This window comes from Lissotriton helveticus, chromosome 7, assembly GCF_964261635.1.
Source record: "Lissotriton helveticus chromosome 7, aLisHel1.1, whole genome shotgun sequence".
NCBI lineage: Eukaryota > Metazoa > Chordata > Amphibia > Caudata > Salamandridae > Lissotriton > Lissotriton helveticus.
The window spans coordinates 1711133360-1711277538 of NC_136068.1; the positions used below are offsets into that span (position 1 = coordinate 1711133360).

Genomic DNA, 144179 nt, shown 5'->3' on the forward strand with positions numbered 1-144179 from the left:
GATACAGAGGGCCAGGCAGTCATGGTTCGCAGATTTAAGTATTGGGTTTAACCTAAACCTACAGAGAATAAGGGTAGGATGGATCTGTGGCTGGCGGTGTAAGATGAAGGATAGGGGCTGTGATTGTGGAGGGGAGAGGGGTTCTAATATTCTATATCTTAGCATGAAATACGTGATAAAGTCGTCGGCTGAGAGGATAGAGTAAGAAATAGGGATACAAGGATGAGTGCCTCAATGGCTTGGGGTAGGTGTTTGGATGGATTAAGATTCAAGAGAATAAGTCCGGGCAATAACTCGCTGAATGCCCGGGACCCGCGCCACACTGGTGTCAGTGACCCAACATCACTCTCACTGTCAGTGACTTACACCTTACTGGTGTCAGTGACCCAACATCACTCTCCTTGTCAGTGACTTACACCTCACTGGTGTCAGTGACCCAACATCACTCTCACTGTCAGTGACTTACACCTTAATGGTGTCAGTGACCCAGCACCACACTGGAAGTCAATGACCGCACACCTAAGATGATGTCAGTGACCACTCCTCCCTGGTGTCAGTGACTCAATACCCACTAGATGTCTGTGACCCCACACCTCAGTGGTATCAGTGACCCAACACCACATTGCATGTCAGTGACCCTATTTCTCACTGGAATTAGTGACCCAACACTGTACTGGATGTCAGAAGCTCCACACCTCAAACGTTGTCCCCACTGTTCAAACTCCCAACCGCCACCCACGAGGCCACCAACCAACAGCACACCTCCAGAATGAATGCGCATAAGTGTGCACGCACACTGAGATCTTGTGGGGCCTTGTGTGAGGTCTCGCGAGATCTCACAACTCTAGGTCGCAATCTTAGGGCGGATCTGGATAAAGGCCGCCTCCAAACTACTGCCAACCACCAGTTCATCTGAGAACCCAAAGACGTGTCATTGCATCTTTGGTTTCCAACTGGGAAAACCCAAAAGACAGAGAACCACATGCTTCGCACTAACCTGTCAGTTGCTGCAGACCAGTTGGTCACTGGAGATCCCACTTCGAACCTACCAGGAGAAAAGACCCAGCTACCTGTGCTGATACAAAATAGAAAGAACAAATCAAAAAATAATCGGCATTCAGGTAGGAACAAAAGAACTCTGCAGTTAAGGAAAGAAAGCACAATGGTACTTATCTGATATCTGTTCTTGTGACGATTTGAAGCTTGTTCATAGCGCCTGCTCTGGAAAAAACGAACAAAAAATAAGAAAAGAATTGTCCCAAAGTAGGAGCAAGACTCTGCAGTTAAGAAAAGAAAGGACAGTGGTACTTAATCCGATATCTGTTCTTGTGACGATTTGAAGCTTGTTCATAGCGCCTGCTCTGGAAAAAACGAACAAAAAATAAGAAAAGAATTGTCCCAAAGTAGGAGCAAGACTCTGCAGTTAAGAAAAGAAAGGACAGTGGTACTTATCTGATATCTGTTCTTGTGACGATTTGAAGCTTGTTCATAGCGCCTGCTCTGGAAAAACGAACAAAAAATAAGAAAAGAATTGTCCCAAAGTAGGAGCAAGACTCTGCAGTTAAGAAAAGAAAGGACAGTGGTACTTAATCCGATATCTGTTCTTGTGACGATTTGAAGCTTGTTCATAGCGCCTGCTCTGGAAAAACGAACAAAAAATAAGAAAAGAATTGTCCCAAAGTAGGAGCAAGACTCTGCAGTTAAGAAAAGAAAGGACATCCGATATCTGTTCATGTGAAATGTTATGGTTATTCATCGTTGGTGTTCCTCCAGCCTTTGGTAACTCATTGGAAGGACAAGAAACCTGTAGGAAGAAAGAAAGACAGAACACAGGGTAAAGCTCTAATTAACAAATCGATGATCAGAGAAAGAAAAGACAGTGCAGCTCATGAAAAACAAACTGGATAGAGGAAACAAAGAAAAAAACATATGTGCAAATATATGAATAGAAAGATAGAGCGCTTAAAAAAAGAAACAAACTTATAGTCATAAAAATGTAAAAATCGATCATGCAGATGTTGAAATCACAATTGTAGGAAATCTGCCATTTCCGTGTGGTCACTCTAGATTTTTCACAATTGCAGGAGCCTATATTTTTGTTGGCTAGAGAACTCTGTGCACTTTACCCCTGCTAACCAGGATTAAAGTGCCTGTGCTTCTCATATAAACATGGTTAAACTTGCAAATCCATAGCTGCCATATTTAACTTGCCTGAGGAGGTATATGGTACGAAGTGCACCCATGGCCTGGAAGTTAAATGCCATTAATGGGTTGCAGCGCCTATTGTGCCATCCACTAAAGTGGCAGTGCAAGCATAGGCTCAGGCCTACAATTGTAGCCTGACTGTAACAATGTAAAAACCTGCCAAACTAAAAGCTTTTGACAGGTCAAAACCTTCCTCTAAAACATTCATAAATTACCACTGTGCAGGCGTTTTAGCTAACAAGAGAGGATGCATGGTTTTTAAAAGTGAAGCATGCAGAAGTTTTATGTTAACATGTCCCTACAGTTAGTCGCACCCAAAAGCTATATTTCACACTGGCAGGCCTAGCCGTCCAATGCAGAAAAACAGAGTACATATTTACCTACCAATTCTGTATCTTGGTAATGAGACCAGCCAGGAAAATAATTAACTAACTATTTTTCATACTTATTAAAAATCCAATACAATGGTGAAGTTTAATTTTTAGCAAACATTAAGGAAATTTGCCTTTAGAAAGTTACTTTATCTTTGCCAGATGTTCCTGGAGGCTCTTCAACTTCTCCAAGCCAGTAATTAGCCTTGAGTAGGTGTGAATATGAGTGAAATGCCTCCCAGGTGCAAACAACTGGCTGACATGGATGGGCAGCGATAACAATAGACTGACATGGGTGGGTTGGGATAACAATGGACTGGCACGGATGGGCAGGGATAACAATAGACTGGTATGGATGGGCAGCGATAACAATAGACTGACATGAATGGGTAGAGATAACAATAGACTGTTATGGATGGGCAGAGATAACAATAGACTGGTATGGATGGGCAGCAATAACAATAGACTGTCATGGGTGGGCAGAGATAACAATAGACTGGCATGGATGAAAGAGATAACAATAGACTGGTATGGATGGGCAGAGATAACAATAGAATGGTATGGATGGGCAGAGATGACAATAGACTGGCATGGATGGGCAGAGATAACAATACACTGACATGAATGGGTAGAGATAACAATAGACTGTCATGGAAGGGCAGAGATAACAATAGACTGTCATGGATGGGCAGAGATAACAATAGACTGGTATGGATGGGCAGAGATAACAATAGAATGGTATGGATGGGCAGAGATGACAATAGACTGGCATGGATAGGCAGAGATAACAATAAACTGACATGAATGGCTAAAGATAATGAGAGAGCGCAAATCGAGAAAAAATAGAAGTGCACCATATTTACAAGCACGTTGCATCAGTTTAGTAAAGATTACATAAGAGTGTCGAATTTATAGAGTGAAAATACATAAGAGTGTTTAATTAAAATAGAATGCATATATCAGTGTGAAAAGCTAATGTAGAAGTGTGTAGAGATGTTAGAATGATGTTGAAATCCCATGTTATGTGGCTGTTGTAGAGGAGAATGTAATACTGCTAAACGTAGAAATGTGTAGGCCACATGGCAGTTCACAGAGAATGAAAGGTGCTGTTACACTCTCACATGATATGGATTTTAATGTTGTTGTAATTCAAAGTATTATTGATCATAGAACTGAAATATATGTTTTATAGAAGTGTTTCATATAACCATTGTGTGTAATAAGTTAGAATGCTGTTTAGACTAAGAAATTAAAGGTTTACAGAGTGCACAGGCCTGTTTCATGTAATGCTAATAGGCCTGAATAGATAAGGTCATTTCTTTTGATCTGCATGTGTTAGTTAGAGGAAGGTCATGTTAAGCATAAATTGCGGAGACTGCTCGAAGGTTTACGACTTAGAAGATACGGTGGAGGCCGGAATTTGGGACCCACTGTACAAGTGTCTGTTTGCAGGTGCAAGGAGGTTCCAATCAAGAGAGTGATGAATAGAGTTTTGTTCAGGGAGTCAGGCACAGGCCTGGAGGAGGCTTCAGGAATTTCCTGGGGGGTACCGTCCTGCCGGAGAAGAGCCTGAGAAGCAAGGTCAACGCTAACGATGGGCCCAGAGGAGTATCAGCATGGAAAATGCCAGAACCGACACCACGTGATGGGCGTCTCTAAAGGGCGTTTGTATTGTAAATGTGATTTTTGTATTAGGGACAGCACCCCTGGGTGGAGTTAGGGCAGATGGTCTGAGGAACCTAAGAGAGCGGATGGGTAGGCAGATAGGATAACTGCGAGACACCGATTCACAACGAAGACTAAGGGAAGTGAGTGATCTTCTTTGGAAGTCACCACGGCTGACACCTTTTTAGGTTAAGATTTTACTAAGTAGGGATGTCACTTAGTCTAGTGTAGGGACAGTCTAATCTGGATTTTCTTCCTTTCTGTAAATTACTCACAAGTTACAGTTTGTGTCTATTCTTGCAACTCTGATGATTTTTGAATTGGTTTTGGTGATATTCTTCTGCCGACTAAGAGCATTTAAAAAATTTATGTTTGTATTGATACCAGTATATCTTTTGAACCTTATTTTGAGATGTTTGTATCTCCAGTTAACTTTGGCTTTATAATAAACTTTTAAAACTTATTTGTAGTAAGTGGTTCTTTAGGGTGGTGTAAGTCCTTAACTGATTGACCTAGTAGTGGATTGCCTTTTACTCTATGACAGGTATCAAAGGTTCAGTCGACCTGAGTTGGGATCTAGACCTATAGCAATAGATCAGAAATCCCGCCGTAACAGTTGGTAGCAGAGACGGATGGTTACCTTCTAGAGGAAGGTGATCTAGACTAGGTTAAGATTACCCCAAGGTCCCTAGAGATTGAGAGATGAGCAGCGGAAGAATCGCCTGCCGAAGAAGGTGCTAACGGTGCGAGAGAAAAGCAGCAGGGTCGGACGAGAGTGAGTATAACAAGGGTCATGCGTTGACAGATTGTGGTGTTTTGTGTTGTATCTGTATTGTAATGTCATGCGGAGTTGAATGACTGTAGTGTGAATGAGAGAGGGTTGTGAGCGCGCGCAACCTGGGTGAAAATCGTAAGTTCGGAGAAGAGGTTAAGTGGTTCGGGTGTATCGAACATCCAGAGTAGTTGTCGACCAGAGTAAAGGGGGTCATGAGGTACCATTGATCGCCCGCAGGACCGAGATGGGAGAACGCAAGAGTGAGTGTGTGGGTAACGGACGCAGGTCGAAAGTTACCGTGTGTAAGTAACCTATCAGTTAAGGCGATTGTCTGGACGTACACGGAAAGAAATTTCATCAGTTAAGGTGACAATTACAGTTAGACTGTGGGCGTACAGTCAAGGAAAGTGATCGCTTGGTCGGAAGTAATCATTTTTCAGAGTATGAATGGGACGCATGCATGACCGGGAGACGAGCTGAGAAAGGAGGGGAACTGCTGCGAAGGGGAGACGAGTGACGTCAGCGAGAGCCGCGCTGTGATAGGCCGGTTGGTGTGAAGCCGCGCTGTGATAGGCCGGTTGGTGTGACGTCAGCGAGAGCCGCGCTGTGATAGGCCGGTTGGTGTGAAGCCGCGCTGTGATAGGCCGGTTAGCAAGAACCGCGCTGGGATTGGTGGATTGTCATCAGGAAGTAAACGAACGCGGAGAAAATAGAAATTTTGTAGATTTTGAACATGAAGTGTTTTAAATGTTTGAGAGCGATCTTTAAGAGAAAAAGAAGAGAATCTTATTACGGGGAAGAGGCACCGCCAGAGGGTACACCAGCTCACTATATGGCAACGAATGTTGGGTTGCATACTATACTGTGGCTTGATACTTGGAGTAAGATTACAGAAGGGAATGAGGAACTGACTTTTCCAAAATACGGAACGTTTAGACTAGAAGTGTTGCATCAGCTGAAAGCAGTTATGTCCTCATTGAGACCTTTGCCTAGACCAACACAGTTTGAGGCCCTTAATGCGTGGATTAGGGCGACGCACGACAGGAATCAGGACAGACGCCAAGAAAGGGTAAGGCGATCAGTAAGGGCAGTGCAAGATGCCAAATGGGATGCGGAAGCCAAGAAATGGAGGGTACAGACGATTGAAGTGGATAAGTTGTACCCAGTGAGAGAGGTTACAGGAGAAAAGAGACCCATAGAAGAGGATGACGAGAGCGAGTCGGAGGATGGCCTAATAAATAGGTTGTTGATAGATAGACCGCCTCCGGACAATAGGGAGATAGAAGGTACTGCGCTCCCAAGGGAAGATAGGGTTGACATAGAAGGGAATAGGCCACTCCCTATAACGAATTGGGTACCTACCAAAGGTGAGGAGACACCTCAACATAGTCCTGTACAGAGAGTAGTCGGAAGGGTTGTGGTGCAGAAGATGCCAGCAACAGAGAGGGTTGAGTCTTATGGATTGCCAGATGCTCTTCAAGTACCCGTTACCATAGGTCCTATAGTGTCGGTTTATCACCCAGAGAAAGGGAGAGAGGAAGAACAGGTACGGCTAGACAGAGAAAGAGTTGAGATGGAAAGAAGGAATAACACGACAAATGCCTGGAGGCAATTGCCAGGACCGATAACGTGGAGCACCCCATTGGATTCAGCAGTGGATCCCGTAACAGAACAGGGGGGTCAGAGAGGACCGATGGACCTGAGGGGACCACGGCCGAAATCCTATAAAGAGTTGAGGGCTGACTTGAAGGAATGGGATAGGTCCACAGAAGCACCGAGCAACAGGTCAAGAGCAGAAGCTGAATGGGGAAGTCGAGGCAACGGGACATTATCTCACTGCGGGGCTAGCGAAAGCAGTCAGGAGTGGGATGGTAAAAGTCAGGAGAGTAGAGGAGTTACACGTCATATTGACGGTGGAAATGGGCAGGAGCAAAAAGGTAGAAGTACGGAGTGTGGAGAGACGTCTCGTCTCATTCAAAGTGAGGGAGACCAAAGGACACAAGAGTACAGGGATAGGTTTAAGTGCACTCTCCATGCACCTGAGGATAACGTACAGCACTGGAGTCGTGGGAACATGGGGAACCGCGAAGGATCTTGCCATGCGTCGAGTGATCAGAGATCACAGGCAAATTGCGAAGGCATGGGGAATAATGGAATGTCTTACCATGCACCTAGAGAAACCAGGCAGAACGGGAAATGTGGGACTATGGGAAATAGAGAAGTGTTTCACTATACACCCAGAGAGGATGGAACTGCATGGGACCTAGAGAGATGGGAACATGGGAGGACTCCCCATAACACGCCTGAGCCCAGACGTAGGACTCAGAGCTGTGATGGGAGAGATGTAAATGGACTCTCTAGAGATAGCATACTGAAAGCTGTGATAAAAGCCAAAAGACTCGATGTGACCAGCTTAAAATCTGACCTGGACGAGATAATAGATGGTGCGTTGCCTTTAGAAAGGATTGACATGTACGAACAAGATGAGCTGCTGTTTATAGCAAAGGATATTACTCGAAAGGCAAGAGCAACTCATGAGAAACTGTCTGAACTGGCAGACAAGTATATGGTAGATTTGTCCAGAACAAAGGCATTGCAGGGTAACCATAGGTTGCATTATTCAGATCAGGACTTAGAAGAGAGGAGGACAACTGGATTAAAAACACACATAAGGGAACTGATCACAGGAATAAGAGCATGGAGAGATCTGGACAAATGGGAAGAGAGGTGGTCCAAAAAGGGAACTGTTAGGCGGAGCGCGAATGTGATGTCTCCGGAGGGAAGGCTACTGCAGATGGAGGCATTCCCTTTGCGAGAAATAGCAAATGGGAGTTATGTACACGTGCCCTGGAGTAGGGGAGATTTGGCTGCATTTACCAACTCATTTCCGAAGTTAAGGGAAAGTCCCGTAGAGTGGTACAAGCAGGTAGAGAGGTTTGTCAAGATTTCAAAAGTATTGTGGATTGATTTGAACACCTTATTCGACATTGTGGTCCCAGGAGACTTGTGGATAGCATGCAAGGTTAGTGTCGAATGGCCAACTGCAGAACCAGAAAGGGATGCTCGTACTAATGGACCGTCAGAAAGAGTAATGTTAAAATATGAAAAGGTGATGACATGGCTGAAGGAGAAGGTGCCACCACAAGATATAGATTGGGTAAAAATAGACCGAACAAGACAGGAACCCAAGTAGACAGTTCATGAGTTTTATGAGCGATTGCTGAAAACGTTCAAACAATACAGTGGATTAGATGTAATGGATCCCAAAGATATAGGACAGTTTGTATCGAAGTTCGTTTTGGGGTTGAGGCCTGATATTTGTTTGATGATTCAGCAACATTTAATTTGTTGGCAAAACAAACCATTGGATGAAATTTTGAGATATGCAAGGTATTGCAGTGATTAAATAGATTCCAAAGCAAAGAAACTAAAGGAGAAACTGATGATGGTGCAGATGCAGTCGGCTGGAAAGGGTGGACAGCAGCAACAGGGAACAGGGACGATGGGACGGAAACCAAATAGTCAGAATAAGGACAACGAGGAAAACCCGAGACCTAGAATAGACGTTGCTACATTGAAAAAAACGACAAAGTGTCACCAGTGTCACCAGGTGGGACATTGGAAACGCGAGTGTCCCTATAACCCTGAAAACGGAGAACTAGAAGTAGAGGAGGAGGAAGTTCAAGAAGTTCCAGTTCAAGGGGTGACAGTGCCAAAGAGTAAGGTGGCCAAAGGGGGGACTTCGGCTCCACGAGCTCAGTTCCCGCAGCCACCAAAGATTACGACAGGGGGAAAGATCTATAGACAAATGCCTCTTTTTATAGACGAAGAAGAGTGTTACTACGTTGATCCCTTGACGGGACGACGTGTAAGTAGAGAGGAGGACTGTACCCTCGGGGCAGTTCTAGAGGTGGATCAAAGAGGACCGTTTGTTGAGGCTGAAGTGGCAAGGTGTCCTACAACATTCTTAGTAGATACCGGAGCCACTCGATCAACTTTGAGATCGGCAGTGGTTCCAGATCTACCAATGTCGGGGGAAACAATTCAAGTGGTAGGAGTCGCAAATAGGAGAATGACTAACCCTTTGACGGAACCAGTGCTAGTGAGAATAGGAAACTACACCGATGAACATCAGTTTGTAGTATGTGATTCTAGTCCTGTGTGTCTGTTGGGAAGAGACTTATTGTGCAAACTGAACTGCACAATATACTGCACACCTCAGGGAGTGGAGGTACAGACTACAGACGAGGATGCTACCTTTAAAGTTGCAAATTCGAGAGTATGCGTAGAACTGTATCCTACCCTGACTGTGGAGGAGCTTCCTGGGGACTTACGAGATACAGTGTCATCAGAGGTATGGGATTATACTGGAGAAGAGATAGGATTGATCAAAGGAGTAGAACCAGTGAAGATCATGGTAAACCAAATGTTGAATATCCAAGAACGCCACAATACAAATTGACCCCGGAGACGATTGCAGGAATAAAACCCGTAATCGACTCTATGATTCAACAGGGAATACTGAAGGAAATCGTGGGTAGTCCATGCAACTCCCCGATTATGGGTTTGCAGAAACCTAGTGGGAAATTTAGAATAGTACAAGATCTTCGAAGAATTAATAACATAGTTGTTTCATGTTGTCCAGTGGTACCGAATCCATCAGTGATATTGTTTCAGATACCATTCCAAGCTGAGTGGTTCACAGTGATAGATCTTTGTCAGGCTTTCTTTTCAATTCCATTAGATGAGGAGAGCCAGTTTCTCTTCGCTTTTAAGCTGGAAAATCGTGTCCTAACATGGTGTCGTATCCCACAAGGGTATACAGAAAGCCCATCAATTTTCAACCAGCTATTGAAGAAAAACCTTGAAAGTCTAGTACTGCCACAGAACTCGGTTCTGGTCCAGTACATAGACGACCTACTTGTTGCGTCAGGAACGGAAGAAGCTTGTAAGATTGATACCATCGCCTTGCTGAACCATTTAGCTGAAAATGGGCATAAGGTATCTCCGAGCAAATTGCAGTACTGTCTGACAGAAGTACAGTACTTGGGTCACCGGATAGAAAAAGGAAAGCGCAAGGTGTCACCAGATAGGATAGAGGCGATAATGAAGATGAACTCGCCTACGACACAGAGAGAAGTCAGGATGTTCCTAGGAATGGTTGGTTATTGCCGACAGTGGATAGCTAACTTTTCCCTGAAAGCAAAACCCTTACAAAAACTGACGCACAAGGAGGTGAGTGATCCGGTACCATGGGACAAGGATTGTTTGATGTCGTTCCTACAGCTGAGAGAGGACTTGTGCCGTGCTCCACCTTTGGGGATGCCTGATTACGAAAAACCATTTTCACTTTACTGCTGCGAAAGAGAGGGTTGTGCTTTGTCAGTTTTAGTACAAACTCATGGAAATGCCCGTAGACCAGTTGCATACTTTTCGGCTACTTTAGATCCGGTAGCCGCAGCGTTGCCCGGATGTCTCAAATCCGTTGCTGCAACAGGTGTCAGCATTGAAAGGTGTGAAAATATAGTAATGGGACACCAATTAGTGGTGTATGTGCCTCATTCTGTAGAACTGTTAATGACCAGGACCAAGACACAGCACTTAACCAATAATAGGCTCACGCGCTACAAGCAAGTTATTCTTGCTGCGGAGAACGTGACCCTTAAGAGGTGCTCTGTTTTGAATCCTGCTACATTGATGCCACTTCCTAATGATATAGAAGGCGAAGAATGTGAAGATCACAATTGCCTTGATGTGACTGAACTATGCACCAAGCCAAGACCAGATATTGTGGATGAGCCGTTGACTGACCCTGATGAAATTTTCTTTGTTGATGGCTCATGTTTAAGAGACGATACTGGTCGGTTGAGAGCAGCTTATGCTGTTTGCACCATTACTGGAGTTGTGGAAGCCGCTTGCCTGAAAGGAGTACACTCCGCTCAGGTAGCCGAAATCATTGCATTGACACGTGCCTGTTTAGCAGGTAGCAAAATTAGAGTCACCATTTATACCGATAGCCAATATGGTTTCGGTGTAGTTCATGATTTTGGGCAATTGTGGTCTCAGAGAGGTTACATGACCTCCTCTGGTTCGCCTATTCGAAATGGGGAATTTGTGCGACTGTTGTTAGAAGCATTACAAGGTCAAGCAGCAATTGCGGTCGTTAAATGTGTAGCCCACACCAAAAATACAGATTTTGTGTCGCAAGGTAATCGATATGCAGACGAAGTTGCGCGATACTGCGCGGAGCAAGGATATTCTTTCACGGAAGTGGAAGTAGGTGGGACTCAGGAAAAGACAGAGTTAAACATGATGCTAGAAACAGTTGATACTTGGGAGGATTTAAAAGACATGCAAGAGAATGCACCTGATTCTGAGAAAAAGGCATGGGAAACAGCAGGTTGTGTGAAAAGTGAAATGGATTTGTGGGTTTCAGCAGATGGAAGGGAAGTATTACCTGATGAATTAGTGAGTCCAATGGCACGACAGATACATGGTCCAGTACACTTAGGAAGAGATGCCATGCTGAGGTTATTTAGGCAGACTTGGTATAACCCCAAGTTTAGGATTGCAGCAGAAGCAGTGTCTCAGAGATGTGTCACATGTCAGCAATTGAACGTAGGGAAAAGAACACCAGTTACAATGAGTCACATTGGGAGATCTGGGGGGCCTTTCAGACGAATGCAATTAGATTTTATTGCGATGCCAAAAATCAACCGCCTCAGGTATGTTCTGGTGGTTGTATGCATATTTTCCAGATGGGTCGAAGCATACCCTACACGCAGGTGCGATACACTCACAGTAGCAAAGTTGTTGCTTAGAGAGTTGATCCCGCGCTTTGGGGTGCCGACCTCCTTAGAATCAGACAGAGGAACTCATTTTAACAGTGAAGTTGTGAAGATGCTTTGCTCTGCATTAAACATTGATCAGAAGTTGCACTGTAGCTATCGACCAGAGGCTTCAGGTATCGTGGAGCAGATAAACGGAACTCTAAAGTCCCGAATAGCCAAAGTATGTTCATCGACGTCCTTAAGCTGGCCTGATGCTCTGCCCTTGGTACTCATGAGTATGCGTAGCACACCAGACAGGAGGACAGGTCTCTCTCCACATGAGGTTTTAATGGGGAGGGCAATGAGACTTCCGTCTGTTCCAACTACAGCTTTGTTGAATATTACAGATGACCTGATCCTGGATTACTGCAAGGGACTTTCTGATGTCATTCATTCTGTGTCTCTTCAGGTGCAGGCTGCTGAAGTTCCATCTTCAAGAGACCTATGTCACGACTTGTGCCCTGGTGATTGGGTGCTTGTGAAAAAACACGTCCGGAAGAACTGCCTAGACGTGCGCTGGAAGGGGCCCTACCAGATAATCCTGACAACGAATACTGCTGTAAAGTGTGGAGGGCTGCCAAACTGGATTCATGCTTCCCATACTCGAAGAGTTCCAGCACCCTTAGAAGAAACAGCTCCTCTCACAGATGAAATTCCAGCTGTGGACGGCGAACCACTAGAGGGGATCAGTCAAGCTGTGGGGGTGTCGAAAGAAGTTGGGAGTGCTACAGATGCAGCAGAAGAAAGACAGGACGACAGTGAAACTGAAGTTGCCACCGAAGGAGAAAGTTGCTGTGAATACGGCTCAGACACAGATCAAGACAAAAGTGATCAAGAACCGAGTGTGAGGACAAGAAATAGGAGAACAAGGCGTGGAGAAGCTAGTTGGCCTGAAAGAAAGAAGAGGCCGAGCTTGAAGCCAACTCCAGAGAGAACTCTTGCTCCTATATCTGAAGACTCGGATTTGGTCGAAGGTGCACAAAGACAGGAACAGAAAGGTCCGAGAAGATCGAGGAGGGTGCGAGTGCCCTGCAGAAGATACGCTACTCCTGAGTGGACCTACCTAGCAGCAGATGTCCAGTGCACGGAGATCCGGGAGGGTGAGGGAAGTGACAGTGACCAGTACCGACCCAATCATAACATTGGAAGTAGTGTTGTTGGTACCAGGAGTGGAGGTCGAAGGGTTGCTGACACTCACTATCCCCAATCCTCCTTATCTGAGCAGGATAAGAGAACTGGTTTTAAACAGAATAGAATTTCCGACTTTTTGTTCAACGATGCCAACACTCGAGGAGATCATTCTTCGTTTAGAAATATTAGATTACGTGATTAGAGCCGCTGGAACACGTATGATTCCAGATTGCTAAAGACTTTGTAAATAAACAGATTGAAAGATAACCTAGCGCCAAGTGGAAGAAGAAGAAATTTAGGGACTTCCCATTTAGTGGACGGAGAAGGGCTAGGGTTGTCCGTTTGCTATAGAACTCAAAGACTGATTTTGCAGAAGGGATTATCAGCTTCCAGGTGTGGTTCGGAAAGGCTGAATAAGCAAAGAAAAGAGAATTTGTGTTGTGAAAGAAAATCAGAACTACACTGTCTTGAGATCATGGAGGCCGGCAACCCAAACCGCAAGACAAAATGCATAGTAGGCACACTTTTAGTGGGAGTAATTTTTCTTATAGTTTTAGTAGTTACTATATCATATGTAGTGGGACATGAAAATGAAGAGAAGGCAACAAAGGAAGCAAAAATTGTATCGATACAGAAACCTACTACTGCTGGTCGAAGGGGGGACAATACAGAGAAAGATAAAGCTTTACTAGCAGCAGAGACTCGTAGGTTGCATGTGGATGAATCACAGGGAAATTTCAAATCAAATGCATATGCTAAATTGCTTTATGAATATATTGATGCTATGGAGGCAAGGGATTGCTATGTGTGCATGCAATTGCCAGCCTCTGTAGACGAAGGTATTAGATATCATCATCTTCCATTGACTTATGGAATCACATGTAGTTTGTTGCTTAGTATATTTTATGAACGTGATGGTTTTGAGTATTATTTTTCAAATTTTTATGCTGTTTTACCAGAAGTTCCAAACTACAAGCACATGAACAAGTGGGATTATTATAAGAGTGAAGATAGATTAAAGAAATTTTTCATTCCTTGGAAAACGTTGGATACTTCACATGCCCGAAGAAATAATTTGACTTGTAAAGTGTCAGAAATTGAGAAATGGTTTATAGGACAGGTGGATTATCGGTATAGGAGACAGAAGATCTTAAAGGCTTCAGGCCAATGGAAAACAGATTGGACCGAAGAAGAAAGGTCACACAAAAGAAAGGGTAGTAATGGTCCAATAGCTTTAGATCGAGAGCAAAAAGGGAAACTGTGTATATATAGGGGTAATACCTATTATGAGAATGTGTTTGTGGGAGAAGTAAATTGTGAACATGCTTTCCAATTAGAATATTATACAAAGGATTTCTTGAAGGGAATGCAGGTGATCCCGAATGTATATTTTGTTTGTAGAAGAAATGCATACGTGAAACTACCGGATAATTGGTATGGATCATGTTATTTAGCAATTGTCTTCCCCAAAATATACCATGCTAAGGATCTAGAAATTATAGAGGGAGGAACTCAAGCTAGAGGAAGAAGGGATGTAAGCAATGAGGAGGTAGTTGGAGACGTATTTGGTGCTATGTTTCCTCTTTTAGGGATAGTACTGAATGATGTCAAGATTAGAAGATTGGCAACAGTTGTAGATAGGTTGTCCGCCAGTACTGCTAGATCATTAATGCTGGTGGAGGGAGAGATGCAATCGATAAGGGCAATGGTTCTTCAGAACCGACTTGCTCTAGACGTTCTGTTAGCCAAAGAGGGAGGAGTCTGTAAGGCTTTGAAGGTTCAGGAATGTTGTACTTACATTCCAGACAATTCAAAACCTCTAGAAAAGTATATACGGAACATCACTGAAATTCATCATGAGATTGAGGATTTGACACAGGTAAATGTGTGGGAAAAAGTAGGTCATGGAATGGGTAAAGTTGGAGGTTGGTTTGCCAACCTAGGAAAGGGTTTCATTTGGTACATACTGAAACCTATCATCATAATAGTGATTTGTATAATCACCTTGTGGGGATTGGTGCGGCTGTACCAATGGTATAGATCAAATAGGTTGCAGAGATCCATGAGAGAGCAGGAAAGGAGATTAGCTGCGATGCAGGATAATCAGTACAGGAGTCTGAGGGCTCTAGAGATGATGAAACGAGAGAGTACTGCAACGAGTTCAGTTTGATTCAGTTCATACCTCAGGGATGGTGTTGTGATGGTGATGACTACTAAAAGTCATCAAAGGGGGGAACTGAGAGAGCGCAAATCGAGAAAAAATAGAAGTGCACCATATTTACAAGCACGTTGCATCAGTTTAGTAAAGATTACATAAGAGTGTCGAATTTATAGAGTGAAAATACATAAGTGTTTAATTAAAATAGAATGCATATATCAGTGTGAAAAGCTAATGTAGAAGTGTGTAGAGATGTTAGAATGATGTTGAAATCCCATGTTATGTGGCTGTTGTAGAGGAGAATGTAATACTGCTAAACGTAGAAATGTGTAGGCCACATGGCAGTTCACAGAGAATGAAAGGTGCTGTTACACTCTCACATGATATGGATTTTAATGTTGTTGTAATTCAAAGTATTATTGATCATAGAACTGAAATATATGTTTTATAGAAGTGTTTCATATAACCATTGTGTGTAATAAGTTAGAATGCTGTTTAGACTAAGAAATTAAAGGTTTACAAAGTGCACAGGCCTGTTTCATGTAATTCTAATAGGCCTGAATAGATAAGGTCATTTCTTTTGATCTGCATGTGTTAGTTAGAGGAAGGTCATGTTAAGCATAAATTGCGGAGCCTGCTCGAAGGTTTACGACTTAGAAGATACGGTGGAGGCCGGAATTTGGGGCCCAATGTACAAGTGTCTGTTTGCAGGGGCAAGGAGGTTCCAATCAAGAGAGTGATGAATAGAGTTTTGTTCAGGGAGTCAGGCACAGGCCTGGAGGAGGCTTCAGGAATTTCCTGGGGGGTACCGTCCTGCCGGAGAAGAGCCTGAGAAGCAAGGTCAACGCTAACGATGGGCCCAGAGGAGTATCAGCATGGAAAATGCCAGAACCGACACCACGTGAGGGGCGTCTCTAAAGGGCGTTTGTATTGTAAATGTGATTTTTGTATTAGGGACAGCACCCTTGGGTGGAGTTAGGGCAGATGGTCTGAGGAACCTAAGAGAGCGGATGGGTAGGCAGATAGGATAACTGCGAGACACCGATTCACAACGAAGACTAAGGGAAGTGAGTGATCTTCTTTGGAAGTCACCACGGCTGACACCTTTTTAGGTTAAGATTTTACTAAGTAGGGATGTCACTTAGTCTAGTGTAGGGACAGTCTAATCTGGATTTTCTTCCTTTCTGTAAATGACTCACAAGTTACAGTTTGTGTCTATTCTTGCAACTCTGATGATTTTTGAATTGGTTTTGGTGATATTCTTCTGCCGACTAAGAGCATTTAGAAAATGTATGTTTGTATTGATACCAGTATATCTTTTGAACCTTATTTTGAGATGTTTGTATCTCCAGTTAACTTTGGCTTTATAATAAACTTTTAAAACTTATTTGTAGTAAGTGGTTCTTTAGGGTGGTGTAAGTCCTTAACTGATGGACCTAGTAGTGGATTGCCTTTTACTCTATGACAGGTATCAAAGGTTCAGTCGACCTGAGTTGGGATCTAGACCTATAGCAATAGATCAGAAATCCCGCCGTAACAATAACAATAGACTAACATGAATGGGCAGGGATAACAATAGACTGGTATGGATGAGCAGAGATAACAATAGACTGTCATGGATGGGCAGAGATAACAATAGACTGTCATGGATGGGCAGAGATAACAATAGACTGGCATGGATGGACAGAGACAACAATAGACTGGCATGGATGGACAGAGACAACAATAGACTGGCATGGATGGACAGAGACAACAATAGACTGGTATGGATGGGCAGAGATAACGATAGAATGGTATGGATGGGCAGAGATGACAATAGACTGGCATGGATGGGCAGAGATAACAATAAACTGACATGAATGGGTAGAGATAACAATAGACTGTCATGGATGGGCAGAAATAACAATAGACTGGTATGGATGGGCAGAGATAACAACAGACTGGTATGGATGGGCAGAGATAACAATAGACTGTCATGGATGGGCAGAAATAACAATAGACTGGTATGGATGGGCAGAGATAACAACAGACTGGTATGGATGGGCAGAGATAACAATAGACTGGCATGGATGGACAGAGATAACAATAGACTGGTATGGATGGGCAGAGATAACAATAGAATGGTATGGATGGGCAGAGATGACAATAGAATGGTATGGATGGGCAGAGATAACAATAGACTGTCATGGATGGGCAGAGATAACAATAAACTGGCATGGATGGGCATAGATAACAATAGAATGGTATGGATGGGCAGAGATGACAATAGACTGGCTTGGATGAGCAGAGATAACAATAAACTGACATGAATGGCTAGAGATAACAATAGACTGACATGAATGGGTAGAGATAACAATAGACTGACATGGGTGGGCAGGGATAGCAATAGACTGGCATGGATGGGCATAGGTGACAATAGACTGGTATGGATGGACAGAGATAACAATAGACTGGTATGGATGGACAGCAATAACAATAGACTGACATGGGTGGGTTGGGATAGCAATAGACTGACACAGATGGGCAGAGATAACAATAGACTGATAACAATAGACTGGCATGGATAGGTAGAGATGACAATAGACTGGCATGGATGGGCAGAGATAACAATAGACTGACGTGGATGGGAAGAGATGACAATAGACTGGCATGGATGGGCAGAGATATCCATAGACTGAAATGGATGGGCAGAGATGACAATAGATTGCCATGGATGGGCAGAGGTATCAATAGACTGAAATGGACGTGCAGAGATGACAATAGAATAGCATTGATGGGCAGAGAAAACAATAGACTGGCCTGGATGGGCAGAGATGACAATAGACTGGCATGGATGGGCAGAGATAACAATAGACTGACATGAATGTGCAGAGATGACAATAGATTGGCATGGATGGGCAGAGAAAACAATAGACTGGCATGGATGGTCAGAGATGACAATAGATTGCCATGGATGGGCAGAGATATCAATAGACTGAAATGGACGTGCAGAGATGACAATAGAATAGCATTGATGGGCAGAGAAAACAATAGACTGGCCTGGATGGGCAGAGATGACAATAGACTGGCATGGATGGGCAGAGATAACAATAGACTGACATGAATGTGCAGAGATGACAATAGATTGGCATGGATGGGCAGAGAAAACAATAGACTGGCATGGATGGTCAGAGATGACAACAGACTGGCATGGATGGGCAGAGATGAAATAGACTGGCATGGATGGGCAGAGAAAACAATAGACTGGCATAGATGGTCAGAGATGACAATAGACTGGCATGGGTAGGCCGAGATAACATTAGACTGCTATGGATGGGCAGAGAAGATATTAGAGTGTCATGGATGGGCAGAGATGACAATAGATCGGCATGGATGGGCAGAGAACATAATAGACTGGCATGGATGGGCAGAGATAACAGTAGACTGACATGTATGGGCAGAGATGACAATAGACTGACATGTATGGGCAGAGATGACAATAGACCTACATGAATGGGCAGAGAAAACAATAGACTGGCATGGATGGGCAGAGATGACAATAGACCTACATGAATGGGCAGAGAAAACAATAGACTGGCATGAATGGGCAGAGATAACAGTAGACTGACATGGATGGGCAGAGATGACAATAGACTGACATGGATGGGCAGAGATGACAATAGACTGGCATGGATGGGATGAGATAACAGTAGACTGACATGGATGGGCAGAGAAGACAATAGACTGCCATTGATGGGCAGGGATAACAATAGACTGGCATGGATTGATATAGATGACAATAGATTGGCAGAGATAACAATAGACTGGCATGGATGGACAGAGATAGTAACAGACTGACATGGATGGGTAGAGATAATAATAGACTGACATGGATGGGCAGAGATGACAACAGACTGGCATGGATGGGCAGAGAAAACAATAGACTGCCATGGATGGGCAGAGATGACAACAGACTGGCACGGATGGGCAGGGATAACAATAGACTGGCATGGATGGGCAGAGATGACAATAGACTGACATGAATGGGCAGAGATAACAATAGACTGACATGAATGGGCAGAGATAACAATAGACTGACATGAATGTGCAGAGATGACTCCTCTGAACCCCAGAGAATATGGTAAGTGGGCTGTCAAATCCTGCTTGAGTATTAAATTGTGCTTGAAAGGTCTGCTGGATACACATGTAACACTTGGGCTACACTTGAAAGGGAAGAGAACAGGATGGCGAGAACATTCTTGAGGATCCACTTTGTGTTTGCAGAAGCACTCTGCTTTTGTCCTACAAGGCTTCTGTCTCTTGGTTTGTTGTGGGCACACTGGATGTCTCAAACTGGATTTTAGTGTTAGGTGTGGGATGACACTAGTGTTGCCATAGTGCACTTCCCAAATTCACTCCCAGCCCTCAGAGCCCAAGTTTAGAATGGCTAAAGACTTCCGCCATCTTGAATATGCCCTTAGTGGGTGGGGTTAGCCCCGGAAACCTTCATTCTATTGGTTAGCGGGTGCCCAGAAGTCATTTCAACCCACTAGCTAGTGCCAGGCATAAATGTGGCATCACCAGGCACAACTTCAGATCACTTTTTGACCTGTGGAAGATCAGAAGAGGACTAGACCTGCTGCAATGACATAAGAGGAGTGCTGAAGTACTGAACCTGCTCCTTCTTGTACACAGGACAAAGAAGTGGACTCCAAGGGTCATAAGGCCCACCTCCTGTTCACACTACAGGGATACCACATGCTACAAAAGTCCTTTCCTGCAACTGCACAGCTGATCAGTGGCAAGTGGACCTCGACCCTGCTGTTGCCCTCTGCCTGACATCCTGTGAGACTCTATGTACCTGCCCTGTGGTTCTGGGGGCCTTAGAAATGTACTGCTGGGGTGGATCGAGGCTCAACCAACGAAATCACAAGGAATTAGGTGATAAGGATGAACCTGGTAGGCATATGTGACCCGCTCTCCATCGAAACACGCGTTGGTGCCTTGAATGAGGCTCCCCTCCTTTTTGCATCTTTCGAATGATATATTTCTGAAACTATAACAAAATATCTATAATTATGTATAAATTTGAGCATCTGCAAACTGATTTTTGAAAATGGATCACATGTTGTGTGGGGCCCCAATGTACATTTAGTCTGTTTCTGGTATAAATGCGACGTATGTATTTGTGGTGCTGTATGATATTGGTTTGAGTTTAGGTGAGTGCTGTGAATGAATGGTTGGTAATGGGATCTTATTTTTTGGATTTGATTATATTTGTAGTGAATTTTTTTTGTCATTTTCATGTATTATTATCTATAAATTGTTAGTACATGTTCTTAAGGAACTTTGTCCAAGAAAAACATGAAAAATAAAATAATCAATTAAATAATGAATATACTCTCTATGATGTTTTAGCTGTTCTGTTCTTTGGTCCAGTCAGAGTGTCATAATTTGAATATATGATACATAGTACATATTGAAATACACAGGTAGAAAAAGTTTTGTGTGTGAATTTTGACTTTTCCCCTGATTCTCTACCTACATTAGCTTGTCAGGGGTTCCCCTTTGATATATTGGCTGCCCGCTCTCCATCGTGGTCAGCCTCACATTGTGCCTAGATCCTATTCTACAGTGACCATTGACTATCGGCTGGGCAGTTGCAGGAAAGGCCTCTTGTAGCTCGTTGTATTCCTGTATCCTGAACAGGACGTCAAGTTTACGACTCAAGGAGTCTACTTCTTTGTGACGCAACACCAAACTGGGTGTCAGTGACACCACACCTCAAGCGATGACAGTAACCACACACCTCCCTGATACCAGTAAGCCAACACAACACTGCATGTCAGTAACCCCATTCCTCACTGGATTTAGTGACCCAACACTGCACTAAATATCAGTAACACCACACATCAAACTATGTCGGTGATCAACCACTTCTTTGGTATCAGTGGACCGGGGGCCTCGCTGCAGGCTCGGAGGCACCTGAGACAGGTGTGGGTCGGATTTGGCCAGTCTATGGTGGTGGGCCAAAGGTGGCGGCATTTTTTTGAATATTAACTGGTCTCCCACGAAATGCAACCATTGGTTGCCTGTGGGGCTAACTGGGTCACCTGGGCAGCCGGTAGGGGGGCAGGCAGGTCAAATAAGGAGCTCTTTCACCTGAAGGGCACCTTCCTGCCTGGCTGCCCCTGGCAACTGATGACGCGACTCACTTCACTCTTCCAGCCCAAGAGCTTTTTTGCCATCATCCCATTCCTTGCAACTTGAATTACTCTGTGTCATTTTCTCTTTTGGGCTTGAGGGATAGTCGTGTTTGATCATGAAACAGGTGGAAGTCGGGCTGGTCCTTCGAGGGTCTCAACGACTCGGTCAGGCGAAATGAGAAGGTTGCGCAACACTGGCTTACGACAATTCCCCACAGCTGTCTTCCAGGAGAGTCATTCTTTCACAAGAATGGGGTTCATGTATCAACCAGGGGCAACAGGTTGTTTGGGAAGAACCTGGTGGCTTTCACCATACAACATTTCTCACAACACTATGGGAAGACCTGGCTGGTCGGGGAACCAGCCACGCCTGTGGTGTTGGGAGACTCGGGTTTGGCCACAAAACAGGTGGACAGGCATCGGATTATAAGTGCAGGCAAAGTCAAGAAGGATTAGTGCTTTAAGTCATTGGTACCATGGTCTCTAGGAAAGGGCTGGTGATGTCCACCACGGCTATTGTCCATAGTCAGACAGGGTACTCAATCATGCACCCCTGGGAATGCTAGAGGGGGTGCTGCCTGCACCAGTGGGCCAGGGAATGGCCCAGTTGCCCAGGTCCATCTCTCGTTTTCGGTGCCAATGGTATTCCACTAATAGGTGGCTTTGGCACACATGACTGTTTTGGGGGGATCAGCTTGCATGCTGGCCCATGCTCCCCCTAAAGGATTGCTAATGGTGGGCTCCGTGAGAGGGCCTTCTCCCCGGGCGCAGATCAAATCAATTAGGTAATGTCACAGGAGACCTGAGGGGTGGCCAATCACGACTCTGACAGTGTTTAAGAAATGTAAGAATGTGGGTATGAGATTTCAATGTATTCGACCGCATCATCAGCTGTTACTCCACGGTACATTTTGCAAATTACTGTCAAAATGGTTATACTCACAAATTAATGGTTTTATTTGCTACGTTTAGGATGTTGTGTTTAATAAATACGGCCTAAGAATGGAATGTGTTCCCTAACGCAAGAATGGCAGTGTGACGTGGTCATTTTAGGGGGCTGGCGTTCTAGTTCATTAGGGTGCTATCTGATGACTTCAAGGGGGGGGCAGGGGGGGCTGGGTATACTGGCCTCAATGCGTCACGCCCCTATGACACCACACCACACTTTTAATGTCAGTAACCGCACACCTAACAACGATGTCTGTAATCCCACACCTGATTGGATGCTCGTGACCCCCCTACACTTGTCAGTGCTCGCAGCCCCCAAAATCAGGGACGCCTTGCTGATTCAATCTCTCTGGAAGCCATTGCTCATCATCACACCTCTGTGACTGTCAGACGCCTGCCTCACCCATACCCCCCTCCCCTCTCACGGGTAGTCACTCATCGAAGAAGCCTAAAGCTGGAAGTGAGCGTGGGTTTGTGGGAGCTGGGAGCAGGATAGGGGGTGCTGGCCCTCCACCCCTCTGCCTCCAGCCCCAGGCCCCCCTCCACCTGTTGCTGGTCTGGTCTCTCCCTGGCCCTGCACCCCTCTGCTTCCAACCCCAGGCCCCCCTCCACCTGTTGCTGGTCTGGTCTCTCCCTGGCCCTGCACCCCTCTGCTTCCAACCCCAGGCCCCCCTCCACCTGTTGCTGGTCTGGTCTCTCCCTGGCCCTGCACCCCTCTGCTTCCAACCCCAGGCCCCCCTCCACCTGTTGCTGGTCTGGTCTCGCCCTGTTGCTGGGGGCGGCTCGCGCTGGTCGCAGTGCTGTGCACAGGGGCCGCTGTCACAGACGCAGCACAGCCCGGGTCCTGCCCGGGAGGAGGGGCGTCGCCTCTTTTTTTTCTTAATGGGGCTCCCTGTCCACCAATGGCAGGGCGCGTGGGCGTGGCGCTGCTGACTGCCCTGAATGAGCACTGGGTACACTCCTGGTGAGCTGCAGAGAGCGGGCGGCTCAAGAGAGACTAAGACGAGAGACAGTCAACGGGACAGCCTGACTCCCACATCAGTAGAAGAGAGGGTACCACTGGGGAGGAACCAGCCAGCATCCTTTCCAGGGCTGAACCCCACCTTCTCCAGACGGCAACCCTGGCACAGAGCCTGCAGGGTAAAGCGACACTTGGGCACCACCTTTTCACAGGTATCACCAGCGCATTGGGGCAGCACCCCATCAGAGAGCATCTGGAAAGCCCGACAGTCGCTGGATATCTGGACAGCCCCTCTTCACGCAGCATCACCGGGGCATCTGGACAGCATTTCACCCGTTGGGTACCACGGTATCTGGTCGCATCCTCTCCGCTGCACCTGAGCGCATCTTGCCAGTCCCTGCCTAGCCGGGCACCACCAGTTCCCGCCCGATAGTTTCTTCCGCGCACCGGTTTGGATATTTTGCCCTGGGCACGGTGCCCGCACGTTCATTGCTGGTGGCACCAGTCCCGGCTGCGGAGCAGGCACCAGGTGCCAGGGAGCCTTCGAGGAGAAGATGACTGGCCCCGCCGGCTCCGTGAGCACCCCGCTCGCCTGGATGGCACTGGCTTCTCTGCTGGGCATCGGTGAGTATCTGGGCACACAGGGGTACGGGTGAATGAATGGTTTAATGATTTATAGGAGGGACTGGCAGTCGGGGGTGTCAGTGTAAGAGAGGGGACAGGACAGGAAGGATGCTGACGGGGCATACCTTTCTATATGATGGGGCTGGTGAAAGGGGCTCGAGAGGTGGCACGCTTGGTACCACTGTTCTGCGTGTCCACGGTGGTGAAGGGGCGACGGTGGTGGGGGGGGGGGGGGGGGGGGGTGAACCCTTAAGTGTCCAAGTAGAGATGGTGGGTACCACAAGGTACCCTGCGCAGCAGAAGAAGGGAGGTGGGCATGAACGGAGCATCAGACACCCATGGCTATCCCATGCACCAAGACAGGACATGAATGAAGGGTGCTGGCGCCCGTTGAGCATTTGTGCAATGTGTGTTCTGCTGCATATTCTTAAGCAATAAACAGTCTCAAATAGGATAAGTGCCCGGGGCGCTGTTTTTCGTCTCTAGAATATACGTAGGCTTCTTGAGAAAGCGGGAAGGGGTGGCGGGGGCAATTACCCCCTCCCTCCCCTGTCAACCCCGCCATCAGCATCCTTCCCCGCCAGTCCAATTATCCCTTCGCTTAAAGTGCTAATAGCTTCCAAATTGCAGCTGCTGCGCGTCTGTACTTAGGGGAAGAAGCGCGCGTGCCGGAACGTGATGTGTTTGCGCAGCGTGTGAACGCGCACTCTCTCGTGTATTGAGCGGTAGCTCTGCTGTCTCGGCTGAGTCTGGGATTCGAGCTCTCCTTAAGAAGACTTGAGCACGTGAGGTTTGGGTACCTCTGCTGTGCAAGGCCATACCCCGGGCCTGTGCTCTCCCTGGTAGACGACTATAAGGCCTAAAGGCCTAATTTCAGGGCAGTGTTTAACCGGACAGATAGCTCTGCTGTCTGAGGTCTGTGCTCTCTGCTTTCCATGCACTAAGGCCGAAAGGCGGATATAAACCCGATGTCTGTGCGCGGTGGTTAGCTCAAGCCAGGGCTAGCTCTGCTGTGCGCGCTTTGAGACTGTGAGATCTGTATAACCAACCTGCCTTAGGCCCGGGTCTGCGAGCTGTGGCCAGTCTTAGGGGGCAGCTCGGCTGTCTGTGGGTCGAGTGAGGACTGTGTTTAGGCGGAGGGATAGCTCTGCTGTCCCTGTGGGTCGAGTGAGGCCTGTGTTGAGGCGGAGGGATAGCTCTGCTGTCTGTGGGTCGAGTGAGGACTGTGTTGAGGCGGAGGGATAGCTCTACTGTCCTTGTGGGTCGAGTGAGGCCTGTGTTGAGGCGGAGGGATAGCTCTGCTGTCTGTGGGTCGAGTGAGGACTGTGTTGAGGCGGAGGGATAGCTCTGCTGTCTGTGGGTCGAGTGAGGACTGTGTTTAGGCGGAGGGATAGCTCTGCTGTCCCTGTGGGTCGAGTGAGGCCTGTGTTGAGGCGGAGGGATAGCTCTGCTGTCTGTGGGTCGAGTGAGGACTGTGTTGAGGCGGAGGGATAGCTCTGCTGTCTGTGGGTCGAGTGAGGACTGTGTTTAGGCGGAGGGATAGCTCTGCTGTCCCTGTGGGTCGAGTGAGGCCTGTGTTGAGGCGGAGGGATAGCTCTGCTGTCTGTGGGTCGAGTGAGGCCTGTGTTGAGGCGGAGGGATAGCTCTGCTGTCCCTGTGGGTCGAGTCTGTGAACTGTGTGTAGGCGGAGGGATAGCTCTTCTGTCCTTGTGGGTCGAGTGAGGCCTGTGTTGAGGCGGAGGGATAGCTCTGCTGTCCCTGTGGGTCGAGTGAGGACTGTGTTGAGGCGGAGGGATAGCTCTGCTGTCCTTGTGGGTCGAGTGAGGCCTGTGTTGAGGCGGAGGGATAGCTCTGCTGTCCTTGTGGGTCGAGTGAGGCCTGTGTTGAGGCGGAGGGATAGCTCTGCTGTCCCTGTGGGCCGAGTGAGGACTGTGTGTAGGCGGAGGGATAGCTCTGCTGTAATTGTGGGTCGAGTGAGGACTGTGTTGAGGCGGAGGGATAGCTCTGCTGTAATTGTGGGCCGAGTGAGGACTGTGTTCAGGCGGAGGGATAGCTCTGCTGTCCCTGTGGGTCGAGTCTGTGAACTGTGTGTAGGCGGAGGGATAGCTCTTCTGTCCTTGTGGGTCGAGTGAGGCCTGTGTTGAGGCGGAGGGATAGCTCTGCTGTCCCTGTGGATCGAGTGAGGCCTGTGTTCAGGCGGAGGGATAGCTCTGCTGTCCCTGTGGGTCGAGTGAGGCCTGTGTTCAGGCGGAGGGATAGCTCTGCTGTCCCTGTGGGTCGAGTGAGGCCTGTGTTGAGGCGGAGGGATAGCTCTGCTGTAATTGTGGGCCGAGTGAGGACTGTGTGTAGGCGGAGGGATAGCTCTGCTGTCCCTGTGGGTCGAGTGAGGCCTGTGTTGAGGTGGAGGGATAGCTCTGCTGTAATTGTGGGTCGAGTGAGGACTGTGTGTAGGCGGAGGGATAGCTCTGCTGTCCTTGTGGGTCGAGTGAGGACTGTGTTGAGGCGGAGGGATAGCTCTGCTGTCCCTGTGGGCCGAGTGAGGACTGTGTGTAGGCGGAGGGATAGCTCTGCTGTAATTGTGGGTCGAGTGAGGACTGTGTTGAGGCGGAGGGATAGCTCTGCTGTCTGTGGGTCGAGTGAGGCCTGTGTTGAGGCGGAGGGATAGCTCTGCTGTCTGTGGGTCGAGTCTGTGAACTGTGTTTAGGCGGAGGGATAGCTCTGCTGTCCCTGTGGGTCGAGTCTGTGAACTGTGTGTAGGCGGAGGGATAGCTCTTCTGTCCTTGTGGGTCGAGTGAGGCCTGTGTTGAGGCGGAGGGATAGCTCTGCTGTCCCTGTGGGTCGAGTGAGGACTGTGTTGAGGCGGAGGGATAGCTCTTCTGTCCTTGTGGGTCGAGTGAGGCCTGTGTTGAGGCGGAGGGATAGCTCTGCTGTCCCTGTGGGTCAAGTGAGGCCTGTGTTTAGGCGGAGGGATAGCTCTGCTGTCCCTGTGGGTCGAGTCTGTGAACTGTGTGTAGGCGGAGGGATAGCTCTTCTGTCCTTGTGGGTCGAGTGAGGCCTGTGTTGAGGCGGAGGGATAGCTCTGCTGTCCCTGTGGGTCGAGTGAGGACTGTGTTGAGGCGGAGGGATAGCTCTGCTGTCCCTGTGGGTCGAGTGAGGACTGTGTTGAGGCGGAGGGATAGCTCTGCTGTCTGTGGGTCGAGTGAGGCCTGTGTTTAGGCGGAGGGATAGCTCTGCTGTCTGTGGGTCGAGTGAGGCCTGTGTTCAGGCGGAGGGATAGCTCTGCTGTCTGTGGGTCAAGTGAGGACTGTGTTTAGGCGGAGGGATAGCTCTTCTGTCCTTGTGGGTCAAGTGAGGACTGTGTTTAGGCGGAGGGATAGCTCTGCTGTCCCTGTGGATCGAGTGAGGACTGTGTTGAGGCGGAGGGATAGCTCTGCTGTCCCTGTGGGTCGAGTGAGGCCTGTGTTGAGGCGGAGGGATAGCTCTGCTGTCATTATGGGTCGAGAAAGGACTGTGTTTAGGCGGAGGGATAGCTCTGCTGTCTGTGGGTCGAGTGAGGCCTGTGTTCAGGCGGAGGGATAGCTCTGCTGTCCCTGTGGGTCGAGTGAGGCCTGTGTTGAGGCGGAGGGATAGCTCTGCTGTCCCTGTGGGTCGAGTGAGGACTGTGTTGAGGCGGAGGGATAGCTCTGCTGTCCCTGTGGGTCGCGTCTGTGGATTGTGTTTAGCCGGAGGTATAGTTCTGCTGTCTATACAAGTGTTTGTAAATGTATGCATGTTAAGTGACTAAACCGTTGTTATAGGACCCGGATCCCCCAGCATGCTCCCCGCTCCCCCCCCTAAACCTGATAACCCACAAGAGAATCATCAACAGAGATTTGTGTGGGTGTAAAACGGCCATGTTTAATATTTTCCATTTCATAAACATGACAAGGCATTTCAAAATTCATTATCTACAGTTATCAACATAATTTGATTCTTGACTTCTTGATCTTCTTCCGCCAGATTAAGATTCTAATCCTCCAGCACTAAGGGGGCTTCTGGCTCCCCTCTTCCATGCCGTGCATCCGCGCGAGGTGGAACCCACCTGCGCCCCATGAGGAGTGGGCTCCCAACCACTGATCCTTGTCCGCCTTCTCCAGGGGCCCACCCTCTGACCACCAGGCTGACCAGGAACCCAGGAGGCTCGTAACCTGTCGCCCTAGCCTCCCCAGCCGGGGCCCTATTTCACAGCGGAGAGCTTACCGTCTCCCCCCTCAGTGCTGGCCTAGGGAGTACGCAAGGCGGACTCCCGTCCATTCCGTCGGTCAATTGTACTGTTCCAAGGTCTTTCTACCGCAACACGCCCTTCCAATCCCCTGAGCTAAAGGGACGGGTGGGTGGGAGTTTACAACTATACAAAGGGGATGTAGGAGGGAGACGCTTCTGGGAGGCCGCCACCGATCCGGTGCAACAGAGGAAGGAGAGGCCGGGGTCCCTGCCCCTAGGACCTAAATAGGTCACCAAGCTCCGCCCACTGTCGCACCGGAAATGCGTCCACCTGCCCCGGAAGAGCTAAGCGGCCGGTCGCCCATTGGGGCAGACCGGCCGCCCCTATCTAGAAAGGTAAGGGGCGGGGGCCGGGGGGCCGGGTCCTAAGTGCGCGCTCACCGATGCTCTGCTCGCGCTTGGCATAGGACCCGGATCCCCCAGCATGCTCCCCGCTCCCCCCCCTAAACCTGAAAACCCACAAGAGAATCATCAACAGAGATTTGTGTGGGTGTAAAACGGCCATGTTTAATATTTTCCATTTCATAAACATGACAAGGCATTTCAAAATTCATTATCTACAGTTATCAACATAATTTGATTCTTGACTTCTTGATCTTCTTCCGCCAGATTAAGATTCTAATCCTCCAGCACTAAGGGGGCTTCTGGCTCCCCTCTTCCATGCCGTGCATCCGCGCGAGGTGGAACCCACCTGCGCCCCATGAGGAGTGGGCTCCCAACCACTGATCCTTGTCCGCCTTCTCCAGGGGCCCACCCTCTGACCACCAGGCTGACCAGGAACCCAGGAGGCTCGTAACCTGTCGCCCTAGCCTCCCCAGCCGGGGCCCTATTTCACAGCGGAGAGCTTACCGTCTCCCCCCTCAGTGCTGGCCTAGGGAGTACGCAAGGCGGACTCCCGTCCATTCCGTCGGTCAATTGTACTGTTCCAAGGTCTTTCTACCGCCACAAAGGTGACCCGGGCTCACAAGTCCGTCACCTTCCCCACCTGCTCTCTGAAAGAAAGACCCTAATCCTGGGGCCCAGCCCTCACCGGAAAATCCATTCGGTGCCGAAAGTGAAACCAGCGGCCCTTCACTGAGCACACCTTGGTCACCTCCAACCTTGTGATACCTCCCCTTACCGGAGCTCCTTCAAGTGAATCCATTCGGTGCGGGAAGTGAAACCAGCGGCCCTTTACTGAGCACACCTTGGTCACCTCCAAACTTGTGATACCTCACCTTACCGGAGCCCCTTCAAGTGAATCCATTTGGTGCAAGAAGTGAAACCAGCGGCCCTTTACCGAGCCCACCTTGGTCACCTCTCAACTTGTGATACCTCACCTTACCGTAGCCCCTTCGAGTAGAGTGCTACCCAAGCGGCCCCACACTGAGCATGACTTGGACCATTCCTTTTTGAGCCGCCTCACCGAGACATTCCAGGCTCTCGGCTCCTTCCTGGGGCCGCCCGCCTCGACACACAGAAACCCTGTTCCCTTCAGGCCTACTGGCCATGCCACTCGCCACTGCCATAGTCGCCTCGCAGCTTGACGCATGGACGAGTGCCCCGTGCCCACACCACCTTCGCGGGCACACTATTGAACAGGAGAGAAATAGAAAAGTCAAGTATGGTCATTGGCAAATCATCGGCATTTCTGACACAACCCCACACCGAAACCCTGTTCCCTTCAGGCCTACCGGCCATGCCACCCACCACTGCCATAGTCGCTTCGCAGCTTGACGCATGGACGAGTGCCCCGTGCCCACACCACCTTCGCGGGCACACTATTGAGCAGGAGAGAAATAGAAAAGTCAAGTATGGTCATTGGCAAAACATCTGCATTCCGACACAACCATTCTGGCCAAATGGGCCTCGTGCCACCGCTGGACGACCAGCGCCCCACCTATTCGCAGTGCTGTCTGGTAAGCCTGCCTCTGCCGTGAACGTTGCCCTACCTATCCTGTCCGGGAGGGCCGAGTATCCCAACACGCTCAGTCCCAGTCCCGCTAATGCTAATCCCAACAGCTTGCACTGGTACTGCTACCAACAGCCAACACACCACTAAACAACCCCTTGCCTGTTCCACTCCAGACTCCAGCTGAGCGCCTGAGGAAAATGTTCTTATGCATTCATATGGAAACGCTCAGCCCGTTTTATTCCGTGTATTCACAACAAACTAAGTGAGCAAGGGTGAAAGGGGGACAGGTATTGTCCAGTTCCCATGATCTTGGGGGGCTAGGGATGTCCTGCTCCGGGGATGCTAAGAACCAGGAAATTCAAGTGACCCTGTGCGCTCGCTGGCCCGGATAGCCCCATGTATTTGAAGGGGGGGGGGGGCGCCAGGAGGCCGTCTGTCTACCAAACCTAGTCTATGCTAACCCAACCTGACGGACCAGTATGGGGTATAAGTGAACTACCCGCCGCTTCTTATCTACCCAACTCTGGCCTCCTTCACAGGTAGTAATTATAAGCAACTGAGACTACTATGTACGGTACCCAAATGGCGCTATCCTCCTTTTTCTCACGCCCTAGCAATAAACCTCTTTACTCGATGGTAAGGGGGGGGGGGGGGGGCACACCTGCCCTATCTAGGTCCAACAGAGCGGTAGCAGTGAAAGCCTGCCTCGGGCACTTTGCGCTAGGATAAGAATTAACCCTGCCCACAGTCGTTGCGGAGTCCCTTGTGGCTATCTGAACCTCAACTCTTGAACGTTCTGCCCCTCATGAACCCTTTGTTTCCTAATCCATACCCAATAACGACCAATATGGACTTGCCTGCTCACGAGAATCTGTTCCCATTATGTTCCTCTCCGGTCTTATCGTGAGTCTGTACACCATCTGCACTTACCAACAGAACCCGGCCATCGGGCGCAAGATGTGAACCAGACCATTGCCCTTAATTATGTCCAGATCCGATTACCGACATTTTTATATATACAGACACCAAGATCACTGTACTCCAGTCCAGTTTCATTAAAATTGTCAAAACCACAATTACCAAAGAGATAATTCGTCACTCCTTGCCTGTTAACAGGAGTGTCTTCAAGGTACAGATTGTTTACAAAAACTGTAGTAAATGCGTGAGCTAAGAATGTGTAATGATGGGCTTCCTGAAACCTATGAAGCGCGTTTCACACGTGGGCAACCCAGGGTCAGTGTCTGGGAAGTGACAATGAAATCCCCAACCAACGGGGTATAAAACCATGCAGCCATAACTTTTTTGGGATTTAAACACAAAATGAGGAGCAACGGTCACACTCATGCGCACAAAATTTTTAACGCACGTACACACATTGCCTACATTGCCTGCACCACGCTGTTAGAGTAATGACTGTGTGCCCATTCAACCCTGGACCTCTCGGCTGAAACTATCCCCGAACATAGGTGCAGAGCAGAGGAAAGTGTGATGGTGGTTTTCCGCGGACCCAAGGTGTTTATTTTATTCACTTAAAACTTCTTCAGGGTCATATTTCAGTTATTAGGTACCCGGACAAATCAAAGTTGACCTTTGCGAAGGACATGTGAATTCCTTCCATTTACTCGTAAAGAGGAGAGTAGGACAGCCTCACACTGCACAGGTGGACCCGCCTCCTCCTGGGCACCAGCCAGGCACATCGCTCTCGTGGGCCGGGCCTAGAGACAGACTTCACTATTCTTATGGCATTTTTATAATTGCATTTTTTATCATTGCATCCCAAGCCTATCCTGCGCTCTACTTCCACTTCCAGTGCCTGTACCTTGAACTCTTCATGACACCACGTGCCTCCGAGTTGTTATTGTCCTCACGAAATTTGGTATTAAACCGCTTCCTGCTCAATAGGACTCTTTAAAATCGTCCATTTCTCCTAACTCGGACGCTGGATTGTTATCCGTGCCCGCCATGTTGGCCAGGCGCGCCGAGGCCGTCTGCCCCACCAACCGTGAGTTATCCCGCGGCCATGCCAAATTGGCGAGCGAAACAAGTCCCTCCCCTCGAGTTACGGGGAATTATTTAACAGGCGAGGAACTAAACTCCTCCCGGGCAATTAAAAGATGGCGTACCAGCAGCATGGCCCCCTGAATCACCGAAATTCCGCCATCTGCAACATGCGCACCTGTTTACCCATACTTCAAAACTATGATTTCTCCTTCTACCTCCCTAATCGTGCCTACCTGACGGAACCTGGCAGGAGTGCGGTATACACTTAGTTCACGTGATCCACACCCGTTACCTAAAACATGGTCCCCAATTGATCGGACACATTGCCTGTGCTCATAAATCCAGACACCACAATGATTGAAAACACGCAGGTTCTAAAATTGCAACTTTCAGCATAAGAAACAGCGAATGTACACTCCAGGCCCACTGGCTCGTATACACTAGTTCACGTGATCGACACCCGTTACCTAAAACATGGTCCCCAATTGATCGGACCCATTGCCTGTGCTCATAAATCCAGACACCACAATAATTGAAAACACACAGGTTCTAAAATTGCAGCTTTCAGCATAAGAAACAGCGAATGTACACTCCAGGCCCACTGGCTCGTCCGAGTATATACATGGGGGGGGGGGGGGGGTTATTGCCAAAGCGACCGGTACGATCTTCCTGTAACTTGCATCACCTCAAACTTGCTCTCGATTGAGCCTTCAAATACTTCGATCGCGGCCCACGTGGACTCACCAAACCAATAGTTGCTGAATGTCGGAGTGTCGTGCCACCCTTCTAGCTACCCCCATATAGTCTGCTGCTAATTTCGTCCATGTCGCCTCCTCAGAGGGAGGGTACACCCAACACAAGGCCGCAGCAGCACTCTCCAACGCGCCAACTCATCGCGACAAATCCCCCGGCCTCCCAGGAGCTGTTCGCCTAACCCCTCATGGTGAACACCCTCCACGCCAGCAATACCACCGAAAACACTCGCGCAAATAAATTAACCCACTATAGGCGCCTTTTTTGGACGGCCGAAGATGAAAGGCTGAGTAGGCCCCACAGAATCTCTGCTACGCATGTACACACCAAATATTTACCTCCGGCCTAATTCTCAATCCTAAGACACATGACTCGCCCTCTAATACCCCTCTACTACCCACTTGTGCAAGGAAAAGAAATTAAAACAGTGACCCCGGGGCCAGACGCATCTTGGCTGTTACTGGGAGCTTGGAGGTTGAACCCTCGGGCCTTTTTACCAAGACGGCCACTACCAGGAAACGGCCACCGCAGTACCCCATGATCCTTTCATATAGTGCCTCTTTACGCCAACCTGATGCCATTCTAACTTGTGCCCTTAACGGGAATTACTCGCATGTGAATAACATAACCCCCATGACACGCTGAGTCAGAAAGAAGTCCACAGCGGAAGGCAGATGGACGGTATCGGGGTCTCTCCGAGAAAGCTGTATCCTGAACATTATTTAGCCCCTGTTCCACCCTGAACACCGAGCATTCCCCACTCTCCTCAGCCCGCCCACGTCGACCAAGAAGGAGCCTGCAGACCCAGGAGCCCTGTCGGCAGCCGCGGACCGCCAGAGCAGACTCACTATCATCGTCCGCCCCGGACACCACCCACGCAATCCGCGGCCGCACACAGGCCCCCCGGCACACCCGACTCCTTACCTGGCGAGATGGACGGCTGCAACCCGACGCGCTTCTCCTCCTCGTCGTCTTCCACCACGCGCTTGCTGTGCTGGACCTCCGGCCTCCCAACTCCGAACGAGGGAAAGTTTAAAACTATGCACGAGGGAAAGTTTACAACTATACAAAGGGGATGTAGGAGGGAGACGCTTCTGGGAGGCCGCCACCGATCTGGTGCAACAGAGGAAGGAGAGGCCGGGGTCCCTGCCCCTAGGACCTAAATAGGTCACCAAGCTCCGCCCACTGTCGCACCGGAAATGCGTCCACCTGCCCCGGAAGAGCTAAGCGGCCGGTCGCCCATTGGGGCAGACCGGCCGCCCCTATCTAGAAAGGTAAGGGGCGGGGGCCGGGGGGCCGGGTCCTAAGTGCGCGCTCACCGATGCTCTGCTCGCGCTTGGCAATCACCCCGTGCTGTTAGTAACAGTAAATGTTCTTTGTAAGTGCTTTCCTGTTCTTCTCTGCCGTCACCATGCCTGCTCAGCGCTTCTTTGATGTTTCCTCTGTACAGTGCCTGCTCCAGAGCTGGATTGGCTCCTCTTTATAGTGCCTTCTCAATACTCCATTGATGCCTCATCTGTATAGTGCCTGCTCAGTACTCAATTGATGTGTCCTATGTATAGTGCCTGCTCAGTATTCTATTGATACCTCATCTGTACAGTGCCTGCTCAGTACTCTGTGGATGCTCGTATGTATAGTGCCTGTTCAGTCATTGATGCCTCATCTGTATATTTCACAGAAAGTTGACCTGCACCAAGGTTTGTACACAAGTATTTGATTGATCAAATCTCTATATTTCACAGTGATAATAGATATTCAGACAGAAACTTCCCACAAGAATTTCAAAAAGAGTTGATTGAAGATTTTTCAATTTTCTTTATTCAAGTTCTCAGTTAAAATTCACAGAATTGCTTGTTGCCAACGCGTTTCGTCATATCGGTGACTTCTTCAGGGCTCAAAAGTTAATATTCTGACAGAATTTCTAGTTCGTGTCAGCCACCATATAAACTCTACGTATTACTAGTCTGATATATTCACATTGATATGTCCGGCGTGTACCCCTCTAATCATTCAATGCACCACAGGGAAGGTACCTCCTGTTCTTTTTATCGAACCTTAAACAATTAGTATCTCGTGGCCAGCGCTCCTGTGCGTATCGGTAGTTCCCCAAGCGTCCTGGACAATGTATGCCTGCTCAGCCATTGATGCCTCCTCTGTACAGTGCCTTCTCAGTACTCCGTGTATGTGTCCTCTGGACAGTGCCTGCGCAGTCCTCCATCGATGCCCTCTCTGTACAGTACATACTCGTTATGCCTCCTCCGTAAAGTGCCTGCTCAGTACACCACGGATGCTAAATAACAACAACCGATTGCTCCTCTTTTCAAGGCCTGCTCAGTACTTCATTTAAATATCCTATGTGCAGTGCTGCTCATTTCCAGCCGTGTGCCTGCTCGTCTCAGTGCATACTCGTGATTTCCTATGCAGTTTCCGCTCTGTGAAGACAGTGCCTGCTCAAGACTTCGAAGCCTGCCCAAGCCGTACTTTCCCAGTGCCTGCTTTGTTTTCGCAGTGCCTGCTCGTGCCTGCGTGACGCAATGTTTGCTAAGCGAGGGCGGTGCCGGATTAAAAGTTCACCAATGCCTCTGGATTGCAATGCCTGCTCGGTGCAACCCTTGCTACGTGCCTGCTTGGTGCAACCCTTGCGAAGTGCCTGCTCGGTGCAACCATTGCGATGTGCCTGCTCGTTGCAGGTACCTACCTGTGTCAGCCCAAAGGCGTGCTGGATCATTGTATGCAGTGACTGTTCAGTGAGTGCAGTGCCTGTTCATTCAGTGTCTGATCCATGCACATCCTGCTCACTGCGGGTAAGAGTGCTTACTCAGTGAGTGAACCTCCTGCTCAAAGCCTGTCTTCTTTGCCAAGCGAATGCAGCGGCCGCGAAGCGCAGTGTCTCCTTAGTGAGTGCAGTGTACGCTCAGTGTAACATCGGCTCCTTGAATGCAGTGCGTGCTGTGCACGCGCACTGCTTTACCAATTAATGAAATCACGGCGGGTGCCTGGCTTCCTCAGTGGTGGCTTCAGTGCAGTGCGTGCTGGCCATGCACACTGCATTACCAATGAATGTAATCAAGGCGGGTGAACGCCTTGCTCAGTCAGTGACTTCAGTGCAGTGCGTGCTAGTCATGCACACTGCATTACCAATGAATGAAGCCACGGCGGGTGCCTGGCTTCCTCAGTGGCTTCAGTGCAGTGCGTGCTGGCCATGCACACTGCATTACCAATTAATGAAATCAAGGCGGGTGAACGGCTTACTCAGCCAGTGACTTCAGTGCGATGCGTGTAGTGCATGCACACTGCATTACCAATGAATGAAATCACGGCGGGTGCATGGCTTCCCCAGTGACTTCAGTGCAGTGCGTGCTGGTCATGCACACTGCATTACCAATGAATGAAATCAAGGCGGGTGTACGGCTGGCTCAGCCAGTGACTTCAGTGCAGTGCGCGCAGTGCATGCGCACTACATTACCAATGAATGAAGCCACGGCGGGGGCGTGGCTTGGTCAAAGACTTCAGTGCAGTGCTTGCCCAAAGAATGCAGTGTTCGCAGCTCATTTGAGGGCAGTGTTTGCTCAGTGAGCACTGTGCCTGGTGGGCGAGGGCAGCGCCTGTGCAGTGGGCACGGTGCCTGCTCAGCGAGCACATTATCTACTCAGTGAGTTGAACGCTGCACAATTCACACCGAGTGCAGTGTTTGGTGTATGCTTAGTAGATGCAGTGCAGTGCCTTCTCTGTAAGAACAGTGCCTGCCCAGTGAGTGCACTGCCTGCTCGGTGCAATGCATGATTTCCAAATACAATGCCTGCTTACTGCAGTACCATGGCAGTGAGTGCAGTGAGGGGGGTGCCGTGCACCTGCTATGGGACATCAGTACTGGCCCCCTGAGTACAGCACCCGCCTTAGAAGCACAGTACAGGGCCTACTCTCACATCTCGGCGCACGCACTGCCTGTTAAGTGCCCGCGAGAGGGGTGCAGCGCCGCCCTTGTCAGCGCAGTGCCTGCTCCCGCCCCCTCCGCGCTCGCGCTTCGGTCAGATGTGCTGTTTCGGCACATTCTACTTCAATGAAAACACAGAAATTCCCGAGATGAAAGCGGCCGAAGAGACCCGGATGGGGGAAGGGAGAATAGGGGGGCGACGAGAGGGCTCGAAATGTTTTTACCCATTACAGCTTTTTTAAAACAACTCCGACTTTTTAAATAAAGCAAACAAAAGCAGGGGTCTGCTGCACGATCGAGCTCATTAAAGCCCCCCCTCCCCCCAAGCGCCTCCACCTGAAACAACATTTACAGAAGAGCCCCTCTGCAGACGCACGGTCACGACCCCAGTCCCAAGGCAAGCACCCGCCCTCAATGGGGCACAGATGGGAAGACTTCCTCGGGCCTGGTAGAGGGGCTTCACCCAGCTCCCCTCAGTCACCCTCAGTCTCACCCCCAAACTCACCCTGCGAGGTCTTCATCCATACACCCTCCCTCCTCACGCTCCTGCCCCAAGGCAAGCACCCGCCCTCAATGGGGCACAGATGGGAAGACTTCCTCGGGCCTGGGAGAGGGGCTGCACCAAGATCCCCCTCAACCACGAGCCTCTCCTAAATTTCACCCCAAACTCACCCTGCACGCTCTTCATCCCTACACCCCCCATCCTCACCTCCCTTCCCTGCCCAAGACAAACACCCGCCCTCAATGGGGCACAGGTGGGAAGGCTTCCTCGGGCCTGGGAGAGGAGCTTCACCCAGCTCCCCTCAGTCACCCTCAATTTGACTCCCAAACTCACCCTACGAGCCTTTCATCCCCACACCCTCCTTCCCTCCTCACTCTCCTGCCGCAAAGCAAGCACCCACCCTCAATGGGGCACAGATGGGGAACAGGCCTGGAAGAGGGCCTGTACCAAGCTCCCCTCAGCCATGAGGTTCTTCTCTGTCTCACCCGCTCACCCCCGCACTCTCTGTCTCACTCATCCCACGAGCTCTTCATCCACACACCTTCCCCTCTCACACTCATACTCCCTCCCCACACAAACACCCACCCTCAATGGGGCACAGATGGGGAACAGGCCTGGAAGAGGGCCTGTACCGAGCTCCCCTCAGCCATGAGGTTCTTCTCTGTCTCACCCGCCCACCCCCACACTCTCTGTCTCACTCATCCCACGAGCTCTTGATCCCCACACCTTCCCCTCTCACACTCCCTCCCCTCGCCAACACTAACACCTGCCATCAATGGAGCACAGATGGAAAGACTTCCTCGGGCCTGGGAGAGGGGCTGCACCAGATCCCCCTCAACCACGAGCCTCTCCTAAGTCTCACCCTCAAACCCACCCTACACGCTCTTCATCCCTACACCCTCCCTACCCTCAATCAATCAGCAGTGCCGTCAGCCGAAGAGCCAGGTCTTGAGCATCTTCCTGAAGGTGTTCAGGGAGGGGGTGCGGTGCGTCTGATGTCTGCCGGGAGCTTGTTCCAGGTTTTTGCCGTGGAGGGTGACAGTCCTCGAGGTATTTGGGTCCGGTGTTGTGTAGGTATTTGTAGGTGTGGGTGAAGATTTTGAAAGTGACTCTCTTCTTTACGGGGAGCCAGTGGAGCTTCCGTAGGCGTTGGCTGATGTGCTTGTATCCAGGTTTGCCGAGGACAAGTCTGGTGGTGGTGTTCTGTATTGTCTACCCTCCCGCCCCTGCCCAAAGACAAGCACCCACCCTCAATGGGGCGCAGATGGGGAAACTACCGAAGTCCTGGGAGGTGGATTCCACTGAACACAATGCTCCAGGTGAGAGGTCACGAATTGGACACAATGCTCCAGAAAGGAAGTCATGAATTGGACCCAATGCCTCAGATGAGACTCAAGAATTGGACACAATCAGATGTCAAGATTTGGACACAATGCTCCAGATCAGAATTCAAGAATCGGACACAATGCTCCAGATCAGAATTCAAGAATTGGACACAATGCTCCAGATGAGAAGTCAAGAATCGGACACAATGCTCCAGATGAGAGTCAAGAATTGGACACAATCAGAAGTCAAGAATCGGACACGATGCTCCAGATGAGAAGTCAAGAATCGGACACAGTGCTCCAGATGAAAGTCAAGAATTGGACACAATCAGAAGTCAAGAATCGGACACGATGTTCCAGATGAGAGCCAAGAATCGGACACAATCAGAAGTCAAGAATTAGACACAATGCTCCAGACGAGAAGTCAAGAATCGGACACAGTGCTCCAGATGAAAGTCAAGAATTGGACACAATCAGAAGTCAAGAATCGGACACGATGTTCCAGATGAGAGCCAAGAATCGGACACAATCAGAAGTCAAGAATTAGACACAATGCTCCAGACGAGAAGTCAAGAATCGGACACAATGCTCCAGATCAGAAGTCAAGAATCGGCCACAATGCTCCAGACGAAAAGTTAAGAATTGGACACAATGCGCCAAATCCGAAGTCAAGAATTGGACACAATGCACCAAATCAGAAGTCAAGATTTGGACACAATGCTCCAGATGAGAAGTCAAGAATTGGACACAATGCTCCAGATGAGAAGTCAAGAATCGGACACAATCAGAAGTCAAGAATCGGACACGATGCTCCAGATGAGAAATTGAGAATTGGACACAATGCCCCAGATAAGAAGTCAAGAATCGGACACAATCAGAAGTCAAGAATCGGACACAATCAGAAGTCAAGAATCGGACACAATGCTCCAGATGAGAAATCAAGAATTGGACACAATGCTCCAGATGAGAAGTGAAGAATCGGACACGATGCTCCAGATGAGAGTCAAGAATCGGACACAATCAGAAGTCAAGACTCGGACACGATGCTCCAGACGAGAGTCAAGAATCGGACACAATCAGAAGTCAAGAATCGGACACGATACTCCAGATGAGAGTCAAGAATCGGATACAATCAGAAGTCAAGAATTGGACACAATGCTCCAGACGAGAAGTCAAGAATTGGACACAATGCTCCAGACGAGAAGTAAAGAATTGGACACAATGCGCCAGACGAGAAGTCAAGAATCGGACACAATGCTCCAGATCAGAAGTCAAGAATCGGACACAATGCTCCAGACGAGAAGTCAAGAATTGGACGCAATGCTCCAGACGAGAAGTCTCCACAGGAGAAGTCAAGAATTGGACGCAATGCTCCAGATGAGAAGTCAAGAATCAGACACAATGCTCCAGAGGAAAAGTCAAGAATCGGACACAATCAGAAGTCAAGAATCGGACAGGATGCTCCAGGTGACAGTCAAGAATCGGACACAATCAGAAGTCAAGAATTAGACACAATGATCCAGACGAGAAGTCAAGAATCGGACACAATGCTCCAGATCAGAAGTCAAGAATCGGACACAATGCTCCAGACGAGAAGTCAAGAATTGGACGCAATGCTCCAGACGAGAAGTCAAGAATTGGACACAATTCTCCACAGGAGAAGTCAAGAATTGGACACAATGCTCCAGATGAGAAGTCAAGAATCGGACACAATGCTCCAGAGGAAAAGTCAAGAATCGGACACAATCAGAAGTCAAGAATCGGACAGGATGCTCCAGATGACAGTCAAGAATCGGACACAATCAGAAGTCAAGAATTAGACACAATGCTCCAGACGAGAAGTCAAGAATCGGACACAATGCTCCAGACGAGAAGTCAAGAATTGGACGCAATGCTCCAGACGAGAAGTCAAGAATTGGACACAATTCTCCACAGGAGAAGTCAAGAATTGGACACAATGCTCCAGATGAGAAGTCAAGAATCGGACACAATGCTCCAGAGGAGAAGTCAAGAATCAGACACAATGCTGCCGATGAGAATTCAATAATTGGACACAATGATCCAAATGAGGTCTCTAGAAATTGACACAGCTGCCATTATGAGGCCTACAGAACTAGACACAGTGACCCAGAATTCTGCACCGTTTTTCCAGCTGTGTTTATTAGATATTTGGCACTATACCGTAGATGTGTGCAGTAACACCACACTCCTGTTGTCTCCACTTTCTGTACATCTCTGTGTGTGCACCACCCTTTGGGTCCTTGCAAACCTTGAAGTCATTGTACTGGACAATCCAATCTCACATTCCTGACCCCCAATGTTGTTTAGGTCCCCGCTATGACCTATATAAATCTCTTTCTTGCTTTGCCACTCTCTGGTCTTTGACAGGCCACCAATCCTGGTCTTCAACGCTGCCAACCAGGCGCCCTTCTTAGCCAGGCTCAAGTGGGTGAAGACAGTGCCGGACTGGAGAAGCAAAAGAAACCCTGGCAATAGTGCTCAAACCAGCCCAGCTCCCTTCCTCCCCCACCCAACCTTTCCATCCATCCAATCTCTCTCCCCCTTTTCTTCTGTCCCTCGCTCAGATGGCTCTCTTTCTACCTTCCTCCCCCCTCTCTCTCTCTTGAAGCCTCCCCAGCCTGCTGCAATTAATCTTGGGGGAAAGTATCAGCGGTGCGAGCAGTGGCATCGGGCTTTGGCCGTGGAAATGCCCGGGGGAATAGGAGGCCTGTCCGGCCCCGGGCCCGGCACTGCCCCTGCTCTATGAAAACAGAAGTATTCCTGAACAGCCTCGCCTTTAATCCAGGGCGCCATCGATATCAGAGGCGGCGCCTCGCGAAGATCATTACTTGCGCTGTTTGCTGCTGACACTGGCCCCATTAGGCCCCCGTAAGGGGTCCGGGGAGCTGTAAGGAGCGCCGGAGCCCGGTGGGAGATTGATCGGCCGCGCGCTCCGTACTTACAGGCACCCCGGTAAATCTAACGTGACAGATTGAATTCTGGGCATGGCACAGGGAGAGCGAAGCTCTGCATTAATAAACCTTCCTGTGCATGAGGGTCAGACTACTACCCTCCGCACACAGAGTACTGGAGGTATGTGGTCCTTCCATACACAGTACTGGAGGTATATGGTTGTTCCACATACAGAGCACTAAAGGTATGTGGTTCTTCTATACACAGTACTGGAGATATGTAGTAATTTCCCTCACAGTGCTGGAGGTATGTGGTTCTTCCACACACTGTACTGGAGGTATGTGGTCCTTCCATACAGAGTACTTGGAGGTATGTGGTCCTTTCACACAGTGTACTGGAGATATGTGGTCCTTCCATACAGAGTACTTGGAGGTATGTGGTCCTTTCACACAGTGTACTGGAGGTATGTGGTCCTTTCACACACACTACTGGAGGTATGTGGTTCTCCACATACAGTGCTGGAGGTATGTGGTTCTTCCACACACTGTACTGGAGGTATGTGGTTCTTCCACACACTGTACTGGAGGTATGTGGTCCTTTCACACAGTGTACTGGAGGTATGTGGTCCTTCCACACAAAGTACTGGAGGTATGTGGTCCTTTCACACAGTGTACTGGAGGTATGTGGTCCTTCCATACAGAGTACTTGGAGGTATGTGGTCCTTCCATGCACAGTGCCAGAGATATGTGATCCTTCCATACACAGCACTTGGTCCACAGTAGTGGCGGTATGTTGCCCTCCATAAACCGTATGTTGAGGGGGCTGAGCTTCGGATTTTCAGACAATCATGTTGGCATATCATGTTAATCATTATATGAGAAGCTGCACTTCAGGGGGCTTATGGGTCAGTTGAAAGGAAAAGGGGTGCCGATTGTAGAGAGTAGGTATTTTGTGAAATAGCCATGTTTTAAGACTTTCAAAACAGATTTGAGAGTGCATGTGTGGATTTTTGTCTGAGTGAATATTGAAAAATCCCTGGTGAAATCCAATAGACACCTTACCATACCTGACTAAAATCTCATGAACCCAACTATTTATTAAATAATACATTTATTAGGGAGGGTGTACCTCCAACCCTCCCCCCACCCGCAGCCCTCCCCAGACGTTATGCCCCTGACGCTTGGCTACTAGCTCATCCATGCACAGTGTTGGCACTCTGTTTCCCTTCTACACACAGTGCTTGGTCCCTGGTCCATCCACGCAGTGTTGGCGCTCTGTGGCCCTTCTACACACAGTGCTTGGTCCCTGGTCCATCCACACACAGTCTTGGCGCTCTGTGGCCCTTCTACACACAGTGCTTGGTCCCTGGTCCATCCACGCACAGAGTTGGTGCTCTGTGGCCCTTCTACACACAGTGCTTGGTCCCTGGTCCATCCACGCACAGTGTTGGCGCTCTGTGGTCCTTCTACACACAGTGCTTGGTCCCTGGTCCATCCACACACAGTCTTGGCGCTCTGTGGCCCTTCTACACACAGTGCTTGGTCCCTGGTCCATCCACGCACAGTGTTGGCGCTCTGTGGCCCTTCTACACACAGTGCTTGGTCCCTGGTCCATCCACGCACAGTGTTGGCGCTCTGTGGCCCTTCTACACACAGTGCTTGGTCCCTGGTCCATCCACGCACAGTCTTGGCGCTCTGTGGCCCTTCTACACACAGTGCTTGGTCCATCCACACACAGTGTTGGCGCTCTGTGGCCCTTCTACACACAGTGCTTGGTCCCTGGTCCACCCACACACAGTCTTGGCGCTCTGTGGCCCTTCTACACACAGTGCTTGGTCCCTGGTCCATCCACGCACAGCGCTGGCGCTCTGTGGCCCTTGCACACACAGCCCTGGGCCCCCCTGGTCCATCCACGCACAGCGCTGGCGGTCTGTGACCCTCCCTGAGCCCATCTCCCCAGACCCCCATCCATCAGCTTTATTTATCGGCCCTGTCAGCGGAGTATGCTGTTTCCCAGCTCCGAGCTGTCAACAGGCGCTGCGGCCTGTGAGGGAATGGGGGAGAGTGTGAGGAGCGCCCCTTGATCTCAGCAGGTGCGGGGGCCTCTGCTTCCTCCCCCGCCCCACCCCGCACTTCAAACGCGGGGCTCGCAGCTGTGAGCTCTCCGTCTTGTCTCCGTCCTCCGGAAGCAGCTCACTCGAAGGGGCTGGGGCAGGGAGCGGGGCGGCGAGGAGCAGGGAGTGGGGTACACAGAGCCTGGGGCAGAGAGCGGGGCGGCGTGGGGTACACAGAGCCTGTGGAAGGAAGCCTGGGGCAGAGAGCGGCGCAGGGAGTGGGGTACACAGACCCTGTGGAAGGAAGCCTGGGGCAGAGAGCGGGCGGCGTGGGGCAGGGAGTGGGGTGGGGTACACAGAGCCTGCGGGAGGAAGCCTGGGGCAGAGAGCGGGGCAGGGAGTGGGGTACACAGAGCCTGTGGATGGAAGGAAGCCTGGGGCAGAGAGCGGGGCAGGGAGTGGGGTACACAGAGCCTGGGGCAGAGAGCGGGGCAGGGAGTGGGGTACCCAGAGCCTGGTGAAGGAAGCCTGGGGCAGAGAGCGGGGCGGCGTGGGGCAGGGAGTTGGGCAGGGAGTGGGGTACACAGAGCCTGCGGGAGGGTGCCTGGGGCAGAGAGCGGGGCAGGGAGTGGGGTACACAGAGCCTGCGGGAGGGTGCCTGGGGCAGAGAGCGGGGCAGGGAGTGGGGTACACAGAGCCTCTGGAAGGAAGCCTGGGGCAGAGAACGGGGCAGGGAGTGGGGTACACAGAGCCTGTGGAAGGAAGCCTGGGGCAGAGAGCGGGGCAGGGAGTGGGGTACACAGAGCCTCTGGAAGGAAGCCTGGGGCAGAGAACGGGGCAGGGAGTGGGGTACACAGAGCCTGCGGGAGGGCATTTTGGAGCAGAATGTGTGTCGAGGTACCAACGTTTTTTGTGCATATACCAACGTTTTTCTGTAGAAATAGAGATTAAGGTTTTAGATATCACTTTTATCCTTAATGTTTCTTAAATAATATTTTAATAGATATTTTCATTCCCCCCCCCCCCCTCTTTCCCTTTTTTCCCTCTACTCACTTTCCCAATTATCAGTAATACGTTTTTATTTGTTTAACTTTACAATATTTATTAATTGGGGTTTTTCTTATATATTGTTTTTTCCAATGTTTGCTTCAAAATTTTTCCTTCAATTAACTTTAAACTTTAAAAAAAAGAATGTGTGTCGAGGAAAGAGGTAGAGAAACTGGGGGTTGTGGGGTGTGCAGTACTGGGCAGTCAAGGGAGAGAGGCTGGGGACCTGGTACACGAGCAGACGGGGGAGCCCCCCTCTGTCCTGTTCGGTACACTGGGCCGGTGGCCCCCGCCCGCTCCAGTCCAGTAACATACCCAAAATGCGCTGCTGGAGAAAGAAAACTTTTTTTTTGTGGTTGAGGTTTTAGGGAACAATTGGTCTTCTGTTTCACGCAGACCTTCAAAAGACAACCTTGTTTTAAACTTGCAGTGAAAAAAAAGATAAGAAAACAGTTTAATCTGGCTGTTGACATTCCTGATGGAGCGAAGGGCAAAGGTCACAGGGGGGGCTCTCCAAGTGCGGGATGAGCTTACCTGGGAACTGTCAGCGGGTGACCCCTGGAGTCTGGGGGTCAGAGCCGGTGTTCCCAGGGTCCACACATGTCTGTTCTCGGCCTCTGATCGCCCCCCTGCCCCCACAGTGGCTACCCTGGCTGAAGGGATCACTTCACCTCAGTAAGGTGATACCCGGCCCTAGCAGCAGCTAAAAGCCCACATCTCCAAACACAGCAGGCATTCACTGAGCCGATTGCAGCACACCTCTCCTCAGAGGTGCAGCTAAACCCTGCAAGAACTTGATAGAAGGTACCTTACAGAGGTACCTTACCTCAGAGGTGCAGCTACACACTGCAAAAACGTGATAGAGGCTACCTCACAGAGCCGCCTGCAGCGCACCCCTCCTCAGAGGTGCAGCTACACACTGCAAGAACATGATAGAGGCTTCCTCCCAGAGCCGCCTGCAGCGCACCCCTCCTCAGAGGTGCAGCTAAACCCTGCAAGAACGTGATAGAAGCTACCTTACAGAGCCGCCTGCAGCGCACCTCGCCTCAGAGGTGCAGCTAAACCCTGCAAGAACTTGATAGAAGCTACCTCACAGAGCCGCCTGCAGCGCACCTCTCCTCAGAGGTGCAGCTCAACCCTGCAAGAACTTGATAGAAGCTACCTCACAGAGCCGCCTGCAGCACACCTCGCGACAGAGGTACAGCTAAACCCTGCAAGAACTTGATAGAAGCTACCTCACAGAGCCGCCTGCAGCGCACCTCTCCTCAGAGGTGCAGCTACACACTGCAAGAACGTGATAAAGTCTACCTTACAGAGCTGCCTGCAGCACACCCCTCCTCAGAGGTGCAGCTACACACTGCAAGAACGTGATAGAGGTTACCTCACAGAGCTGCCTGCAGCGCACCTCGCCTCAGAGGTGCAGCTAAACCCTGCAAGAACTTAATAGAAGCTACCTCACAGAGCCGCCTGCAGAGCACACCTCGCCTCAGAGGCGCAGCTACACACTGCAAAAACGTGATAGAGGCTACCTCACAGAGCCGCCTGCAGCGCACCCCTCCTCAGAGGTGCAGCTACACACTGCAAGAACATGATAGAGGCTACCTCACAGAGCCGCCTGCAGCACACCTCTCCTCAGAGGTGCAGCTACACACTGCAAGAACGTGATAAAGTCTACCTTACAGAGCTGTCTGCAGCATACCCCTCCTCAGAGGTGCAGCTACACACTGCAAGAACGTGATAGAGGTTACCTCACAGAGCCGCCTGCAGCGCACCTCGCCTCAGAGGTGCAGCTAAACCCTGCAAGAACTTGATAGAAGCTACCTTACAGAGCCGCCTGCAGCGCACCTCGCCTCAGAGGTGCAGCTAAACCCTGCAAGAACTTGATAGAAGCTACCTTACAGAGCCGCCTGCAGCGCACCTCGCCTCAGAGGTGCAGCTAAACCCTGCAAGAACTTGATAGAAGCTACCTTACAGAGCCGCCTGCAGTGCACCTCGCCTCAGAGGTGCAGCTAAACCCTGCAAGAACTTGATAGAAGCTACCTCACAGAGCCGCCTGCAGCGCACCTCTCCTCAGAGGTGCAGCTCAACCCTGCAAGAACTTGATAGAAGCTACCTCACAGAGCCGCCTGCAGCACACCTCGCGACAGAGGTACAGCTAAACCCTGCAAGAACTTGATAGAAGCTACCTCACAGAGCCGCCTGCAGCGCACCTCTCCTCAGAGGTGCAGCTAAACCCTGCAAGAACTTGATAGAAGCTACCTTACAGAGCCGCCTGCAGCGCACCTCCCCTCAGAGGTACAGCTAAACCCTGCAAGAACTTGATAGAGGCTTCCTCCCAGAGCCGCCTGCAGCACACCCCTCCTCAGAGATGCAGCTACACACTGCAAGAACGTGATAGAGGCTACCTTACAGAGCCGCCTGCAGCACACCTTTCCTCAGAGGTGCAGCTAAACCCTGCAAGAACTTGATAGAGGCTTCCTCCCAGAGCCGCCTGCAGCACACCCCTCCTCAGAGATGCAGCTACACACTGCAAGAACGTGATAGAGGCTACCTTACAGAGCCGCCTGCAGCACACCTTTCCTCAGAGGTGCAGCTACACACTGCAGGAACTTGATAGAGGCTTCCTCCCAGAGCTGCCTGCAGCGCACCTCGCCTCAGAGGTGCGGCTAAACCCTGCAAGAACTTGATAGAAGCTACCTCACAGAGCCGCTTGCAGCGCACCTCTCCTCAGAGGAACAGCTACACACTGCAAGAACGTGATAGAGGCTACCTCACAGAGCCGCCTGCAGCGCACCTCTCCTCAGAGGTGCAGCTACACACTGCAAGAACGTGATAGAGGCTACCTCACAGAGCCGACTGCAGCACACCTTTCCTCAGAGGTGCAGCTAACCCTGCAGGAACTTGATAGAGGCTTCCTCCCAGAGCCGCCTGCAGCGCACCTCGCCTCAGAGGTGCAGCTAAATCCTGCAGGAACTTGATAGAAGCTACCTCACAGAGCCGCCTGCAGCGCACCTCGCCTCAGAGGTGCAGCTAAACCCTGCAGGAACTTGATAGAAGCTACCTCACAGAGCCGCCTGCAGCACACGCCTCCTCAGAGGTGCAGCTACACACTGCAAGAACGGGATAGAGGCTACCTCACAGAGCCGCCTGCAGCGCACCTCTCCTCAGAGGTGCAGCTACACACTGCAAGAACATGATAGAGGCTTCCTCCCAGAGCCGCCTGCAGCGCACCCCTCCTCAGAGGTGCAGCTACACACTGCAAGAAATTGATAGAAGCTACCTCACAGAGCCGCCTGCAGCGCACCTCGCCTCAGAGGTGGAGCTACACACTGCAAGAAATTGATAGAAGCTACCTCACAGAGCCGCCTGCAGCACACCCCTCCTCAGAGGTGCAGCTACACACTGCAAGAACGTGATAGAGGCTACCTCACAGAGCCTTCTGCAGCACACGCCTCCTCAGAGGTGCAGCTACACACTGCAAGAACGTGTTAGAAGCTACCTCACAGAGCCGCCTGCAGCACACCCCTCCTCAGAGGTGCAGCTACACACTGCAAGAACTTCATAGAAGCTACCTCACAGAGCCGCCTGCAGCGCACCTCGCCTCAGAGGTGCAGCTACACACTGCAAGAACGTGATAGAGGCTACCTCACAGAGCCGCCTGCAGCACACCCCTCCTCAGAGGTGCAGCTACACACTGCAAGAATGTGATAGAGGCTACCTCACAGAGCAGCTACACACTGCAAGAACGTGATAGAGGCTACCTCACAGAGCCGCCTGCAGCACACCCCTCCTCAGAGGTGCAGCTACACACTGCAAGAACGTGATAGAGGCTACCTCACAGAGCCGCCTGCAGCACACCCCTCCTCAGAGGTGCAGCTACACACTGCAAGAACGCGATAGAGGCTACCTCACAGAGCCGCCTGCAGCACACCCCTCCTCAGAGGTGCAGCTACACACTGCAAGAACGTGATGGAGGCTACCTCACAGAGCCGCCTGCAGCACACGCCTCCTCAGAGGTGCAGCTACACTCTTCAAGAATTTGATAGAGGCTACCTCACAGAGCCGCCTGCAGCGCACGTCTCCTCAGAGGTGCAGCTACACACTGCAAGAACGCGATAGAGGCTACCTCACAGAGCAGCTACACACTGCAAGAACGTGATAGAGGCTACCTCACAGAGCCGCCTGCAGCACACCCCTCCTCAGAGGTGCAGCTACACACTGCAAGAACGTGATAGAGGCTACCTCACAGAGCCGCCTGCAGCACACGCCTCCTCAGAGGTGCAGCTACACACTGCAAGAACGTGATAGAGGTTACCTCACAGAGTCGCCTGCAGCGCACCTCGCCTCAGAGGTGCAGCTAAACCCTGCAAGAACTTGATAGAAGCTACCTCACAGAGCCGCCTGCAGCACACCTCTCCTCAGAGGTGCAGCTAAACCCTGCAAGAACGTGATAGAGGCTACCTCACAGAGCCGCCTGCAGCGCATCTCTCCTCAGAGGTGCAGCTAAACCCTGCAAGAACGTGATAGAGGCTACCTCACAGAGCCGCCTGCAGCGCACCTCGCCTCAGAGGTGCAGCTAAACCCTGCAGGAACTTGATAGAAGCTACCTTACAGAGCCGCCTGCAGCACACCTCTCCTCAGAGGTGCAGCTACACACTGCAAGAACGTGATAGAGGCTACCTTACAGAGCTGCCTGCAGCACACCCCTCCTCAGAGGTGCAGCTACACACTGCAAGAACGTGATAGAAGCTACCTCACAGAGCCGCCTGCAGCGCACCCCTCCTCAGAGGTGCAGCTACACACTGCAAGAACGTGATAGAGGCTACCTCACAGAGCCACCTGCAGCGCACCCCTCCTCAGAGGTGCAGCTACACACTGCAAGAACATGATAGAGGCTACCTTACAGAGCCGCCTGCAGCACACCCCTCCTCAGAGGTGCAGCTACACACTGCAAGTACGTGATAGAGGCTACCTCACAGAGCCGTCTGCAGCACACGCCTCCTCAGAGGTGCAGCTACACACTGCAAGAACGTGATAGAGGCTACCTTACAGAGCTGCCTGCAGCACACCCCTCCTCAGAGGTGCAGCTACACACTGCAGGAACTTGATAGAAGCTACCTCCCAGAGAGCCGCCTGCAACAGCTTCGCCTCAGATACCTCAGGAGCTTTACACAGAGGTGTAGTAAGTGCTTCACAGCCAGAGTCATGCAAAGGGAAAGTTTCCCCTTTCCTTAAGTTTCAGTTGTAAAAGAAACTGTAACTGGGTGGAGTGGGTACATTTCAACCCTGATCCCGGTGCCAATGGGCCTGCTGCTCCACTGATGAGTGTGCATACCTTTCATGACCAGGTGTCCTGAGACAGTATAGATCCCTACGACAGATCCTAAGCATGCCTACGTTGTTAACCGTCATATCTGAACCCTACACAGGCCAGCTGGCCCTTGGTGCCCAGACTTAAGGGTCTTAAGAGAGATATCCTATATCTCAGACCCAACAGGCGCCTTGGCCCTTACACAACAGCCCTAGAGGTTCATGACATATTAGATAGGAGACCCCTCTCCAGGAGCAGACAAGCTCAGACCTTACATTCTGGACCCATCCCTTAGTTGGCCAAGCCGCAACTAGCAGGGCCACCTCTCAAATACACATGCTGGGACCTTATAGTTTTTCTCAGGTGCCACGTGCTAAAGGTCCCACATATCTCAGATCCTACAGGTCTAAAGGGCCTTGGATAGCAGGGTAGTCAATCAAACCCTACGCATTCGGTCAGTATACTGTAGAACACTGGGCATCGGTGGCACGTCTTTAGTACCAGTTTAACACCAAAATATAACAGCAAGGAACAGAAAAGTGACCAGTCCAGTTTTCCAGAGGGCCTACCACGGCACGGCAACACGTGCTGCTGTAGTTTTAGTAACTTTTGAACCATTTGAGCAAGAAACATTTTTTTTTGTTAAAATCTGCAGGTTATGTGGCAGATGATGGGTTATGTGGCAAATTCTGCAAATCTATTATTATGTGAATATCGCCGGCCGAACCATCGCATAATTCCAGAGTCCCTGCTTCTAGGCCCAGGTCTTACACATCTCTTAGCTGGTAGTGGCTGGATGGCCATCATCACACTTTACACATCCAAGGGCCTTAGACAGCATTGCTATCCCCCATCAAGCCAAGACATGCTGGCAGCTGAGCTCTTCCTTATAATCACAGGAGAGGTGATAAACAACAGACCTCCTGCTCAGTCTACAGGCTGAGTGCTAGGACAGGAAGGCTATTCTCTGCCCATACAGGCTCTGGAATGTTTAATAGCAGAACTGTCCCTCATACAAGGGATTTGCTGGGGCAGCTGGCTGCTCCCTAGATACTGTAGTGTAGGCGGAGGGGGCTATGACAGCAGATCTACCCTCCAGATGAGTTGATTGATTGAAGATTTGCACACATTTTATTGACTTAAACTACTGCACTTTATACTTATGAAGAATGCAAATGGCTGAGCTGTGTTCACCTCTACACAGACACTAGGCCCTGAAGCCTTTCTTAAAATAGGCTGACAGTGACACATTTTAGGGGTTGCCTTTCAGGTCTCACATGGCACTGTTTCAAAGTTGCCCCTGGAGTCACTTTTGAAAATGCACTCCCACTCTGTCGAAATTCACCACCCAAAGATCACTTTTGGGGGCGTGTCTACCATTGGTGCAGCAGGTGTAGTGGCACCGGGGCCCAGAGTCCCGAGGGCCCATTGAATTCTGATACTTGCTTTATTTTACTTCCCGAACAGCAGTCACAGGGGGCATTTTCCTTGCTTGCTCCAGGCCCTGTGGCATCTTTGCTAGGCGACTGGGGCAATGATAAGCAAGACCAGTAGACTGCCTTGTAGAGGGGGGAGAGGCGTGGAGGGCCCCAGGAGGGGACAGTCCAGGGAGGGAGCAGAGGAGTCTAAGTGGGGACCAGGGCCCAAGTGGACGTCCGAATCCACGGCGGGTGGCATGGGTCTAGGCGATGGCAGGGGCCCAGGAAAGGGGCACATTCCAGGAAAGAGGGTGGGCGTCACCTTCCTACGTGGAAGGGTCTTAGTTCCGGGACGGGTTCCATGTCCTGGACGGGAGAGTCTTAGGACGGGTGTCTTGCCCCAGGAGGGGGATAGTCCAGTTGCGGCCCGGAGGGAGTTCCGTGGGGCAGAAAGGCGAGTAGGGGCAGGGTGGGGGTAGTAAACACAAGAATAGGGATGATTTCAGGTAAGTAAACAATTAAATAAATAAAATGATTTTCGTAGCTCGCGCTGCGTCACAGGAGGCCTAGGGTGGGTGTTGTGTCCCGATTGAGCCCGGGCCCTTGGAAGGAGAGACCGGCGCCCGGGTACAGTCACCCCTGTCCTTGATAACCCTATCGCCTCTGCTGATAGGGCCGGGGCTGGCGCCAGCCGCTCTCCTCGGCGATAATAAGGTGTTTGCTTTGAATCCAGAAGTGGGGAGGAAGAGAGGGGTATTGAAGTAATGGGAAGTATTCCGGGAGCACGGGCGCACGCACACGCGCAGTGTGCCCTGAGTGCCCTCGGTATATCCGGGCACGGCCACCTTGCCCCGTTCACGGTGACCTTGGCACGACGAGGCGCCTTCTTAATCCCCAGCCTAGCTTTTATTTTATTTATTTATGTATTTATTTAATGCGATTTAATATAGCGCGAACATTGCCTGAAGGTGTCAGAGCGCTTTACAAAACAACCAGTTGCGTTACATAAGGACTTTAAATTATATAAGTTACATAGTTCGTCGAAGATGCCACTTTTCTCCTCACCCTGCATTGTATGCCCGGGCAAGGATGACATGGCCTGGTGGGCATCAGGGATTCTGGACAGGAAGCGAGAGGTGCATAATGAAAGGTCACACATGGCGGCAGCACGAAAGGAATGGCTGATGTAATTTCTCGGAGAGTGACTCCTTGTTTTAGAGAAACCTGTCCCCCGTGCCTTCCACAGTCCCCCGCTTCCTGCTTTCACAAGCCCCAGCCCCTGAGCTGGGAGTGGGAGTCTATTAAAATGCCCGAGCCTGGCTGTTTTTTCTGCCCCCCTCCGCTTCTCTTGTGTTCCCTCTGTTTTCTCTTCCTCTGCACCCCCCACCCTGACCCCCGACCCTCTTGAAAAGTTAATCCCCTGGCTCAGTTAGGAGTTTATTGGGTAAACTCCCCAACAATGGGGACAAAGGCCGGGCTTCATTGGATTGGAATTAGAGGGTTTTAGTGGGCTGATAAGGGGCAGAAACAGACAGTGAGCAGAGAGAAGAAAGGGGGCTCTTTCATGCTGCAAAGCCCCCTCCAGCCCTGAGCTGAGAGCTAGAAGCAGAGGCACAGAGGGCTGACAAAGGGAGCTGTGCTGGCACATGAGTGAGCAGTGCAGGCTCAGCACTGGCACAGGGCCCAGCCTCGGGCACGAACACCAGGAGAACTGCAACGATCACTGTGGGACCAGGGGCACAGCCTGGGCAAGCAGGGGGTATAGACTGAGTACAGACCGAGGACAGGCACAGAGATCTGACAAAGGGAGCTGTGCACACGAGTGAGCAGTGCAGGCTCAGCAGTGGCACAGGGCCCAGCCTCGGGCACGAACACCAGGAGAACTGCACCGACCACTGTGGGACCAGGGGCACAGCCTGGGCAAGCAGGGGTACAGACTGGGTACAGACCAGGGACAGGCACAGAGGGCTGACAAAAGGAGCTGTGCACATGAGTGAGCAGTGCAGGCTCAGCACTGGCACAGGGCCCAGCCTCGGGCACGAACACCAGGAGAACTGCACCGACCACTGTGGGACCAGGGGCACAGCCTGGGCAAGCAGGGGTACAGACTGGGTACAGACCAGGGACAGGCACAGAGGGCTGACAAAGGGAGCTGTGCACATGAGTGAGCAGTGCAGGCTCAGCACTGGCACAGGGCCCAGCCTCGGGCACGAACACCAGGAGAACTGCACCGACCACTGTGGGACCAGGGGCACAGCCTGGGCAAGCAGGGGTACAGACTGGGTACAGACCAGGGACAGGCACAGAGGGCTGACAAAGGGAGCTGTGCACATGAGTGAGCAGTGCAGGCTCAGCACTGGCACAGGGCCCAGCCTCGGGCACGAACACCAGGAGAACTGCAACGACCACTGTGGGACCAGGGGCACAGCCTGGGCAAGCAGGGGGTATAGACTGAGTACAGACCGAGGACAGGCACAGAGATCTGACAAAGGGAGCTGTGCACATGAGCGAGCAGTGCAGGCTCAGCACTGGCACAGGGCCCAGCCTCGGGCACGAACACCAGGAGAACTGCAACGACCACTGTGGGACCAGGGGCACAGCCTGGGCAAGCAGGGGTACAGACTGGGTACAGACCAGGGACAGGCACAGAGGGCTGACAAAGGGAGCTGTGCACATGAGTGAGCCGTGCAGGCTCAGCACTGGCACAGGGCCCAGCCTCGGGCACGAACACCAGGAGAACTGCAACGACCACTGTGTGACCAGGGGCACAGCCTGGGCACGCAAGGGGTATAGAATGAGTGCAGACCGAGGACAGGCACAGAGATCTGACAAAGGGAGCTGTGCACATGAGTGAGCAGTGCAGGCTCAGCACAGGCAGAGGGCCCAGCCTCGGGCACTCAGCACTAACACCATGAGAGCACTGTGGGACCAGGGGCACAGGATGGGCAAACAGGGGTACAGACTGGGTACAGACCAGGGACACACACAGAGGGCTGACAAAGGGAGCTGTGCACTTGAGTGAGCAGTGCAGGCTCGGCACTGGCACAGAACACAGCCTCGGGCACTAACACCAGGATAGCACTGTGGGACCAGGGGCACAGGCTGGACAACCAGGAGGCACAGACTGGGTACAGACCAGGGACAGGCACACAGGGCTGACAAAGGGAGCTGTGCACATGAGTTGTAGTGTAGCTCCTATTTTCCCAATAGGCTCTGCGCATTGGAATAGTACCTACAGCAGTAAAGGCCTAGGCCAGACGTTAACTAGGTCTACTACTGTCGAAACTAGACTTAATTTTTGGGTTTGCCAGCTAAGCTCAGAGTTCGCTAGAAACTTTCTCGAATGTTCAAGGAAGGATGAACTCCCCTGATTAGACAAGAAGGGATTTAGTTTCTGACAACCATAGAACATGACAACTTTGCTCTCCCCTAATCAAGAGTCAATCTCAAGAGTCGTGTGAGCACAAGGCAATTATTTTACTCAGTCAGTACGTGCATTCTTAGTCTCATCAGAATGTAGAGAAAAGGAAGAGACGGGCGTGTTCAATAAAAGATGTTATTTATTGATCAGTCTCTTTTCTCGTACAAGAGAAATGGATCGATATTATTGCAATACTTATAGTTAAGTAAAGTGCATACATTAGAAGCAATAGTATAAAATAATACTGTAAAAACATTGATATGGTTTCTGAGCCATATGATGTTTAAAATGATTAAAATATATTTACATACACATATACATTTGACTAAACGTACTCAACTGGTGTTTCTAAATACGCCTACCCCGTGTACCTGACCTAAGTCTAATGCGTGGGCGGGAATAGAAAGTTACAGTTTAGTTTAAGTTTGTTTTTGCCAAGTGAATAACTAAAGAATTCTCTAGGAGGGGTTATTCAGTTCTGTACCTGGAATTTAGGATGAATGAGGAATGGTATCTCTTTCTCTGCTCTCGATATTCCAGGCTGCCTGCGAGGGCTGCCCAGAAGCGCCGGTGCTGGTTCTCTCGGCTTGAGATAGCAGCGCGTCTCTCAGCGCGTCAGGAAGGCGGGGCTGCTGCCTGCGGGGTCTGCTTCTGCTCTCGGCTTCGGCAAGTATGGCTGCTCCGTCTTGTCACCACGCGTGTGTTTGCATAGGGCAAGGTCGGCAATATTTATACCTTAAAGGTGCCGGGATTGACGTAAGGATGGACATAGGTACGTCAATAAAGATGTCATACGACTTGCTCGTTAGCACATTCTTTACTAAAGTTCTCTGTGAAATCAAAACAATGGCCGCACGGATTATCCAGGTTGTCATAGGTTTGATTTGTTATGAGAACGTCGTATGCCTTATCAGGGGCTGGAGGAATATCGCTTGTCTAATTAGATCTCAAGCGTTATGACCTAATCAGATAACACGTTCCTGTGCCGTAGTGTGACTGCGTCAGATAACGGTATCTGCATCATGGGGGATTTCTTGCCTCATGGGCTGACTGTTAGTTAACTAGCTAGTAAGTTTAACCAGAATAGGGTCAGGAATAGGGGGATCGAATCAGAACCTATAGAAATACACGACAGAGTGAGCAGTGCAGACTCAGCACTGGCACCGGGCCCAGCCTCGGGCACTCAGCACTAGCACCAGGAAAGCTCTGTGGGACCAGGGGCACAGCCTGGGCAAACAGGGGGTAAAAACTGGGTACATACCAGGGATAGGCACAGAGGCTGACAAAGGGAGCTGTGCACGAATGAGCAGTGCATGCTCAGCACTGACACATAGCTCACCCTCGGACACTCAGCACTAACACCATGAGAGCACTGTAGGACCAGGGGCACAGGCTGGGCAAGCGGGGGGTACAGACTTGGCCCCGGGGTAGCAGGGGGTACAGACTTGGCCCCGGGGTAGCAAGGGGTACAGACTTGGCCCCGGGGTAGCAGGGGGTACAGACTTGACCCCGGGGTATTAGTGGGTACAGACTTGGCCTCGGGGTAGCAGGGGGTACAGACTTGCCCCCGGGGTAGCAGGGGGTACAGACTTGCCCCCGGGGTAGCAGGGGGTACAGACCTGGCCCCGGGGTAGCAGGGGGTACAGATTTGGCCCCGGGGTAGCAGGGGGTACAGACATAGGTTGGGGATGTCCCTGTCTATCAGTGAGGATGCAGTCAGTGGACGGGGGGTGAAGGGGGCCGTGTCTCCTGTCACCTTCGGCTGCGGGGCCCGGGGGGGCGGTGTCGCATTCTGCTCACAGTCCATTTGTGATAAAGAGATTCCCGCGCGCTCGACTGGGCAGAGCAGGCGTGAAACCGACTGGTAAAAAGGCACAAATGGACTCCTGGAGCCGGGCCATATGGTGCGGTTCTCAGCATTAACTCTTTCCGCTTAACACATCACAGGGCGCTGGAGGGGGGGGGGGGGGGCGGCCCTGGGCTCCTGGAGGGAGCAGGAGCTGTGTGTGGCCAGCGATGGGGCAGCAAACTAGAAGAAATGGCAGTCCGTCTGGGTCAGTGCGGGAAAAGCACAAAAAGAGCGAGTGAAGGGACAGTGTGTGATAAAGAGAGCGATATCTTCTTGGGGTCTGTGCTGGGACAGGGGGGTCTGCTTGGGGGTCAGTGCTGGAGTAGCAGAGAGAGAGATGTGTGTGGGTCAGTGCTGGAGTAGCAGAGAGAGAGATGTGTGTGGGTCAGTGCTGGAGTAGCAGAGAGAGAGAGATGTGTGTACGTCATTGCTGGAGTAGCAGAGAGAGAGATGTGTGTAGGTCAGTGCTGGAGTAGCAGAGAGAGAGAGATGTGTGTAGGTCAGTGCTGGGGTAGCAGAGAGAGAGATGTGTGTAGGTCAGTGCTGGAGTAGCAGAGAGAGAGAGAGAGAGAGAGATGTGTGTAGGTCAGTGCTGGGGTAGCAGAGAGAGAGATGTGTGTAGGTCAGTGCTGGAGTAGCAGAGAGAGAGATGTGTGTGGGTCAGTGCTGGAGTAGCAGAGAGAGAGAGAGATGTGTGTACGTCATTGCTGGAGTAGCAGAGAGAGAGATGTGTGTAGGTCAGTGCTGGAGTAGCAGAGAGAGAGAGATGTGTGTAGGTCAGTGCTGGGGTAGCAGAGAGAGAGATGTGTGTAGGTCAGTGCTGGAGTAGCAGAGAGAGAGAGAGAGATGTGTGTACCTCAGTGCTGGAGTAGCAGAGAGAGAGATGTCTGTAGGTCAGTGCTGGGGTAGCAGAGAGAGAGATGTGTGTAGGTCAGTGCTGGGGTAGCAGAGAGAGAGATGTGTGTAGGTCAGTGCTGGAGTAGCAGAGAGAGAGAGATGTGTGTACGTCATTGCTGGAGTAGCAGAGAGAGAGATGTGTGTAGGTCAGTGCTGGAGTAGCAGAGAGAGAGAGATGTGTGTAGGTCAGTGCTGGGGTAGCAGAGAGAGAGATGTGTGTAGGTCAGTGCTGGGGTAGCAGAGAGAGAGATGTGTGTAGGTCAGTGCTGGGGTAGCAGAGAGAGAGATGTGTGTGGGTCAGTGCTGGAGTAGCAGAGAGAGAGATGTGTGTAGGTCAGTGCTGGAGTAGCAGAGAGAGAGAGATGTGTGTACGTCATTGCTGGAGTAGCAGAGAGAGAGATGTGTGTAGGTCAGTGCTGGAGTAGCAGAGAGAGAGAGATGTGTGTAGGTCAGTGCTGGGGTAGCAGAGAGAGAGATGTGTGTAGGTCAGTGCTGGGGTAGCAGAGAGAGAGATGTGTGTAGGTCAGTGCTGGGGTAGCAGAGAGAGAGATGTGTGTGGGTCAGTGCTGGAGTAGCAGAGAGAGAGATGTGTGTAGGTCAGTGCTGGAGTAGCAGAGAGAGAGATGTGTGTTGGTCAGTGCTGGAGTAGCAGAGAGAGAGATGTGTGTAGGTCAGTGCTGGAGTAGCAGAGAGAGAGATGTGTGTAGGTCAGTGCTGGGGTAGCAGAGAGAGAGAGATGTGTGTGGGTCAGTGCTGGAGTAGCAGAGAGAGAGATGTGTGTAGGTCAGTGCTGGAGTAGCAGAGATAGAGATGTGTGTAGGTCAGTGCTGGAGTAGCAGAGAGAGAGATGTGTGTAGGTCAGTGCTGGAGTAGCAGAGAGAGAGAGAGAGAGAGAGATGTGTGTAGGTCAGTGCTGGAGTAGCAGAGAGAGAGAGAGAGATGTGTGTACCTCAGTGCTGGAGTAGCAGAGAGAGAGATGTGTGTAGGTCAGTGCTGGAGTAGCAGAGAGAGAGAGAGATGTGTGTTGGTCAGTGCTGGAGTAGCAGAGAGAGAGAGAGAGATGTGTGTAGGTCAGTGCTGGAGTAGCAGAGAGTGAGATGTGTGTAGGTCAGTGCTGGAGTAGCAGAGAGAGAGATGTGTGTAGGTCAGTGCTGGAGTAGCAGAGAGAGAGAGAGAGATGTGTGTAGGTCAGTGCTGGAGTAGCAGAGAGAGAGAGAGAGATGTGTGTAGGTCAGTGCTGGAGTAGCAGAGAGAGAGAGGGAGATGTGTGTAGGTCAGTGCTGGAGTAGCAGAGAGAGAGAGAGAGATGTGTGTACCTCAGTGCTGGAGTAGCAGAGAGAGAGATGTCTGTGGGTCAGTGCTGGAGTAGCAGAGAGAGAGATGTGTGTAGGTCAGTGCTGGAGTAGCAGAGAGTGAGATGTGTGTTGGTCAGTGCTGGAGTAGCAGAGAGAGATGTGTGTAGGTCAGTGCTGGGGTAGCAGAGAGAGAGATGTGTGTAGGTCAGTGCTGGAGTAGCAGAGAGAGAGAGAGATGTGTGTTGGTCAGTGCTGGAGTAGCAGAGAGAGAGAGAGATGTGTGTAGGTCAGTGCTGGAGTAGCAGAGAGAGAGAGAGAGATGTGTGTAGGTCAGTGCTGGAGTAGCAGAGAGAGAGAGAGAGATGTGTGTACCTCAGTGCTGGAGTAGCAGAGAGAGAGATGTGTGTAGGTCAGTGCTGGAGTAGCAGAGAGAGAGATGTGTGTAGGTCATTGCTGGAGTAGCAGAGGGAGAGATGCTTGTAGGTCAGTGCTGGAGTAGCAGAGAGAGAGATGTGTGTAGGTCAGTGCTGGAGTAGCAGAGAGAGAGATGTGTGTAGGTCAGTGCTGGAGTAGCAGAGAGAGAGAGAGAGATGTGTGTACCTCAGTGCTGGAGTAGCAGAGAGAGAGAGAGAGAGATGTGTGTAGGTCAGTGCTGGGGTAGCAGGGAGGGAGATCTGATTCTAGGTGTGCGTTGTTGAAGGGCCATGGTTGGTACATCGTGTCGCTGCAGCTGTGTGAAGGAGGGACAGCTGTGCAGCCGTGCTGCTCGGGGGTTCTGCGTGTTTGGGGTTCTCTGGGTGGGCTAGCAGGCTGCGGGTTAGATGTGGGGTGCTGCAGGTTATAAGGGTGTTGCTTCTTTCCTCTCAAGGGCCCTCTCGGGTGTGTCTGTTTATTGTTGGTCTGACTTTGAGGCCTACGGAGCAGAGGTGCAAAGTGACTCTTTTTAGGGGGGCGAAGGGGTATGCCCAACTTTTGCCATCCTGAGGGGTTCTTCACGGCCTACTGGAGCAGAGGGTTACCGCCGGGGCGGGGTGTGTGGGTCCCCACAAACACAACGTCCCCTGCCCTGAGCTTTCACTGCCCCCTTGCACGCCCGAGGGCCCCTGAAAGCCGGGAGCCTAGTGAAAGCGCCCCCAGAGTGTAACAAGGAGCACAAAGCCCGGGAGGGCAGAGAGAAAGGGATTAGCAGCGAGAAGCAGCTTTTAAAAATCTGTTAAAGCCACATTGGCGGACGGAGAGTCGGCTTAAGAGAGGCGGGAGACGGGGGGATCAAAGCCCCCGTCCAGGCCTGCTCCCAGAGAGAGAGGCATGCAGGTGAAGTGCCCCCCCCCCCCTCCCCAAAAGAGCTTATTAAATATCTTCTCAATGCTGCGGGCTGATCTAATCTTCGCAAATCCCATCTGTGTGTGTGTGTTTGTGTGGTGAGGACCGAAGGGGGTGCGGCCAGCCCCCTAACCCCCGCGGAGCGGCGTGTTTGTTTTCTTCAATACACAAGCACAGTGTGGTGTTTTACAGGGCAATACACAAAGCGGGGCAACAACAACACAAGCAAACAGTATCACGACAAAGGAAGAACAGGCTATGGCTATGTCGTGTACAGAGCCGAGGCGCTGCAGTCGCGTTGCCCATAGCAGGCTCTGTCGTGTACAGAGCCGAGGCGCTGCTGTCGCGTTGCCCATAAGAGCAGGCTCTGTCGTGTACAGAGCCGAGGCGCTGCTGTCGCGTTGCCCATAAGAGCAGGCTCTGTCGTCTACAGAGTCGAGGCGCTGCCGTCGCGTTGCCTATAAGAGCAGGCTCTGTCCTGTACAGAGCCGCGGGGCCGCAGTCGCGTTGCCCAGGTTGTGCTGCTTCTGTGCTGTAAGACTTAGGAAGCCATAAACCCTGAGCTAGCTTCTCTATAAGTCACTCTGTCTCTTCCCTTCGTTTTCCCCTCTCTTGTCCCACTTTCTCGATTTCTTTCCCAAACTCTCTAGTTCCCTCTTTCATTTCTCCACTCTGTGATTTCTCTGTCTATATCTCTTTCTTCGCCCCCTTCCTTTCTCCCCTACGTTATCTATTTGTTGTTTCTCATTTTTGTTGTCTCTACCTTGTTTTCTGCGTTTGTATTTACACCTCCTCTCCACTTTTCCCTCCCTTGTTCTACTTCCTCAGCCCCGCTGCTTCTTTTATTGCCCAGAGTTTATCTTCCCCCGGATCTGTCCTTTGAAAACCCCTCCCCGCTTTGTTTGCCGGCCTCATTGTGCCCCGTCTCCCTGGCTGCCATCAGCAGCCTGCTCACGGCCTTTTGGGGTCACCCCCTCTGTCGTGCCGGATAATTGGGCGAGCACAAAGCCCGCAATGAAGAGGCGGCAACTCCATAAAGCGCCCATTCATGGCGGACCCCCTTGTCTCCCGTCCCCAGGGGAGGGGCCGCCGCATTCAATCGCAATTAGAAAACGATTTATTTGGGATTCTGTGGAATGAAAAGAGCCCGCTCCGTCTCCGCGGGCCGAGCCCCCCCCAGCCCTGCCACAACCGTATGTTCCACCTCTCACAACTGACAGCTTTTCTCACCGCCTGCCGGAGTGGCCTTGGCAGTGGGTGCCGGGCGAGGAGGGCGGCCTGCACCAGCGGGCAACCCAGGCCTACTCCGGCCGGTGGAGCGACCTGCATGAGAATCTACAGCTGCCATGCTGACAAGGATTCAGATTGCTTATGTGTGACATTTTCATAATTTCAATGTAAATATGAGTGACATTTAATGACTATGAGTGACACTTCCTGGTGAGCAAAAATCAAGCAGTTAAGATGAGGGGAACATATAAATATAAGAAATTACACCCATTTGAGCCACTACAAACTAAGAAGGTCTTAAAAGTGCTGCAAAGCACTAGAAATGGGAGGGCACTAACCTAGTTCCATTATAACCTGATTGTACTGTAATCTACTTTGTGGAGCCTGACTCCTCCTTTGTTTAGGATTGGTTTATCTGTGTGCCATTTAAAAATGTGAGTTTGGTAATGGCTGATGGGTGTTGCATGTCCCACCTTTTTAGGTCGAGCAGACAGTGTTTACGCTGTCGCTTAGCAACCTGTTGCAGATGCTTTGTGGAGTTAAACTCCACCTATTTCGTGCTGTTGCTTTTAATTTGTCAGTGCGAGTGTCCTTCAAAAATCCTTTCCTGGGAATGGACAATCCTTCCTCTCTTCCCTCCTTTACATTTCCGCTTTTTGTCACGGAGCACCAACCAAATACTGTTTCCTTATGCTAAGAGTGTTTTTTGTGTTCGGAAGGGGACTCTTTTTTGCTTGCCTGCTTGTGTCGAACTACTAGTGGTGCTGCCTGCACTGGGGACTGGTGGCATGTCCTGCACTGACACTGGTGGTGCAGTCTGCTCTAGGACTTGTGGTGCGGCCTGCACTGGGACTCCGTGGCGCGAAGCTATCATACTACGGGGAGTACTCTACCGACTGATTGGCGGAATGGCAGATTTAGCCCTTTAATACTCTTTATGTTCGGACTGGTGATACTCTGACACGCTGTAAGAGAGTATAATTTCTCATATTGACAAGGACGATAGAGTTCACTGATTTGCCCTGATGAAGTCTTGTTGTTTATAATCGGGCGAAACACATGTTGGCACGGAGCTGTATTGATCGCAAGGAGTGATATGTATGACGGATAATAATTACTGAAAGAAAACCTGGATTTCTGAATAAAAGGCATTGGACACTGCTACATATTACTATACTCATTCTTGATTTTGAGTGCTTGGAGTAATTTTGAACCTTGGGGTGTTGTAATGGAAGTGGAAGCATGGCCTACACTGGTGAGTAGTGGTCAGTCAACTCTTGCACTGATGACCTGCACTGGTGAGACTTGTGCAACGTAAACTAGGACTGATACTGGTACTGCGCCTGCGCTTGTGTGATGATTGGAGTTGGTAGCCCAGTGTACGCCACAGGAAGTGGGTCTTGTGCCAGGATTGGTAGTGTAGCCTAGACCCAAACTGGTAGAGACCTGCTACAAGGGCCGAAAATTACATCCTGGGGCCCTAACAATAACGTTAGCATTGTGATCTTGCCAATTACAACCCAGTTCCTTTTCTCTATCTGAGTATGTGGTTTGATTGTGGTATGATTGTTAGTATGCGAGTATGTTGATTGGTATGGTTGTTACCAAGGGGTATCTTTCCTGTTGTTTATACTTATGACTTATTTGTGTTATCTCTGACTTCTTGAAATGAATAGATGTATTTTTTATGTAATCTCTGATCTAAAATAGTATTTATATGAATTTAAAAAAAAGAAAAATAAAATATATATTTTTTTGAATAATTCCTGTTTAGAATATAAAAAATTCTGTCACCTACTTTTGTTATACATAGATGTATTCACATAAATGAAAAATACGGCCATTGAAGGAACAACCTTTTACATTACATGTGTCTCTCTTCCCCTCTGTTCCTTGGCCACATTTTGCTTTTTTGAGGGGGTCCCATCGTACATGTTGCCAAACTGGTAGTGCAGCCATAACCAAGACCTGGTGAATTGTATGAAGGAGAGATTCAGAAGGGATGTCAGACATGTAGTGCACAGGAGAGCTCCACAGCGGATGCCAGACGTATTGTGCGCAGGGTGCTCCATAGGACCCGGATCCCCCAGCATGCTCCCCGCTCCCTCCTCATAACCTGACGACCCACATGAGAATCAACAACAGAGATTTGTGTGGGTGTAAAACGGCCATGTTTAATATTTTGACATTTCATAAACATGACAAGGCATTTCAAAATTCATTACATACAGTTATCAACACAATTTTATTCTTGACTTCCTGATCTTCATCCGCCAGATTAAGATTCTAATCCCCTAGCACTAAGGGGGCTTCCGGCTCCCCTCTTCCATGCCGTGCATCCACGCGAGGTGGAACCCACCTGGGCTCGTCAAGGCATGTCCGCGGTATACTAACATGCACCTTCCTATTCTTCCCCACCAGGTCACACAGCTCACTTCTCCCAGCAGCCAATGGATCAGGTTATCATCGCTGGCCAATCAGCGACCCTGGCGTGCGTGGTGGTCGGGTACCGAGGTATGGTGCAGTGGACCAAGGATGGACTGGCACTGGGCGGGGAACGAGACCTGCCAGGTAAGGGATCACCAGATTGTGGGATTCATAGCCCCAGGAGGCAGACCAGTGAAGTGTTGTTGAGAAGGTGCTAGGAGAGAGAGGGTAGTGTGCCAGGTGAGATACACCAACTCTTTTTGACCACTAAATGTTGGAAGAGGAGGTTCAAAATGGGTTCACTGGAAAGTAACAAAAAGGGAAATGTGGCAGAGGCAATGTCATAGGCTTTACGTAGCAAATATTAGGATTTGGAGGTACAAAGAGTGTGATAGAGGGTTTGACCTGTTAAGAGGGTGATGTGGGAGCTGGCAGAAGAAATGACCATTCTAAGCACGACACCCACACCATCTGTGCCCCACAGACAAAGGGGATGAAGGCGCAACTGTAGAATGATAGCTGACAGAAAGGGGTGGTGCGGCTGGCATATGTGGCATGTGGAGGTTATGTAACTAGTTGCAGCAGACGATGACGGGGGTCTGATACTGCAAGTAACCGTTCTGGTACAGACTGGCACACAGTGGCACCTGGATTACGCCTCTGCCATCTAATCAACATGTTCTGCTTGCTTCCTTAGGTTGGTCTCGATATTCCATTGTTGGTGACCCAGCTTCAGGAGAACACAATTTACGCGTTGATGGCGCAGAGCTCGCCGATGACGCTGTGTATGAGTGCCAGGCAACACAGGCAGCACTGAGATCCCACCGGGCGAAGCTGACCGTGCTCAGTGAGTGACACATCTACGCTATTCCATCAGGGCAATGCATGACATAGGGCTGTATGGCTGCACCACAAGGGTGCCAGGCATCTGAGGCACATCCCGCGCTGAGCTGGGCTTGCTCACTGAGTGATACCTTTACCCTTTCCAGGAGGGTGCTGGGACCACCAGAGTCCTTAATGTTCTGAAAGACCTTTGCTAGGCACATGGCTATGCAGTGAATACACAGGGCACCACAGGCTTACTGAGGGGGTTGTTAATAACAAGGGCTTTGACCGTAGAATAGTGCAGTGAAGAAGCTAAGCCTGGTAGGATGTTCACGCTTCTGGGGTCCTATAACACTGAGTGGGTGCTGCTGGAAGAACCCCTCACTTCACCTACAGCACTGAGAGTACTCCTGCACTGCACCCACATTATAGGCAGCACCTATGGCACTGAGATGGGTATAGATTCCTATGGCTCTTAATTCTGGAGGGCTCTCCCTCAGAGCAGTCACTGCAGGAGAAAGTTCACACTGCTCAGACCTGTCGACCTTAAATGTCCTCTGAATGTGGGGGTGGGTCCTATCATATGTGTCATGCCAAGAGTATGGTGTAATACATGCCTGACAGTCTCCCACATTCTTAGTTCCCCCAGAAGACCCTGAGATCGAGGAAGGCCCCATTCTGAAGCTGAAGGCTAACATGCCCTATAACTTGACATGTCGGGCTCTGGGCGCCAAGCCTGCGGCTGAGATTACCTGGTACCGGGACGGCGAGCTGCAGGAGAACGCTATGTACTCCAAGGTAAGTCTCGAACCGCCCTCCACATTAGGCTGTGTGCAGAGGAGAGGGTGTGTGGCAGCTCAGCCATTACACACCTGTCTCTTCCTGTCTCTGTCTCTGCTTGCTGTTTGCCTGTCTCTTTCCACTGAGTGACACCATCTTCCATCAGGCTTACCCTACCCACACATACCCTTCTCTCCACTAAGTTGCCTCCACCATGACGGTGACCATACCCACTAACCCAGGTCTTCTTGCCCCACAGTCTCTGATGGACGACGGTCGGCGGGAGAGTTCGGTCAGCATGCTGCTCATCACCCCGACCCACCGGGACATGGGCCGCACCTACTCCTGCCATGTCTCCAACCCGGCCAATCCGGTCGGCAAGCGAGTCTCAGCAACCCTGAATGTGCAATGTGAGTACTCGGTCAACTCCCAGGCCACAGCCTTGGAGTGTCTCGAATAAGAGGCTTGAGATTTTAGAAACAGATGTCTTAAATGCTGTTTTATAGCTGGCATCTGCAGTGGACTCCCTGTGAAAGAGTGACCTTGTGGTTCTAAGTTGCTAGGACATCACATTTCCTCTGTTTTATAAACATTTAATTATGAGGCTTGCAGTCCATGGCAGATCATCGTGCACAAAGACTACAGGTCCCAGAATGCCCTTGTTTATAATATGAAGGCCAGGACTCGAAATGTGATATCTTAGCAACATGAAACCATTTGGTCTCCTCAACCAGTGAGAGAGGGGGCATTGTAAAGGTGGCACTTTATAAATAAAATAAATCAAGTGTCTGGTAGCCATGGTTGCTTCTCCACAGGGACTAGGGCTACATGCTGAAATGTGTTGTTCCTGTAAGAGCAGGAAGTGACGCACCAGTTTGGGCTACACTGTTTCTCTTTGGCCTTGCCTAATCTTATTTACCTACAGTGGGTTCCTATCTGTAATGGCACTAGCAAGCTAACAACAATGGAATGGCAGCCACCCAGACGAGTCTCCAAAGTTTTAGATATACTCAAGCAGTTCCATTCAATCTTTTTTTCGTATTTCCCTTTAATGTGCACTAACTGCTCAGGTCTGCCCGCATGTAATTATCATATTTCAATGTTGCCAAAGGGACCTCAGTTGTTCTTCACTGACAAGGCCCACCATGACAGACTTGTTCAAAAAAGGCGTGGCCAAAGTTTTAGGACAGATGTTACAGTGAGGTGGTGATAAACATGCTTAAATACGATGGAATAGAATGATTGATACCAGTAGCAATTTCCAGTGGGTAACATTGATTTAAGTTTTCCAACCCCTCACTTTTATGCTGTTATTTGGGCTTTGGCGAGGGACAGGGTATTCACAATCCTCGAACACATCATAAAACGATGTTTGGGAACGTTTTTGTGGTTGTAAGGTCCAGAGGGTGAGGTGGGAGATTTTTAAGGAGCTTTTGGGATTTCAGGAAAGAGCTGACACCGAGTTTCCTCTTTCAGACCCTCCCACCGTTACCCTGTCAGCGGCTCCGCAGACGGTTCTAGAAGGGGCGAAGGTTTCCTTTCTCTGCACCGCGACATCGAACCCGGAAGTGACGGGATACAGGTAGGAAATATGCGTGAGTGTGAGGGAAAAGGGGTTGTTATACGTTTCCAACTCGTGTTTCTTGCCTTCATACACATATCTCATCTGGGTTGATGTTTGTCCCCAGATTTTGGTCACCCAGATAAATACTGCTAATGTGACATTGTCACCAAAGGAATATTAGTCCCTTTTGTCTTTATAATGTCTGGCTACGAGCCAGCTTTTATTTTTGCTGCCTCATGGATTAAAAAAGAAAAAATTAATGCCTGTATACATACCTAAAGGTGTCCGTCCTCTTCATCCATTGGCGCCTTTGTCCCATTGCCACTCTAATTTTGCTTCTGTAACCACAACATCCTTCATGGGGCAGTGGGTCAGCCCTCTACAGCCATTGGCTCTGTTGCACTGTGAGTGACTGCATCTTCTCTGATCACATGCGCACATCTGCCTACAGATAAGAGCAATTCAGTGCAATGGCTGTTGGGCCAATCGTTTACTTTGTCAATGAGCTTCTCTTTACTTTCTTTATCCTTTTTTATGGTTTTCTTTTCAGGTTATAGTAATTCAGAAGCTCTAGTACCAATTCAAAGTGATATGCAATTTGTGACTGCAAGCATATTGCCACATTATTTACACTTGGGCAAAGCCATTCAATAATCCCTCACCTCTTTCCCTTCTTTTGTCTTTCTATCGACCATAGATGGGCGAAGGGAGGCGTTCCCATCTCTGAAGCCAATGGAGACAGCTACGAAGTGATAGTCGATCACACCTTCTTCACGGAGCCCATCTCATGCGAGGTGTCCAACGCCGTGGGCAGCACAAACGTCAGCACCCTGGTGGACGTGCACTGTGAGTACCAGGGCACCGCTCTCCATCCACACACCCTGCATGAACCTGCATGCCATGCAGCCGGACGCTCGGCAGACTGCTCCTAACACAAGCGATAACGCTGTTCCGATTCAGGAAAGAGTTAAAGATGCACCTCATTAAAGAACACTACATCACAATGCATTAACAGTCCACTTCTCAGCTACCTTCCCCATCACTTGCTGATGGTCAATCACTCAATCACGGATTTATAGAGCGCAGCAAATCACCTGTGAGTGCTCAGGGCGCTGGAGCTTGCTGCCCGCTTCGTGGTCTGCTTGCCTTCTGTAGTCTTTAGCGGACAGTGCACTGAAACACGTGTCCACTGCATGCTTCTCTCTTTAGCTTTATAGTCCCCATGCCCCGCATAGGAAGACACTGATAGCAGCTATTGGGGATTGCCATTTTCACTCCGGCCAAGTTATAGTGGGGGCTTTCATTGACCATAACAAGAACACCTCCTAGAAAAGAACATTTACAGTAATTCAGATAATGTGTTATCATCTCACAATGAGAGAGGGAGGGTCAACAATGCACATTTAAAACAAAGTGTAAATATCTAATAAATAATCAAGGTACACCAGAGAAACACATTCATCTTTTTACAGATGTAGTGTCCTGGAATGTATTGTGCCCTGGTGATGGTGTGAATAGATCGATAGATCGATAGGTAGATAGATAGATAGATAGATAGATAGATAGATAGATAGATAGATAGATAGATAGATAGATAGATAGATAGATAGATAGATAGATAGATAGATGGATGCAGGGGGTGCAAATACCCAGTTCCAGAATAGCCCCGTCCTTTCCTTTCTTACATGGGCTTTGCATTTGGCTCCCTTGTAGTGGCTTGCATGTTGTGTCACCTTCAGTTAGTCTTTGCTTTTTAACCAGCATCACTTTGAATGCTGTGACTTTTGGTTTCGTGTTTCCATTATAAACATGGTCCCAAATGTCCCAGCATGCAAAGTGTAGATATGTTAAAAAACAGGACTTTGGTGGAAGTGTTCATCAACGACATAGCATTATTTTACGTCTAGGGTATTCCATAATAAGGAGGCCTCCTTTCTGCATGCATTTCTAGACGCAGATTGTCTTTTCCCCATCCCAGGCTTTTCATTCACCTGCGTTGTTCCACTTAAGGTTTACTTATGCATATTCCTGCCTCCTATGTTTCTTTTAGTTGGTCCTCGCCTGATCGCAGATCCAAGACCCCTGACAGTCGACATCGGGGCTAATGCTGTGTTCACCTGCAACTGGGTTGGAAACCCACCACTGACTCTGGCCTGGACCAAGAAAGGCTCCAACGTGGTAAGTTGACCATGATGGGTGGCAAGCGTAAGCCACGTGATGCTAGCCGCATAGCCTGTATTTGAAGTCCACTGCTCAGCTGGTGTTTGTGCACAATCCCAGTATTCAGCAGCACTCAAGGGAACACTTACTTGAGAAAGAGGGGAAATTCCACGTATTTACTTTAGTGCTTTAGAATAAGGGATATTTTGGATTCAGTTTTTTTTTAATTTTATTTTTTAAATATTTTTTTTTTTTGCAGAGTTTTATATAGCGCGAACTAGACCCGAACCGAATCAGGTATCAGAGCGCTTTACATAGCACCAGTTACGTTACATGAGGACACACTTTCATTTTAGGCACGGGGAGATTAAGTGATTTGCCCAGAATCACAGGAGGTTTTTTTTTGGCGACGTTACCGAGACTCGAACCCAGATCCCCAGGTCCGAGGTTGAGCGCCTTAGCCGTTAGGCCAACTCCTCTCCCAAAAAAGGTGGTGAGATAACACAGCATTTGGGTGAAGAGCAAGAATCGCCCACTTACATATAAAGGGTTCCCATGCATGTGCGCCTCTAACTCTGTGGACGATTGACTATACCACCCACCTCAGTTCTTCAGACCTGCACTGGGTCTCCGTGCCACCAGCGATGCACCTTGGTGGTGGTCTGTAGCCCACTGTAACCACATCACAGTCACCTGCACTATTAACCGTCTCAGGTGCGCGGGGTCTGCGATAGCCTTGGCTGAGCCTGGTGAACAAATCGTTCCTTATTATGTGTGTACATATGTTGGTTGGGTTCCCTCGTATGACGTCTCACAGAGCCCGTATCCTGTGCATTGCAGGTCCTGAGCAACGGGAACACACTGCAGCTGAAAGCCGTGACGCAGGAGGATGCCGGCGCCTATGTCTGCAAGGCCATTGTGCCCCGGATCGGGGTGGCAGAGAAGGAGGTGCCCCTGCTGGTGAATGGTGAGGAGACATATCGTTACTTTGGGGCCGCTGCCGGCTGAGGGTGGCACTTACAGTGTTTGGAAACAACAGAAGTGTTGTATTGTATATATCTTGATGCCAGCAAAGCTTCATAAGATCCCTATATCAATAACACACGTGACTTCACATTGGGCGGCTTCATGGATGTGTTTACACATAAAAGATGCTCAGAATGTCTCCTGGTGTGGCTCAGTGTCATGTTATGTTAATTTATGTTCGGTGATGGAACATGATGGGGTGTTATGGTATATTAGGTGAATTTACGGTCGGTGATGGACATGATGGGATGTTATGGTATGTTAGGTTAATTTACGGTCGGTGATGGACTTGATGGGGTGTTATGGTATGTTAGGTTAATTTACCACGCAGGTACATAACAACGCGGTTGTTACCACACATGCCTTTACATCGCAAGACGTTTCAACGATTTGCGCCAGTTGGCGTGCAACACCGGGGCATGTGTTGGATTTTAAATCCAAATGCTAAATTTAAATGCTGTTGCGCAAACTGGAATAGGAATAGTAATTTATACTATTCCTAATTCCAGCGCGCCATCTAGCGTAAGTCGTTGAAACGACTTGCGATGTAATGCCACGCGTGGTAACAACGCAGTCGTTGTAACAACCGCGTTGTTACCAACCCCGTGGTAAAAGCATGCGTTGTAACATGTAACATGCTAAATTCGTTAATTTATGTTTGGTAATGGAACATGATTGGGTGTTTTGGTATGTTAGGTAAATTTATAGTTGGTGATAGGGCATGATGGGGTGGTATGGTATGGTATGCTCTTTCAGAGGGATTGATGCAGACTTAAAGCCTGTGGGAGTAAGGTGAAAAGGAAGGAAGGGGAGAGAAGACAGGATTTTACGGAGAGAGAACATAAGGGCAGAGTACTGTGAATTAAAAGATTTCCCTCAAACCACTCTTCCCTCAGCCAGAGAACCAATATGCAAATGTTTGAAAAGTCGTACCCCATATAAATGAAAGGCAGTCGTGGCCGGCATGACTCGTGGGTGAGGGGAGACCGTTTTCTCCATGCAGGCTGCATGCAGCTTACATGGAGAAGGTGGGAGAGTGTGCATGACTGGTGTGGTCGGCCCCAGGGCCGACCAAACAGTCAGCGCCCACAACATTGAGCTAGCCACTCCTCCCCTGGACTCCAGCAAACCCGCCCACCTGCCCGCCCCCAACCAAACCCTTCTTCTGCTATATCGCAGTGTGAGAAGCAGAAAAATAAAATGGTATGTTAGACGGGGACCTGGAGGGTCGGCCGAGCACAGTGATCGCACAGACAGGTAACTTCCCCCCCACAGATGGACACCACACAAAGATTAGGGTAACACCTTTTATAGGCACTTCTGGTAGTAGAGTGGTACGATACAAGGCGATCAGGACACGATGATCCTCTCAATTCTAGTCTCTAGTAAGGGAAGGGGGTAGCGGGACAGTCTTGGTACCCACGGGTACGGGTGTGTAACGGTGATAGCTCACAATCCTCGAGCTCGGTGTTCGGATGGGTCAGACCGCGGCAGCGCCGGCAGGTCCCGAAGAGGTCGTAGGTGGCAACGGGCCGCGGCAGCGCCAGCAGGTCCCAACGAGGATGAAGGTTACAACGGGCCGCGGCAGCGCCAGCAGGTCCCACGAGAATGCAGGGTGCAACGGGCCGCGGCAGCGCCAGCAGGTCCCACGAGGATGAAGGTTACTACGGGCCGCGGCAGCGCCAGCAGGTCCCACGAGAATGCAGGTTGCAGAGGGCCGCGGCAGCGCCAGCAGGTCCCACGAGGATGAAGGTTGCAGAGGGCCGCGGCAGCGCCAGCAGGTCCCACGAGGATGAAGGTTGCAGAGGGCCGCGGCAGCGCCAGCAGGCAGGACAAGAGTTCACAAGGCAGGGCTGTGGCAGCGCCAACAGTCCGTCAAGGATGAGTTCGTCGCGGTGTCTCTCGACTCCAGGATACAACTGCCTTCCTGTCCTGGGGTTGCCTCAGTTATAGGTCTGGCGCCCTTTGATGTCCGGACCCTCGCTCTTGGAGGTCGGGAGGTCCGGGATGAGGGAGTCCAGACACCCAGCAGGGGGGTGGAGCCAGCGCCCGGGGAGGCTGGGGGTGCTCGGCACCTGGCGGGGGAGAGCCATCGACACTTCGTACTCCCATTGACCTGCCAAGTGGGCCGTTCACCTCCTGGGTGGAGGGTGGTGCCGGGATGTCGGGGCCTGGCCAGGCCCAGGGTTGGGGTCGGGCTGAGGCCGCGCGGCCGCGTGGTGCCGTGTCCAAGATGGCGGCTGGGCCGGGCAATGGTGCTGACGGTGGCCCGGGCCCTGTCCTGTGGGGAGGGAGCGAGCCCTTCATGTGGCCTGTCCAACATGCGTCCCCCCCAGCTGAAGGCGGGGAGAGTCACCCATCTCCTTGGGGACTTTCCTCGTCGAGGCGGAAAAAGCGGGACAGGCCATCCGCGTTGGCGTGGTCTTGGCCAGGGCGATGTTCCACAGTGAAGTCCATCCCCTGCAGGGAGATGGACCATCGCAATAGTTTGGGGTTCTCCCCCCGCATCTGCATGAGCCATTGCAGGGGCCGATGGTCCGTCTGTACCCGAAAATGGGTTCCGAAGAGGTACGGCCGGAGCTTCTTGAGGGCCCATACCACCGCGAAGGCCTCTCGCTCAATGGTGCTCCAGCGCTGTTCTCGGGGCAGTAGGCGTCTGCTGATGAAGGCCACTGGTTGGTCCACTCCTTCGGCGTTCAGTTGGGAGAGGACGGCCCCAATACCATGGTCGGAGGCATCGGTCTGCACGATGAACTCGCGGCTGTAGTCGGGGGCCTGGAGCACCGGAGCGGTGCACATGGCGGCCTTCAGCGTCTCGAAGGCTGCTTGACAGTCGGGAGTCCAGTTGACTCTTTTTGGGTGGTTCTTAGACGTGAGCTCCGTGAGGGGCCCCACAATGCTGCCATAGTCCCTTACAAACCGCCGGTAGTATCCGGTGAGCCCCAGGAAGGCTCGGACCTCGGTTTGTGTCTCGGGGGGTTGCCAGGACTGAATGGCAGCTACCTTGAGTTGGAGGGGGGCCACCAGACCGCTCCCCACTTGGTGTCCGAGGTAGGTCACGGACCCCTGGCCGATTTGGCACTTGCTGGCCTTTATGGTGAGGCCGGCCTGTTGGAGGGCCTGCAGGACCTCTCTGAGGTGGTGGAGGTGATCCGTCCAGTGGCGGCTGTATACCGCGATGTCGTCCAGGTAGGCGGCGCTGAATTCTTCGAGGCCCGCCAATACCTGGTTCACCAGTCTTTGAAACGTGGCTGGAGCGTTCTTCATGCCGAAGGGCATCACTCTGAAATGGTAGTGCCCATCCGGGGTGGAGAAAGCGGAACGTTCTTGAGCTCTGGGGGTGAGGCCAATCTGCCAGTAGCCCGCTGTCAGGTCGAAGATGCTTAGGTAGCGGGCTGCCCCCATGCGGTCGACTAGTTCATCTGCTCGGGGGATAGGGTGAGCGTCGGTTCGGGTGACCGCGTTCAGACCCCGATAGTCAATGCAGAACCGGAGTTCAGGGGTGGTGCCCGGGGCCGCAGCCTTGGGGACCAGGACGACCGGGCTGGCCCAGGGACTGTCCGAAGGTTCGATGACTCCGAGGGCGAGCATCTTGGAGACTTCTTCTTGGATGCATGTACGTACCCGATCCGGTACTCGGTACGGCCGGTGTCGGACAGGAGGACTGTCCCCCGTGTCCACGTCGTGCAGGCACCAGGAGGTGACTCCGGGTGCGAGAGAGAACAGGTTTGCGAACGGCAGCAGGAGGGCCCGGCAATCTTGACGCTGCTCTGGGGTCAGGGCCTCGGAGAGTCGGACCCCGTCCACCGAACCATCTCTTTCCCGGGTCCTCAGTAGGTCAGGGAGGGGCTCGGAGTCTCCTTCTGCGCCACTGTCGGTAGCCATCAGCAGGCTGAGCTCTGATCGCACGAAGTGGGGTTTGAGTCGGTTGGCGTGGAGGACCCGGAGGGGGTTCCGGGGGGACTCCAGGTCGACGAGATAAGTGACGGGGCTCCTGCGCTCGATCACCTTGAAGGGCCCCGTCCATTTGTCCTGCAAGGCACACGGTTCGATGGGGGACATCACCCATACCTGCTGACCCGGTTCAAACTCGATGGAGGAGACATGTTGGTCGTACCACTTCTTCATGTCCTCTTGACTGGCCTCCAGATTGGCTTTAGCGATCTCCCTGAATTTCCGGGTCTGATTACGGAGGGTCAGGAGGTATTTGTAGACGTCCGGAGGGGTCTTTAGGGGGGCCATTTCCCATTCCTCCTTCACTAGGCTGAGAGGCCCGCGAACGGGGTGTCCGTACAGGAGTTCGAAGGGGCTGAAGCCGAGGGACTTCTGGGGGACTTCTCGGTAGGCGAAGAGGAGGCACGGTAGTAGCACGTCCCACTGGCGGCGTAGGGGTTCTTCCAGCCCCATGATCATCCCCTTGAGGGTGCGGTTGAACCGCTCGACCAGTCCGTTCCCCTGGGGGTGATAGGGGGTGGTGAATCGGTAAGTGACTCCGCACTGCTGCCAGAGGGATTTCATATACTTTGAAATAAAGTTCGTACCCCTGTCGCTGACGACTTCCCGGGGGAAGCCCACTCGAGAGAAGATCCCCATCAAGGCTCGACCCACTACTGGGGCTGTTATCGTACGAAGGGGGACCGCCTCAGGATAGCGGGTAGCGTGATCCACCAGGACCAGGATGAAGCGATGTCCCTGTGCTGTTCGGGGGTCCAGGGGCCCCACAATGTCTATTCACACCCTTTCGAACGGGGTGGTCACCACGGGAAATGGTTGTAGGGGTGCCTTGAGTTTGCGGCCGCTCTTCCCACTGGCCTGGCAGGTCGGGCAGGACCGGCAATGGTTGGATACGTCATTTCTCATTTTGGGCCAAAAAAAGTGAGTCACCAGGCGGTGGTAGGTCTTGTCTTGGCCCAGGTGCCCGGCCAGGGGGACATCATGGGCTAGGTTCAACAGGAAGTCTCTGAAGTGGAGGGGCACCACCAGCACTCGCCCGGCCCCCAGTTCTGCGATTTTCTGTTAGCTGTACAAGAGATCATTGTCCCAATAAACCCAGTGGGCCCCGGTGGTGTCTCCTTGGCCCTGGGCGAGCGCTTGCTGTCGCAATCCCTCGAGGGAGGGGCAGGTCTTTTGCTCCTGCCGGAATTGTTCCTGGGTGGGCCCCCCTTCTTGACGCCACTGAGCCAGGTCGGGAAGCTCGGGGGGCTGTGTGGACCCCTCTGGGGTGGGGTCCGGGTGGTCGGTCTGGAGGAAGTCTTCTTCTGGAGTGATCGAGGGCGGAGGTGCTGCCCATTCTGGTCCTTCTGGTCTAGGGATGGTGCGGGTGGCCATGGACCGGGTGGTTACGCACGCCCAGTCCGGGAGACCCAACATCCCCAGATGCTCTCTTCTTTCCACAGCGGCCCACGGGGAGCTCTCGAGATCGTTCCCCAGGAGGCAGTCTACGGGGGCATCGTCACGGACAGTTACTTTCAGCATGCCGGACACTCCTCCCCATTCGAAGGGGACGCAGGCCATCCGACACAGGCTCTCCAAGTTATCTGCCGATCGGACGGGGCAAAGTACGTTTGGTAGGATTTGTTCTGGGGTCACCAGGTGACAGCGGACGGCCGTCACACTGGCCCCGGTGTCACGCAGGGCCTCGGCCTTGCGCCCATTGATGCTCACCCATTGGCTGTACTTCCGAGTGTTGGCGGGCAGGGGAGTCCGCGGGACCATGTCTCTTCCTCCTAGGCATGCCAGGGTCATGGCGGCGGGTTCCCACTCGAACTGCTCCGACTCATAGGTCTCCGTGTCTTCGGAGACTTGTTCTTCTCCCAGGGCGGCGGCCGCCATCTGGCGGGGCCCGGGGGCCTGGTTCTTCGGGCAGGTCGGGTCACTGGCATAGTGGCCGACTCGCTGGCATCGATGACACGTCACGTTAGCTCGGAACCCCGGGCGCATCGGGGGGTTTCCCCGGCCTGCTGGGGCCGGGGTGGCGTTAGTGGGTGCGGCCGGGGCGGCGTCTCTGCCCCGGCCCGGGCCTCCTCCTCCTCCTCGGGGACGATGGTGACCTTGGTTGGTTCTGTTCTGCTCATTTGGCCCACTCCGGGCCACTCGGGTGCTCTCCCACCGGTCAGCCTCGGTGGCGAGCTGCCGGGGTTCAGTCAATTTACTGTCGAGGAGGTGCTGCCTGAGCTCGACAAAGCAGTTGTTGGAGAGGTGCTCCCACACAATGAGATTGAAGAGTTGTTCGTAAGTGGTTACGTTGTTACCCTTGATCCACCCCTCGAAGGCTCGGCTGAAATAGTTCACGTATTCCAACCACGTCGTACCTGGGATCCGGGTGCAGTTGCGGAACCTCTGGCGGTACATTTCGGGTGTTAGTCCATATCGACTGAGGAGGGCGGCCTTCATGTGGTCATAGGACGTCATTTGATGGTCCGGAAGCTGCAGCAGGGCATCACGACCCTCGTTGACGAATCTCCCCCATAGACCGGCTCCCCAGTCACTTCGAGCGACCCGGTGGGCGGTCATGGCAATCTCATAGGCCTTGAACCACTGCTGTATGTCGTCGTTCCGGTGATATTCTCGGACCACATCCTTGGGGATGTGGACCTTCTGCTCGGTAGGACCCGGGGAGTGCGGTTGCTCGGGCACCCCTAGGTTTTTGTTCAGTTTGCGTATTTCTATCTCCGCTAGTTTGCACTCGTGCTCGTATGCCAGTCTTTTTTCTTCGAGGTCTCTCTGTCTCTGTTTTTCCTCTCGCTCTTCTCTGAGCCGTAAGTGTTCTAAGTTTATTTTTTGTTCCGCCAGTTTCAATTCTCCGTCTAATCTGAGTCGTGCCAAGTCTAACTCGTGTAATCTATTTTTTTCCCGCTCTTGGATCTCTTCATGGGAGGGGCCTGTTCTCCGTTCCTCCGTATGGGTGGTGTTGACTTCCGGGGCTGCGGGGTCCCGGGGGGTTGCGGTATTTGTCTCTGTCCAGGCCTCTAGGGCGTTTTTGAAGTCTTCTTTTGTGCTTAGCCCGGTGGTAGCAATGCCTAAGTCCATGCAAAATTGTTTGAGCTCTCGGTGGTTGTATTCTTCCAGCTTTTCCATCTGGAACTTCTCCGCCGATCCGCTCTCTTTGGTCGTCATTGTGGTTTTAGTCGTAGGGTGAGTTACTGTCTGTACGGTACGCGTTGGTTCGGATCGCGCCGCTAGCCACCAATGTTAGACGGGGACCTGGAGGGTCGGCCGAGCACAGTGATCGCACAGACAGGTAACTTCCCCCCCACAGATGGACACCACACAAAGATTAGGGTAACACCTTTTATAGGCACTTCTGGTAGTAGAGTGGTACGATACAAGGCGATCAGGACACGATGATCCTCTCAATTCTAGTCTCTAGTAAGGGAAGGGGGTAGCGGGACAGTCTTGGTACCCACGGGTACGGGTGTGTAACGGTGATAGCTCACAATCCTCGAGCTCGGTGTTCGGATGGGTCAGACCGCGGCAGCGCCGGCAGGTCCCGAAGAGGTCGTAGGTGGCAACGGGCCGCGGCAGCGCCAGCAGGTCCCAACGAGGATGAAGGTTACAACGGGCCGCGGCAGCGCCAGCAGGTCCCACGAGAATGCAGGGTGCAACGGGCCGCGGCAGCGCCAGCAGGTCCCACGAGGATGAAGGTTACTACGGGCCGCGGCAGCGCCAGCAGGTCCCACGAGAATGCAGGTTGCAGAGGGCCGCGGCAGCGCCAGCAGGTCCCACGAGGATGAAGGTTGCAGAGGGCCGCGGCAGCGCCAGCAGGTCCCACGAGGATGAAGGTTGCAGAGGGCCGTGGCAGCGCCAGCAGGCAGGACAAGAGTTCACAAGGCAGGGCTGTGGCAGCGCCAACAGTCCGTCAAGGATGAGTTCGTCGCGGTGTCTCTCGACTCCAGGATACAACTGCCTTCCTGTCCTGGGGTTGCCTCAGTTATAGGTCTGGCGCCCTTTGATGTCCGGACCCTCGCTCTTGGAGGTCGGGAGGTCCGGGATGAGGGAGTCCAGACACCCAGCAGGGGGGTGGAGCCAGCGCCCGGGGAGGCTGGGGGTGCTCGGCACCTGGTGGGGGAGAGCCATCGACACTTCGTACTCCCATTGACCTGCCAAGTGGGCCGTTCACCTCCTGGGTGGAGGGTGGTGCCGGGATGTCGGGGCCTGGCCAGGCCCAGGGTTGGGGTCGGGCTGAGGCCGCGCGGCCGCGTGGTGCCGTGTCCAAGATGGCGGCTGGGCCGGGCAATGGTGCTGACGGTGGCCCGGGCCCTGTCCTGTGGGGAGGGAGCGAGCCCTTCATGTGGCCTGTCCAACATGGTATCTACCATTTTATGTTTCTGCTTCTTGCACTGCGAAAAAGCAGTGGGGCGACGCTCCTCCGCCCACGTGGAGGAGCCGCCCCTGCTGAAAGGCGCTGCGATACCTTACTGTTCACAGACTGGGTGGTATACAAAGGCCACTCAACATAACCATACTGGACTGAGAGGAGCATGGATAGCAGGCCCTTGTCTCTGGAATAGGCAGGAGGAAGGTAAAGAGCTATCACAGAGGAAGTGAGAGTGTACAGAAGTTAGGAAACAGAAAAAGGTGGCTCACAGGATAGGCTCAAGTGTTTGGGGATAAAATTTATATGCATATGTGTGTGCTCGTGCCTGTGTGTGAGTGGGTGTTTTGTAGTTGTAGCCTGCTGTGGTAGTAGCTATGGCTTGTTTTGACTTGCTGTTGACTTCAATCAACAAGTGATCTTATAAAGTCCAAATACTCACCGCGAGGGTCTCAAGGTGCCAGTTGGGAGGTAGCTCTGCGGTTCAGTCGAAGAGCCAGGTCTTGAGGTCCTTCCGTCTTGTGGTTTGAGATGACGGCAATTGCTGCCTTGCTCTTTCTTTTTATTGTGCTTTATTGTAGTTAAAACTTGTTATTCACGTTATCACGGTCTGCAGATGTTATCATATAAGGCCACCTCTGATTGAGTGCCACCTCGGTGACTGGGTGGCCTCTGAAGATGCTGTGCCCACTGTCGGTGCCAATGCAGACTCTGGCAGTGAGGGATAGCTTACCTGTTGTTCTCTTGTGCTCACCTTCCACTCTTCTTCCACAGGTCCTCCTATCGTCAGTGCGGACTCCGTGCACCAGGCTGCGGTGGGGTCCAGAGCACGCATGGAGTGTCTCGTGGCCAGCACCCCAGCCCCCGAACGCATTGTAAGTGGCAGCCATCTTTGTTTCCTCCACAACACCAACCCTGGTTTCTCTCCTCTACCTATCTCCCTTACACTTTACTTGCCCCATGTCTTCCACTCGCCCGCTTACTTCCTCTCTCCTCGTCAGAATCCCTCGACCCTCCTATCACTCACATTCTCAGTCTTCCAACTGATGATCCTTGTCAGAATCCTTCCACCCTCCTCACAGGTTATCTCCTACCACTCATAGTCTCTGTCCTATGACTGATCTCCTGCTCGCTTATTCGTTTCCCCTCACATTGCCATCCCTCCCTTCCCTTGCTCTCTCTTTTCCATCACTCATTTCAATGTTCACAATTCTTCCCTCCCCTCCCACCTTCCACTCCTCTGACATAATCATTTACTAGGCATACTCCATTCCAGTTCCTCCAATTTGTGCCCATCAATTCCACTCATCCATTATGCATGCCCTCCTCTCACTCACTCTGCCTCTCAGTCCTTTTATCCTTCAGGCTCTCTTCTCTGTGTCCTCTCTATACATTTGCTCCATCCTTACCCATCTCTGTACTACACCGCCGCGCTCGCGTGGTTCGAGTTCTTGCCTCATTCCTGCTGTCTCCTCAGTCTCACTGCCCCTTGTCAGGCTCTTGCCCCAGTCACACTGCCCCTGGCTCATGCTCTTACCTCGTCACTTTGCTTTCTCCTCTCATGCACTCGCTCACACTGCTCCTTCACTCACACCCTCTTCTTGTGCTTTTTACTCACTCATTCTCCCTCTTCTACTTCTACAATCGTAAAATTTCCTTACACATGCTGTTCCCTCACTCACGCTCTCTCCTCACTCATCCTCTCTCCTCCCTAACACTCTTCCTCAATCATAATCTTTCCCCACTCACCCTCACTCATTTACTCCTCACACCCCACTCATGATTCTCCATGATGCTTTCTCTTGACTAATGTTTTCTCCTCACACCGTGCTCATGCAACTCTCCCTCATAATGTTTCTTCACCAATGTGTTCTTCTCACTCATGTTTTCTCCTCATAGACACTCATGCTCTCGCTCACACTACTCCGCCACTAATGCTTTCTCCTCACTTTGGTTTTATCCTTACAGCTCACGCTGCTCCTCCACTGATGCTTTCACTTCAGTCATGATTTCTCCTCACACTGCACTCATGCTATCACTGATTCATGCTCCTCCACTAATGCCTCCTCCCTATTCGTGCTTTGTCCTCACAGCTCGCACTCCTTCTCCACTAATGCATTCACTGCACTCGTGTTTTCTCCTCACACCACACTCATGCTCTTGCTCACACTACACCTCCACTGATGCTTTCGCCTCACTCGTATTTTATCCTCACACTGCACTCATGCTCTCTCTTTCACACTGCACCTCCACTGATGCCTTATCTCAATGCCTCACTCGTTCTTTCTCCTCACAGCTCGTGCTGCTCCTCCACTGATGCTTTCTCCTCACACATGTTTTCTCCTCACACTGCACTCATGCTCTTCCACTGATGCTTTCTCCTCACTCATGTTTCTCCTTATAGCTCACTCATGCTCCTCCACCGATTCTTTATCGTCACTTGTGTTTTCTCCTCACACCGTCCTCATGCTCCTCCACTGATGCCTTCTCCTCACTCGTGCTTTCTCCTCACAGCTCGCGCTGCTCCGCCACTGATGCTTTCGCCTCACTCGTGTTTTCTCCTCACACTGCACTCATGCTCCTCCACTGATGCTTCACCTCACTCGTATTTTCTCCTCACACTGCACTCATGCTCTCTCTTACACAATGCGCCTCCACTGATGCCTTATCCTCACTTGTCCTTTCTCCTCACAGCTTGCGCTGCTCCTCCACTGATGCTTTCGCCTCAAATGTGTTTTCTCCTTACACTGCACTCATGCTCCTCCACTGAGGCTTTCTCTTCACTCGTTCTTTCTCCTCAAGGCTTGCGCTGCTCCTCCACTGATGCTTTCTCCTCACTCCTGTTTTCTCCTCACAGCTCACTCAGGCTCCTCCACTGATGCTTTCTCTTCACTCGTGTTTTCTCCTTACACCACACTCATGCTCGTCCACTGGTGCTTTCTCCTCACTCATGCTTTCTCCTCACAGCTCACTCATGCTCCTCCACTGATGCTTTCACCTCTTTCATCTTTCTCCTCACAGCTCACTTATGCTCCTCCACTGATGCTTTCTCCTGACTCCTCTTTCTCCTCACAGCTCACTCATGCTCCTCCACTGATGCTTTCTCCTCACTCGTGCCTTTTCCTCACACCGCACTCAGGTTCCTCCACTGATGCTATCTCCTGACACGTGTTTTCTCCTCACACCGCACTCATGCTTCTCCAGTGATGCTTTCTCCTCACATGTGTTTTCTCCTCACACCACACTCATGCTCCTCCACTGTTGCATTCTCCTCACTCATGTTTTCTCCTCACACCGCACTCATGCTCCTCCACTGATGCTTTCTCTTGACTCGTGTTTCTCCTCACACCGCACTCATTCTCCTCCACCGATGCTTTCTCCTGACTCGTGCTTCTCCTCACAGCTCACTCATGCTCCTAAACTGATGCCTTCTCCTCACTCGTGTTTTCTCCTCACACCACACTCATGCTCCTCCACTGAAGCTTGCTTCTCACTTGTGTTTCTCCTCACAGCTCACTCATGCTCCTCCACTATTGCTTTTTTCTCATTCATGTTTTGTCCTCACACCGCACTCATGCACCCTCCACTGATGCTTCCTCCTCACTCGTGTTTCTCCTCACAGCTCACTCATGCTCCCCCAGTGATACTTTCGCCTCACTCATGTTTTCTCCTCACACCGCAATCATTCTTTTGCTCACACTGCTGCTCCACTGATGCCTTCTCCTCACTCGTGTTTTCTCTCTCCCAGGTCTGGGCATGGGGTGACTTCTCTCTGGACAGTGGCTCTCGGGATCGGTTCGCAGTCAGCAGGGAGTTGTCCGAAGGGGTCGTCCGCTCCTCTTTGGTGATTGAGGGGACCCACGAAGAAGACTTCCACATACCTTACAACTGCACGGCCTGGAACCAGTTTGGGTCCCACTCGGCCATCGTCACCCTCAAGAAGCAAGGTCAGTGCTCGCTCAAGTCCAGCCTGCGAGCTGGACCTGTGGTTACCTCTCTTTCATTTGCCTTTTTCCTTAAGATCCTCCATTCACTTTTCTAAGGTCGTTCCATTCCTCTGAGTAGTGTCTCCCACTTATATTTGTGTCTCCTACTTCCTCATCTTTGCTTCTTCCTGCATCTCTCACTCTTTTCCCTCATATCCCAGACACGTTTTACTATCTTTCTTTTGCGTCTTGTCTCACCATATTTCATACTTGGTATAAAACCCTAACTTTGCTCCTCAGGCCCTCTCGTACGTGACATGTCATATTACTGCTTCCCCACTCTTCAGTCTCTCTCATGGCAGGCTCTGTTACTGTCTCACCCATCTCTTCCATACCTCAGAGTTTGTATCAATGTTTCACCTCTCCTGAACTGTTTCTGGCAGGCTCTAGTACTGTCTCACCCATCTCTTCCATACCTCAGAGTTTGTATCAATGTTTCACCTCTCCTGAGCTGTTTCTGACAGGCTCTAGTACTGTCTCACCCATCTCTTCCATACCTCAGAGTTTGTATCAATGTTTCACTCCTCCTGAGCTGTTTCTGACAGGTTCTAGTACTGTCTCACCCATCTCTTCCATACCTCAGAGTTTGTATCAATGTTTCACCTCTCCTGAGCGGTTTCTGACAGGTTCTAGTACTGTCTCACCCATCTCTTCCATACCTCAGAGTTTGTATCGATGTTTAACCTCTCCTGAGCTGTTTCTGGCAGGCTATGTTACTGTCTCACCCATCTCTTCCATACCTCAGAGTTTGTATCAATGTTTCACCCCTCCTGAGCTGCTTCTGGCAGGCTCTGTTACTGTCTCACCCATCTCTTCCATACATCAGAGTTTGTATCAATGTTTCACTCCTCCTGAGCTGATTCTGGCAGGCTCTGTTACTGTCTCACCCATCTCTTCCATACATCAGAGTTTGTATCAATGTTTCACCTCTCCTGAGCAGCATCTGTCAGCTCTATTGACGTCTCACCCATCTCTTCCATAGCTCAAAGTTTGAATCAATGTTTCACCCCACCCGAGATGTATCTGTCAGCTCTATTAATGTCTCACCCATCTCTTCCATACCTCAGAGTCTGTATCATGGTTTCACCTCTCCTGAGCTGTTTCTGAAAGGTTCTGTTAATGTCTCACCCATCTCTTCCATACCTCAGAGTTTGTATCAATATTTCACTCCTCCTGAGCTGTTTCTGGCAGGCTCTAGTACTGTCTCACCCATCTCTTCCATACCTCAGAGTTTGTATCAATGTTTTACCCCTCCTGGGCTGTTTCTAGCAGGCTCTAGTACTGTCTCACCCTTCTCTTCCATACCTCATAGTTTGTATCAATGTTTCACTCCTCCTGAGCTGTTTCTGGCAGGCTCTGTTACTGTCTCACCTCTCCTCGGTCTCTTTCTCTTGCTTTGCTCGGGCTTGTTTTCACACCCCTCCCTCTCTCTTACTTCACAGGCTACATTAATGTCTTCCCATAGTCTCATTCTCCGCCGCACAGTATCCCTCAGGTTCTAATAATGTGTCACCCCCTCCCAGGCCTCACCCCACCAGGCTTCCTGTTCCTCTGTTCCCCTCAGATTGGGTCAGTTGTCCCCTCTTCTGAGTGCCTCATTGCTCAATTGTCCCTCGTCCTGCAGACTCTAGTAACATGTCGCTCTCTCCTCAGATGTCCTTCCTCTGATGATCATCGCTGCATCAGTTGCCTCCGGTGTCGCTATGCTCCTCTTCTTCATCATCGTCATCTCGTTCTGTTGCCGTCGCCCAAAGAAAGGTAAGAGGTCATGGGCTGCTAAGGTACCCATGTCGTCTGGGGCAGTATGGGCCATGGGATGGGCATTCACACATTTCAGGGACATGGAGACCTGCAACAGTCAACCACTTCTAAGAGACACTTTACCCAAGCTCCCTGCCCATGCAGTCAAGTCAATAGTTCGTTATTCGGTATTTAAAAAAATACCATAAAAGTACATAATAAACTGTTAAAAATCCATAAAATACCCCGGTGCACCATTGTTTCCCCTCAGCATGTGCCACTTGATGGTCAGTGGACCCCACACACACAACACATATCCACACACAAATGCACCTCTCCTTTTGTGTACCATCGTGCTGTCATAACCCTGGTCTTGTCCTGTGGTTGTGGCGCGAACGTCCTGAGGGTAGATCTCACGGATGTAACTGATTGATCCGTGGTTTTGTACCAACAGCAACACGAGCGACCAAGATCTCGAAGACAGATATTCATGTGCAGATCACAACGAGTGACGAAAGCCCGTGCCGACCCAGCGACACGGATGATGAGATGAAGGACACCTTGGTACGTGAGATCTGCTTCCAGGGAGGGTCAGCAACAGGCATCGGTCTTCTGCATAACTGTTACTAGCAGCGAAAAGTTTTGGGGCCCCTGAGTTACTAGTGACATACTCTTTTGTCACACAACAAAGCTAGTAAAGTATTTGTGCAAAGTGCCCCCTGTGTCGTGATTATGCGATTGTTGGTAGATGTCTTGGCCTCTTTGCACTGAGACTTCAATCTGCCAGTGGCCAAGGGGGGCGTGTGCAGTCTGTGATCTGGGTGTGTTGTACATGCAGTCTCTCCGCTTGAGCCTACTAGGGCGGATCAGTGACAGAATATCGGAAACACAAATATTGTATGGACACAATACAGTGTCAAAAATATTGCGGATGAGAATATCGAGAAGATAAGTGCAAGGATAAGTATGAATTTTACTATTCGTAACTCTAGCTCTACATACCTTGAAAATATACATCTATGTCAAGGTACATAAATGTAGAGTTATATTTAGGACAAATTTAATTATCCATAGAAAATGCCCTTCTCTATATTCTTGTCCTCAATACGTTTTGACACGACTTTCTGTCCCACGATATTTGTGTTTTCAATATTTAGTCCTAACAGCACTAGGGCAGCATAAGTTAGCAGCATGTGTGTGTTGCAGGTCTGCGTGCAGTATTGGGGTCAGATTTTACAGCAGTCTCCACTGCCGGACTGCTTATCGATTCCACCGGTCATTTTCTCTGTTGACTGCAGCCTTTCGAGGCTGGTTTTTGAAGACAGGGGTTTGCTCTGCTACTTAGCTTTCCCAGATTAATTGACTCAGGCACAGCGTTGCATTTAGTGGAGACAGAGGGAAGAGACAGCGAAAAGACAAAAAAATGAGATAGTGATGAGAGAGCAGGAAAGGAGTGGGCTGGTTTGAACATTTTCCCAAGGGATACTTTTGGTTCCCAGTCTGGCGACATCCCATGGAAACATGTCATATAACAATGAATTAAAAAAGGAATGAAGCATGATAAATGCTTTAGACTACTGGTGGGGATGAGAGAGAAGCTCGGATGAAGCAGTACTCTGAGGAAGAGGAGGACAGGAAGTGAGGCATGACTCTGGTTTGGGTCCTGCCCAGTCTCTGTGCCTGGCGTGAATGCTCAAGGGAGTGTGGATTGGGGTGCCCTGAGGAGTTGGCAGCTTGTGAGGCGGGACTGTCTCTTCGCAGGCTCTGACCATGTCCTCTCTCCTGCAGGCCACAGACAGTGAATCACCAGCCACGTCCCGCACTGAACACAGCGAGATCCTGGAGGAAGACGATGGCAGTCAGGACCTGAAGGTAAGACTCGAGGAGCTAGCAACCCCAAACCTGAGACCATGGATCACATTGGAAAGCTGCAGCTAGGGTCTGCTGTCCTGTTGCCAAACACTCTAGAGCAGCTAATATCAGACAAGCATTAGCTGATCTATGATACATGCTCCCTGGAGTCTTTCTGTTCCCTTCGCCCGCCGCTTGCTCACTGCCTCCGTCATGTTGACACACCTTTACTCATGTCCTTTTATTTCTCTCTCTTTGTCATTCCCCCGTTACCTCTTCTGTCTTCTTCTCAGAGTCCTCTTCTGTTCCTTCTTCCTCTTTTCCTCTTCTTTCACTCCTCCTTGTTTCTCATTCTCTCACTCTCCCGCCGACTCCTGTCTTTATTTATTTGCATCCTTCTTCATTTCATGTTATCCCTCTCCTCTGCTTGTTTCATGCTCTGTCTCTTCAGTTATGATTTATTGCTTTTCCTACCTGTAACAGAGAAAGATTTTAGTGACTCCTGTGATAATGAGCTAGTCTGCTCTGCTCCCTCCGTTCTTCAGCCAGTGGCTTTCTGTGACTGCCCACTAGGTGGCACTGTTGCACTAGTGTCATGTCCCCTGCTGGCAGTGGTAGTAGCAATAGAGCTACCTAATTGTCAGTCGGTGATAGTAGCAGCTCCTAAAATAAACACAGAATGACAATGGTAAAGCACCCAGGACAGCATTGTTGTCATGCATTGGCATGCACTGTAGTGCCTGTGACAAGGGAGACTCACTGTATCAACCCTCTTCTACTCTCTGACTTCTACTTGTCTCTATTAAACCCTGCACCATGCTCCTTTCTTGAACCCTCTTCTCCCCACGCACTTCCATCCGAGTTTTGCTCACCGCCTCACCATCTTCTGCTTGTTTCCCACACTTTCCCTATTTCCAGCTCTCCACCCGTCATGTCCTCACCACCACTCCTTGAACTCGTTCGCCTCCGTTGCACCTCTCATCAGAAAGCTGCAACTTCTGTCTGCTGCAAGCTGCCCTGGAAGGACCTCTGGCTAATTGTAGTAGAGTCCTTTCACAGGCCGAAACTCCTGGGGGCAGATTTATGAAGGCCTTGCGCCGCCGGTGCGTCATTTTTAACATGGGAAAAAGTGACGCACCGGCGGCGCAAGGCCTTCATAAATCTGCCCCCTGGTCCCACTCCACTGTTCGGCAAGCAGAAGCAAACGGTGTTTCACCCCACAGCCCACGGGCCTCATTTATGAGGCCTTGCGTCAGTTTTGCGCTTCCGATGCGTCACTTTTTGTGACGCATCGGCGGCGTAAAACATGCCTCCTGTTGCTCACTATTTACAAAGTGACGCATCTAAGCAGATGCGTCACTTTGTAAACTCCTGCGCTACATCATACCCGCATCAGGTATAATGTATGCAGTGGGGGACGTTCCCCTGCAAAAAGCCTCGTAGAAGTGACGCAGTGAAATATATGAGATTTCACTGCGTCACTTCTAGGACGTTGTTGCGTCAAAATCTTGTACCTGCCTTACAGCAGGCATAAGGCTGACGTAAGGGCCCTTTCCCCATGTGGAAGGACGCATTGCTGGAGTTGCGTCACTTTTGTGACACACTCCAGCAATGCGTCACTTTTGCGCTTACAGTGACGTATCTGTAACTTCTTGCGACATGATGCGTCATACATTAAATATGACGCATCAGGTATGTCGCAAGGAGTGCGCACTGAGAAGTGACGCATCGCTGCTTTCACGCAGCGATGCGTCATTTCTCATAAATGAGGCCCCACATTTCTTATTTCGCCCTACAGCAGGAAGTAGCGCACAACTTCCCCTGGGACCACGCAGCGCTAGTAGTCCCAGACCAAATTCTATTTTCCATTTAGGTGTTCAAAGCTGTTGTTGCACTCTGCTGCCCTCTTGTGGCCTCTCCACCGACACTGCACGGTGGCTCCCTTCAGAGGCCTTAATGGAGTACCGGCCTTAACTCTAGGGGGCTCCCTTGAACAGCAGCAAGACTGGTGTATTGTGAGAAAGAGTGCGCAGATAAAAAAAGTGCTTCACGTAGTAGCACTGAAATGTCTTCACTGTAATGTCCTGTGGTGATTTTTATGCATTCTTCTAAACTGTTCCTGAAATAGATACCCTACGCAGACACCATGCTCCCACTGTCGACTCCTGAGTAAATCAAAGTCCACGTTTTCACTCAAAACTCTTGTGTTTTTCTCTTTCCAGGACCCCACCAATGGATACTACAAGGTCCGTGCGCACGAGGATTCCCACCTCACCAGCGGCTTCTCAGACTATGGTGCCCCCCCACGTGCCATCTATGGGCCCCCAGCCATCAATCACAGCACCTTACACCCACCGCCCAACAACCAGCCCAAGCTGTATGAATACCGCCACCACTACACTCTGGGCACAGTGGCCTCTCGCGCCAACTACGACCCGCACGAGCGCCTCTACCCACAGGATTCTGTCTATGGGGGCGCCTCCTACCTCACTGCCCCATACACCCGGGCCTTCTCCAGCTACGTCAAGCCTGTCACGTATGAGAAGGGGAATAGTTTTGAGCAAGTGGAACAGCCCAGCAAGACGTCGATGTCATCACACTTCTCCTACACCTCCCTCTCCCAGCAGTGCGACTATGGCCGTCCTGCTGCCCAACAGCGCATGCAAACGCATGTATGAGTCTACAGTGGCCATGGTAGACAGACTCTGATGAACATATTGGCTTAGTAAATGCCAGATTCTGCTTTGTGACATCACTTCCTGCTGTAGCTGTAGCTGGTTTCCTCCTATTGGCTGCAATATAAAGCAAGACATCTGGACAGACCAATGAAATCTGCCCTTCAAGATGGCGGCTGGACTGGGTGACCGCTGCAGGCTGGTAACTGGGAGGACTTTTCTGTTCTCCGTCTTGAACATGGTCATTTGCCGATCTTTGTTCCTGTGTGGACATTTACTGGACGTGGCCGCATGGTTCATTGGAGTTGACATTGCCAAGACTGTGATTGCACAGATGTACCCTCATCACGCCTCTAGATGGCAAAGTTCATCCCGGCTGTCAGTGTTGTATCTACATAGAAGATGGAGGGGAAGGTGAGGGCCTTGGCAGGTTGTCTTCCGCCTTTCACTGGCAGCCGCTACAGCCCTCACCTGGCCGCCAGCTCCAGACTTTTCTCCCTGTGCCTTACCCTGTGCTTCCAACACCCTCCTCCCCAGTCCTGTGTACCCCACACTCGCAAGCGTGAGTCTGGACTGTTGGCCACGGAAGGTTCCCGCAGAAAGATTTGGGCAGGAAGGGCTGTAAATGTCACGAGGTGGTGTGGATGTGTCTGGACCTGATGCTGGAACCTGCATCCTCATGTTATCCCTCCTCATCCTATGACATCTGTGTCACCGACACGGTTGTGTCCGCCTCCCACCTGTAGGGAAAACCAAAACAACACCAAAGGCAGAGAAACCTCCAATTGGTCGTATTGGGCGTTTCTCTCGACCACCAGCACTGCGATGTCCCTTCCCCTTCCTTTTATCTTCTTCAAAATTCTCTTGGAATTGGGTACCCACATGAATATATTTCAAGAGAGTGCCTAGAAACCCAGCTTTATGCATCTCTAAAGCTTTGAAGCACCTGCCCTCATTTGTCTTTGAGAATAGGTGTGGTATTACACTTCTTACGGGTGCATGTGTTTTTTGTCTATTTTATGTCTTTATATAGATTTGATTAACAAGTCTGTCTATGCATAGGCGTGTAAAATACATTGTGTATTTGTGTACTGCATTTTGCCTGCAATGAGCCTATTTGACCGCTAGATGGCAATGCTGTTCAACATTTGAGCCTAGCTTTGGTCATCAAATAATCATTGTGTTAAGAGCTTTGCCAGGGAATGTTGCTTCTTAAAAATCAGAGAATATTTGATTGTGTCTCTGACTGCAGCATGTATGATATTTATTGCTCTCTCTCTTTCTGGAAGAAGCTATAACTACCATGTCTCCTCCATTCCTTACCTCCATTAGGCCTGTTTTTCCTTATATTTAGAGGTTGACAGCTTCACGACCTTTTTGGTCTTTGTTGAGTGCGATGGGGGAGCTAGGGACTACGTTCCCCATAATGCATTTGAAATGTTGAAACACGCTGCCCCAGGCTGCTCTTAGGAGCATGTAAGTGTGCAGTCTGAAAAAGCTGGAGTGTACAATGTATTGACCGAAGGCGAAGGGGAGATCTCTCCTCAAAGCACAACAGGTTTCGCCTTGTTTTCAAAACTGTAAATATTCCTGCAGCTTCCTGGCGTAGGGTTCCTGCACCACCCCTACATGCTTCTACTGCTAGATAATGTTTGCAATTTCTGGGCCTGCTCCTGTGGAGTGGAGGTAATACCCAATGCAGCAAAATCAGCAACGTCTTCATTGTGAATATGCACGTGTTGTCACGTGATACAGCCTCCTGTGTCACGTGCAACTCCTTCAGCCATTCCTACATTGTAGTCGACAGCACGTTGGCTAAGCATTCTGGGAGCTTTAGCTGTGGATCATAAATCTCTTCACTTCCCCAAGGCTGTATGTGATTGGCTGGGTAAGAATAACAAAAACACCCTGACAAAGCCAGCACCACGCACCCCTAAAGTCCTTCCCTCTTTCCCCCACCCCTGGAGTACAATAAAATATTGCACCCTGGAATCCTGACCAAGATTTGTGAGGCAAACCTGTGTGGGGGTGTTTCCTGCGTGGGGATGTTTCCGGTGTCAGAGTGTTTCCTGTGTGGGGCTGTAGGCGGTGGGTGATTGGAGCACACCCCTGCCTTCTTTTATAAGTAGAAAACCATCCATAGAGATGGCTGACCTTGGCAGTATAAGTTAGATTCTTCTTTAAATTGTATTTTGAGCTTTTGCTGGTAACATCTAAAGATTGAAAGTGGGTGTTTTACTTGGTGGCAATTTTCCTACTGACAGCCCCTGCTTGTGCCTTGACCCTGGGGGCTGGCGCACGTGTGGTCTCAGACACTGATTTTTTCCTATTGCACTTTATTAAATTTACAACCACCTTCCAAATTTGTACTTGTAATAACATTCCTATAAATTGTTTTTTGGAATACCTGGGCGTAGAAACAGGAGTTCACACAGCTCAAGGTCACAGGACCACAGGTCTAAAAAGTGAGTGATTGGGGCAAAAATATTAGATTTTTGTCAAGGAAAAGATGTTTCCCCAAAAATGTGACTTAATTAATCCATGGTGCTGCTGAGGCCAGCCTGAAATGACACTGCTATCCGAATAATGGGACTCGCTCCAAATAATATTTAATATGAGTGGTGAGTGAGGCGCGAGGGAGCTAGAAGAAAGTTTTGAAAAAGCCTGGTGTGTTCACTCACACCCACATGCCTTAACTGGAAGGATCAAATCTCTCTATCAACCGCCATCTCCCGCCCCAACCCCAGTTCCCTGCCCCCCTTTCTCAAGTACCTGCAGTTCATGTAAGCGAACAAGCAGCTGGAAAAGAACCTATTATTTTGTGTTTCTTCTGTCACTATTTTCCTGGCTGTAAAGTTGTATTTTATATATCCAAGGGAAGATTTTTTTTAAATAAAGCTGTAAATGTATTGTCCGAATATTTATATTTAATAAAAAAATATTACAAAGTGTTGATTTTTTTTTAATTGTGTAAATGGAAAGTGTCACAAGGTATGAATCTCCAAGAAGTCAGGTAGTTGATTCCAAGTAGTAACTTTATTTGTAGGTAAGTTACAGGAAGCTTAAGGTAAGCCAAGATGGTAATTAGGCTATAAAGTATGCCCCACCAGGAGCAGTATATCCTTCCTGCTCAGCCTGCTGACACCAACTGACAAGAAGCAAGCACCCAACATTCTATGCAGTCATCAGGTTCCATGCACAACTAGGCGGAACAGGAGGAAAGGGCAAAGAAAGAAGAAGAGTGTGAAATAAGCTCACAGCAGAAAGCAGCTTCCAGGCAGAGAATATGTGATCCTAAAACACTGACAAGGCACTTTAGGGCATCTCACACTGCAGGAGTCCTCCACAGTGCCATGTGTGGAGAAATATGGGGGGATGCGCACACTGGGGGTGTCCTAAAGCACAAACACAGTACTGCTCGGAGTATGCATACACTGGGGGTGTCCTACATCACTGACATAGTACTGCACGGATGATGCGCACACTGTGGGTGTCCTTTATCACTGACATGGAGGCCCATAACCCTCCAAACTACCGACCTATCTCCCAACTTCCCTACCCATCCAAAGTTTTGGAGAGACTGATCAACAAACAGCTGGTTAATTTTCTGGAATCTGACAAACTCCTGAACCCGCCGCAGACTGGTTTCAGAGCTTCAAATAGTACAGATGCCACACGTCTTGCAGTATTGGACAATATTAAATCCTTGGTGGACCAAGGCAAAGCGGCCGCCTTGATCCTTTTAGACCTATCGACGTCCTTCAATACTGTATCCCATGAATTTCTATTATATACCCTGCATGAAAAAGGCCTTCACTCAACAGCCCCCCAATGGTTTAATTCCTTTTTACGTAACAGAGTGCAGAGAGTCCAAATGGATGTATGACGGAACAACGCTAGTTATTACAACGTGTGCCGTTACATCGCAGTCATTACAATGACTGCGATGTTACCACGCTATGCCATTACAACGCAAGTCTTTACATCGACTTGCGCTAGATGGCGTGCTAACATTAGAAAAGTGTAATTTACTATTCCAACTCCAGTCCACTTAACAGTAGGGAAGGTGTTGGGATAGTAAACTACACTATTTGTAATGTTAGCACGCCTTCTAGCGCAAGTCGATGTAAAGACTTGCGTTGTAATGGCATAGCGTGGTTACATCGCGCTCGTTGTAACGACCGCATTGTAACAGCATTGCGGTGTAGTGACCGCGTTGTTAACTCTTTCCCTCTACCTCTAAAAACATTAACCATGGCGTCTCGCAGGGAGCTTCTCTGAGTCCCACTCTGTGTAATGCCTATGCTTCATCTCTGGCCAAAAAAGGCAGGAAATGAGGCTTAAACATCTGCTCCAACGCCGACGATACACAGCTCTTAATTGCTTTTAAAGAAAGGCACGAGGATACTGGAAATAATGTAATTAACTGTCTGTCAGAAACAGAAGTTTGGATGCCAGAACACTGCCTGAAATTGAATGCTGAGAAGTCGGAGATATTGCTCTTTGGAGGAGCTCACCTAATTTGGAACAATACCTGGTGACTTGGGACACTCGGCGATGCCCCAGAACCAAAAGGGGTCATAAAAAATCTGGGCATTCTCATAGACGACTGACTCACCATGCAGGACCAAGTCAAAGCACTCTGTGGGGAAAGTTTTGCAGTTAAAGCTCTTATGAAGATTTTTCTATGGATCCCCTTGAACTGTCAAAAGACCATCACTCAGGCATTAGTTACCAGGCGCACTGGTCAGACTGCTGGTATTCTATAGTAATGACATGGCACTGCTCTGAGTAAGATCACACTGCTGGTATTCTATAGCAGTAACCCGGCACTGCTGTGAGAAAGATCACACTGCTGGTATTCTATAGCACCTGGCATGGCACTGCTCAGAGTAAATTCACACTGCTGGTATTCTATAGCCCCTGGCGTGGCACTGCTGTGAGAAAGATCACACTGCTGGTATTCTATAGCACCTGGCATGGCACTGCTCAGAGTAAATTCACACTGCTGGTATTCTATAGCACCTGGTGTGGCACTGCTCAGAGTAAATTCACACTGCTGGTATTCTATAGCACCTGGCGTGGCACTGCTCTGAGTAAGATCACACTGCTGGTATTCTTAAGTAATGACCTGGTACTGCTCTGAGTAAGACCACAGTGGTAGTATTCTATAGCAGTGATGTGGCAATGCTCACTGGCGTAACGATACTTGAGGGAGCCTCCCTGCAAGGCATGTGGAGGGGTCTGCTCCAGGCTCAAACAGGAGCTCTGCAGCCAGAGTGCTGTGCTGAGGGGCCCCCAAGAGCTTGGGGACCCCCCTGCACTGGGGGGCTGCTAGGGCCTGTGTTATGCCCCTGGCACTGCTCTGAGTAATATCATACTGCTGGTATTCTATAGTAATGACTGGCACTGCTCTGAGTAAGATCACACTGCTGGTATTCTATAGTAATGACTGGCACTGCTCTGAGTAAGATCACACTGCTGGTATTCTATAGCAGTAACCCGGCACTGCTCTGAGTAAGATCACACTGCTGGTATTCTATAGCAGTAACCCGGCACTGCTCTGAGTAAGATCATACTGCTGGTATTCTATAGCAGTGACCCGGCACTGCTCTGAGTAAGATCATACTGCTGGTATTCTATAGCACCTGGTGTGGCACTGCTCTGAGTAAGATCACACTGCTGGTATTCTAAAGCAGTGACCCGGCACTGCTCTGAGTAAGATCACACTGCTGGTATTCTATAGCCCCTGGCGTGGCACTGCTGTGAGAAAGATCACACTGCTGGTATTCTATAGCAGTGACCCGGCACTGCTGTGAGTAAGATCACACTGCTGGTATTCTATAGCCCCTGGCGTGGCACTGCTGTGAGAAAGATCACACTGCTGGTATTCTATAGCAGTAACCCGGCACTGCTCTGAGTAAGATCACACTGCTGGTATTCTATAGCAGTGACCCGGCACTGCTGTGAGAAAGATCACACTGCTGGTATTCTATAGCAGTGACCCGGCACTGCTCTGAGTAAGATCACACTGCTGGTATTCTTAAGTAATGACCTGGTACTGCTCTGAGTAAGACCACAGTGGTAGTATTCTATAGCAGTGATGTGGCAATGCTCACTGGCGTAACGATACTTGAGGGAGCCTCCCTGCAAGGCATGTGGAGGGGTCTGCTCCAGGCTCAAACAGGAGCTCTGCAGCCAGAGTGCTGTGCTGAGGGGCCCCCAAGAGCTTGGGGACCCCCCTGCACTGGGGGGCTGCTAGGGCCTGTGTTATGCCCCTGGCACTGCTCTGAGTAATATCATACTGCTGGTATTCTATAGTAATGACTGGCACTGCTCTGAGTAAGATCACACTGCTGGTATTCTATAGTAATGACTGGCACTGCTCTGAGTAAGATCACACTGCTGGTATTCTATAGCAGTAACCCGGCACTGCTCTGAGTAAGATCACACTGCTGGTATTCTATAGCAGTAACCCGGCACTGCTCTGAGTAAGATCATACTGCTGGTATTCTATAGCAGTGACCCGGCACTGCTCTGAGTAAGATCATACTGCTGGTATTCTATAGCACCTGGTGTGGCACTGCTCTGAGTAAGATCACACTGCTGGTATTCTAAAGCAGTGACCCGGCACTGCTCTGAGTAAGATCACACTGCTGGTATTCTATAGCCCCTGGCGTGGCACTGCTGTGAGAAAGATCACACTGCTGGTATTCTATAGCAGTGACCCGGCACTGCTGTGAGTAAGATCACACTGCTGGTATTCTATAGCCCCTGGCGTGGCACTGCTGTGAGAAAGATCACACTGCTGGTATTCTATAGCAGTAACCCGGCACTGCTCTGAGTAAGATCACACTGCTGGTATTCTATAGCAGTGACCCGGCACTGCTGTGAGAAAGATCACACTGCTGGTATTCTATAGCAGTGACCCGGCACTGCTCTGAGTAAGATCACACTGCTGGTATTCTATAGCCCCTGGCGTGGCACTGCTGTGAGAAAGATCACACTGCTGGTATTCTATAGCAGTAACCCGGCACTGCTCTGGGTAAGATCACACTGCTGGTATTCTATAGCAGTGACCCGGCACTGCTCTGAGTAAGATCACACTGCTGGTATTCTATAGCAGTAACCCGGCACTGCTCTGAGTAAGATCACACTGCTGGTATTCTATAGCCCCTGGCGTGGCACTGCTGTGAGAAAGATCACACTGCTGGTATTCTATAGCAGTAACCCGGCACTGCTCTGAGTAAGATCACACTGCTGGTATTCTATAGCAGTGACCCGGCACTGCTCTGAGTAAGATCACACTGCTGGTATTCTATAGCAGTAACCCGGCACTGCTCTGAGTAAGATCACACTGCTGGTATTCTATAGCCCCTGGCGTGGCACTGCTGTGAGAAAGATCACACTGCTGGTATTCTATAGCAGTGACCCGGCACTGCTGTGAGAAAGATCACACTGCTGGTATTCTATAGCAGTGACCCGGCACTGCTCTGAGTAAGATCACACTGCTGGTATTCTATAGCACCTGGCGTGGCACTGCTCTGAGTAAGATCACACTGCTGGTATTATATAGCAGTAACTGGCACTGCTCTAAGTAAGATCACACTGCTGGTATTCTTAAGTAATGACCTGGTACTGCTCTGAGTAAGACCACAGTGGTAGTATTCTATAGCAGTGATGTGGCAATGCTCACTGGCGTAACGATACTTGAGGGAGCCTCCCTGCAAGGCATGTGGAGGGGTCTGCTCCAGGCTCAAACAGGAGCTCTGCAGCCAGAGTGCTGTGCTGAGGGGCCCCCAAGAGCTTGGGGACCCCCCTGCACTGGGGGGCTGCTAGGGCCTGTGTTATGCCCCTGGCACTGCTCTGAGTAATATCATACTGCTGGTATTCTATAGCAGTGACCTGTCACTGCTCTGAGTAAGATCACACGGCTGGTATTCTATAGCAGTGACCTGTCACTGCTCTGAGTAAGATCACACGGCTGGTATTCTATAGCAGTGACCTGTCACTGCTCTGAGTAAGATCACACTGCTGGTATTCTAAAGCAGTGACCTGTCACTGCTCTGAGTAAGATCACACTTGCTTCCATTCTGTAGCACTCACATGGAGCTGCTCAGCGGCAGCTCACACTGCTGGGGTTCTAGAGGACTTATAGGGTATTGCTGTAGACCAAACACGCTGCTAGTGTCCTATAGAATTGCCATGGCACTGCTGAGGAAAAACTCAACTGCTAGAGCCTTGTACAGTATCACTGGATGGTGGAGTGTGCTTGCACTGCTGGGGTGCTGTTGTGCTGTCAGAACACGGAAGAGGCAGCTAACATTCCTCGAGCCCTACAGCACTGACAGGGCACTGGAGGGTTGCCCACACTTCTGGAGTCCTGACCAGTGGCACTGATAGGACACTGCTGAGGAAAGATTATACTGCTGGTGTTATATATCACTGACAGGGCAGGAGAAAGCTCACACTGCTAAAGAACTGATGTCATGGCACATGGGGCAGCTAACATTCATGATGCCCTACAGCCTTGACGCAGCACTAATGGCAGGACCTGCCACTACAGGAGTCTTTTAGAACTGACATGGCACTGATGAGGGTGAACTCACAGGGCTTGAGCCTTGTATAGTAACACTGACATAGCACTGCAGAAAGTGAGCACAGACTGCTGGAGACCTGTTGCACATTGCTAGAGGATGCTTGTTGGACATTTCATCTCTGAAAGGTCACCCCCAAACTTTTTGCCTTCACCCCTTGTGCCTTCTGATCCTGTTATTGTTGACTTTTAGGGCTCTGTGCACTTTACCACTGTTACCCAGTGCTAAAATGCTTGTGCTCTCTACTTTAAACATGGTGAAATTGGCTTATACCCAATTGATACATTTAATTTACTTGCAAATCCATAGTAAAGTGGTACTACATGTACCCAGGGCCCGTAAATTAAATGCTATTAGTGTTCCTGTAGCACCTATGGTGCCACCCACTTAAGAAACCCTTTAAAAATATGTCTCATGCAGCCATTGCAGCCTGTGTGCGCACTTTTAAACGGAATTTTGACCTGGCAAAATAAACCATTTGCCGGAACTAAACCTTCTGTTTAAATTTATTTATTTATTTATTTATTTTGAAAGTTTTATATAGCGCGGACAAGATCCTTGCGGATATCAGAGCGCCTTACAAAGAGGAGTACATGGGAACGCATAGTCAGACAGATAAATCAATAGGTCACATAGTATAAATGGTACAAATAGGTGGCTACAGAGCCAACCTGTGTACAAAATAGTACAAGTAAATGGCACAAGTAAATGGCTACAAAGTCAAACAAGTGGGAATCAAACAATTAGTAAAAATGATTAAGGTTGAGTGAGAGAGTTCGACGGAAGGATGTAGGACCCGTTGGGCGGGGAGGTGTAGTTGTTTGAGGTGTTGCAGGGGCGACGAGGGGGACGAGGGCGTTTGCTGCGTCTAGGAGCGGGTATTGACGCCCGGTTTGGGGCGTGTTGAGTGAGTGAGTCAACCGGATGGGTAGGGAATAGGTTGGGAGGGGAGGTGGGTGAAGGGCGTATGGGGTGTGTGGCGAGTAGTTCCTTGATGTTGTGTATGTCATCTTTGATCTGAGCGAGGGTGGCCATGATGTTGTCCATCGTGGGGTAGGTGGTGGAGGTGGGGGCGGCCGTCTGAGGGGAATGGTTGACCAGGAAATTCGTGTGCAGGTGGGAGCGTGGGCTGGTGTTCGAGGAGGTGTGCGTTGTGTTGGTGTGCGGGAAGGTGTTAGGGAGAAGGGATTTTTTGGGCGGGAGGGGTGTGGATGGTGTGGGGTGGGAGTTGGTGGTGTGAGTGAGGGCAATGATCGTAGGTGGGTGGGTCAGGGTGTATGCTGGGAGACTGATAGTCGAGGTGGGGGTGCAGGAAGGGTAGTGGGGAGTGAGAGTAGGAGGGGAAATGGAATTGGGACTGGTCATGTTGTGGGGAGGGGGAGTTATGGTAAGAGAGGAGGTGAGAGGGTAATGGGGACTGAGAATGGGGGGGTGGGGGGGATCCATGTTGCGATGATGGTTTAGGTGGGACTAGGAGAATGCACTCTAGTGGTACACATGTGCAAGAAAAAACAAAAGCATGCAGTAGGTTACACGGTGTAAGAAGTACTAGTGATCAATCGGCGTATCCCAAATGTAAGAGTGTGCAGAGAAACATATACATACAATAGGTTACAATAGGTTATAGAGTACAACAGTGTCACTGGTGATCAACCAGATATATATATGGGGTAGTGCCACCATCAAAAATCCAGAATCATAGAACTCAGAATGACATTAGTTGGCAACCAAGGTAGATGAAATAGCATTGCATTTCAAATGTTCGAAATACAGGTAGAAGAATAATACTGCGGTAAAAGGTATATGAGGTAGCAATCTGCGCATTAAAAATGTTCAACATACAGGTATAGGTACAGTACTGCAAAACTAGGCAAACATTCTTTCAGATATGGTGTAGCAATCTGCATTACAAATGTTCAGAGTAAGGCTAGGCGTGTACTTACAATAATAGGCAGACATTCTTGCATATATGAGGTGGCATTCTGTGCATTACATATCTTCAGAATATAGTTAAAAGTATAATAATACAATAATAGGCAGGCATTCTTTCACAAGATGGTGTAGATACCTAACTGAGCCCAATGCTCAGTAGTTGTGATTAGTCTAGGGTGATTAATTCTTGGCGAGTGTTTAGATAGAGAGGAAAATGACTAATCCAGGATATCCGCCCATGAGAGAGAATAGTCAAATATGTCCGCCAAATAGGTGGGGTAGAGACATTAGTCCTCTGTTTGATGCTGTTGCTTAGCCAGCATAGAAGAGCAGCAACCCCTCTCCTTCATGCCTGCAGGGGAGGTGGAGATATTAGTCCTCTGTCTGCTGCTATTACTATAGGCCTAGGGGGAGGAGTTTCACCCTTCATCCGAGCCAGCAATGCTCCAGCTATCTGGGAGGAATGCTTATCTCTGTGTGGGGGAGTTAGATTGAGGAGCCTCATGGACAGAGGTACGGGGGGGGGGGGGGGATTTATGGTTACAGGTTTATGGCTCCAGCCATTTTGGACAGAGGAGGTAGTTTAAGAGTGAGCAGGCGGGTAGGAGAAATACAAATACCTCAAGTCTCTGTGTGCCCCCTGAGTCCGACCGTAGAGTCTTTCAGCAGCAATGCATTAGTCCACAAAGTGTCTCAGTCCCTTCCGATTTGCTAAAATTTGTGAATTGCTTGTGATTGAACTCCACACATTAGATCAGATCATGGCTCCAAGCCTGTATCACCATGAGACGCAGCGAGGTAATCACCCGGTATCTAACGAAGCCGATGGGGGCTGGCTTCAGTCTTCTGTCGCAGAACCGCTCCCGTTGTTGATCTCAGGGCTCTCCTCAGTCGCTCCCCTGGGCAGCGGTGGTGCAATACATATACATCAACCCTAGGGTAGGCCCTAAACAGCCCATAGGGCAGGGTATGTTGTATTTAAAAGGTTGAACATGTACTTTTAAGTTTTCCATGTCCTTGTAGTGAAAAGCTACCAAATTTGCTTTTCACTATTGTGAAGCCCACCTCTCCCATAGGATAACATTCGATTACCTTATTATATTTGATACGTGCTAATATTTGATTGGTTGCAAGTAGGAAAGGCATGTTTAGTAACTGATGAATTGTAATTTAAAATCCTCTTTAATGTTAAAACCGGATTTTAAGTCACAATTCTGAAAATGTCACCTTGACAAATTTGGCATTTTCATGTCCTAACCATGTGGTGCCTTCAGTCTGCTCTTGGGTCTCATTACTAGGTGTAGTTGGCCTTTGTGTATCCCTCCCAGACCACATCACAATAGAGGGACTGAATGTTAGCAGGATGGGCCATCTCTGACTTGAAGGTGGGTGGAGCTGTCACAGATCATACATGCACTTCAAAGGCACTGGCCCAGCTCACACACAAAAGATCTTTCACTGCTTTAATGTGCCCACAGACAGAGGGCGGGGAGGCAGGGCACCTCTGTAGAGGAAAACTCCAAAAGCTTCTCCCACCTCCAAGTGGGCATCAGGTATATAGATCACTCTTGGACCTATAGAAGACTCAGAAGAAGGACTGCTCTGCAGCTAGAAGGACTGCTCTGCTGCCTTGCTGCCTAAGTAAGAAGAACTGAAGCTTCACTTTGAACCCAGGACCACCAGAGTGACTCCAAGGTCTAGCTCTCTGGCCTCCAGATCACAGCCTCTGGGACAGATAAGGATGAAACCATCCAGTACCCTGCACATGGACTCTGCCTACTGTGAGTCTGAAGCCTCCAACTGGTGCCTCTCCAGTACTGGTGTTAGAAATGGGATCTCTGGTTGGCTAAGGCTTGCGCCAAAGCCAGGCAGAGACCACCACTCTAGTCAGGACAAGGGAGTTACACGCCAAGATAACCCCTGCTCACCCCCTTGGTAGCTTAGCACACTAGGCACACCACAAAAAGGAACTCCACACAAGGCTATATATAAAAATAGCCTTTGTATTACCATAAACACATTAGATCATAATCACACATATACACTGTGCCACCTGGCACTGGGCAGTATTTCCAGGGGATTATTTACACACGACAGAGCCAATTGGCACACTGTCAGAACAATCCCAAATCACCAATTGTAAATGTAGCACAAATAATAAATGTAGAGCGCAACCAGTAACTACTGGTAAAAGTTAGGAATACACTATGCAGTAATAATCACATTAGGCATAAACATGCAATCACTTTACGCATAAACACATGAGATCTAAAAACCATTAGCATAACGCATTACGCACTTGGCATCACAAGCATAAAATACCTTAGGCAATACCTGAAAGCATGACCACCAGTAGATATAGAACATATAGTCAATGTGGAACACCACCAGCAATTACTGGCAGACACTGTACTCAGTAGTATAGCCTGCAACATAAAACATATTATGCCATCAGCATCACATCATGCGCAAATCACCTTATGTGCCAATTTAGAACTCTGCGCCCTATGTCCAGTAAAGTCAGGGCTGGCTGCGCACGCAGCAAAAGATCAGGCCTAAACGTGGCAGCTGCCCACTAAGTGCTGGGCAGCTGTAGGAATGATCACGGGCACCAGCGTGCCCCTTGAACCCCTCTCTGGGACTCCCAAATGAAAATGAAGTTGCCCCAACGTCACAGCTTGCCTGCGATCCAGCAGGGCAGCTGGTAAACATGGGCAAAGGATTTGGGCACTCCTGGCGCCTCTTGGGCCACGACTGGGGCTTCTTAACCAAGGATCTGCCCCTGGTTTCAGCCCCACTTCAGGACTCTAAAAATGGACTTTGCCCAATGTTGCAGCCCCAAAGTAAGGATCGGCACAACTGTGCCTGGGAGCCCCCCTCGGGGGGCTCTTAGATGCATAATGCCCCCCAACGCTGTAGCGGTCCGCTGCTCTGCGGGACCGCTCAGGATGACCAGGGAGAATGGGCACAACCGTGCTTGTGAGCCCCGCACGGGGGACTCTTAAGTTTAAGACAAGGAAAAATGTCTCCCAACGTTGGAGCGGTCCGCTGTCCTGCGGGATCGCTCAAGAGAAATAGGGACCGGCCATGGGGGGTAACGTCCCACTCACCTGGGACGCCCTCGTGGTCTCCTCTCTCCGGGCATCTTGGGCTGCTCACGGTGCTCCTCCCAACATGCAGGGATCTCTCACCATAAGGAGCCCTGCGAGCTTCGCGCTGCCTCTTCACTGCGGGGTGGGCTCCTGTTCACCGGCAGACTTGGTTCCGGTAAGGGCAGAGTGTTGCCTCTTCAGCCGGTCCTGGAGCGCGGGGTAGGCTCCCGTCCGCTCCTCTACTCACGGGCACCAGCTTTACTCCTTGTTGATCCAGAAGCGTGGGGTAGGCTCCCGTCTGCTTCTTTGTTTGGCTGTACGTGGGGCCGATGCGGCAGCCTCAATCAGGCCACCATCGTGGACGTCCTCCAGGACGCTCTCTCTGTTGCCGGGCATCTCCTGGCGTGAGCACCAATCACAGCGTGGCTCCCCTCTGACATCAGCGGGGAGCCGGTGTGGTGCTCCTGGGACTCCCGGGACGGCAGCGGTGCTTCTAGCAAGGTTGGGGGCAATGCGGGGTAGGCTCCCGTTTTAATTCCAAGTCCCTGGCGGGGTGGGCACCCACTAGGGGTTTAGAAAGCACAGCAAAGTCCCTGGCGCGGTGGGCACCCGCTAGGAATATTAGCAAGGCAAATATGCTGGTTGGGCACCCGCGCCGAAAATAAGGCGGGTTGTGGGGTAATCTCCACGATGGGGATTCCCTTGCCCAGATGATCGCAGCTTCGTACTGCTGGGGGAATTAGAAGCGTTGCGCCTCAGGACAGCAAAGCAATCTTCAGGAACCAAAAAATTAAGCGCTACTCAGGCAATCCAGATATAGTGCCTCCCAGGCATTTGAGCTCAATGTCCAAAAGAGTCTTGGAATGAAGGCATGGGGGGCAAAGGCTGGGCCCAGGCAGGCCAGCTCACAGGGCCCTCCAGCAGGGAGGCAGTACCCAGTGGCGGTTCCTCCTGATGCCAAGCAGCAGCAGCAGGCCCCCCTCAAGTCAAGAACAAAAGAACCAAATACATGGGGTCACAGCCCCTTTTTATACCCACATTTCCTTTGTTTCCTAGCACAGGGTTTAGGGAAAACCAGATGCAACTGGTTTGGGAGCACTTGAGCACTTTGTTTTGCTCAGCTCCTCTTCTTCTATTCACAGGATGGGCCAGGGACATCAGACGCACCACAGGGGGTGGAGCCAGCATTGTGTAGGGAAGGTGCAGTCCTATTCAGGTCCCAGGTGCAACTCCTCCCTCCCATCTATCTGCAGATCACCCTATTCACCACCGGGCAGACCCATCCTGGCTCCTGGAGCCAAGCACACCAGCCAGCCCCTGTCACTCACAAGCCAGACAGGCAATTCATATTCACTGCCCACAGAAATGCCAACTTCTAAAAGTGGCACTTCTCCACTAGACACATTCAATCTGCGCACACCATTGCGCAGCATTTATTCTCACGAGTCCGCACATACCAATCTCGCCCCTGCACTCCTCTCATACCAGGAATTACCATGGACACACACCTCCCCCATACATTCCTATGTGATGGCAGGCCAATCTCACCATACGCACTCAGGCTGCGCACGCACTTTACACTGGGACACAGTGCTAAAGGGCGCAGGAGCCCAAAACAACTAACATCAGGTCACATTTAAAAGCAAAAACTTTAGGGGTGAACCTGCCAAAAGGGCCAAGTCCAACAACTGGATTCTTGGAAGTGGGCATAAATGTGCTCTGCCAGCTCAACTGCGGTCCGCGCAGACCTCATAGCTACTCACTAAAACCGATGAAGTGTGACACAACTCACAACGCAGCCCTCGCAGCATCTCATTGGAACTGATGCCACGCAAACAAACTTGACACAGACCTCACAATATAGCATTCGCAGCTCCTCATCGGAGCTGACGCAGTGCAATGCAACCTGATGCAGGTTCCCGCATCGTTCTTTGGAACTGCCGCTGCATAACGCTCCACTTCAAGGACAAAAGGTATAATTCTCAGAGGCCTAACCTGGTCCTTGCATTCAGCTCACGCTCGATCATGGGCATCCTGAACTTGTGACTCTATCCAGGTCTTGAACCAGGTCTGGCACAACGTGATAAGAACGGCTGCGCGTTGTGCTTTTAAGCACTATTTTTGTCTCAGTCTTTAAAATTGTATATCTCTGGTTCTACTGATTGGATTTCTGTCGTTTTCGTATCAAGTAACTTATTTAAATGTACTTTATTTTTCTAACTAGACATGGGATTTTTCTGGTGTTGGGTTTTCACTTTATTACTGTTTGGGTACTGCATACATACTTTACACATTGCCTCTAAGTTAACCCTAACTGCTTTTGTGCCAAGCTACCAGAGGGTTAAGCACAGGTTTATTTAGTGACTTTAATGGTTCACCCTGGCAGGTATTGTGTCTGGCGCTTGAGAAGGACTCACACCCTCCTCAATCAACAACCTAATTTCTCACCATAGTCATACTGCTGGACTTTGTGGTGCTGTCAGGCACTGCTAGAGGATGCTTGCACGCCTGGAACCCTGGTGCGCACTCGGGGACTGCTAGAGGATGCTTGCACTGCTGGAATCCTGCTGCCCTGACAGGACACTGTAGGGGTAGCTAAGTGTCCTGCAGTCCTTCAGCACTGAAAGGGCGGTGATGGAGGGGTAAACGTCGTTTACAACGCGGTGTTTACACTGCTTGACCTTTACCACGCTGCCATTACAATGCAAGTCATTACTACGACTTGCACTTGATGGCGCTCTTGGTTAAGGAATATTGTGATTTTCTATTCCAACACCTTCCCTACTGTTACGTGGGCTGGAGTTGGAATAGAAATGTATAATAATCCTCAATCCGCCCCCTCCAACGTAAGTCGTTGTAACGACTTGCGTTGTAAAATCCGCGATGTAAAGTACAGCGATCAAAATGATTGCGTTGTACTATCATACATCCGATGGAGGGGGTTCACACTGCAGCAGACCTATACAACTGACAGGGCAATGCTTGGAGAGACTGTAAGGAAACTCTGAAATGAGTCCGACTCTGACATTACAGTCCTAGCCAATCAGAACACATACACTGCAATCATGTCATGCTCCCATTTTGCATTTTCCCTCACTGCATCCTGTCTTGCAGCTAGAATCTTCTGTAAAATGATGATGTACAATGGAGGAATATTCTTCATGGGCACTTTTCATGCAAAGTGCTTGAGAGTATGCCCATCACAGATCTTTTATGAAAACAAAGCCAATAGGTCTTTCCTTGTAGACTTACTTGCTTTTTTGCTAGCTCTCTGCAGCATCCTCCAAAAAAAGAAAAGAAAGAGAATAAAACACAATGACTTGGCTTCTGTGCCCGGTCATGTCATTCTGTAGGCATGCACATGCGTCATGGCATGTTCATGTACAAACAACTCCATGTCCGAGCATGCCTGCTTAAGGACAAATGCACCATTTTTTTATTGACCAATTGTAGAATGTGAACACCACTAATATCAGTAATATTGGTAAATAAAAATAATTGAAATTTTAAGTGTGTGAAAGCGCTTTTCTTGTAGTCGAGTGCCAGGTAGCAGATGGCAACTGCCAGGCCCTCCAAAAAAATGCAAGTTGAAAACAAATGGAAATGCAGAAAGCAGGAGCTATGGAGGCGTGAATAGGAAGAATTAATGGGGAATGGGGGGGAGGGTAAGAAAATAAATCTGTATGGGTAGAGGAGGGATAAAGGAGGACAAAAGCAGCACAAGAGGGAGAAAGCAACACAGGGAGGGGCATATTTAGAAAGAAATGTGCCCCAAGCAATTTAACAGCACCGAGCAGCGCTATTTCAAAAATGCAGGGATACACCGTATTCACAAGAATACGTCGCCCCCCAGTGTTTTCCCTTGCACCGGTGCTAAAAAAGCTGCCTAGCGCCAATGCAGACACCCTTGCGCAATGGTGCAAGGGTGCCTGCACTGAGGGCATGATTGTTTTTGTACACCTTCCTGCACATCATCAAAGGCGATTTGCTCCTTCTATGGGTGCTGCAAAGTGGAGTACAAATAAAAAGAGCAAAAACACAAAGAGAAATAAAAGTATTTCTCCTCGTTAACATCAGTCTAACACCTGCTGTTTATGGCGTTAGTTGTTGGCACTGCCCCAGCCTTGTAAATCTGGGGCAGCATCAAAATGCAATGGGTGTTGCGGTGGAACGCCCGGAGCAACACCCATTGCATGCCCCTATTCCCAGATACCTGCAGTGGGAGAGGGTGGAGCCTTACGGTTAGAGTGGTCGACTTTGAAGCTGAGGAACTGGGTTCGAGTCTCAACAAGGACGCTCAACACAGGGGCGTAACAAACGCACCCGCAGCCCCCGCGGTGCGGGGGGCCCACCAGTCTTCAGTAGGTGAAGGGGGCCCCCTCAGCACTTCGGTAGAGCATGAGGTTTAAAGAACAGCATGACGTGGGAAGAGCAGCCTTAAAACCTGCAGGAAAGTGAAAGCTGCCATGCGTAATGTTGAGAAAAAAACCTTTTATTATGGATTGTTCCAGAGAGTCACCTACAGGTCACAGCTGGGTCCCAGAGGAAGTTCTGGGCTTCTGCGGCTGTGGGGCTCTCAACCCCTTGCACAGGCAGGTGCAGCACCAAGGGGTGTGTGAACGAGTCCACCTCCGAAGCACTAGAGAACCTGTGGGGGAGAGGTAAGATTGAAAGTGGGGAAAGTAGACGGCGCCCTTGTTACCCAGTTCACCTGCGACAACGTGTCACAGATCCACAAGAAAACTCAATTGCGACTTAAAAAATTCAAAGTGAATATGGACTAGTGAGGCTGGAGCTTCAGTATCCAAAACCCCAATGTTCGATCGAATCTGAGAACCAGAGAAGAACATAACCGAGTCCGAGCAGGAGAGTGAAAGGGATGCTCTGTGGTGAAAGGAGGGTATGGGCGAGAAAATGTGGAGGTTAGAAGGATGAAAGGAGGCGTGAGTAGGATAAGTGAATGAAGTTAAGAGACAGGAAGGTATGGGAGGGTGGTTAGAGGAGGGGGTGGACTAATAAGGTGTTTATGACTTAAAGAAGAGTGGCAAGGAAGGAGAAAAGGGGGGCACTTGGTGGAGAGAGCTGAGGGGTGCACAATAGGAGCTGTCAGATTGAGTGGAAGTTGTGAAGTACAGAAAGAGGTGAGAAAGGGAAGAGTGGTTGAGTGCTGCTCCTTGGACAGGGTTTACTTAGGGGTATCACCAGAGAGTGGTGTCTCCTTTACCCTGCAAGCAACAGATGTGACCCCTTCTGTCGAGGGAGGTGGTACAAAAATGTATCTTCATTTCGGTTGGCAACATCTTTTCACTGAGGTGGGTTCAGAGGGTTTAATCGGTCAATGCGCTGCTTATTCTGCCGACACTGTCCACCGCTGAGAAAGTCACAAGGCACCAATGATTCACTTCTGCACTGGCCTGCACCGCATAAGACTGCTGACAGTCACAAGGCTCCAATGATGCACCTCTGCACTGGCCTGCACCGCATAAGACTGCTGACAGTCACAAGGCTCCAATGATGCACCTCTGCACTGGCCTGCACCGCATAAGGCTGCTGACAGTCACAAGGCTCCAATGATGCACCTCTGCACTGGCCTGCACCGCATAAGGCTGCTGACAGTCACAAGGCTCCAATGATGCACCTCTGCACTGGCCTGCACCGCATAAGGCTGCTGACAGTCACAAGGCTCCAATGATGCACCTCTGCACTGGCCTGCACCGCATAAGGCTGCTGCGACGTTCACATATGTCCAATGATGTACCTCTGCACTGGCCTGCACTGCATAAGTCTGCTGAGACATTCACATAGGTCCAATGATGCACCTGTGCACTGACCTGCACTGCATAAGTGTGCTGAGACATTCATATTGGTCCAATGATGCACAACTGCACTGGCCTGGACCATATAAGTCTGCTGAGACATTCACATAGGTCTAATGATGCACCTCTGCACTGCATACGTCTGCTGAGACAGTCACAAGGCTCCAATGATGTACCTCTGCACTGGCATGCACCACATAAGTCTGCTGAGACATTCACATAGGTCCAATGATTGTACCTCTGCACTGACCTGTACTGCATACGTCTGCTGAGAGAGTCACGAGGCTCCAATGATGCACCTCTGCACTGGCCTGGACCACATAAGTCTGCTGAGACATTCACATAGGTCGAATGATTGTACCTCTGCACTGACCTGTACTGCATACGTCTGCTGAGAGAGTCACGAGGCTCCAATGATGCACCTCTGCACTGGCCTGGACCACATAAGTCTGCTGAGACATTCACATAGGTCCAATGATTGTACCTCTGCACTGACCTGTACTGCATACGTCTGCTGAGAGAGTCACGAGGCTCCAATGATGCACCTCTGCACTGGTCTGCAACGCTAAGACTGCTGACAGTCACAAGGCTCCAATGATGCACCTCTGTACTGGCCTGCACCACATAAGTCTGCTGAGACATTTTCATAGGTCTAATGATGTACCCCTGTACTAAGGTGCACTGCATAAGTCTGCTGAGACATTCATATCGGTCCAATGATGCACCTCTGTACTGACCTGCACCACATAAGTCTGCTGAGACATTTTGAAAGGTCCAATGATGTACCTCTGTACTGACCTGCACCACATAAGTCTGCTGAGACATTCACATAGGTCCAATGATGTACCTCTGTACTGACCTGCACCACATAAGTCTGCTGAGACATTTTGAAAGGTCCAATGATGTACCTCTGTACTGACCTGTACTGCATACGTCTGCTGAGAGAGTCACGAGGCTCCAATGATGGACCTCTGCACTGGCCTGCACCACATAAGTCTGCTGAGGCATTCACATCGGTGGTATGGAATGGAAATGTGTGGAGTTCAATTTGTTTGACGGGGAAGTGTGCGCTGTTGAGTGAAAATTAGGTTGAGTGGTATTATGAGGCATGGTGTGAAGTGTAGTTATGTGGAATGTTGCTTTGCGGCATAGACTGGATTTATGTGGAATGTATTTATGCAATATGGAGTAGAACATAATTATGTGGAGGTAAATTATGTGGTGCTGAATGGAATTAGGTGGATTTTAATTATGTTGTGTGATGAATTGTGTGGGGATGAATTGTGGAATTGTGTGACATTCTGAATTATGTGGCATGGTGTGGTGTATAATTGTGCAGAGTGGAATTATGCATCATGATGCAGAGTTGTATTTTGTGGAGGGTAATTATGTGTTTTGGAGTAGAGTGTAAATATGTTGTGTGAAGTATAATTATATAGGTCAAAGTGGAACTATGTGTAGTTGAATTATGTTGTGTGGAGTGTCATTATGTGGTTTGGAGTGGTATTAAGTTGTGTGGAATGTTATTATGCGATGTGGAATTATGTGGTATGGAGTGAAGTGGAAATATGTATTTTAATTTTTAGGATTGTAATTATGTGGTATGGAATGTTGTACGGTAAAATTATTTATAGTTAAATTGTGTGGCATGGAATTATGAGATGTTCAAATGTGCTGTGTGTGGTAGACGTAGCATAGCTGCCAAGGTTTCAGATTGCGATGTATGACATTTTCATAATTTCAGTGTAATTAGGAGTGACATTTCAACGACTATGAGTGACACTTTCTCGCGAGCAACAGGAAGACGAGGGAAACATAAATATTTGAAATTACGCCCATTTGAGCAACTAGAATCCCTAAGAAAGTCACTGAACTAAAGTGCGCTAACAGCAGGCTACTGAAAACTGAGCAGAGTCAGACTGTGTGAATGTCACCCATTATAACAGTTAAATTATGAAAACGTCACACTTACCAATCTGAAACCTTGGCATCAATGAGAGAATCAGTGTAAAAATGTGCTCTAAATGAGGTGTATTCCTCTGCACCCTCATGGTGACCAGCCTACCAGGTGTCTTTGCAAACTTGCAAGCGCCAAGCAGTTTTCCATCAGCTACATGTTAATGTAACTCTACAAAATAAATACATAAGATATTCTCAGAAATCAGAGGTTTGCCTGCGCCAGGTTACACTTACCCCAGCAATTTAAAAGTGGCAGTTCATTCAAGGTCCAATCAGGCCTCCCATAATGTCTTGTTACTTTGCATAGAAATGCGGCAACGTTTTTTATAAATGCTAACCTGTGGTCAGATTAAACCTTACAAAAAGAGCTGCTTTCTTCTATAAATAATCAGTCCGTTTCTGGGATGCTAAAATCACAGTAAGACCCAGTGACCTACCCTCTAGTGCCTCCTGAGTGATCTTCTGTCTGAGGTAGTGTGCAACTGGGATCTGACATGTTTTGGGACTATGTGGTCTAGACTGCCCTGGGCTGAAATCCATTCATTTAGCCAGGAGTGTGAGAGGAGGGGCGATCCGAGCCTGAAGTTGTGTGTGCAGTGGTGCCTCCCTGCACCACAGTAGGCACCGAGACCCTCAGCGCAATCAGCTCATCTGCGGAGCAAGGTCTGTAGGTGCATTAATACAACACCTGCTGGATGGAGGGGGACCTGTGGCCTCTGTGTGTGTGTGTGTAAATTGGGCCTCACGGGCCGGCGACCAGCAGGCAGAGGCCCAAACTTGAGAGGCTGGATGAGGCAATGTAGTAGACTGTTAGAGCATGCCTCTCCATGGACTCTAGTCAAAAGAGGAGCATTGAGGACCGCAGGAGGGCCAACAGGCGTTGCATGGCTGTGAGGTGAGTGACCACAGTAACAGGTGGAACTATGAGAGATGACTGGAGGTGCTAACCCTCGGAGGAGCAATAATTCATGGAAGTAAGGGGAGGGAGGTTATGTCTATGCACTCCAAGAGTGTATTGTGCGGTATCAATACAATGTCACCTAGGTACAGTAACGCTTTCAGAAAACATTGTCACTCATTAAGCAATTACTCAATGTAACACCCCTAATCAGTGCAGCTATATATCTATCTTGCATCTGTAGAAATCAAGGCTCTGACACAGGTAAGAGTTAGGTTATCAATACACCTACATCCCACCCACCTCGACCACTTTGACACTTTGACCGTTCCCACCACTTGCATCTGAAGAAATCAATGCTCTGACACAGGTAAGAGTTAGGGTACCAATACATCTACATCTTCCCTGATTTGCAGATCATCATCCAAGGATTGCTCTTAAAATACTGTCGAGCGTTTAATGGAAGGAAGAGGATTTACATTCAGATAGCTTATATTTCAATACACTGATATGTCTAATGCTGAAAGTAGCTATTACCGCCATGTGAAAGTTTCAAAGAAAACAAGTAAGAATCAGCCTGGAAACAGACTCCTGCATGTTATTCCTTTAATGCTTACTCTTCGTTATTTCTGTTCCCCCAACAACAAAACAGCAATGAAATTGGGCACTTCAGCGCTGTGGTGTCATTGTGTTGGAATCTTGGATCCCGGCTCCTCCACGCAGAGCGGCCGTTTTTGCACATCGCTCCCATCACCCACTCCAGAGCTCCAGTGCCCTTCTAAAGCACCTAGCTCCTGTCAGGAACAAGTCCTTACATATGTTGCACTCGAAACAGCGGACATTGTAGGGTTACCGGTGCATGGCGCGCGCCTGCAACAAATCCTCGCGAGACCTAACTTTATGGACATACTACAGAAATACGGCAAAATGTTGGGGGCATAGAAAAGGGACATTCATGACAGGACTACCACACAGGCAGCTGCACTGCATAACAAAATTTACCGCATCGCATTTAGGAGACAGGGGAAGCACCAGAAAACAGACGGTGGCCACATGGAAATAATACTACACCAGCATTGATTAGCAGCACTGGTTCCCGAGGAGGCGCGATGCCTGTTATGTGTGATTTTGCATTTCAGTGCGGTGATGTGGATCACCACACTGAAATGCGTTAGTCTAACGCCAGATGCGTGGTACTTGGCATGGCTAAATTAGGTGGCGTGGATTTGGACAAGCTGTGCACACTAAGGCTTTTATATCATGGGGTATAAAGTGGACGTTTGCCTATTTGTCTTTGTAAAAATAATACGAGCTGTTTCTTTACCTTCCGGTACATTTCTGAACAATTTGTTAAGCTAAATTGTATTGTTGCATTGTGTGCGCATGCAGGGAAGAACAAGGGGCTTGCAGACATGCAAAAAAATCATCCTACATCTCAGTATTAACTTCCATACTTCTAAGCAGTAATTCCAATACTAGAATGAGTTATCTGTTTGCTTTACAATGAGTGAGTGAAACAAGCAAGTGCTTTGCGAGCCTGTATAAGTAGCAAAGGTTTTAAAGGGACTTGTTTTCCTGCAAGGTATTGCTTTACCTGGTTCATGGAAGGGATGAAAAACATCTCCAGATAATAAAAGGGTTGACAGGAAAGTGCAATAGCAGCATTGCATATTGAACATATTGATATGTGTGGATCTGGTGAGGACTGCGGGCAGTAAGTGCTTGATGCACTATTTGCATAAGAAAATACTATATATTTTTGTCATTATCCTCCATTAGTTTTTACTAAGGAAGGGGGAAGAGAAGCGTTCACCGACAGCATTTGGTTAGTCTTAAGGAGACAAAGAATGCTGTAGTCTGTGGTAGTTGTCGTCCAGAAGGCATAGGTACATGTATCAGGAGCTGCCATTGAAAGGAAGTGGAAATGCGCTTTAGATGTTGTCGGTATTGATGGCTATTGTGCGGGTGCAGACTTCGCTAGGCTGACAGCGGGTGGGGAAATGCTACGTTGTCACTGTAGGTTTAATTACATGAATTGTGCATTCTGTCTGGTGTTTGTCCGTGGAGTACTTGCTGACTGGTGCTAAACATGGGATCAGGTTTGCCTTTGACAGGAGGAATGGTTTAATGGGGTACATAGTGTAAATGAATGTTGGTGTGAGGAAATGAAAATCAGACCCTTTGTACATGTAATATTATTGTGTGCATCATGCAGAAGATGAAAAGTAGCAGGAACGGCTTTGATGCTGTAGAGGCAAGCAGGGAGAACTGTTTTGGGGTGGTCAGTTGAAGATATTGTTTAACATGTTTTAAACTACTACAGTGGCATTGTGGAGGGCAGCAGCTGAAAGGCTCTGTCTTTACTGGTAGGTAGAAGTTAGATGGGGACAAGTCATCAGTCTTCCTGACGGTGGTGGACAGGGGAGCAGTGGGGGGCGGTCATGGGTACGCAGTGACATCCGAGGGGTGGTTTTAAAGGTAGGTGGAAAAGCATAACTGCGGGTTTCGTAGGGGTGAGAGTAGAGTTAATGGATGCGTTAGTAGCAGGCATGAACACAATGGTCTCTGTTTGGAGCTGGTTAACTGAGCAGGCTTCGCTTGAAGGTGGTCATCAAGTAGGAGGATATGTTTGGTGGGATGACTGAAGGCACAGTTATGTAACTTTGATGGAGGGCGCAGCAGCAATATTTACTGATATATGTAAATCGCCCAGTGAAAGGGCAGATGTGACCAATCGAGGAACCAGAATCCTTTTTCTATGGCTGGGGTGAGCCCCTGCAGTATGGCAGGTCACTGGCCTGAGAGCTATTGACTGACGCAGAGAATGGGGGGCCCCCTCTATGTACTTTGCAGGGGGGCACCCTCAAGTTTTGTTATACCACTGGCTCAACATCCTGTGGTTCTGGGCAAATCACTTAATTTCCCTTTGCCTAACAAATATGAATGTGTCCATCTATAACGAAAGTGGTGCTCATGTTAACCGTTCTGATGTCTCGGGTCTAGTTCGCGCTTTATTAAACTAAAAAAATATATATATATTTACAAGATGACCCGCAAGTGAGGGCAGCACTAAAAGGAGTGGGATGAGAACCTGGAAGAGAGATGGGCAATTACCCACACATCCCTAGGTTCGAACATATCAGCATCTTATCTGAATTTATTACCTGAGATGTGATCCGGCGTGAAATATTCGCTCGAGATACCGTCAAAATATATTTCCAGCCTTATGCGAAATTTTGTGTAATTTCATACATCTTTTTTTAAAAAATATTCTCCAAAAAACGCAGTTCTGCCCCCCTTTAAAGACATATTATTACTAAATTCTCATTGCTCCAGTCACGCACTCTGAAATGGCGCCGCGTAGAAGAAGCGCACGCGGACAAGTCCAATCACGTGGCTGGAAAGCTCACGGGGTGATCAACACTTGCAGCAGTAACATGAGGGCGCCACTGAATTGCTGAAATACTATTGAGTATGCACTGCGGCATCAAGCTTTTCCAGAGGTAAACGATGTGCACATGCTGACATCTAGCGGTCAGATTGGAAAACTTCAATATAAGAGCACATTATTGTATGAGAATATTTACAATTATATTTCAATAAAAGCAATTTATTTATTGTTCCAGTTATATTTTTAGAACAGCCAAATTAATGCACAAATTATATTTTTATATAGAAAGAAGCAAAAGATATATAAACAAAACCTCAAAGGTAAAAACTGAAGTGAACAAGGAAACATCTGGATAAAGACCGGGGGACTTCGATCAGGCGAGATTGATTAATGCATTCTCCCCATTTTTTTCCTGAATCTGACTGTGCTTATTAGCATTCTGAACTACAACTAGACAACTACCGATGAGCCCGACCGGCCTTCGAATTTGGGGTCAGCGGTTCTTTTTTGCATCATCCGGTGGCGGTTTACTATGAAGTAAATAAATACCACAAAAGCGACTGCTAAAAACTTCTTGGCGCTTATTTGTGGCTCAGTTAGCATAACGAAGCCTCGGTCAACCGTCATTGACAACTCTTTGCATTTTCAGAATAATACTGCATGCTTTCTCTCCCCCTGTATGCATGTGTATTTTTCCATTTCAGTAAAATCATCCTAAATGAAGGCTCAGCAGTTGTGTCTGCAATGTCATATTTTATGTTCTGTTGAGGAAGCAGTGTCCAGCATGCTCCTTTACTCTGTGTAACATCTTACGGGTTCCTGCCAGGCTCTGTGTATGCTATTTATAAGCAGGACAGGCTGTTGTACTGCTGCGTTATATAAAATACCAATTCATCTCCTTCATTAGTTAGGCATCGGTTCGCAAATTAGATGCAATAGGAAATAATGTCTGTGGAAGTATCTTATTTACTAGAATATTGATTGGTCCATATCTTGCCCCATTTCTGCTCCCACCCTGTCATGCCATAAGAGTTAACACAATGTGTGTGATTTCGGTACCTGATACTTTTATAAAAACTGCTGCATTTTGGAGGTGGGCCGGTCTTTTGTCTTACGTCTCTGGGAGCAGACTTTATGTCAGTCGGACTATTTGCTTAATACTTGGTTCTGGCTTTGTTTTTCCTCTGTGGAGAACCTTATGTTAGTCCTCTCACAGAACATGATGTTGGCTATTCTGTTTATGTTACTTCATTATTAACCAACTCATAATTTTTTGTTTTCTTAAATGATCTCTGTTGGACCCGGTCCTTTGGGCAGGTTTACCCCGTGACTTTTTGCTTTTTCCTAGCCTGTTTTTGGAACCTGGATTGGTGATTTTAGACCTCTGCGCACTTTTTCACTGTGGTACAGTGTAAAGTGCGTGTGCTTTCTGTGTATGGATAGTGAGCGCCCTGCCCTCCCATAGGAATGAATGGGAAATATGTGTGCCCATGGTGGATTCCTGATGCGTGGGGAGTGCAGGGGCGAGTTTGATATGTATGAACTCGTGAGAATGAATGCTGCAGAATGGTGTATGCGGCATGGCTGTGTGTAGTCTAGAAGCGCCACTTTTAGAAGTTGGCATAATTGTGTAGTGAGTCTGCTAGCACGTGATTGGCTGATGGGCCTGGCCCAGGCATGCCTGGGCCTGTGGTAGATGGACTGTCTGGAGGAGGGGGTCTGAGTCATGTGGTAGATGAAAGGCCCCCCATCTGCTGTTAGGGAGGAGTGGAAAGAGCTCTGGTGGTGCCGTGCCGGGCCTGGCAGCCCACCCCTGATGGCTCTCCCTCCGGATGGCCCCCTGTCACCTCTGACCTGAGGCTGACAGGAGAAGGAAACCAGATACACCCAGAGCTTAGGGCTCGCTCACACAAAGACTTCTAAAGACTTCAAAGCTGTTTCTGTGGATAAGAAGGGGCTGTTCCCCTTCCCAAGACGTTCTTCTTTTTCTGGAGTTGAATCGACCAGGGGTGGGTGCTGCCCAGCTCCTGGATGCCTGGACTCCTGGGGGACCCCTCTGCCTTGCTGGGCTGATGGGGGGACTTTGCTTGCCCCCCCTTGGAATCTCTGGGACCTTGTTGCAGCATGTAGGAGCTGCATTTGCTTGCAGGAAGCGCTGTGCTTCCCCCTGAGCGCCTGGGAGCGCTCTGCCTGATTTCTAGCGCTGTAGAGCGCTTTATCTGGATTATAGCACTGTGGGTCGTCATGTAGCGCTGGGAGCGCTTTATTTACATTGCGAGTGCCCACCTCGCTTATCTGAACTTGTTTTTCGGCTGCCCGCGCCGATATCTTTAATGCCTGCCCGCCTGCCTGCCTGAATCGGGCCGCCGCGCTGCCCGCGGCGACCCGGAAGTACCTGGCCGGCCGGCCAATCCCAGCGCGGCCGGCCGAAAGTCCCGCCCCCGCACTCCGCGGAGCGAGGAAGAAGGAGGAGAGGCAGAAGATGGCGGCGGTGGACGGGGCTCCTCTCGGCTGAGGGAGCCCCAGGGAGACAAGGCGGTCGGCTGGCAGGGCTCCCGTGTGCCGAGGGAGCCCTGCAGAAGAGGAGGAGACTCGTGGTCGGCGGCTGAGGGGCTCCCACGTGCGGAGGGAGCCCCGGCGAGCGAGAGGGCGGCCTGCAGAGAAGAACCCCCGCCGATGACAGCCGGTGAGTGCAAGCGGCTGGGGGGGGCTCCGCGAGGCTGTGGTGGTGCCGATGTGAGGCACCAGCTGTGGGCCTGAAGATTGGGCGGCCCCGTATGGCAGTGGGTTGCCCCACCGTGAGTACAGAGCCCGCGAGGGGCTCTTGGGGGCCCGCCTTGCTTCGTGCTGGTGCCGGTGTAGAGGCACTGCTTCAGGGCGGCCCCGGGCGGCAGCGGGTCGCCCCAACGGCGTGTAGAGCCTGAGACGGCTCTGGGGACATTATCTGAGGGCCCAAGAGGCTCCAGGGGCCTCCTTTTGTGTGCTTTGAGCCCAGAGAGGCTCGGGGGCCAGGTGCTTGCTGTCGGGCCCCCGAGGGAGGGCTCCAACGACCCCCACAGTTTCTTTAAGAGCCTGCTAGGCTCAGGGGGCATTTCTGAGGACAGAGCCTGTGTGGCTCAAACGGAGTTGCAAAGTTTATTGACAGAGCCTGTGTGGCTCCAACCTTTCGCGTAGTTCGTTCTAGGGCCAGTGAGGGCCCCGGCGCAGTTATGATTCTCCGGCTGTCCAGCAATTAGTGGGCAGCTGCACCGTTTAGGCGCAAGTTGGAGAGAGAGTCCCTGTGTGGGACAGCGAGGGCACCGTGGTGCCAGGCCTACCCAGCTGCGCAGCACTTAGTGCCAGCTGCTACTTTTAGGCCCTTGTGAGTGTTCCCAGGGGCCCAGCAAGTAGTGGGCCCCTGCATCGTTTAGGCCCCTGACATTGAGACTGTATGTAGGTTTTGCGCAATTGTATGGTTCTTGCACCTCTGAATGTGATTTCTTGCATCATGTCTTATTCCTGCACCTCTGAATGTTTTTAGACATCATGTGACTATTGCGCTACTGTATTATTCTGGTACCTCTGAATGTAATTTTATTGCATCATGTGCTTTATTCTTAACACCGCTGAATGTGTAGGTTTATACATTATGTGTTTCTCTTTACTACTCCTCTGAATGTATATCTATGCATCATGGGTAATGTGTTCTCTCTTAGACCCCTAAAGGCTGTGTGATATTTAGGTGGTTTTCCTTTACTACTCCTCTGAATGTGCTTCATACATCATGGGTAATGTGTTCTTTCTTAGACCCCTAAATGCTGTGTGATACTTAGGTGGTTGTTCTTTTAGTACAGGTGGTCCTAGTGAGGTCCTGGTCCCCTGCGTGACAGTCTCCCAAGGAGTTTAGGGTTGCGTAGGTGCAGGGGTGTGCAATTTAATAAAATAGCTAGTTGTCCATGGGACAGGTAGCTTCATAAATCTGCTTGTCCTGTAACAAAATCCACTTGTCCCTTTGGTGCCATATAGTGCACCGTCAAATAATGGCAGCAATCTCATTATAAAAGAGCTCTGACAATATCCCTGGTTATGTCCGGCTCATAGTATAGACGGATTTGAATACTAGCAAGTCCCTTATTTTGCATCCTTTCTGCAGATCTACATGCTGGGGTTGGAGGTAGCAGTAAGCAATATTTACAGGGTTAGAATGCTCTTTCAAGTCTATGCAAACCTACTAACTTCCATGTTTTGAGGGCTCTTCTTTAATCCTTTCCAATACTGAGAAAGATTGGAAATGTACTCCTGACAGTAGTAACATTTATTTGAGAACTGGGAAAAATGTGGTTAGAGGAAAAGTGAACTTGTAAACACTCAACACATTTTCGCAGTGGTAAAACTACACATTCATATTTGCTCATGTGAAAGTGCAATTCACAAATCTTTTTTAGGAGTACGATTTCCTGGCCTACTTAAGGAAATTCATGAAAGACGTAAATCTGCATTAATGCAAGGACATACGTGACTTTCTTTAACAATTGAGCTTTAGCCAAGAACTTTTGTTTTAATTATAATGCTATCTCTATCTATCAGCTGGCTTCACTGTGTGTAACAGCATTCTGCTCTTTTACAAAGAGAATATCGGCACAAAAAGCTGTATTGTTCAGTGCCAGGAACTACTGTGGCAATGTGGGCTTTTTGAGAACAAAAACAGCTGGCTGTCTAGAAAGAACGTGCTGGCAAACAGCACCACGCTCACCTGATAAGCTGAGGTAGACTAAGGAGCATAGTGCAGGCCAAGTGCGTAAGCAGAAAATTAAAATACACCCCACTTTGAACCAAAGCTCTTATGCTACCAAGCAAGTGAAGAAAGTCATTGCAAACCTCTCTAGAAAAGCTCTCGTCTTTCCCATCCAAGCATCTACCCATTCATCTTTTCATTCGCCCACTGATATCTCCCATTTCACCTTTACATTGTCATCCATTCATTCTTTCATCCAACAGCCTCTCACCATTCTGTTTTTCCATCCAACCGTCCGCCCACCCATATCTGAACCTACCCAACCATCTCCACACCTATACATCCATCTATTGCAGCTACCAACCCATTCTTTTTCTCACCCATCCTTTTTCTCAACCATCCACCCACCCTTTCACTCCTTCCATCCACCCTCCCTTTTACTCATCCATCCATTTATCCATCCTTCCGCCCACCCATCCATCCTTCCACTCATCCATCTTTCCTCTCACTAATCCATCCACCCTATAACCCATCCATCCACACTTTCCTTCATCACATCCGTCGTCCATCCACCATCCCTGTCACTCTTCCATCCTTGCATTCATCCTTTCACTCATTCATCCATTCATCTAGTCAGACACACTTACACTCACTCATCCAACCACCCTTTCACCCACACATCCTTCCATCCTTTCACTCACTCACTCACCTGCTCTTTCACATTACTGATCAGCCTTTGTCTGCTGAGTTGTAGACAGAAGAGGCCCATTAAGGGCTGCACCCCCACTGTAGCCGCTACAATGGGGGATTTGCGACACCCTTCTCCAACCCTATCCTTCCATCTCCAAATCTATCCATCAAACTCATCCATTCCTCCTTCCTTTTATTCATCCCTCCCTCCATCCTTTCACTCATACATCCATGCTTTAACCCCATCATCCTCCTTTTCAGTCAGATATCCATCCACATTTGCACTCATCTTCCATCCATTCATCCTTTCACCCCATCCATCCTCCTTTCCACTCATATATCCAGCCTCCCTTTCAGCCATCCCACCATCAATCTGTCCTTTTGCTCATCCATCCACCCTTTCAACCCCCTCCATCTATCCTTTCACTCATCAGCCTTTTCACTCCACTATCCACCCATCAATCTATTCATCCATCCATGTATCCACCCAGCAACCTTTCCACCGAGCCACCTACTTATCCATCCATCCGCTCACCTAACCTCCACCCGCCCACCCACCCGCCCGCCCATCCATCCATCCATCCATCCATCCATCCATCCATCCATCCACTCTTTCTCTCAGCCATCATTCCACCATTTCATTCAGCCATCCATCCTTTCACTCTTTCTCTCAGCCCTCATTCCACCATTTCATTCAGCCATCCATCCTTTCACTCATCCATCCTCGTTCACCCCATCCATTAATTTACCATTGCATTAATCCTTCTATCCTTTCACTCACCCATTCTTACATCAATCATTAATCCATGCATCTATCCATCCACCCTTTAGCTCACTCACACACCCTTTCACATTAATTAGCCTTTGTCTGTGAACCTGCAGATGAGACGCCTATCAAGAACCCCGCAGCTGCAGTAGCTGCTACAACTGCGTGTTTACGGTTCCCCCTGGAGAAGGTGCACGTACAGAAATAGGTGTGGGCATGAGGCCTGCATGAAAGCCCCATGGGGAAAGTAAGGAGATGCAATGTACGCCCTGGATGATATAAGATATGAGAGGCCAAGAGAAGGGGGGTCAGGGCTGTCAGAGATGGCGGCGGAGGGGGGTTAGCAGGTATAGGCACCGGGTAAAACATAAGGTGTATAGGAAAGGCAAAGGGGGGTGGTGGGGTGCACGAGCTGCATGAGAAGGGAAAACAAGGTGTTTTACAGTAGTTCCTGGATGTGAGGACGTGGAGGAATCTTGGGGCCGTAAGAGGCCCAAGGGTGAAGCACAGAATAAAAGGCAGGGATCACAAGTTCAAGTCAGAGCGGGGGCCAAGTGCTGCAGGTGTTCTGGAGCTGCAGAAGCTTGATGTTTGTCTCATGCGCAAAGTAAATGAAAGGACCAGGAAGGGGCCCACAAGCCACACAAGAGCCTGATAGTGCTGTGGATGTACATGCTGGGGTCGGAGGTAGCTGCAACTTTGAGCTTTGCTCCATGTTCTTCTGCTCTGGGGAAAGTGAAAGTGCAGGCCCTAGCTTTTGCATTCGTCCTTTTAGTGCCAATAAACTGCTCCGAACTACTTATTAACTGGATGTGAACAACTGAGTTCAACAGCTGTGTATCGGATTACTGTAGGACGTTCTACTTGTCCTTCGGACAAAATAGAAATTAAAACCTCTTGCCCTTGTAAAAAATCTAGATGTCTCGGGCGTCGGGAGATATGAATTCCCCACCCCTGCGTAGGTGGTACTTACCTGTCCCCAGTAGTTACTGGATGTGATCTATAACTGTTACTTTGTGGTACAGTGATTTTATACACTTTTATTCTAAGTTCTATAAGTACTATTTCTATTTCTAGAAGTACTGATTATGACAGTGGCCTATGTGGCCCTGTCCTGTGTACATAATCCCTTGTGAATATTGCCGTGCCAGTTGGCACAATGTACATGTGTAATTTCTATCTGATATGTTTGGACAATACAAAAGTTATTTTAATATAACCTTGTGTGGAGTCTCTTTTGTGGTGTACCTAGTATGTTGTTGCTGTTGTGCGCTGACGCACATGCTTTACACATCGCCTCCGAGTTTAGCCTAGACTGCCCGCGCCATGCTACCTAGAGGGCGAGCAGCGGTTATCTTGGCGTGTGACTTCCTTGCCCTGACTGGAATGGTGGTTTCTGCCTGGCTTCGGCATCAGCCTTAGCCTACCAGAAATAGCCGGTTTCCAACATTGGTGGCAGCGGTGGGATTTGGACTTGCGTTTGCTCAGTGCCATAGCGACAACTGGCTACATTACAAAAACTCTACGTTTTTCAGATAGTCACATATTTGGGATTATTGTTTTTGATTTGGTTTTTCCTCAAGAGTGTCATTTTCAGATGGTGTTCCTGCGCTTTATGTTTAGTGGCAGATGAGAGAAAATGACTGGGCGGGACGCCAGTAGATAGGGGAGGTTCCCATAGGTTAGGAATCCCTTGCTGGGTCCAGTGTCCAATCCCTATTCCTGTCCCTGTGTGGGTAGATGGAAGAGAGGGAGGGTGGAGGAGAAATTGCTTGCTCAGGAGGGTGGTTATTCCCTGAGTGTAGTGTGTGTGTCTGGATTCCCCAGTATGGTAGGATCCAGTGGTGGCAGCTTAAATGTGTCCAGTGTGTGAAGTCCCATTCCCAGTTCCCAGAGTATGGTGCCTGGTGCTCAGTAAGAGAGTGACAGGTTGAGAGTCAGAGGCAGTGAGGAACTGTCTCACCAGTCTGGAGGGGGAGTGTGTGGATGAGTGGTGTCTTGAACTGGAGGAGTTGGTGTGAGTTTTTTTTTAAGGAGCTTGCACGTGAGGTGTACCTCTGGTGGTGTGCAGGAGATCCTGCAGAGGCATTGGACAAGAAGGTGGATGTCTGGCGGTGTGCTGGATGTCGTGCAGAGACATTAGAAAGTGATTCTAAAAGTAGTGGCTTGTGTATCTGATGATCCTGTGTAGGTGAAGAGGTTCATGTGTAGCCCAGCTATGTCCCATTAGGATGGTAGGGGTGTAGGGGCTCACGTCCTGTCTCAGTGGAGACGGAGTGAGTGTGGGACGGTGTGTCCCACGTTAGCCCGAAACCTTGTCTCGGGGCCTGGAGGGTTCCCTAAGGGAGCGCCAGGTCAGGGGCCTAGGCTGTACTTACAGGTCATTTGAGGAGGATCTTCCTGTGTCAAGAGGACGGGGAGTGTCTGTAAACAGAACTCCGGCGGTCCTAGTGTTGGGCAGTACCGCTTCTAAGTGGAGGGTGCAGAAGTCCTGGTTCGCTGGGCATTTGACCGTCTAGAGTGCTTGACCATTTTTTTTTTGGGGGCCTCTGGAGGCCGTTCCCCGAGGAGGGGGGAGGCCAGGTTCAGGTTCAGCCTGACCTGGAGGGAAGGGCATCTGGAGTTAGTGTCCTGACCGGTTGTTGGCTTCCAGGGGTACCGCTCCCAGGTGGGAGGGTGCAGAACTCTGGAGGGGGGTGCAGAGGGACGGTGTCCTTACTTCTGACCCCGGTGGGAGGAAAGTGTGTTGCTGATACGCCGCTGGTGTGTGCTCTGTCTAGCCGGGAACATACTGAGAATCACCCTGTGATAGGGAGTACTGGAGGGGAGTGTGTCGCTGATACGCCGCTGGCGTGTGCTCTGTCTAGCCTGAGACATACTGTGTCTGTGATCATGGAACTGGAAGGGGGTGCAGAAGGACGGTGTACTTCTGACCCCGGTGCAACTTAAGGGTGTAAATCCTAGGTTGGGAGATTAGGAAACTTCTAGGTCAAGAGCAGTCTCTACTAAGGTGGATCAACTGAAGAGACTGAGGAGGCGGCCCTTGCTGTGTGTTCTGGGGCCCACCTGCAGTTTGTTGTTTCCACTAAGGTAGGGGAAAGGGGGCTTTGCTGGGTGCTGTGTCCCCCCACCTGCTTGAAGAGGGACTGTGCTGTGTGCTTTGTACCTCAGAAGTGGAATCGTTTCCAGGTGGTAGACCAGTGACGGAGTGAGGTCCTGATCTGGTAGGAGAGTTGTGTTCTGGTGAGTGCTTCCCTGTAAGGGTTATTCCTTCACCCTGACTGGAAGCGAGGGTCCCTACTTGGTCTAAGGTACTTACCTCTGCCAACTAGAGACCCCCAGTTCTAACATTGGTGGAGTAGAGGTCGGATAAGGCATTCTTGCTGTGACCTCTAGTCAGCCTGAGGGTGTGGTCCCTAGGTTGTAGGATCAGTGGTAGTGTAGCTACCCTGAGAGAGAGAGTGGAGATTGGCTATTGTGTGCCAGGGGCTTCTGCCCCCACTCTGTGGATTGGTTAGGACCTGTGACCGTTGGGTGGCCTAGGGCCTGGTCCTGGCTGTGGATGACTAGTGTGTACCAGTGGGGTATCCTAGTTGTGTCAGAGAGCTTTTGTTGAGGGAAATCCCTGTGGGTTCAGAGTGGCGAAAAACTGTAAGATGGCCCTGCCCTGCAGGCCCGTCTCCGTGGTTTTGTCGCCCAAAGCATTGAAGACCATCAGTGTAGTGATTGGTCTACCCTGCGTTTTGGCTGGAAGGGGGATGTGTTGGACCCGGTCCTTTGGGCAGGTTTACCCCGTGACTTTTGGCTTTTTCCTAGCCTGTTTTTGGAACCTGGATTGGTGATTTTAGACCTCTGCGCACTTTTTCACTGTGGTACAGTGTAAAGTGCGTGTGCTTTCTGTGTATGGATAGTGAGCGCCCTGCCCTCCCATAGGAATGAATGGGAAATATGTATGCCCATGGTAGATTCCTGATGCGTGGGGAGTGCAGGGGCGAGTTTGATATGTATGAACTCGTGAGAATGAATGCTGCAGAATGGTGTATGCGGCATGGCTGTGTGTAGTCTAGAAGCGCCACTTTTAGAAGTTGGCATAATTGTGTAGTGAGTCTGCTAGCACGTGATTGGCTGATGGGCCTGGCCCAGGCATGCCTGGGCCTGTTGGTAGATGGACTGTCTGGAGGAGGGGGTCTGAGTCAAGTGGTAGATGAAAGGCCCCCCATCTGCTGTTAGGGAGGAGTGGAAAGAGCTCTGGTGGTGCCGTGCCGGGCCTGGCAGCCCACCCCTGATGGCTCTCCCTCCGGATGGCCCCCTGTCACCTCTGACCTGAGGCTGACAGGAGAAGGAAACCAGATACACCCAGAGCTTAGGGCTCGCTCACACAAAGACTTCTAAAGACTTCAAAGCTGTTTCTGTGGATAAGAAGGGGCTGTTCCCCTTCCCAAGACGTTCTTCTTTTTCTGGAGTTGAATCGACCAGGGGTGGGTGCTGCCCAGCTCCTGGATGCCTGGACTCCTGGGGGACCGCTCTGCCTTACTGGGCTGATGGGGGGACTTTGCTTGCCCCCCCTTGGAATCTCTGGGACCGTGTTGCAGCATGTAGGAGCTGCATTTGCTTGCAGGAAGCGCTGTGCTTCCCCCTGAGCGCCTGGGAGCGCTCTGCCTGATTTCTAGCGCTGTAGAGCGCTTTATCTGGATTATAGCGCTGTGGGTCATCATGTAGCGCTGGGAGCGCTTTATTTACATTGCGAGTGCCCACCTCGCTTATCTGAACTTGTATTTCGGCTGCCCGCGCCGATATCTTTAATGCCTGCCCGCCTGCCTGCCTGAATCGGGCCGCCGCGCTGCCCGCGGCGACCCGGAAGTACCTGGCCGGCCGGCCAATCCCAGCGCGGCCGGCCGAAAGTCCCGCCCCCGCAGTCCGCGGAGCGAGGAAGAAGGAGGAGAGGCAGAAGATGGCGGCGGTGGACGGGGCTCCTCTCGGCTGAGGGAGCCCCAGGGAGACAAGGCGGTCGGCTGGCAGGGCTCCAGTGTGCTGAGGGAGCCCTGCAGAAGAGGAGGAGACTCGTGGTCAGCGGCTGAGGGGCTCCCGCGTGCGGAGGGAGCCCCGGCGAGCGAGAGGGCGGCCTGCAGAGAAGAGCCCCCGCCGATGACAGCCAGTGAGTGCAAGCGGCTGGGGGGGGGGCTCCGCGAGGCTGTGGTGGTGCCGATGTGAGGCACCAGCTGTGGGCCTGAAGATTGGGCGGCCCCGTATGGCAGTGGGTCGCCCCACCGTGAGTACAGAGCCCGCGAGGGGCTCTTGGGGGCCCGCCTTGCTTCGTGCTGGTGCCGGTGTAGAGGCACTGCTTCAGGGCGGCCCCGGACGGCAGCGGGTCGCCCCAACGGTGTGTAGAGCCTGAGACGGCTCTGAGGGCATTATCTGAGGGCCCCGAGAGGCTCCAGGGGCCTCATTTTGTGTGCTTTGAGCCCAGAGAGGCTCGGGGGCCAGGTGCTTGCTGTCGGGCCCCCGAGGGAGGGCTCCAACGACCCCCACAGTTGCTTTAAGAGCCTGCTAGGCTCAGGGGGCATTTCTGAGGACAGAGCCTGTGTGGCTCAAACGGAGTTGCGAAGTTTATTGACAGAGCCTGTGTGGCTCCAACCTTTCGCGTAGTTCGTTCTAGGGCCAGTGAGGGCCCCGGCGCAGTTATGATTCTCCGGCTGTCCAGCAATTAGTGGGCAGCTGCACCGTTTAGGCGCAAGTTGGAGAGAGAGTCCCTGTGTGGGACAGCGAGGGCACCGTGGTGCCAGGCCTACCCAGCTGCGCAGCACTTAGTGCCAGCTGCTACGTTTAGGCCCTTGTGAGTGTTCCCAGGGGCCCAGCAAGTAGTGGGCTCCTGCATCGTTTAGGCCCCTGACATTGAGACTCAGGGCGTTCTAGCCCCAACAAGGCCAGTTGGCCTAGGGACTGCCACAGGTGGTGGCTTATGTAGGTTTTGCGCAATTGTATGGTTCTTGCACCTCTGAATGTGATTTCTTGCATCATGTCTTATTCCTGCACCTCTGAATGTTTTTAGACATCATGTGACTATTGCGCTACTGTATTATTCTGGTACCTCTGAATGTAATTTTATTGCATCATGTGCTTTATTCTTAACACCGCTGAATGTGTAGGTTTATACATTATGTGTTTCTCTTTACTACTCCTCTGAATGTATATATATGCATCATGGGTAATGTGTTCTCTCTTAGACCCCTAAAGGCTGTGTGATATTTAGGTGGTTTTCCTTTACTACTCCTCTGAATGTGCTTCATACATCATGGGTAATGTGTTCTTTCTTAGACCCCTAAATGCTGTGTGATACTTAGGTGGTTGTTCTTTTAGTACAGGTGGTCCTAGTGAGGTGCTGGTCCCCTGCGTGACAGTCTCCCAAGGAGTTTAGGGTTGCGTAGGTGGTACTTACCTGTCCCCAGTAGTTACTGGATGTGATCTATAACTGTTACTTTGTGGTACAGTGATTTTATACACTTTTATTCTAAGTTCTATAAGTACTAATTCTATTTCTAGAAGTGCTGATTATGACAGTGGCCTATGTGGCCCTGTCCTGTGTACATAATCCCTTGTGAATATTGCTGTGCCAGTTGGCACAATGTACATGTGTAATTTCTATCTGATATGTTTGGACAATACAAAAGTTATTTTAATATAACCTTGTGTGGAGTCTCTTTTGTGGTGTACCTAGTATGTTGTTGCTGTTGTGCGCTGACGCACATGCTTTACACATCGCCTCCGAGTTTAGCCTAGACTGCCCGCGCCATGCTACCTAGAGGGCGAGCAGGGGTTATCTTGGCGTGTGACTTCCTTGCCCTGACTGGAATGGTGGTTTCTGCCTGGCTTCGGCATCAGCCTTAGCCTACCAGAAATAGCCGGTTTCCAACAATCTCAATTTGAAATAAACCCATGAAGTTTTAACCTGGAATCATTCTTACATATGTTTGAGTTAATTAGCCTTGAACCAAGTCTTATGCAGACTTATTAGGTTTTGCAAAGACTCACATAGTCCTGATCTTGTGCAGTGACACTCTTAATTAATTAATTAGAGCATCAGCACAGGACTTCACCTGACCATGCCCAAGTATTTCATTGCATGTTGCACAGTTGATGTCTTCATGTGACTGTGTCACCCATACACCAAGTGATGGATTCTTGTGTGTAATTTCTATCCCGCATACTGAATGCTAAGCCTTACCAGAACTGTTTGTTTCTTTCCTCCAGCAGCAATCAAAAGTCTGCTCATCCCGGAAGAAGCAGACAGATTCTAGGAGATATTGGAATTGGAAATGGCAGCTACAATTGAGCAGCAAGAGTGCCATGGTCCCTAGTGGAAGCAAGGGTATATGCCCCTGTCACCGTTGGTTGGGTAGTAAAATAAGCTGATACCCTCATAGGCCTAGGGCCCCTGTGCCACTGCACTTGCTGCACCATTGAAAGCTATGCACCTGAGTTTGTGGCCTCAAGTCAAACATTTTGGACATGTACAATTATTTTGTTTCAAATTAAGCACTGATCCCTTAACAAGTATTCCCCTTAGCATAGCATAGAACATGTACTGGGGGAAAATAGCAGACACATTAAGTCAAAACAGGGAACAGCCTTTACCACAAAGTTTTTACCATGAAATGCAAGTACAATGCATCTTTTGCATCAGAATTACTTTTATCACACTAGTCTTTACCTAGCAAGTCTTTACACCGCATATATGTTTGAATTGGTGACTATGTGGTTTTTAGTTTATATATATTTTAAGGGTAAATAAAAAAGGGAGGAGGGTTGGGGGTCTCCCACCAAAAAGTAAACCTGTAATCGACATAAATGTAATTTTTAAAAAAATATATAATTTCGTTTACGATATTGCTTTAAGATTATTGTATAATTTTCTAACAGTAGGTGGCAGTGTTAGACTATGACTGGGTTTTTATGTAACTGTAAGCATGGTAAAAGTGTGCGTGGTAGTGGATTTCGTGGTAAAGGTATGTCAAATGTGAGTGAACTTAAATGCGTGGTATGCGTTTAAAAATCTGCGTTGTAAAAACGTGCGTGGTAAAGTAGTGCGTGGTAATGGCATACAACCAGTCAAAACATAGCAAATACTCACTACAGGAAGCAATTTCTCATAATTTGCAATGTGGTAGTGCATCAGTAAAACGACATTCTCCAAAGTGTGGACATGCACACACATATCTGTTGGGCACAAAATAATACAAAAATACCCTAAAGTAAACATGGAGGTACCCACAGAAGGGACCCGAGGGTAGTGTATTGTGAGTCTTTCGGAGAAAGACATTGCATATACTGTTCCACCAATACAACGGATAAGGCGTGCAATCGACGATTGTAACTGCATCCCCTCACTTGTACATTATAGACACATGTGTCAAATCCAAGTCAATGGACTTAGTGGCCTGGCTCCTTAGGTGTTTGAATTCTACTCTATTATCCAATCAAAATCCCATTGCAGGCACCAAGAAAGGCCAAAAGGACAACTGGAGGGAGTGTTCTTCTATGAAAAGGAAGATATTTGTTATATATTGTATAAGGAATAATATCCTATGAAAATGATCTAGGATAATGATATTTTAATGTAGTTATTACACTTGACAGGGATGGGTTTATATGTTTTGCTCAGGGCTGTGTACAAAAAGACAGATTTTAGCTCTTCTTTACTTAGAGTACTGACCAGGTTTTCAGTTGTGACATGGCAGAGGTTGCACGCATGTTATGTCACGCCACAGAGATTTGTGTTGCACTGGATTCCCATTAACATGGGCTCACAGGGGTGTCAGCTGCGCCTGCACCTCCTGATCTAGTATAATTCATCATAGGTGGGGGAGTCTGTTTTCTGATAGAGCTGGAACATCAGTAGTGTGGGTGTGGTTAATATATTTGGTCGTATTTGCGTTTAATGCTGCTTCTTGTGTTTGCAGTCAAAGTTCTTTATCACATCAGGGCACCGTGGAGGTGTAGAAAGTCACCACAGGCACCACATCTGGGAAGGGCGCTGGGACAGTAGAAGTATGTGGACCACAATCCACAGATTATGTGCCGTATTTCCCTGTATTCCCCTGTATTCCCCTGTAACAGACCATGATATTAAAGAGTAAAGACTGAAAGTTGAAGGAAAGAGAAGGAAGCTGCCTATTATATAGCATTATTGGAGTAGTGTGGCTCACTGGTTAGAGGCGGCAGACCCGAGAGCAGAGGACGGCCCGGGACCAGGGTTCGATTCCCGACGCGGCAGGTTTCTGGACCAGGGTCAGCGGACTCGATAATTCTCTCGCCTCGGTGCCCACTCTGATCAGCGATCACACTCGGCAACTCTGGGCACTAGCTTGCCTCATCTTCACTAACGGCCCCACCAGACCGCCGGGGATGCCTGGTCTCACCCTGGAGATACCCATTAAGGGACCATCTCTCAGGGAAGCCAGGAAGGGTTTCGCAGCGGTCGAAGCGCGGAGGTACCCCTTCGGGAGTGATTCCAGCGCTATATAAGCACATAATTAATTAATTAATTATTTAACAATAACAAAATGTAAAAAACATATTTTGCAATAAACACAAGCAGGTTAATTTAGAACCTTGCTGCAAAACATAGGGGACAGCGCCTCCTGGTGGAAATTTGCAAGCCGTGTTTGGAGATCATCAATCACCAGGTCTGACCTGGCTGATATCACAGGCGCAGCCTCAGCAAAACGAGACCCTGCCGCTCGGCCACCGTCCGTGGCAACGTAATGGACAGGTCAGCATTTTCTTGCCAAAGACAAAGTGTTTTTTTTTCTTTCAAAAACAGGGAGGCTGCGTCCGTGAGGGTCTCCTTGCATGTGGGACGCATTGTTTGTTTTATTTGCCTGGCAGGGGAAAAGGCTGACACATCATTTAAAGGCCCGTCCTAAAGAGGACTGACCCTCCACCAGGCTGCCTGGTGAAGTCTGAGCCCCCGACGTGTAAATTAGAAAGTGGAAAGTGGATGCCAGAGGATGTCGGGTGACACATTTCACATTTTACAGTGGATGTTCTGTTACTTCTCTCCTCTAAATAACCCCTGGCAGCCTAAATCCGAGTTGTCCATCTTTTTGTGTGCAATAAATGAAAATAATAAATACAGGGGAAATTTGAAAGTGGTGAGGTGTAAAAGTTCGGGATGAGTGCCCGGTGGCGAGCGACTGCAGAATGAGCAAAAGCGGCCTAAAAGGGGTGATAGAGATCGTGGGTCACCCGACCAACAATTTCACCATATAGATTTCGGGCCCATAGATTTCAATTCACCATATACATTAATCAGGCGACTTCACAAACCTACCATCAGCAACCCTGATTCCTTCTTATTTATTTCTAGTGTACCCGACTTACCAATCCACCGTTACGGGTACCTATGACCACAATGGATCAGGGAGCTAGCTGTAAAAGAAAGGCAGGCAAAATACAAACCCAACTTAAAAATACCTTTGATATTCATAAAATGACCACGGACAACTGAGAAGTTTTAAAGGTTTTATCTAGAAATCAGTTTCTGAGAGCATTAGGCTTACAGTTAAAAGGCAATCGATAATCAAGATAACAAAAAGCACATAACCATACAGGAAAAGTGCAAGGGCAATCATTTAAGTTGTAAATAGTGCGACAGGGAACACGCTAAGTAGACTTAAAACTGAAACTCAAGAATAGACATCTATAAATGAGCAAACTTATTGCATGTACTAGAATTATACTATTTGGACGTACTTCATAATAACGAGTGGAAAATTAGGAATCCTATACATCTATCGGAAGGGTGAGAAGTGGAACACGCTATAATTCTAATATTATTATTTCAAGAATAGAATTCGGGAGAAACTATAAACCACATCTAAATTCATAAACAGTATGGAGAGAATTGTGCTCTAAAAGGTAGGGTAACATAGGAACATGCTATGAAAAATGCAATGGTCATTCATATAGTAGATTGCGAAAAACATGGAAATTATAACATGTGCAAAGGTATGTCTTTATTGAAGCAAAGACAGAAAATAGAAAGGTGCAGTATAGAGTTCTCAGCCCTATCTATATATTTACCTAGAATGGTGTGAAAACCAACCCTGGCCACGGATCAGTCAAGGACAGGAAATACCCCAAGGAATAGCAGTCATCAATGGGACAGCAGGTGCAGAATGGACACCCCAGGACAGGACAGGAAACCCAGATTAGGATCAGGACAGGACCACCAAGGCACGACCAGCACCCGCAGTTTGGAAGCAACGCCTGCACTCCACCCTCTCTGCAGCTATCAGTCAGAACCCCGATTGGGTTAGCGAACTCCCCAGCAAAGTGCTCCGCCAGCACTTAAGGTTTAGTAAAACCCTTAAAGTCTATGGTCAATTTCGGACAGAGTGCTCCGCAGCGCCCTGTAAATTCAGTCACCTATTGAGTGCGTTGGGTCAGTGACAGGTCAGCTATTCAGACAAGTCGGACAATTTCTCTAGCTGAACCTAGGCTAGATATACTGTTTTGGGGTCAGTGTACCACCCCCCAATGTTGCAAAGTGTCAGAATCCACAATTTCGATTGGTCTCAGAGTAGGCTAGGTTAACACACCAATCAGAACAGACTATTGTAAGCCCAAATTTACATTCTAGGGATCCGCCTAGCAGGATTGGGGTTCCCACGAAAAGTTTCACAGAATACAATGAAGAATTACATTTGTTACAAACGAAGAACACATTCTGCTCCATCCTCCTAGGTCAGAGGTGGCTTTCGCAGGAGCATCTTGACTGTGGCTGCCAGCTGGCTGAGTTCCACTGCTCAAGGACATTTCTCCCTGGCTGCGTGACATGCGCACAAGGGGCCTTCAAGATGGTTCTCGGTATGGTCGAACCCCCAAATTATCGCGGTACATGAAAAGTAAGCGAAAACAAATTAAAACATAGAAATGAATGTATGTACTACATATCATGATCTTTTACTTATGGTTTACTACTATAAAAATATACTATGCAGTTATATATTAGTGCAATACACAATAACACGAGAGCATCTGCACGAGCTTCACCACGTTAATACATAAACAGCCATCTTGTGGCTATTACGCATGCGCACCCTTTCCCTCCAGAATTACAACTACGTCACGTCACGTGAGTGTGACTAACGCATGCGCAGAAGCAATATTCCAAACGGCGGCCATTTTAAGGACACAGATTACTCGTATTAGTAAAACACATAGGCAAGCATCACTAAGATACACGTGCATTCAAAAATAAAGGAAAATTAGTACAACATACAATTTTGTTACCGGGTTATAACAGATTCGAGGTTCATGACTCAAGCAAGTCGTGTAATATGCGAAATCTTGCTCTATCAATCCCCTCTTTGATGATATTTACTATCATCACAAAATAAAAATGGAACCAGATGCCAACTTTTCTCACACTTTATGCATCTCAATCTCTTCCAACAAGCGATTCAATTTCTCTTTCACATCTTTGCTAGGGTGAGAATTGTTCACCTTTTTGTAAATCTGATTATTCATTTCTTCCAATTCAAGCTCATCCACACTCCGTTTCACACCCTTTCTATCCACCGTGTATTTCTTTGTGTTTTTGCGACATTTGCAACAGATGAATATGAGGAGAATGATAAGACCTATCACTCCAATTGGCATCAGTACCTTAAACAATAAACTTCTACCTAAATTAGCAAACCAATGACCTACGTTGGAGAGACCATCAACAAGTCTCTTCCAGGCACTGTCAACCTCCAGTGGTTTGAGTTCCTTTTCCAAATTAGTAATGTTTTTCACATATCTTTTAATCTGTACACTTTTGTCCGGTATGTAAGTGCAACAATGTTGCGCCTTCAGCATCCAGTAGACTCCGCCCTCTTTTGCTAATAAGGTGTCAAGCGCAAGTCTGTTCTGCAAAACCATTGATCTGATCGCAACCATTTCAGTATTGACCAGCAAGAATCCATGAGCTGTGTCAGTAGAAGGCACATCCACTATTGTGGATAATTTGCAAATTCTGTGTGTGTTCAGAACCACTCCCACTCCAGGTATCAGTGCACTAAAAATACTACCCATTATTTCACCTATGCTTTCTCTTCTACTACGCACTAAGCCATTAGTGTTTTCATTGCTTCCAGCAATTTCTTTCACATGGTATATTTTCGGGAAAACAATGTCAAAGTAGCAGCTTCCATACCAGTGATCCGGCAATTTGAAATAAGCCTTGTTTCCACATATATAATAGATTCCGGGAAACACAGGTTCTGACCCATTTTTAAAACCCCAACCTCCAATTACCTTGTAATTGTGTTCACATTGACTGGAACCAATGAAAATGTTGTTATAATAACTAGTCTTCTCTCGATGAAGACAAAGTTTCCCTTTCCTTTCGAAATCCAGCAACAAAGCAGGACCACTCCCACCATTTGAGGTGCCTTCCATGTTTTCAGCCCATTTAGGAGTTTTCTGTCTTTTGTCATTAGCCTTTCTTTGGAAACTCTCCCTTCTTTTCTCTGCCATGTTTAAAAATATTTTTTCTTGTTCATGTAATGTACAGGTCAAGTTATCTCTGTGTGCTTCATTTAAGTCTATAGTACCTATTGTCAGAAAGTATTCTCCCATATAACGTGTAACGCCACTTTTAGTATGTACAGGATTCAAATTTCCACGTATGGGAAGTTCAGAAAATATCACGTCTGAGTTAGAATAATAGTACTGTAACGGTCCTCTTTTGTAAAATAAACTAGCTAAAATGCTACAGGAAATTCCATAGGTCAAAGGTAGGTGATGATAAGTCACGCCTTCAGCTACAGAAGTAGGTAGCTTCATGCAGACATAGCAGTCTTCTATTTCCATAGTTTCTACATAGTGCACTAAAAGATTAGCGAAAACATTTAACTGTGTCTGGTTTCTAACTCCATGATAATGTAGTCCTTCCTCATCTGATGCTTCTAAGTCTCGTTTTGTTTGTCGGAGTGCTTTTTCACGTCTTTTTACACTTCGTGTTGTCAGTTCTTCAGTGTCAGTAGTCACAGTCTGAGTAGGGTCAATATTAGTATTTTTGCTTACCATATAAGGAATGAAAACTGTTAGTCCTATCCAAATTTTTATCACTATAACTATGCTACATATACATACTCGGCAGCATGTTTTGCAACAACTGCGTCTAGGCCTTCCATTCACGTTTGAATCAGACATTTTAGTTCAGAAGAAGATTTCTCAACCCCTCTTTGTAACTTTGCACAGTTAGCTTACTCTGCACAACTTCAGGTTAATTCGTCTTCCTCTACTGTAGACTGATCAGCAATCGGTTCTCCGTCACTTTCGTCAGTTATATCAAGATCCTCAAAATCCTCCAAAATTAAAAATGTCCATTCAGGATCTTGGTATTTTTCGTTCAGTCTTTTTATTCGATCACTCCTTCTTTTGGAGCTTTCTCCAGTTTGTTCTGCAATTCGAGGACTTTTCCTTCTTTCTGCAAGTTTTTCTTCTACTGTTTTTATTCTCAGTCTCAGTCTTTTAATGTATCTTTGTTCGATATGTTTCTTTTTCTTGAGTCTTTTAGTTGGCACTGTGTTTTGGCTTTCTTCTAATACTCTTTTATTTTCGTTTGTTTGTGGCACTTCTGTCTCTCTTTCTTCCCTTCCTGTCTGACTAGTTCCAGGTCTTGTATCTGTTTCTTCTGCCTGGTTACTAAGCTGGCCTGGTTCAGGTGAATTTTGGGTTTGGCTTTCGAGTGTCTCTGTTTCTGTGTCCTTAACACGTTCTTCTAATTCTATCTGATCCTGTTCAAGCACTTCGATCTCTTGATTTTCTTCTGCTCGAACGTTTACACTAGTTCTAGTCTGTCCCTTTTCAATTTCAGGAGTTAGTGGAGGAGTATCGATCACTTGTTCTGTCCCTGTCTGACCTTCCTCTTCGGCCTCAGACTTGACGTGAATCTCAATGATCTGAGGGTCTTCGCCTGTGCCTATCTCTTCCTCTCTATTCCCCACTCTATCTTCGTAGCTTCGCTCTCTTGTTCTGATTGGGTCTTCAGTTAGGTCGATTATGGGTATCCAATCATCTTGGCTGGTGCTCGGCTGTTCGTCATCAGCTACTTCAGGACCGGCGTCTGCAGACCCCTCAGCTGGACAACCTTCAGCTCCAGGTTCCTCGTCTGGAACTACTTTCTGTGTATGGCTGGCATGGATCCACTTGGGAACGCCTGCACACTTCACTGCTGTCGTGGTTACCAGTATTATCTGGCGCTTTTCTCCCCACCTCGGTGCAAGGCAACTTGAACGAGTATGCTTCTTGATTCTAACCCAGTCACCAGGAACCAACTTGTGAACTGGAGTTGTCGGGTTGGCGACGGCGTCTTCCCCAATCTGGCGAGAGATAGAACGCACTTGGTCACCCAGTTGCTTGCAGTACTCAAGTACCAAATCATCAGTAATGCTTAACAGTTTGTATCCTGGTACCCATGCTTGTCTCATCACTCTTCCCATCAGGATCTAATGGGGGCTTAGGCCTGTTTTTCGGTCTGGAATACTTCTGAGTCCCATCAGTACAAGAGGCAAGGCAGTTATCCAGTTCATGCCAGTAGAGTCACACATTTTTGCTAATCTCGATTTTATAGTGCCATTTATTTGCTCTACTACTCCAGAAGCCTCTGGACGATATGCACAGTGCAGCTTTTGTGTGATTCCAAATGCTTTACAGAGCTGATCGATTACCTCATTCTGAAAATGTTTTCCTCTATCTGATTCAATAGTGACTGGAACCCCAAACCTAGGTATTAGTTCTCGTAGTAACATTTTGGCTACGGTTATGGCATCATTCTGTGTGGCAGGGTAAGCTTCCACCCATTTTGAAAACAGGCAGACAATGACAAGGACATACCTTTTTCCCTCACAACGAGGCATGGTAATGAAGTCAATCTGTATTCTCACAAAGGGACCCCCTGATTTTCCAATTTTCCCCAGTTCAACTACTATTCTTTTACCAGCGTTGAACTGCTGACATGTTAAGCACCTCTGGCAGAGTGATTCTGCTACCTTCCTGAACTTCGGATTATACCAGGTCTGCTGAAACACCAGAACCATGGCATCCCTACCAGTGTGTGAATTTTCATGTATCAATCTGGCCATAGAGGCAAGCAGGTGTCTAGGTAACACAGGCATACCATTTGGGCCCACAATGACACCATCCTCACTTCTTGGTCGACAACAAAGTTTTCTCCATATTTCTTGCTCTTTCAATGGCGTAGCATGCTGCCAATCTCTCACCTCATCCCAGGTAGGCACTTCTTCAAACACCATAAGTTGGCAGCTGTTTCCAGTCCCTCCCAGTTTGATATTTATGGACATGCGATCTTTAGCACACTGTTTTGCCACTTGATCAGCAAAATCATTTCCCAAAGACACAGCGTCAAGGCCTTTTTTATGGGCAACACATTTGACCACTGCTAATTCTTTTGGTAATTGGATTGCTTCTAGTAAATTTTGTACAACCCTTCCATTCCGAATGGGGGTACCTGATGAAGTCAGGAATTCTCTTTGTAGCCATAATTGGCCAAAGTCATGCACAACCCCATAACAGTACTGACTGTCAGTATACACTGTTATTCTTTTGTCTTTTCCCAATTTGCAAGCTCTTATCAATGCTATCAATTCGGCTACTTGTGCAGACTTTACTCCAAATAAACATGATGCTTCTTTAATGCTGTCTAAAGAGACTACTTGCAAACACAACAGTGATGGACAGAATGTGGATCAATGTCACACATTCACCCCAGTCCAAAGATCTGGGCCCAAATCCATCGTTTTTCCACTCCACACCACCCTGGGTTAGACAATGGCGATATGCAAATCAGCGCTGACCCTGTGCCCCATGGGAACAGTCCAGTCCGAACTACAAAAGCCATGTCCTTCCCAGAACGGAAACAAGCATCCGAGGACCGGCCCGGTTTCGAGGTAACACCTCTCATCAGCCCGGCTAGCTTGATTCCAGTGGTGTGGAGTGCCTGGGACTCACGTCTGAGCATCCCCAGTACACTTAGAGCGGTATTTGCAAACACAACAGTGATGGACAGAATGTGGATCAATGTCACACATTCACCCCAGTCCAAAGATCTGGGCCCAAATCCATCGTTTTTCCACTCCACACCACCCTGGGTTAGACAATGGCGATATGCAAATCAGCGCTGACCCTGTGCCCCATGGGAACAGTCCAGTCCGAACTACAAAAGCCATGTCCTTCCCAGAACGGAAACAAGCATCCGAGGACCGGCCCGGTTTCGAGGTAACACCTCTCATCAGCCCGGCTAGCTTGATTCCAGTGGTGTGGAGTGCCTGGGACTCACGTCTGAGCATCCCCAGTACACTTAGAGCGGTAATTGCAAACACAACAGTGATGGACAGAATGTGGATCAATGTCACACATTCACCCCAGTCCAAAGATCTGGGCCCAAATCCATCGTTTTTCCACTCCACACCACCCTGGGTTAGACAATGGCGATATGCAAATCAGCGCTGACCCTGTGCCCCATGGGAACAGTCCAGTCCGAACTACAAAAGCCATGTCCTTCCCAGAACGGAAACAAGCATCCGAGGACCGGCCCGGTTTCGAGGTAACACCTCTCATCAACCCGGCTAGCTTGATTCCAGTGGTGTGGAGTGCCTGGGACTCACGTCTGAGCATCCCCAGTACACTTAGAGCGGTAATTGCAAACACAACAGTGATGGACAGAATGTGGATCAATGTCACACATTCACCCCAGTCCAAAGATCTGGGCCCAAATCCATCGTTTTTCCACTCCACACCACCCTGGGTTAGACAATGGCGATATGCAAATCAGCGCTGACCCTGTGCCCCATGGGAACAGTCCAGTCCGAACTACAAAAGCCATGTCCTTCCCAGAACGGAAACAAGCATCCGAGGACCGGCCCGGTTTCGAGGTAACACCTCTCATCAGCCCGGCTAGCTTGATTCCAGTGGTGTGGAGTGCCTGGGACTCACGTCTGAGCATCCCCAGTACACTTAGAGCGGTAATTGCAAACACAACAGTCTAAAGAGACTACAGCATAAGCAGCGCTTAGGCCTACAAGTTCGTGTCTCATACATGAGCCATTCACAAAGAACTCCTCATCATGTACAGGCAAAGGTGTTTCCTTAATGTCTGGGCGGGGTTTAGTACTGAATTCTGTCAGGTCAATGCAGTCATGCTCGTTCTCTCCTTCATCTTCTACAATCATTGAGTCAGGGAGTAGGGTGGCTGGGTTCAGGATATTACACTGAGTAATAACTACATTTGCAGCACCCACGAGAATCCTCTCGTATTTAGTCAGCCGACTAGGGGTGAGATACTGGGTCTTGGTTCGGGTCAGTAAAATTACAACTGCATGTGGAACATACACACTTACAGGATGTCCCATTACAATGGATTCACTCTGCTCTAAGCTCGTGCAAGTGGCAGCTACCGCTTTCAGACACCCAGGTAATCCAGCAGCCACTGGATCCAAAGTGGCAGAAAAATATGCCACTGGGCGCCTAATCAACCCATGCTCCTGGGTTAAGACTGACAATGCACAATTGTCTCGTGTGTCACAGAACAGGGCAAACTCCTTAGAATAGTCAGGCATCCCTAAAGCAGGGGCTGTACACAGACAATCTCGTAATTTGGTAAATGCTGTTAAGCTTTCATCATCCCATTCAACTGGGTCCTTTGCTCCTTTCTTGGTCATTTTTATCAAAGGCTTTGCCAGGACTGCAAATCCCACAATCCATTGCCTGCAGTAACCTACAACCCCAAGGAACATTCTGATCTCTTTCTGAGTACGGGGTAACTGCATTTTTTGAATTATTCTGACTCTCTCTGAAGTGACTTTTCTGATGCCTTTTTCTATCTGGTGCCGTAGATATTTCACTGATTTTGAACAGAACTGCAATTTTTCAGGGGCCACTTTATGTCCCTTTTCACCTAGGTGATTCAGTAAGGCAATGGTATCAATCACACACTCTCTATGACTTTTAGATGCCACCAAGAGGTCGTCAATATACTGCACCAAAACAGAGTTTCCAGGTAAAACTAAGGATTCAAGACACTTTTTCAGGATCTGATTAGAGATAGAGGGACTTTCGGTGTACCCTTGGGGGACCCTATTCCAAACATACACGTGACTATTGAAAGCAAATGAGAAAAGAAATTTGCTGTCTGGATGCAATGGGATCGAAAAGAATGCATGACATAGGTCTATCACAGTGAACCACTCAGCATCCCAAGGAATCTGATACAGGATCACTGCGGGGTTCGGGACAATAGGACAGCAAGGAACAACGATCTTGTTTACCTTTCTCAGGTCCTGTACTACTCTGTACTTGCCACTAGGTTTCTTGATTCCAATTATTGGGGAATTACACGGGCTGCTCATCACTTCTTGTATGATGTTTGCTTCTAGCAATTTCTGTATTTCAATGGCAACTCCTGCTCTCACTTCGGCACTCATTCTGTAAGGCTTAGTATTGGGGTAAACTGCATTTTCTTTCATGGCTATTTGTATGGGATCTACATTTGCCATTAATCCTACATCCTATCCAGTAAAGTCCCATACTTCTGGTTTCACTGTCTGTTGAAGTTCTTCAGGTAAGTCTTGTATAGTCATTCGTTTAATTTCTGAGTCAGGTCTGATTAACATTAACTTGTAGATGCCATCTTCGTCTGGGGTCTGAATTTCGACGCCCTTTGGTGTGCAAAAGATAGTACAGTTCATTTTGCACAACAAATCACGTCTGTTAGACCTGGCATCATTGGCATGAGTCTCTCCTCCATTTTTTCTGTTTGCCTCCTCTGTTTACGATGTTTTTGCTGGTAAATGCTTTGGGCACTGTGCCACTGCTGATCAGTGCCACAGTGCAAGTGCTCCCTATGTGAAATTGCTGTATTGATTGAATTCCATGTTTGGCTTATTTGGTTTATTGTCAGTCCCTAGAAGAGTGCACCAGGAGTGCCAGGGCTTGTAAATACAAATGCTGTAGTGGGCCTGCAGCACGTGTTGTGCCACCCACAAGAGCGGCCTAGTAAAAGTATGTCTGAAGGTCTACCATTGCTAGACCACGTGCAGTCTGGTACTGTCACGCAGACTGCGCAAGTACACCTACTTGCCAGTCCCTAAACCTTCCCTTAACTTCATGTTAGTCACCCCTATGGTAGGCCCACGGGCAGGGTGCATTGTAAGCATAAGGTAGGACAAGCCTGACAAGGTTGGCATGTCCTAATAGTGAATTACAGCCATATTCGTTTTTCACTAGTGTAAGGTAACCTGCTCTCCATCAGTTAGAATGGGCTGCCAGGATTATTTATGCTATAATCCTAGCGGGCTCGGGGAGCATGGTGCAATGTCGAGTTTGGTATCCCTGAACTCAGGGTTTAATAACGCATCCGTTTGTGTGGATGGTTCTTGGACTCTGTGTTTGAAAATAGCACTTTTAGAAAGTAGCTATTTTCTTGTCTAACTGTCTACCGGTCTCTGCTGGTTCTGGTGTGCGTGTGACAGGAGCTGGGTGGCTCCAGAGGTCTGAATGAGTCAGTGTGGGGTGAGTGGGGCATTTGCATTGAGAGTAGGGGAAGAGTAGCTCCTGATAGCCTGCCCTGCCTGATACAATGATGGCTCCGCCCCCCTGCCAGGCGACTGATGACTCTGTGCCTGCCTGGGACTTTCCTGGCCCACCTCCTGCCGGGCAACTGATGGCCCTGCCCCTGCCAGTGACAATGCTGGCTCCGCTCCTGCTGGGCGGCTGAAGACTCTGCCCTGCACAGTGAATAGGCCAGGTGCTTCGGCCTGGCAACACCCACAACAAACCCGAGATGGGAGGAAATTCCCCTGCATGGACAAAGGGATCAAAGCCAAAAAGGGGTATAAGAGAAGGACCCCTGAACCAAGAATTTAGATCACTTCTGACAAGGAAACCTGAACCAAGGACAAGAAGCCTGCTGATCTAAGGACTGCCTACCCCTTCTGCCAGAGTGCTGTTTGTTGGGGGAATCCTGCATTGCTTCTTTATTTTTGCCAAGGAACCAGGAGAGAGGAACTGTGTGTGTACTCTCAATCTTTGCTAAGAAAATCTCCAAGGGCTGGAAGAGTACCAGTCTCCTGTTGAAGTCACAGGGCTAAAGGACTTCATCTGCTTAAAGTGCTGTTTGCTGGAACTTGTGAATCCAGCACCTCTGAAAGAATCCCGCAATCTCGACGCCGACGGACGCCGCCGAATCCAGCTCGACATCGTGAGTAACGGCTCCAGTGTCCCGCTTCCTCGACGCCGGCCGCCGGGCCCGATCGACGCCAGCAACAACGCCAGTGAGTAGTGAGTTCGGCTCCAGCTCCAAGTGACCTCGTGTCGGCACCGCTGCTGACCGCATCGACTTCGAGCCCTCTCGACGCCGTGAGCGCTGCTCACTCTTGCAACATCGACATCGACGACGCCGTATCCTGCTTCATCTCGTGAGCGCTGCTCCTGCCTGACTTCGGTCGACGCCGCTGCAGATCGCCCCGACTCCGAGGCCCGATCGACGCCGAAGACGCGACGCCGGACATCTCGACGTCGCTGATCATCGAGTGCTTCACTTTTCCAAGGTACTGTGTTGTGGGGGTCTGTGCGACTCCGGGCTCGACGTAGCGCTCCTCGCGGTCGACGCCGAACCTTTGGATTAACTTTGCCTCGACGTCGTGTGACTCCCGTGTGGGTTACATTGTTGCCAAGAACTGTGTTTTAGAGAAGAAGAGTTGCTTTTGATACTAAAGACTTTGTGCTAAGAAGAAACCATGCTTGAACTATTATTTTTCCTTCCAAGAGTATTTATTAAGACTGTGGTATATTTTGTCGTTATTTGGTCTTGTGCTAAGCCTTATATAGAAATCCTTATTTTTATAATACTACTGTGTCGTGTCCATTTGTAGTGTATTCACTTTATTACTGTATGTGGTCATAAATGCTTAACGCACTGCCTCTGAAATAAGCCTGTCTGCTTTGCCAAGCTACCAAGGGGGTGAGCAGGGGTTATCTAAGTGTGTGATCCCCTTGCCCTGACTAGAAAAGGTGTGTCCCTATTTGTCAGAAGTGTATACCTCTGCCAACTAGAGACAGCCGCTTCTAACAACGTCCCAGTAAGTTTACTGGACTAGTGTCACAGACGACAATCTATGCATTTCTTTAAAGTTCCCTATTGTGATCTCCATGGGCTCAGTAACTGGGGTACTAATCAATTGATTAGATACACCTACTACCTGGATTGCTTCTCCCGAGAGGGGTAGATTTGGAACATCCGCTGTTCTCACAGTAGAACGGGTAGCACCAGTGTCCAACAGAAAGGTGACATCATTTCCATCAACCTTTCCTTCAATGTATGGTCCTGACTGGTCTACCGGCAAGGAGGCGCCAAGTACACACTCCCCGTCCTCCCCTCTCAGGCCCCGTCAGTACTGGTCGTCACAGAGAAAAGTGTCATTTAATAAATACTGCGAAGTTGCTGCATTTCTGTTCTCATTACCTCCCCAGATTTCTATTTCGTCACCCTGCGGTGATTTTCCCTTAATATTCGGTTTTGGCGCTCGGGGCACTTGGATTGTTTTTACCTGCTGCTGGGTCTTTCTTGGTTTTTCATTCTGCGTCTGTGGAATTAAATCAGAGGTTTGGGTATTATCATGCTGTAAATATGGACACTCGTCTCTCCAATGTCCAATTTCCCCGCACTGGTGGCAGGGAAATTTCTTTTTAGCTTCTTCTCTGCTCATTTTTACTTTGGGCTTTCCCCCACCCCCAGGGCCTTGATTTTGGGTACTCTTACTCAATTTACTTAATTGCTTTTCCTGCTGTTCTGCGAGCTTTACTTGTGCCCACATCACCTTTTCCTTGAGAGCTTTTTTCTTATCTGCCATCTCGTCCTCACAGTATTTGGCATACCGTAGGACCTCATCTATCTTCTTAGACTGCCAACATATTTTATTATCTTTAATCCACTGACAAATTTCGGGTCTTAAACCATTTACAAACCTGTAAATGAAGTGTGTCATATCCTTCATCTCGATGTTATCTATGCCGCTGTATGTTTTAAACACCTGTAACAGTCTTTCATAAAAGGAGTGCACAGTCTCGTCCCTTTCCTGCGTGGTTCTATCTATTTTTGTCCAATCAGTTTCCTTTGCGGGCACTTTTAGCTTCAAATGTTGAATTACTTATTTATTTATTTATTTATTCAAAGTTTTATATAGCGCGAACAGGATCCTTACAGATATCAGAGCGCTTCACAAAGACAGGGTAGGGGCAGTAGGAGTCAACAGAGATAATGGGAACAGTATAATAGTCAATAGCATGGTAATAACATGGATAATAAAAACATACATAAAACCAATCCATATACAATCAGGTAAGGAGGTAACATAGGACAGCACAAGACATTGATCCCACTACAGAGGTGTTCAGGTGGATCAGTAAACCAGCGTGTATCATTTCTTGGTCGGTAGTAAGAGAGTAGCGTAGTAGTGCCCCCAGCAAGTATAGTATAGTGCCAAGGGATAGGGTGAGCAGTGATACAAAGCAATGCAGAGACTCTGAACCAACATCTATAACGATCAGGAGATCTTGGCCAGAAGGATTGTTTTCACCTCTTTCTTGAAGAGTGCAGTGGAGGAGATCAGCCTGGTTTCAGGAGGG

General features: G+C 49.5%; 1 protein-coding gene across 1 annotated transcript; it reads left to right on the plus strand.

Annotated features, from left to right (window-relative positions):
* Positions 1 to 23259: 23259 nt before the first annotated feature.
* On the plus strand, positions 23260 to 91579 carry KIRREL2 (kirre like nephrin family adhesion molecule 2). The gene is made up of 15 exons (XM_078655395.1): positions 23260 to 23853; positions 63704 to 63853; positions 64407 to 64556; positions 65175 to 65332; positions 65574 to 65724; positions 66791 to 66896; positions 67576 to 67724; positions 68929 to 69056; positions 69879 to 70005; positions 79153 to 79253; positions 82127 to 82325; positions 84018 to 84122; positions 84559 to 84668; positions 85893 to 85976; positions 88178 to 91579. The coding sequence occupies exons 1-15, from the start codon at positions 23784 to 23786 to the stop codon at positions 88631 to 88633; spliced, it is 2244 nt and encodes a 747-aa protein (XP_078511521.1). The 5' UTR covers positions 23260 to 23783; the 3' UTR covers positions 88634 to 91579.
* The last annotated feature ends 52600 nt before the right edge of the window (positions 91580 to 144179 follow it).

What these genes read in the sequence shown, in the direction of transcription:
- KIRREL2 (XM_078655395.1), top strand. Translation starts at nt 23,784, where the DNA reads ATGACTGGCCCCGCCGGCTCCGTGAGCACCCCGCTCGCCTGGATGGCA. An exon ending in GGCTTCTCTGCTGGGCATCG is followed by an intron (nt 23,854 to 63,703) that starts GTGAGTATCTGG and finishes CTTCCCCACCAG; the next exon opens with GTCACACAGCTCACTTCTCC. An exon ending in GGCGAAGCTGACCGTGCTCA is followed by an intron (nt 64,557 to 65,174) that starts GTGAGTGACACA and finishes CCACATTCTTAG; the next exon opens with TTCCCCCAGAAGACCCTGAG.